General features: G+C 37.7%; 2 protein-coding genes across 20 annotated transcripts in view; one reads left to right on the forward strand and one right to left on the reverse strand.

Moving 5' to 3' along the window:
• Positions 1 to 11,885, reverse strand: part of LOC115219721 (phosphatidylinositol 4-phosphate 5-kinase type-1 alpha) — a 285,819-nt gene extending 273,934 nt beyond the window's left edge. For 4 of the 17 annotated variants that reach the window (XR_005002153.1, XR_005002152.1, XR_005002151.1 and 1 more), the window contains exon 1: positions 10,463 to 11,882. Coding sequence is in view for 7 of the 17 variants with exons in the window: in XM_036509545.1 (XP_036365438.1) it covers positions 10,463 to 10,856 (394 nt within the window). In the remaining 10 variants the exon portion in view is untranslated. Of the gene's footprint in view, positions 1 to 10,462 lie in introns of all 17 variants that reach the window. The other 13 variants (XR_005002147.1, XM_036509544.1, XR_003882358.2 and 10 more) reach the window with 9 other exon arrangements.
• Positions 11,886 to 41,771: 29,886 nt separating this feature from the next.
• LOC115219995 (kinesin-like protein KIF23) lies at positions 41,772 to 121,565 on the forward strand. 3 transcript variants are annotated; one of them, XM_029790297.2, is made up of 24 exons: positions 41,772 to 41,916; positions 57,099 to 57,162; positions 60,945 to 61,037; positions 64,551 to 64,577; positions 66,793 to 66,898; positions 70,205 to 70,341; positions 72,736 to 72,851; positions 74,671 to 74,838; positions 75,162 to 75,274; positions 77,723 to 77,844; positions 78,034 to 78,051; positions 80,701 to 80,803; positions 81,712 to 81,791; positions 84,148 to 84,267; positions 86,047 to 86,185; positions 90,250 to 90,326; positions 92,131 to 92,233; positions 94,428 to 94,624; positions 97,754 to 97,861; positions 98,846 to 99,133; positions 106,903 to 107,011; positions 116,146 to 116,285; positions 117,906 to 118,087; positions 119,866 to 121,565. In XM_029790297.2, exons 1-24 carry the CDS (start codon positions 41,906 to 41,908, stop codon positions 119,888 to 119,890), a joined length of 2,646 nt encoding a protein of 881 aa, XP_029646157.1. In that variant the 5' UTR covers positions 41,772 to 41,905; the 3' UTR covers positions 119,891 to 121,565. The 3 variants fall into 3 exon arrangements, with proteins under 3 accessions (XP_029646157.1, XP_036365442.1, XP_029646158.1); XM_036509549.1 differs by having other exon boundaries at positions 116,146 to 116,216; XM_029790298.2 differs by lacking the exon at positions 78,034 to 78,051.
• Positions 121,566 to 134,775: the final 13,210 nt, after the last annotated feature.

Consider the following 134,775-nt stretch of genomic DNA (forward strand, 5'->3'; position numbering starts at 1 on the left):
AAAAAAAAAAAAAAAAAAAAAAAAGGAGCTGTTTAGAATCATTTCAAGGTCATTTTCATAGTTAACTAGTCCACAATATCAAGTGCACTAAAAGTTTCTGGTTCCCCATCAATCTACTACTTTTGTGTAGTACTGAATTTCTTATTCCTTTCAAGCATATTGAATAAAGCCACTTCTCAGACACCATCAGGATGCAATATCCCCCAATATTTCCAGGAGATATGGCAATTTGCTGTACTTGATACAAGCTAAGTAAAACTGCTGTCTTCTACACATACAGGCTTGTCCTTTCAGGTGCTGGTACCACTTAAAAAGCACCCATGCCAGTGGCATGTGAAAAGTACCTAGCATACTCTGCTAAATGGTTGGCATTAGGAAAGGCAGTGAGCTGGCAGAATTGTTAGCACGCCAGGCGAAATGCTTAGAGGTATTTCGTCTGCCGTTACATTCTGAGTTCAAATTCCGCCGAGGTTGACATTGCCTTTCATCCTTTCAGGGTCGATAAATTAAGTACCACTTATGCACTAGGTTTGATGTAATCGACTTAATCCATTTGTCTGTCCTTGTTTGTCCCCTCTGTGTTTAGCCCCTTGTGGGCAATAAAGAAATAAGAAACCATGCCTCAACAGACAGCTGAAATCTGGTTAGCTCCCTGCTAGCCAGCTCCATGTCAAACCATCCAACCCATGCCAGCATGGAAAGCAGATGTTAAACAATGATGATTTCAAGTTTTTAGCCTTTGTCGTGACAATGTTTTAGGTCCTTTTCTGCAATTCAACACTAGATTTCTCAATGAGGACCATGTTGCAGATGATAGGCAATAGAATGCTCGCTAAATTCACTGTATCATTGCTATCCTGTCACTCACTCCCTTTATATACCTTAAACAAAAGGAGGTCATGTATAGACATGGCCTGCTCAAACTCAAACGCCATATCCTAATTCTCCTGTAATCACTTCAGGACTCTTTTTCATTTCCATTACTTACCCCATCTAATGTAATTTCCCACTCCCATTATTGCAATCTCTTTACACCTGCAACAGAAGTTAATGGTGATGATGATTTGTACCAGTCACTGCTGACAACAGCATCATGCACACCCTAATTAACTAAGGGATTAATATCATTTTGCATGACAAGAAAATTTTTCAATTCTATATTGCCTTTATTCATGGTTAGACAAGTCACTTTCTCTACAGCATAATGAACAATGTCTCTTCCAGATGGAGTCTGTCTTAGAAGAAAGAGTCAAGTAATAAGAAGTAGAGATGTCGAAGCTAGCCAAATAAGCAACCAATCCTGCAAGAGTAGGATAAATGGTGATATTTTCAAAATGATTGCTTTCCCTCTAATGAAGAAAATACACAGTAATTAACATAAATAAAATAGTAAAGAGTGAAAGACAATAATGAAGAGATGAAGAAAGTGATGGGAATAGTGAGAAAAAAATCATGGAAGAAGACAAGACTTAGCTGTGAGCTTTTCTCAAAAGGCCCTAAGGCAACTGGAATAGTTTCACAGTTAGTGTTTATATACAGGTGCAGGCATGGCTGTGTGGTAAGAAGTTTGCTTCACAACCACATGGCTTTGGATTCAGTCCCACTGTGTGACACACTGGGCAAGTTTTGTCTATGATAGCCCTGAACCAGTCACAGCTTTGTGAGTGGATTTAGCAAATAGAAACTTAAAGAAGCCCAACAGATTTTTGTTGTTTGTGTGTGTGTGTGTGTGTATTACAGGTAAGTTCATTGCCATCAATTCTCTGAGGAAAGTCCACCATGAGCTAAGATTACCGAGAAAATATATCCACAGTATCCCACCATTAACAGCTAAAAACTAATTTATAAAAAAAAACAGTGAATTGATGACAGCGAACTTACTACACACGGTGTGTGTGTGTGTGTGCGTGTGTTACTGTCTGCTTGCTTTGACATCATGTGATAGTTGTGTCTTCATTTCCAATCTTCCATGAAAACATGTCGGGTCATAGAGAACAATCACCTTACTTGGAAGCAGGTGAATGTTAGTGACAGGTAAGGGATCTTGCTATAAAAATCTGCCTCAAGAAATTCCATCCAACCCTTGCAAGCATGCACCAGTGGATGATTGGTGGTGGTGTGCATGTCTATCATCATCATCATCATCATAATGTCTGTCTTCCGTGCCGGTATGGGTTGGAAGTCTGACAAGAGCAGGTAAGTCACAGGACTGTGCCAAGCTCTACTGTCTGCCTTGGCATGGTTTTTACGGCTGGATGCCCTTCCTAAAACCAAGCACTTTACAGAGTGAACTGGGTGCTTTTTTACATGGGCTGTTGCACCAGTGAGGTAACCAAATAACTTGCAAGATGAAAATCCCCCAATTGAGCCGAGGAGAAGTATTGATGGAGGTGGCCTTAAGCTGGGTAATGAGAGGTATGACAGAGAGTCAGAAACAGGTGTCTTGTAGAAGAGATAGAAGGTTACCTCAGTCAGAGAGATAGAGTGAGAGAGAAGGTGGCAATGTGTTAGGGCATACTCTCAAGGTACAAGGATGTGAATATAAATGGAATGGTAGAGGATTCTCCATGGCGATTGAGTAGGGAGTTCACAAAAGTGCAAAAGGGGGAGAAGGAAAGGAAAATGGAGATAACAGTGAGAGATGAAACAGAGGTATATAAAGGGAGTGAGTGACAGGATAGCAATGATACAGTAAGGGAAGGACAGAAGGGAGAGAGATGACAGAGCAGTGTTAGGCTGCAGAAGTGGAGAGGGAGAGATAAGCATAATGCATGAAGATATTATAGCTTGCTTCACTGGGGTAGAGTGTATGAATTAATGTTAAATGTGGGTGGAATACACAGTACTTCCAGAGCTCAGTTTCGCTGAGGTGGGCAGGTCTTCTCTATAGCCTCATACTGCACACTGCCAGACATCTTGGCTCATTGTCATCTCTTCCTTGAAGCCCAGCATCTTGAGATCAGCCCTCACTACTTCATATATTATATATATATTAGATAGATGGATGGATTGATATAGATGAGGTTAGCCAGTATCAATAGCTGATGAAAAGTAGATGCAAGGTAATAAAGTAGTAGATAAAGCGTAAGCAAATAGAGTATGATGGGTGTAAAACTAAAATGAAGTAGTCCAGGAGGGAGATATCATAAGAAAGAAGTTTCAGTTGGGGAAGAGTCTTGTTCTTGTGGAATATATGTAGTCTCAGTAGAGTAGTGGCTAATATCACCAAAGTAGCAAGGGTGAGTAATAAAACGTTAGCCATGAAACAGACAGTATGGTATCCATTATAATCTCTACAATTGTTACACAAGTAGGATTAACAGATAAGCAAAACAAGCAAATCTACAAAGAAATAAAAAGTGAAATTAGAAGTAACTAGTAGTGGTTAACATATGCAAAACATGTTATAAAATTTGTTTGTGAAGTGGATAAGTTTGTCTGCTAACAAGGAAACCGGTATTGATGCTTTGAACAAAGTTCTTCTTCAGAGAGAGATACTAGAACTGCTTAAAATAGTACTGAGAAACTTGAATAACTTATCTTATTAGGCACCTATTTATTTCATATTACATTTGGTGTATTGCTGGTTCAGGATTTTCAACAGGCCAATCACAGTATTTCTATCAACAAGTGGCAAGGGAGCATCTGTACAACTTGGTTAAGAACAAATATCACAGATGTCAGTGCATTTGAATAAATTTCATCTAAGAGACCCACTTCTCTTTCATTTACTGTACCATGTCACCAGTGTAATAAGGAATGATAGTTTGGAACCTACCTTTATTTCAAACTCACCATCACCACACGTCATGAAGCCTGTGTATGAGAGATTGCAATGGATCTGACTGCACACCACACACTCTACCATCTTTTCTTTCTTGGACTACTTGTTACTGACATTCATCAATTACACATCTACCCACTGAGGTTATTATTCTCTCCCACTTTACCCTCTTACTCCAATCACTGTTCCTACCATCAGGCTCTTGCTCTCTCAACCTTCACATACATGTTCTTTGTTAGGTGTCACTCTCTCTTCTATCCACCTTTACAGTCATATTGCCTTTAATGAATTAACACAGATTAATGAGGGATATTCAATCTTATGGCATACAAGGCAACCTTATTAGTGATGGAACCATGATCAAATGCATCCAAAACACTGTAAAACAGTTGGTGATAGCAAGAGAATCTGGCTGGAGAAACCAAGCCAAAAACTTAACATAGTGAAATATGGGTTCTCTGACCTAACCCCAGCTACCTAAGGGGACAGTAACTAGTGAGAAGGATTGACTTGGAATGCAACAACCTGTCCAGCCTATGCCAGGGCATGAGTCTAAAATGTTATGAAACAGTGACAATGATTTCAAAGTACTCTGGTTTTACATTCTTCGCCAATATATTTCTTCAAAAGACATACACATTGTGTATGTATGTATATAATAAATATGTATATAATATATATATATAATATATATATATCACTGTGACCAACAAGGCTATCAGATGTTGCTACACATCGCTGGTCACAATGCACTTCACATTGTTTTAGCCTTCATATGACGCCGCCCTGCTGGCTAAGCAAGCAGGCCAAGAAAAGAAAGAGAGAAAGTTGTGGCAAACAAGTACAGCAGGGATCGCCGGGAGCCTCAGGGAGCTTTTACACCCGGTCTGGGAATCGAAACTGCGATCCTACAACCGCGAGTCCGCTGCTCGAACCACTGGGCCATTGCATCTCCACACACACACACACACATATATTTATATATACACACACACATGCATGCAGATGCACACAGCAAACTTTCATATAGTTTCCATCAGCCAAATTTCACTCACATGTCATTGGTCAACTCAAGGATATCACAGAAGACACTTGCTTAAGGTGCTGTGCCATTGTATCAAACCTGGAACCATGTGGTTGTGAAACAAACTTGTTGACTATTTCACCATGCCTGCAGCTACTTGAACAACCTCAAAGAGCAATGATAATAGATATTATGGTAATGAAAAATGTTAATCACAATGTAGGAAGCATCAGTGTGTGTGTGTATACATGCACAGGTGATGGGCTCTCCATCTAATAAGAGAGCCAACATACCTGACTTATATGAAGGTTCTTTCCAGCCTGATGAACAGTTGAAAAGAATACATATCTGCAGCAACATGTATTTGCTTTTTAATATGGTACTTTACTGAGCTGTGGGATTAGATTCCAGGATCTTTTCAGAAAGTTGCTCTCTATTAAGGAGATACACTTCTCATCCACTTAATGCAATACAAAACGAATTTAGTTCTGGTTTTATGGATACTTAATTTATGAGACTTGAACTTTTAATAAATGTAAATATTTTCTAATGACCAATGAGATTGAAATAAGAGCAAACCAACTTATACTTCTTTAAATAAACAGGACTGAGATGAGTAGTTATTAAGATGAAATTTTTTCTGGGAACTTTTAACTCCATCATTAGAGTGTATATTTTTAAAAAATGGTGACCCTGTCAATGTTGGTGACATGGCTGTAAAAAGCACCCAGAACACTGTGAAGTGATTGGTATTAGGAAGGGCATCTAACCATAGAAGCCATACCAAAATAGGCAATGTAGTTTGGTGTGGCCCCTGTCCTTATCAGCTCCTGTTAAACCATCCAAACCATGCCAGCATGGAAAAATGGACGTTAAATGATGATTTATCTGTACACTATGCTTTGATCAGTTCAGTATTCCTTCATTACTAAGTATCATATTCCGGAATGGAAATGTGGTCCCAGACAGGATTCAAACTAAAGACCTTTCTGAACCAAAAGTAACAAATCACTAGTGCGTGTATATACATGTACCAATAGCTAAGTGGATAAGGGCATTTTCACTACCTTTTGTTAAAGAATTTTATACTCTTGTTTCATGTTAATATTAGGGTTGTGTGTTATCTGAGAATAATAGATTTATTAAACATAAGAATACATATAAGTGAAGCTCAGATTATAATTTAATAAGTATTGATTAAAATCAACCTAATAGTCTTGTAGATCTTTCCTGAGAAGTAACCCAATATTTTTTTTTAATACCATGAAATGAAACCCATGTCCATAAAACAAAACAGGATCATAATATTAAAGTTCATTATCATCATCAGTTTTAAAATCCATTTTTGCATATTAGCATGGGTCACATGAAATTTGAGGTGGAATTTCTGCAGCCAGATGCCATTCTTGTTGCCAACCCACACCCATTCCAATTGACCAGACAGGTTTTTATGGAAGATTGGAAATGATGGGCACTGACATGATGGTGATATTTGCTTATAATTACCATGTGATGTCAGGACAAGAAGACAATAACAGACTCACTCATACATATGACAGGCTTCTTTCGGTTTCCATCTACCAAATCCACTCACAAGGCTTTGGTTGGCTTGGGGTTATAGTAAACACTTGCCCAAGGTGTCATGCAGCAAGAGTGAACCCAAAACCATGTGGTTGTGAAGTAAACTTCTTACCACACAGCCACACTTGCACAAATGAAGTGAATGATTTTTTTGGTATTTAACACAAATTTCAGAAAACCAGAAAGCCATTAAACCAACAGGCTATCTACTAGACAGGTAGTGTACTCATAGCTGCAATTACTTTGTTCTGACCAGGAAAAGAGGCATGGAAATTTATTTAATTTTCAGTTAACTCTTGGTGATAAATTTGCTCTCCAACATAGATTAGTTAGTAATGAATTTACATTGAAAATCAAGATAAAGACAAGAACTCAACAAGCAAAAGGTGGAGTGCAGAATCTGAAAAATGTCTGTGTAGCGCCAATGAAATTCAATGAATATACAGAGTCAAAAACACTAGATATTCCTAAGAGATTCAGTGTCAATCACTAACTAATTGTGATACAAGCTCAAGCCCCTAATCAGACAACAAAAATGTAATAGGTAAGACTGAAAGAAGTAACAGGTTTGGTAGAAAGTGGAAGGAAAATAACAGGAGACAAAGAAAATAAGCTTATTGTAAGGTTTACAGAGCAGAGAGAGAGAGATGCAAAACTTAGGAAATTTGCCAATGTTCTGCATTGAGAGAATGAAAAACAAAGTGCTTTGAGTTACACAACAGTATCTAGACAAATCAAAACAACAGTAGAGAGGAGTCATTTCAAAATGACATGTGCACATTTGCCCTCAATGACAAATACATGAAAGATTTGAAAATGTCACTGTGACATTGGTAAGAAATATGAAAGTAACAAAGAGCATCTGCATATAATAGACTCAACAGAGGAGCCAAGTATTAAGACCAATGTGGAAAATGGTTAACAGGAAAATTAAAGACAGATAAAACTGCAGTTGGTTATTGCTCAATATTGAGGTGTTAAATGAATAAGAAAGCAGAAAATAGGATTCTCCTGGTTTATACGTTTCTCAAGGACATTAGCAAAGAGATGCAGTGAAACGGCTTCAATTTGGTATTGAAATAACAATGTGGACATAACCATCCTGCAGCTTGCCTTTATTGTACAGAACTCTAAATGGTAAAAACTGATTGAAAACATCAAATTGGGAGTCAGCATAATTGGCAGAGAAGAATAAGTGTTTACTAAGGAAAAATAATAATAATAGTAAAAGGAAACACCTGCACATAATGAACAACTTATTCAAAGAATATCCCCAAAATTTGCTAATGCAAAGCTGTCTGGCAAACTCCGAAGTCAGAGAAGTAGATTTGAATTAATCACCTCCTAGATATTGACCAAAACACATTTTCATAATTTCTCCATGGAAATTCACTCTTACATATCTTATCACCAACCAAATCTTTAAGATTTTGACTAGATCATTCCTATGATGTTTTCTAACAAAGGTTAGTTTTTACCCACTCTGATACCGACTCGACTTCCCCCAACAAAAAAAAATAAATGAATATCTTTGCACGAAGCTCAAATATAAAAAAAAAATTAAATCTAAATGCTGAACCAAACAAATGGGTATTTTTCAATGTTGCATATATATATATATATATATATATATATATATATATATATATTTATATACACACAAAATTATGACCTGATACAATATTTAAACATTCATGTTTCCACGAAAATATAAGAATTGGAAGTACTAGAGGAATTAAATGGATTTACAATCTCATATTTTATTACGTAAGATTTTGGCACAAAGACTGAGAACCTTATAGTAATTTATAAAATTCCATAGCACTGACAAAGTTGGTTGAACCAAGGATCGACCGTGTGGATGGAATAGAACTGAAACAAGATATGCTTTCAGAAGTTGGAAGAAAACGAAGAATACCGAATCAAGAATTTCTTTGAAAAAGTCTATTTCAAAAAAACCTTTAAAAAAAATTCCTCGTCGTTACTTTTTATGAAGTAGGGAAATGGGGGGAGGCAACCGACTTTTGATAAACAAATTAAAATTAACTTGGAATAATTATTTTAATCATGCAAACATGGCTGTTCATAGAGTAAAAATCAGCAGCTCTCAATCAAATATTTTTTTTACTGCTCATTAACTAAGCAAGTTATCTTAAAAACTTAACCCAATGTCTTATGTCAAGACAAAGGTTATTTTGTAGCAGTCACTAGCTACCACAAGAATGACCTTTGGTTTACAAATGTGTCAATTATACATGAGCTAAAATAGCATACAAGTAGTTGACCAGCAACAATAGACAATGTGACTAAAGAATGGAAAATGATCACAGGCGACAACTACTGATGCTAAATCAACAAATTAACATATTCGTCTTAAGGGGTTCGTTAGATAGATAAGTTATTCAAAATATGTTCAAAATAAAACTTGATTTCCTTTCAGGGGGGAATCATATATTAATATTTATACATTAACCTAGTCAGACAGCGAATCAAACATGCTGCAATTAATTATTACACAATCGACAACACAGCTAAAATAATTTTTATGTTTGACGATTTTGTTTCAAACTAAGTTTAGCAAAGAAAGCCAGTTAACTTTAATGCCAACCAGATAGAGCAATAACACGAAATAAATGGGTGGTATATATATTCTGACCATAGCGATTATTTCAAATACACAATGAAAAGTATGAAAGAAACAATGTTTCTTCTGTATTTTCTATATTTATTATTACGTTATTTTGTAAGCGTAGAAGAAGGGGGGAAAAAATCTTGAAAAATATTCATGTCCTAATTAAAAGAAGTGAATAAGAAATATCAGGTGATCGAAATCGGTCGAAAATAAAAAGACCACATTGCTGAGGAGGAGGGCGTGAAGCTCTTCTCTTTATCATCTGACCATTTAGTTCAGCAACTAGTGAAAGACAATCGCCGAAGACACAATGTTTTTGTAGAATTTTTAGACTACAGCAATTTTGACGATGTTCAATGTACGTGTAATGGCAACGAAATACCCATTTTGCTAAGTAGGATAAAACCCAGCCACATATGATTTTTTTTTTATTTACTTATTTATTTGCTTCCCACCATCGCGAGGAAAGGTTGTCATAGCCTCAATGTGAGCTTCAAGGAAATGACAATAGTCGGCGAATGGAAGTCTAGGATTTTCCTTCAATGGAACAAATGCTTGATCAACTCAGTAATATTCTGAAATAGCCAACGTACACACATATATTTAACCGTTACGAGTTTACTTTCTCAGCATCGATCAATTAAATGTTGTGTATTTCTTTATTAAGAAGGAACAAGCCTGTGACCATACAGAAGGATTCGTCAAGGGGACCACAACATACATTTGAAACATTTTACTTGGCAACACATGTGTCACGACCATACGGGTTCAACAAAAACAAATTAAACACAGATGGGGTAAAATCTTGAGGGACATTGTGGTTTAACAAAAATTCCAGACACTGATTCACTAATTACTATTATACATAGCAAGAATCCTACTCACCCCATTTCACACATAATTATTGCTAAATCTGGCCAAATAGAAGTTGGAGTAATTTATTTTCTTTTACAGCACTCGGAAGTGTATACATTTACCCCAACAAATGTATAATTTAGCTTTTGAAATAACCTAGTGATGTGGATTACGTTTATTTTTGAAACCCAAGTCTTTAGAAAACAGAAGTTTACAACGAAACAGTAAATGTTGCTGAAGATTTAGATAAGATCGGCGTATTTATTGGCATTTCATCAAGTAGTTTCATAAGTGTAAAATGTTTATTTTATACAATAGACAAACAAATAGCCTACACGAAGGTCTCACAAGAGATTTTCTTTACAGGGTGCGGAACTTAGTCACTGGAAATGAATCACAGAATAGCTGGATTAAATATTTTTGCATGTGAAAAACATGTGGAGTCTACTTGACAAATTATGCCTTTTGCTTTATTATCCCAACAACAATAATAATAATAATTATTATAATTATAATAATAGACAAGCATGTTTGTTCTCCTTTAATTACATATAAAGGATCTAAGGACTGAAAGCCTTGTACTTACCGGCGCCTGCACCGACAGGACTGGTAGTGGTTTGAGAACTGCTGGATATGGAAGTTGTTGAAGGTGGTGGTACACTACCTGTAGGTGTTTTGGTATCACTAGTTTGTAATAATCCTGTCTGTTGAGATGCTGTTTGTTGCTGTGTTGTATTTTGCTGTGGCTGGCTACTACCACCATTTCCTTCTGTTGGCACTTCAGGTATATTGGGACTACTAGGATTCGAGGCGCTCATCCCAGTAGTATTGGGGGCACTAGAGGTAGAGACAACTGATACAGAAGTGTTTTCGAGAGTGTTGGGTGTCACCATCGTAGGGGAAGTGTCTTTAGTGGTAGAGGAAGCCTTAGTGGTGTTGGAGCTAGCAGTCGCAAGCACATCCTTCACTTCCGTCGCCATGTTGAAGGAAGTTGGTCGGCGGTGACCAGCTACAGCACATATACAGATCCAAAACCAGTTTCACTTTTATAAATAGTTGAATTATGAAATCTACTCCGAAGAATCATAAACGATAAGACACGAATCTCCCTCCTCCACTTCCGGTGGAAACTTAATTATACCTGTCTCCGTGTTCTTCGCTCGTTCAATGAAACGCTAGTTTTTTTTTTTCTTTTTTTAATATATATATACACTTATATATACATATATATATATATCGATATATATTAGCAAGTTTATAATTCAATTTCAATTAGGAAATACAATACTTAATTACCACCTGCTATAAACATAGAGTCTGATTATTAAGTAGCCACTATTTGCCCCACAAACAAAACAGAGGGTGTTCTAAACATATATATATACATAAAACACTAATAAGGTAGTTATGATGCAACTAATGTTGATAGTGCTTTTTGACTAGTCATATTCTAATGATAATTACAAGAAAATGAGAAAAGGAACATCCGATTTGGTTGATAAATCGACACACCAACTGAGGCAATTAATAATCCGTTAGGTGAGATGTTATCTATTCTAACGAGAAACTGCACGATAGAAACACGGTTTAGAATAGGAACATCTCATTAGGTAATGTGGTACCACTTCAGTTATTCTGTATGATTGTAATGATAGCATCAATGGCGTGCAATATCCGACAGGGAGTGTCAATTGAAGTGTTATAGAGAGGCAGTATTGAATAATAGGCACTTTCCGTTGTGCTTTCGTGGTACATTCATGACAGCAACACCCTTGTTCCTTCATCCATTTGCTGTCTCCATTGTAGTGGGAATCTACAGGCCACAATGCCGGGTGCTACTAGTTGTTGTGATAGAGATACAGTAATGCTAGTAGCAGCAGTACTAGGTAAAGCCAATGATGTAGCAGTATTACTTAGTTCAGCCAGCAGCAATATCAGCTGCCGCCACATTGCCTGATTTTATTGAAGTAGCGCATGCGTATCACGGGAAATTCCTAGCGATGATAATCCGTAATACTAACATCGTGCGTGTGGGTGTAACAAGGGAAACAACTCTATTCTTCTTAAACCCATTCTCCTATTTATTCCACGTTCGCAAGAACTGAATATATTAAAATATTGATGATTATGCAACGATTTGTTTATGGGTATTTTACGTTATAATACAGTTAGCCCAAAAGATTTAAGCGTACCACTCTGAAATCTTGTATTCTTACGAAAAATATGCTATCAAAAAGTAATCTATAATGTTATCTATTCAATCGAATGTTCACATTTGACATATGAACATTAGTATGCACGATAAGATTTTGTGTTACATTTTCAACGAAACAAATCCTATCTGTAATCAATGACAAATTCGGAGATGGAAATTTACTTATCTCTTAAACCAATTAATCAACATTTCAGTATGTCGTTTTAAAAAATAAAGTTTACTATTTCTCTGGCTATGGGCTTGTCACATCCTCTAACTTGATCCATGCCAGAAAAATAGTTTAAATTCTTATACATTACATATTAAAACGTTTTCTTCCTAATTACAAGAGTTTTAAAAAGTTTATTTTTGTTTCGTTTTTGCTTTGTTTTTATATGACTGTTGTTTCCGTCTTGTTTTTGTATGACAATTGTTTTGTTATGTTTACGTTATTTTATATGTTCGTGCTCTACAAGCACATCCTACTTATACGACAAGATGCGCCTGTGTATCTGATAGCTAATTTACCTAATTTACTCAGTCTGATTAAAGCTACTCTATAATAGCTGTGATGTCTTCATAAAACACAGAAGTTTGTTCTATATAGCTTCGAAACCCGTTGCATCTAACAAATAAAAGATAGCTTCTAATGGATAAACAGCAAGTCTTTTGGTCACATTCGCAGGACGCTCAGTGCCCATCCTACATAGCTTGGTGAACTGAAGTACAATAAAATGTATTGTCACCAGAAATACAATACAATTAAACAGAGAAACCAAAATCTAACAGTTGAACTGTTACACTGTTATCTTTTATTTTTTATTTGTTTTAGTCATTAGACTGCGGCCATGCCGGGGCACCAACTTACATAATTTTTTGTCGAATGGATCAACCCCAGTACTTATTTTTTGCTTGTTAAGCCTAGCACTTATTTTATCGGTCAGTTTTGCCAAACTGCTATATTACAGAGATGTAAACACCAGCTGTCGAGCGAATGCGGGGAACAAACAATGACACAAAGACACACATATATTTATATAGATATATATAACAAAACAGAAGCTGGAAATTTTTTTTGGCATTATTTCTTCAGAATTGCACATGTTTTATTTGCAAAGAATTATAGAGTTTTACATGTTGGATAAAAATGTAAGGAATTTCCTATCAGGAATTCTTCAGACAGAAAATTAAATATTGTTAATATTTCCAGAATTTAAGGCGGCAAGCTGGCAAAATCGTTTGCACACCGGACAAAATGCTTAGCAGTTTTCATCCATCTTTATATTCTGAGTTCAAATTCCACTAAGGTCCTTTCAGAGTGGATAAAATAAGTATCAGTTGATTATTGGGGGGGGGGGGGCGATGTAATCGACTTACCCAAGCCCCCAATTTCCCTGGCCTTGTGCCAAAATCTGAAACCACTATTTCCAGAATTTTCAACTTTAATGTATACCTTGCATCTATACAACAATGACACCAACTGCATACTGGATTGTAATAATGAAATAATCAGATGTACTTCAAGAGGAAAAAGCTGGGATTTTACCCTACTTCCCAACCTACATAATAAGGTGCAGGAGTAGCTGTGTAGTAAGTAACTTGCTTGCCAACCACATGGTTCCAGATTCAGTCCCACTAGTGCTGGTGCTATGGAAAAAAGTGCTCAGTACACTCTGTAAAGTGGTTAGAGTCAAGGAAGGCATCCTGCCATAGAAGCCATGCAAAAGGAGATATTAAAGCACTATGGCCCTATCAGATCCTGTCGAAATGTTCAACTCATGCCAGCTCAGAAGATGAACTTTGGAAGATGATCATGGTCTTACATCAAATAGCCAATTGTTTATTCTTAAGTTTGATTTTTTAGTTCAGTTCCTGGATCATACTGCGTGTAGTGTTCTGGAGCAAGACACTTTATTTCACATTGCTCCAGTTCACTCAGCTGTAGAAATGAGTTGCAAAGTCACTGGTGCCAAGCTGTTTCAGCCTGTTGCCTTTCCCTTAGATAAAATTGGAGGCATAGATAGAGGAGGCCGGTATGCCTGGGCAACTGTTGGTCTTCCATAAACAACCTTTCCCAAACTTGTTCCCTCGGAAGGTAACTTTCTAGATCTTCTTCTTCTTACAGCATTCACCCTGGGTGGGTTGAGCTGGCTTCATTCATCCTCAATGCTGCATCTCTCACAAACGCTGACCAGGCCTGGCGATTTGAGGCTAACGACCGCGTGATCTCCAACCACTCATTCCAGCGGCGAACGCTGTAGATATAGGGGCCTAGGTTGGGTTCCAGATCAGCCTTGACCGTCAACAGCCAGGTTTTTCGTTGCCCACCACATTGCTTTCGCCAACCCTGAAGGGGAGCTGGGGTTCAAATATTTCTCAACTTTCTAGATATAATCCCATGGTCATTCATGACCAAAGTGGGTCTTTACCCTTTACCCTTTTACCCTTATTCTTAAAGCTCTTTCATTTTGCATTCTTTTAATCTGATTGGCTTTGCATTTCATTGTCTAGAACAGTGGTTCTCAACTGGGGTCAATATGACCACTTGGGTCCACATAGGCAAAATAGTAAATTGGGTCCACAGTATTATTTTAAGAATCCATGAAAAAGTTTTGCTCTCGATGTATTTATAACAAGAAACGGCTACTTTTTTCCCTGTAACATTTTACATAGCTCAACCTACACAAGTGAATGTGTGATGAACAAAATAGTAATTTTGAAAGAAATATCTATAAAACTACTTTTTTTTTTTCCTTAGCCAGTCTCATGGGCCAGGTTTCCCAGTTTCTATGGCGTATGTGTTCCCCAGCTGGATGGGACGCCAGTCCATCGCAGCGTTACTCATTTTTGCCAGCTGAGTGGACTGGAGCAACGTGAAATGAAGTGTTTTGCTCAAGAACACAACGCGTCGCCCGGTCCAGGAATCGAAACCACAATCTTACGATCATGGTGCTGACACCCTAACCACTAAGCTATGTGCCTCCACTATCTATAAAACTATAATATATAAATATCTATAAAACTACTTTTTAAACATCGAATTGTTAGTGGGTGGGGGTCACCAGAATAAAATAGTAATCAAAGGAGTCCATAGACAAAAAGATCATTGAACACTGCAGATCTAGAAGGTCGATAGAATATATACCAGCAATATACTCAGTTTACGTCAATGTATTATAAATCTTTTTTGTAAAAATAAATTGACTTTGTCTCTTTTGAAAACAAAAAAAAAATTATATATGAGTGGCTGTGTGGTAAGTAGCTTGTTTACGAACCACATAGTTCTGGGTTCAGTCCCACTGTGTGGCACCTTGGGCAAGTGTCTTCTACTATAGCCTCGGGTCGACCAAAGCCCTGTGAGTGGATTTGGTAGAAGGAAACTGAAAGAAGCCCATCGTATATATGTGTATATATATATGTGTGTGTGTGTCTGTGTTTGTCCCCCCAACATCACTTGACAACTGATGCTTGTGTGTTTACGTCACCGTAACTTAGCAGTTCGGCAAAAGAGACTGATAGAATAAGTACTAGGCTTACAAAGAATAAGTCCTGGGGTCGATTTGCTCAACTAAAGGCGGTGCTCCAGCATGGCCACAGTCAAATGACTGAAACAAGTAAAACAGTAACAGAGTATATGTTAATTCATAAAATGTTATCCAGTGATGGAAACAGGTTTTAGGAGCAAAGGTCATGCTAAGGTCTGTGAGGCTGATGTTATGAATAAATGGGTGTTGTACACTATAATTTCCACTCCACTGTGAGCTCAATAGTAGAACATCATCTCCTACATGTTGCCCTTATTTCTATAACTGGTGCTATTGAGAAATGGTAAGTTGCAACCAAGTTCAGTTCTTGACCTAATTTCTGTATCTAGCTGTCATTTTCTCACTTTGTTTGCATTGTAAATACCCTTGAGAAAAACACAAACACAAACATCATGCAATTCTTTCTTATCTCCTATATGAATTTGGTGTTTTATTTCTATATAAGAAATCAATATATCCGTTTCAGTAATTACATTCATTAAACTCTGGGTGTGCAGAGCAACTGCTTCAAAACATTCATTAATCATTTCGACCTCAGGATTTATTTTATTTATCTCTGTTTGTCGAACCATTATTTTATTGGATATAAAGAAACATAAGCTAAGCAGAAACCATTTTTAGACTAGTAAAAACAAACAGGAACACACACACACTCACGCGCGCGCACACACACACACACACACACACATGTATACACATATAGGTATACATATATGTGTGTGGGGTGGTGTGTATATCATCATCATCATTGTTTAACGTCCGTTCTCCATGCTAGCATGGGTTGGACGGTTCAACCGGAGATCTGGGAAGCCAGAAGGCTGCACCAGGCTCCGGTCTTATCTGGCAAAGTTTCTACAGCTGGATGCCCTTCCTAACGCCAACCACTCCGTGAGTGTATATATATATATATAGTGGCTTTAAGGGTGTCACAAAAGGCCTGGTTGGAAGCCCAACCTTCCAAGTTCTTTTACAGGGCCTAAAAAAATTGAAGAAACACTGCAATAAATGTGTGAATCTGAGAGGGGAATATGTTAAATGAAATCATAATTAACTGACCCTCCTGTATTTTCTTTTACCCAAAGCCAGGAACTTTTCAGCAACCCCCTCTTATATATGTATATATATATATGTATATCCGCTCCCTTATCTGGTGGTCAATGTCGAAACTCGGGATAGATGAATGGTTGGTGAGAGCTGTACCAGCCATGTACAGGGATGCTGTCTGTAAGGTGAGAGTTGGCAATGAGTATAGCAATGAATTCAGGGTACAAATAGAGGTTCACCAAAGATCAGTCCTTAGCCCTGTCTTGTTCATCATAGCCCTCCAGGCAATAACAGAAGAACTTAAGTTGGGCTGCTCCTGGGAGCCCCTCTATGCTGATGACCTTGTTCTTATAGCTGATTCACTATGAGAACTAGAGAAGCAATTCCAGGGGTGCAAGTAAGGTCTAGAATCAAGGGGCCTTAGAATTAATTTAGCAAAAACCAAAGTCCTAGTAAGTAGGAAAGCAGACAAGTCACAAACCCTTCAGATAGATGGCCCTGCTTGATATGTAGAAAAGGCATTGGTAGAAACGCCACAAGATGTACCTGGTGCAAGCAATGGACACGTAAGAGGTGCAGCAATATCAGAGGAAGGTTAACAGGGAAAATAGTCTTTGTGTGTGGCAGATGTACAGGTACAATAAACACTAGAAATGTAAAGAAAATAGATTCCATCAAATGCCAGGGTAAACACCTAGTAGTTGATAGCTTCCATTATTTAGATGACCAACTTAGCAGTGGTGGTGGATGCTCTGAGAGCATAGCTGCTAGAATAAGAACAGGCTAGGCAAAGTTTAGAGAGCTTCTACCTCTTTTATAACAAAGGGTCTATTCCTCAGAATGAAAGGCAGACTGTATACTGCCTGTGAGTATACAGGCATGCTTCACGTCAGTGAAACATGGGCTGTGACTGCAGAGAACGGGCAAAAGCTTGAAGCAAATGAAGCTAATATGCTTCACTGAATGTGCAATGTCAGTGTGCATGTGTGACAGAGTGTAAGCATCTCGAGGGAAAAACTGGGCATAAAAAGCATCAGATGTGGTGTGCAAGAGAGATAAATGTGCTGACATGGTCATATGATGTGTATGGCACCAAATCAGACCTGGTGGAGCTCTCCAGCTTACTAGTTTTAGTCAAACCATCTAACCAATGCCAACATGGAAAGTGGACATTAAATGATGATGATGATGATGGGTATAGGTATTCTTGTAGAATAGTACTGAAAATGTCTAATTTGTAGAAAACTGCTATTCCTGTTTAAAATATCAGAGATTATGGAAATGAAATTCACCAAGATGTGTAAATCTGTGAAAATTTTCCTTTAGCAGAATTCATCATCATCATCATCATCGTTTAACATCCGTTTTCCATGCTAGCATGGGTTGGACGGTTCAACTGGGGTCTGGGAAGCCAGAAGGCTGCGCCAGGCCCAGTCTGATCTGACAGTGTTTCTACAGCTGGATGCCCTTCCTAACGCCAACCACCCCGAGAGTGTAGTGGGTGCTTTTTATGTGCCCCCTGCACAGGTGCCAGACGAGGCTGGCAAACGGCCACGATCGGATGGTGCTGTTTACGTGCCACCGGCACGAAAGCCAGACGAGGCTGGCAATGGCCACAATCGGATGGTGCTTTTTACATACCACCGGCACGGAGGCCAGTCGGGGCGGCACTGGCAATGGCCATGTTCAGATGGTTCTCTTACGTGCCAAATGTTTAAGGACTGGAAATCTGAAAAGAAATTCTAAAAATAAAGGTTCAGAAAGACAGGAATGGGGTGGGGCAGTACAAAAAGTGAACACATTGAAGTTTAAGGATATGGAAGACTCTTGCTCAAGGTATCACACAGGATTAAACCTGGAAACATATCTTTTATCTGTTCCTTGTTTTCAGTCATTGGATTGCAGCCATGCTGGGGCACCACTTCAAATGGTTCTGTTGAACAAATTAACTCCAATTCTTAAAAAGTCACTTATTCTATCAGTCTCTTTTGCTGAACTAGTAAGTTACAGGAATGTAAACAAACCAACACAAATTGTGGAGTAGTGGTGGTGGGGTGGGGGGACAAACACAAACATAAGACACACACATATAGATATATGCATTGGATTGACTGTGTGGTTTACTTCCCAACTACATAGTTCCAGGTTCAGTCCTACTATATGGTACCTTGGGCAAGTGTCTTCTACTATAGCCCTAGGCCAACCAAATCCTTGTGAGTGAATTTGGTAGAGAGAAACTGATAGAAGCCCGTTATATATACATATGTATGTGTGTGTGTGTGTGTATATATATATATAATACAAAATGGGACAAGAACGCAAAACATCCAGACAGTTAGGTGATACAAAAATGGGACAACAAAACATCCAGATAGACTAGACGATACAAAGAAAACAAGGATGGTTCATTTGAAGTTTTCTTTCCTCAGTCAAGTACCAGATAACTTCACAATTTCAGCTGATTATACTTGAGATTGCTCCAATCTGGCCAACCCCAATATATATATAAACTGCTCTCCTTACATACAGATGACCATATAGATTTCCAACATAAAGGATAAACCATTTTTTTTTAGCAAATCTTCAACAGTAAAAGAGACTAAAATAATTACTTTGTTTCCTTTTGCTGTTTTTGTGACAGAATAAATTTAGGGGAAAAAATGTGTACCTAAAGCCTACTATAACATAGAGTGGCAGAGGAAAATAATGGGGGTCAAGAAAGATGAATGGTGATATAGCTACATTTATATTTATCTTTATCACATTCGAAAAAATTAATACAGCATGTTGTCTACAATGCCTTAGAATTAAATCCATTGGGAATTGACAGTTAAGTTCTTGTTGGTGGTGGTAAATTAATTAATGTCAGAAACTCCTCTCCCCCCAGCCACTATATTACTGGGACCATATATCTAGCCCTTATCTACATAAAAGGATATATCTCAGAGTTGCTAGTAAGATAATGACAGGTAGATAAGAGGTGATAACCAGAAAAAGGAAGGATAGGGGTGGCTACACATATTATGATTATCAAATAAAAGGGACATAAATTGGAAAACAAAAGAGGTCAAAATGAGTTTTAAGTGTGGGAATTAAAAGTGAGTGGAACAAGGTGTATCCTAACTTTACAAAATTTATACATTAAAAATTTAGAAAAGGATTTTAGAACCATGTAAGAGAAAGAAGGACAGATAAATCAACCTAAACCCTAAAATTGGAGTACTTTAATATATAAGAGAAAGCTCATAAGGCCTTTTCCAAGCATATTGCTAAGGTGGTCATGCTAAAATTATTCAACAGTAAACCTATAATTAAATTAAGATATCATCAGAGTAGGAGTACACAGTTTATAATGAATTATATATATAGGTGCAGTAGTGGTTGTGTGGTATGTAGCTTGCTTACTAACCACATAGTTCGGGGTCCAGTCCCAGTGTGTGTCACCTTGGGAAACTGTCTTCTACAACAGTCTCAGGCCAACCAAAGCCTTGTGAATAGATTTGGTAGACAAAAACTGAAAGAAGTATGTTGTATATATATGTGTGTGTGTGTGTGTGTGTTTGTCCTCCCATCATTGCTTGACAACCGATGCTGGTGTGTTCACATCCCCATAACTTAGCAGTTAGGCAAAAGAGACTGATAGAATAAGTACTAGGCTTACAAAGAATAAGTCCTGGGATCGATTTGTTTGACTAAAAGTGGTACGCTAGCATGGCCACAGTCAAATGACTGAAACAAATAAAAGAATATATAAAAGAAATTTTATAGAATATATTAAATATTTTGTGGAATTATAAATATAAATATAAATACCATATTGTATTACATTATACCATGAGTTTTATGAAGAGAAGTCTTAAACCACTCGAGAAACAACAGAAATTACACCAGTATATATGAGGGTATATAGATATATAAAAAATACAATAATATAATGTAAGATAAAATTTTTAAAAAAAGAATAAATAAAATAAAGATAAATAAAAGACCAAAAATTTTTGTATACAATTCCAATAAAGTATTCATAAAATGAAAACATTAAAATAAAGATAAAGAATTTTACATTGCGAATGCCATGAAATGTATAACGGATATAAAAAGAGATAAAAAATAAGAATAAGTCAAGGTATGTGTAACAAAAGCTAATTAAAAGATAAATAGAATATGATAATAAGATAAAGATACCATTGGTAATGGTTTTATTAAATGCTTGTGAAATATATTATTATAGACACAGATATGTGTAGAATAATAACAGTTCACTTAAGGGAGGTATAAGATCTGGTAATCCAATGCTAATATACATATTATCTTTTGGAAATATGCTGTGCTTGAGAAGATCTGGCAAGCTAAGTGAGACCATAACCTTGTGGCCTACGCCAGGGGTGTAACCAGCCCACTTATGCATACCTTTCCTTAGACCTGTTGAGGCTAGTGAAATCAAAATCAAATTCGATGACTGGCATCCGTGCTTGTGGAACTTTAACAGCACCATCCGAGTGTGATCTTTGCCAGAGCAGCTGACTGGCTTCTGTGCCAGTGACATGTAAAAAACACCATTTGAGCATGATCGTTACCAGCGTCGCCTTACTGGCACTTGTGCTGGTTCCATGTGAAAAAACATTTGAGCGAGGTCGTTGCCAGTGCCGCTGGACTGGTTCCTGTGCAGGTGGCATGTAAAAAACACCATTTTAGTGTGACCCTTTCCAGTACCGCCTGACTGGCCCACATGCCAGTGGCATGTAAAAGCACTCACTACACTCTCAGAGTTGTTGGCGTTAGGAAGGGCATCCAGCTGTAGAAATTCTGCCAGATCAGATTGGAGCCTGGTGCAGCCATCTGGTTCACCAGTCCTCAGTCAAATCGGTCAACCCATGCTAGCATGGAAAGCGGACATTAAACGATGATGATGATGATGAATGGTGATATATATATATATATATATATATATATATATATATATATATATATATATAGATATATATATATATATATATATATATATATATTATATATATATATATATAATAATAATAATAATAATAATTTGAGGGAGTATTATTCCTAACTTACAGGGAAAAATTCAATTTAGAAATACTAAATCAAATTTCACAAAATATAATATATATATAAATTAGAAAAAAAACACCTTTTATCAATTCAAAATGAAAAATTAAATTACACCATCTGTAATTTAATTTTCCATTTTGAATTGATAAAAGGTGTTTTTTTCTAATTTATATATATATATATATATGTACACACACATACCTAAATATATGTGTGTGTGTACGTCTTTGTGTTTGACTGCCACAACCACTTGACAACTGGTATTGGTTCATTTATAACTGTGTAGCTAAGTGGTTCAGTAAAAAGAGATCCATAGACTAAGTACCATAAGTGCTAGGCTAAGAAGAGAGAGAGAGAGAGTCAGTTGATTTGTTCAACTTAGCTCTTCAAGGTGGTACTCCAGCATGGTCACAGACTAACATGTGAAATAAGTAAATGATAAATATATATATATGTAACAATTTGGACTTCGGTTATATGACTGTTAGTATGTCAATTAAAGTACATTCACTGTTTGGGCTGCCTGATGTCATCAGCAGTTATGATCTAATTTTCATTGGATCTACATCAGCAAATCCACAGTGTTTGTTGAGTTTATAATTGATGAAGTAATTGGAAGATGGATTTAGTATGAATCATTATTCAGCACAACGATTGTTTTGACTCCTCCTGCAGCTGTCCCTTAGGGGTATGATATTGTGCATCCAGTTGTGTTGCATCAATCAGTGCAGGCCGGGTCACTTCAGGTACTTGGTGTAAAAAAAAGATATCCCACTAGATGTACTGAGTTTCCCTTGACATGTTGTTTTCACTTGTTGTACGATGGTACACTGACGGAGGGTAGATTAATTTTGGGGTGCAACTCTCTCAGTGTACGCATATACAACAAGTAGGAACACCACGCACCTGATGTGGCACAACAAGATGCACAATGTCCAACCCCTAAGGGACAGATGCAGCATGGGTTGAAACAATTGTTGTGCCGAATAAATATTCATATTAAATCCATCTTCCGTTTCCTTCATCAATTATATCACTGTGACCGACCAGGTTATCAGATGCTGCTACACATCACTGGTCACAATGTGCTTTGCATTGTTTTAGCCTTCAAATGATACCACCCTGCTGGCTAAGCGAGAAGGCCAACAGAAGAAAGAGTGAGAGAAAGTTATGGCAAAAGAGTACAGCAGGGATCACCACCACCCCCTGCCAGAACCTCATGGAACTTTAGGTATTTTCACCCAATAAACACTCACAACGCCCGGTCTTGGAATCAAAACAGTGATCCTATGGCTGTGAGTCTGCTGCCCTAACCACTGGGCCATTGCGCCACCACTCATCAATTATATACATACACACACAACTGGCTTCCACACAGTTTCTGTCCATCAAATTTACTCACAAAGCATTGGTCAGTTCAGGGCTGTATTAGAAAACACTTGTGCAAAGGTGCCAAGCAGTAGGACTGAACCTGAAATTACATAGTTGCAAAGCAAACTTCTTAACTTCACGGCCATGTCTTCATCTATTTTTACAACTCTCAATAGCAAAATTATATATTCTCAGTTTCTTGAGATAGTCTTTTAATGGGCTAAGATACAGACACAGGAGTGAATTATTCTGTAATGGGTGGGGACTTTTATCTATTATTTTCTATCTAAATTTAATTACAGCAAGCAGCAAGATATGCCGTTCCTAAGACTCAAAGAAGCCTATGTTTGAAAATCTACTATATGAGCAAAATAACTTAAACCCACACATACCTAATCCTTTCTACTGTAGGCACAAGGCCTGAAATTTTTGGGGGGTGGGGAGGGGCCAGTTGATTAGATCCACCCAGTATGCAACTGGTACTAAATTTATCGATCCCAAAACAATGAAAGGCAAAGTCGACCTCATTGGAATTTGAACTCAGAATGTAAAGACAGATGAAATACCACTAAGCATTTCACCCAGCATGCTAACAATTCTGACAACTCACTGCCTTACCCACACATACATAATATTACAGCAATTTGACACAATAGACGCAATAATTATTTTTCTAAAAGTTTATGTCATTTATTAAGGGAATACAAATGACTAAGTTAGTGGATGCCGTTGGAAAACTGGTCAAGTGGTCAGCAGTATTGCTTATATAGCTAAGACACTTAACTTTCAAGCAGTCACACCCATTTTGCTGTAAATGAAGTACAGCATAGTAAGCATGCCTCACTGTTGCAGGTAGCAGCAGCATTGTAAAATTGACTGGCAAAGTGTTTTATGAGCTTGCAGGGCTGAGTACAACTTTTCCTTAGGTTATTATAGCACAGAAAGATTTTAGTTCTCCTAAGCTGTCTTGCTTTATATATGTAACATGAAGACAACGTCTTCAACATTGCTCCTACTATGCAATGTATTATGAGGCAAAAGAAACATATTCATTGATTCAAAAATGGCTCCGTGGTAAAAAGTTTGCTTCCCAACCATATGGTTCTAGGTTCTATCCAACTGTGTGGCACCATGAACAAGTATCTCCTCCTTTGGCCCAGTCTCACCAAAGCCTTGTGAGTGGATTTGGTGGATGGAAACCTAAAGAAGCCTGTCATATACATAAATGTGTATATATAAATATATATATATATATATATCATATATATATATATATATATATATATATATATATATATATATAATATATATATATATATATATATATATATATATATATATACATATATATGTATATATATATATGTGTATATATATATATATATATATATAATATATTATATATATATATATATATGCCGTTCGCCAGCCTCATCTGGCACCTGTGTCGGTGGCACATAAAATCACCCACTACACTCTCGGAGTGGTTGGCGTTAGGAAGGGCATCCAGCTGTAGAAACACTGCCAGATCTGACTGGCCTGGTGCAGCCTTCGGGCTCCCCAGACCCCAGTTGAACCGTCCAACCCATGCTAGCATGGAAAGCGGACGTTAAATGATGATGATGATGATGATGATATATATATATATATTGTTATATTTCGGAATGGTCATATTGCCAGTTTAGCCAATAAAAAAACACGCACTATATATTTTGGTGTTATTTTGCTTCAGTGATATTTATTGGCTAAACTGGCAATATGACCATTCCGAAATATAACAATATCTGTTTCAACACACACGACTTCACATAAAAAATCTTGCACAACAAATATTTAAACGTATATATATATATATATATATATATATATATATATATATATATATATATATATATATATATATATATATATATATATATATATATATATATATACATATATATATATATATATATATATATATATATATATATACATATATATACATATATATAAAATCAAAGTGAAATTTGATGACGGGCACAAGCACCATATGAGCGTGATCGTTGCCAGCCTCACATTTCTGGCACTTGTGCCCCATGCTAGTAGGGTGCTAACAGCACCATCTGACGGTGATCGTTGCCAGAGCGGCTAACTGGCTTCCATGCCAGTGGCATGTAGGAGGCACCATTCGAGCGGGATCATTACCAGCATCACCTTACTGGCATCTGTGCCGTTGGCATGTGTAAAAAATTCGAGCGAGGTTGTTGCCAGTACCGCCTGACTGGCCCATGTGTAAAAATTCGAGCAAGGTCATTGCCAGTACCGCCTGACTGGCCCCCATGCCGGTGGCACGTAAAAGCACCCACTACACTCTCGGAGTGGTTGGCGTTAGGAAGGGCATCCAGCTGTAGAAACTCTGCCAGATCAAGACTGGAGCCTGGTGCAGCCATCTGGTTCACCCACCCACAGTCAAACCGTCCAACCCATGCTAGCATGGAAAGCAGACATTAAACGACAATGATGATGATGATGATGATATATATATATGTATGTATATCTACTACATATGTGGAAAATTCTGTCTGTGGGTGGGTTTGTGGAGTTGTTAGCTAACTCCGTCTACATCGTGTCATCGATTTTGATAAAATTCGATACATGAGTACAACTCACGTCTGGAAATCTCATGGCATACTCAGATTGTTGAAAAAAATCCATAATAGGGCCACTGTTTATGGTGAAATGTTATCCAAGCGGGCTCCAGTTTTGTCCTACTATTGATTAGTAATTCTGGTTATCATTCATGTGCTTATATACTAATGTTTATGGCTGGTTAGTTTGACCATTCCTAGTACTTTCCACTTCTGAAAATCCAATTGTCCCTATAGAGACTTCATTCTTTTTGATATTGGAGAAATAATTAATAGTTTAAAGAAAACAGAGAATACGCAAAGAATTTTCACTTTTTAACCATCGTGCAGTTATATTAAGTTCTTCGTTTTTTGCCTACATGATGTTTCAGTCATTTGTTAGTGTCCATACTTGCACTTTAAAGTGTATTATGATGTAGTAGATTAACAATGACTTCTTCTGGGCATTTTAACTGCTATTTTTCATTTCTCCTGAATGGCTGAAATGTCACATAAGCAAAAACAGAACTTAATATGACTGCACAATGATTAAAAAGCAAATATTCTATGTGTACTCTTTGTTTTCTTTAGACTATTAATTTTAATTAATTTATATATATATAACTTATATATAACTTATAAACAAGGGCAAAAGAAAAATTATTTCTATGCCATATTGGCATAGAAATAATTTTTCTTTTGTCCTTGTTTATAAGTTGTTTATAATTTTAACCTTTAAAGATATTTTAATATGCTGCCACTTTTGATGAAATTTTTTCTGGAAAAAATTTATCCTATATTAGTAGTATATATATATATATATATATATATGTGTGTGTGTGTGTGTGTGTATATATATATGTGTGTGTATGTATGTATGTATGTATGTATATATATATGAACAGAAACAAAGGAACAAAGGAACAAATGGAACATTCATACACAGGACAGGATGTTGCTAATTCCTCATCAGTTATTATCCAAAAGATCCTTACAATTTTTTGCATTTGAAAATAATATTGGTCACTTTTGGTGGTGCCAGCTGTGAGAAGCTGCTAGGAATAGCAAACAAACAGGGGATAGTCATGAAAACAAACACGACAATATATACTTTTCTCATTGGATTGTATGTTCGTTTCTCTTTTTGCCATCTGTGATTTTATTTTTAATCTTCTGTATATATGGAGATATTTCTTCCGTCTGGCTGCTTATCTCTCTACAAAATGGAAAATTACATTGCTGAACAGTCATTTTAACGAGCTGTATTTATCACCCGATGAGATACATCTGCACCACCGGACGCTCCTGAACCAGTTGTTGAGTGTCCCACCCAAGAGGAATCAATGCTAGATGCATCGAAACAATTGTGATTAATAATGAATTCTCATATATTCCATCTTCTGTCAAATTTTTAAAACCTAGTACTTATTCTATCAATCTCTTTTGCCAAACCACTAAGTTGTGGGGACATAAATACACCAACACCGAGTGTCAAGTGGTAAGGTAGGGAACAAACACAGATACAAAGACAAACACACCCATAGACACACACACATATATATACACACACACATACAACAGACTTCTTTCAGTTTCTGTCTACCAAATCCACTCACATGGCCTTGGTTGGCCTGAGATTATAGTAGAAGACACTAGCCCAAGGTAACATGCGGTGGGACTGAACCTGGAACCATGTGGTTGGGAAATAAGCTTCTTACCACACAGCCACTCCCATGCCTATATATATAGACACATGTGTGTGTGTGTGTGTGATCTTTGTGTTTGTTCCGTAACTTAGCACTTTGTCAAAAGAAAAATTAAAGATTGACCATAGATTTAAAGTTTCAATTCACTATTCCTACACACACAAACATACACTCACCATCTCATAAATCATTAAACTAAATTATTTCTCTGTCTCTTTAATAATCATATCTACACTGTTGTCTCGCAAACTTCATGCCACCTTCATTCGAACCTACCTCATCTAATATATTTTCCCCTTCTTGCCATACTACTGCTGTGACTCATATTTTAGAGTCATTTTCACTGAAAAAAACAAACAAACAATAAATACAATAATCTTTTCTACTCTAGGCACAAGGACCAGTTGATTAGATCAACTCCAGTATGCAACTGGTACTTAATTTATTGACCTCGAAAGAATGAAAGGCAAAGTTGACCTCGGCGGAATTTGAACTCACAACGTAACGACAGACGAAATACGCTACGCATTTCGCCCGGCATGCTAACGTTTCTGCCAGTTCGGTGCCTTACAATAAGTACAATAATAGAGGATAACAGACACCTGTCAGTTCTGTTCAACTTTTTTGATGTGCTGCCTTATATAGTGTTCATGCATAGTGACTTGATTTCAACTTCCTGCAGATTAGAGTGGTTGTTTATTGGAGATTAAGGTGGTTTTAGAGTCAGATCATGGCTGCTATTTTCAGCATGGTGATATCTTGTAGATATCCTAATTTATAATTTTATATATATATATGTATTATGCCTACTCATATTAAGAGATAGATTTTTCTTCAAATTGAATAAATATTAGATTTATAATTTCTCCTTTAATCCAATGTAGCAAAATATTCAAAACCGATCAGCTAATTATAAAGTTGATGTATATAAGTATAAAAGAATCTCTGCATTCTCTATGAGTGGTCACTGTAACCATTTGACATTAACCTAGTTTTCCTAATGCTAAATTCTGTTTGCCAAATCATAGTAAAAGGCATCTGTAGTATGACAACCCTTTCTCTCAACCTCAATTTCTTTATATAGAACTTTGACATCTATTTCACCCCTATTTCTATAAATAGAAGATCTTTCTTGTCTTGTTTCAATTGTTCATTCTTCCCAAAACCTTCTAGCAGTTCAAAACAACTGAACATTCTTCTGAATATTCTTCAATGAGTTGATAAACCCCACTACCTTAAATGACCTTAAAATTTAAATCCACATCTTTGTCTATATATCTACCTTCTCTATAATGTTATCAATTGATATGAAAATTATGTATTAATGGAAAACTTCTATTAATGGCTGATGAGTGCTCAGCATTTTAAAACTGTTGTAATACTTACAACATTTAATAAAATGATGTAGCGTGAAACGATCGTACCCAATTACAGAAGTTATTCTTGTTGCTTATTTTGATTATAACCACCCCATGGATTTATATGGACAACACCATACAAAATTCTGGTGCATCTAACTTAAGTACCATATTCATTTGAATCTAAATTTTGCTGAACTTATATATATATATACATATATATATCGCCTGACTTGCCCTCGTACCAGTGGCATGTAAAAGTACCCACTACACTCTCAGAGTGATTGGCGTTAGGAAGGGCATCTGGCTGTAGAAACGTTTCTAGATCAGATTGGAGACTGGTGCAACCTTCTGGCTCACCAGCCCTCAATCAAACCATCCAACCCATGCCAGCATGGGAAGCGGACATTAAACGATGAAGATGATGATGATGATGATGATGATAATGATATAGATATATAGATAGATAGATAGATAGATAGATAGATAGATAGATAGATAGATAGATAGATAGGTAGACAGACAGATAGATAGACAGACAGACAGATAGATAGATAGATAGATAGATAGATAGATAGATAGATAGATAGATAGATAGATAGATAGGTAGACAGACAGATAGATAGACAGACAGACAGATAGATAGATAGATAGATAGATAGATAGATAGATAGATAGATAGATAGATAGATACATACATACATACATACATACATACATACATACATACATATACATATGCATATGCATATATACATACATGTACGCACATACACACATACATAATAGTTATTGATAGTTTCTCAAGTCAATTTTGCTCAATGATTCCTTTTCTTTACTAATGGATAGAAACTGTTTATGTTATTTTCTGTTTGTAGTTGGAAGAGAGTGTGAAGTTTAAATAACTGACACTGGTACAACAATGGCTCGTTATTACAACCATGCCAACATGAGAGTGATATTATCCCAGCTCTTGAGGTTTCCAAGGAAGCTGTGTGACAGTCACGCAGGAGTTGACCCAACTGATGATGAAGCATATCTAAACTCTTGTGATAATCCGCTGCTCATAAACATGCTGGAACTTGTCTTCCTCAGACTCTCCCATTATTTATCTAATACTGCTGTGCTAGTTATAAGATATCCACTATCAATTTTTTAATTTGTGATCCAGTATCGTATCACTCACTCCCACCACAATATGAAAAAAAAAAAAAAAAGGATTGTGAATTGAATTAAATTCACGCATAAGACCCAGTGATCAAGACCTGTGTCTAGTTTCTTGATGTTTTAGTATCAGCAGCCAAATCTGCCTCAAATCACACTCCTATTTTAGATATGGACCCCTTTGATTCCTCCATTTCTCAGAAGGACCCACCTAACCATTTAATGTTAAAAAAATCCGGATCTTTTCGGTTTGACCAGCAGTTTTTAAAAATAATTTCCACGTAACTAAACACTTTTAAACTTTGTATACTGGTAGAATGTGTTTATAAAACATCTTTTTCTCTTGGCTTTATTGAGAAAATTCTATAGTTTGTAAGATGTTTGTTGTTTTTTTTCTTCAATTTCTGCAATTTCAACTAATGAATGACGTCTATTGAGGTGAAAACATTCTGTGGCGTATGAATATGTCCCTTGTTTAAGAAACAGATTGGGTTTATTTACAATTCTGAAGAAAAAAAGACACCCTTCCCCCCACCCCTAACCCTAACCCTAACTCTAACCCTAACCCTAAAACAGATTGAAATGCAATTGATTGATACTAGGGTCATAATTATGGGTGACAATTTCATATGACACCGCTAGAAAAAACTGCCGTTCAAACTGAAAAGATCCAAAAATCCTATTATATTTTGATAATTAAATATTATTAGGAATTGTATAAAAATAATTATTGAAATGTTTTGTGTATTGTAAAAGTATAACCAATTTATTGGAAATAAATTTTAACAAAATCTTATATGGAATTCAGTTGAGAACCACTGGTGTTAATAAATGAAAGAGAAAGACAACATTAGATAATTTACTCTGCGATGCACTGAGTACTACTTGTAATATTTCTTTTTTGTTTTCTGTTCATTCTTGTAACTTGTTTATATATTCAGTACTACTTAGACTAGTTCCAGTATTTTTGTCGTTTCATATCTTGTTACAAGTGTCTGTCTGTAACTTTAGTAAAGATAATATAAGCACATAGCTATGATAAACACCCTATCTTTTAAGCAGCACAATTCTCAGTGCTTATCTATTTTGTCCTTTAAATTCATAATACTGAATCTTAGTTTCATTTTAAACAATTTCTTGCTAACTAATTTAACAGTAATATTGGTTTCAAATTTGGCACAAAGCCAGTAATTTCATGGAGGGGTTAAACCAATTGCTCCCCACCCCCGGCCCCAGTAACCAACTGGTACTTATTTTACCAACCCTAAAAGGATGAAAGGCAAAGTTGGCCTTGACAAAATTTGAACTCAGAGCATAAAGATGGATGAAATGTGCTAATGATCCTACCAGCTTGCCACCTTTAATTTAATAATACTGATTTCTAATGCAAATACAACTACCTGGAAACCCGTTTCTTATTGAAGTGTGGTGGCTTGTGTGCATCAATGACTCTGAGAGTCATGCCAGTGGAGCACAAGCTCCTGATAGAGCCTCTCAGGATAGTGGCCAGACTAATATGGACCACCAGGCATAAAAAGGGATTTTCATTGGGTCAGTACTCCTTACCTGGGATAAAAAGCAAAGTTACAGAAGCATCAATGATAATTCAAAACCAACAAGATGTGGGAGAAGAAGGCCTTCTCTCAGGGAAATATATGAAACTAACATCCTATATTATACATCAGGCCCTGATTTAGAACTCTTGAGGAAGGAAGAAAAGAGGACACCCTAAAAACAGCTGGAAGCAAGATACTGAAGCAGAGTTTAAAATAAAGCAGGGGTTCTATTGGAGAGAAGAAGAAAAGACAACCCAGAGTCATGAAATGAGGGAGAAAAGTCATTGATGGCCAATGCTCAATTGTGAGTGAAGAGCTTAAGAAAAGGACATAGACAGAGGGCCTCAAATCATTGGATTTAAATACTTTCAGAGTCAATAAAATAACCCTTGGTTATTTTGTTGACTCTGGAGAGATACAAGGCAAATTTAGACTATATGAGATTTGAGGCATCTAATGATTTTGCCAATCCGCTAATCTAATTTAAACTAGCAGTTCAATGACTACAAATTTAGGGTGGGTAATGGAGAATTGATTTTATGGTCACAAGTTTTAAACATACAAGGAATATAAATATTGTGAATACCTCGAATGTGGGGGCTTTGAGGATTAGTACTTGTTTGTGGCATCATGCAATAAGTGACAGTAAGATCAATCATTCATTGGAAAAGATATCATTCTCTTATAGATAACATGTGTAAATATTCCTGGCAGCAAGGTTAATCAAAGCGATGCAGAATAAGTTGTTTCTCTCCCTGAACACAGTAAAATACCTGTAGCAAATTGTGTGTGTCTGGAAACAGCTTTTCATTAAATCATGTATTAACATGAATACATATGTGCATGCGTGTGCATACACACATACACACATGCATACACACACACACATAGAAACTTGCACATGCACATGCATGTGAGCATGTGCACATACACATGCACACATTTTGAAGATATCATCCATGCTGTCTGTTTCTTACATGTTTCTATAGAATGAAAGCAAAATGAAAATAATATTTCATTCTCATTAAATATTCAGGTCTAGTTTGTAAGATGATTAATTTTCTTGTTTTTCACAGCTTTAAAATTGAAAATTCCAAGTAGGTGACAAGGAAGATAGCTACAGTGAGTGCATCCACACAAATACATTACATATATATATATATATATATATATATATATATTAAAATCATAGGGTAGCAAGAATATTCATAGAAAAATTCTTAGTTACCAGTGGTCTAGCGAGAAAGAAAAAATTAGTCGATAGACTATATATTATTCAGAGAAGAATACAGTGTACATTCAAACACAAAAGAGATACCTGAGATACCAGTCAGATATCCTATTCTTCGGGTATCTCTTTTGTGGATGAAGAGCTCCGCTCGAAACGTTAAACCCTCCTTCTTTCCTGAGTGTCCAATAATACTATACTTGTTCCACATCCTTGCGTTGTTGTGTTTTTTTGTGCTTTCTTGTTTGGATTAACTTTATATATATATATAATTATCATCATCATCATCATCAATATTAACTTTCATTTTCCTATGCTTACACAGTTTGAAGGAGTACTCTCCAACAGAGCTTCTGTATTCTTTTGTCATTTCTTTTGCGAGGATCAGCACCCTGATATAAATTTTCCTCAATTTTCCTCCCATATTACATAATTTCTTCCACAACACCCTTCTACATAGATTGCCAGGCAAATCATTCCTCAGCTGTCATCGTCTGTATGCATTGTATGTCTTTATCACCACAGTCTTCTCATTTGCACTCTAGATCTGATTCCTCTCAAAGACAGATTTTCTCTCAGCATATTTGTGTTCCATTGTTCATGTCCACTAAAACTACACAGCCAGTGAAGCATTCTTGTCTCATTTCTTTTCAATCTTCACAAATTCTTTGTTTTCAGTGCCCATGTTTTGTTACCAAGCAACATTGCACTTCTTACATAATCGCCATATACTCCTGATTCAAAAAGAGATTCTTTGTTGCCTGCATAGCAAGTAACTCCCTGAACTTTTTCCACTCTGTATACTGTCAGAGTGATTCCCACCTTAATTACTGATTAGGTCATCTAGGTAATAGAAGCTCACCTGGAATTTGCATCACCGGTCTGAAACCCCTATCTTGCCCAGGATATTAATTGTCTGGAAACTGTTCAGTGATGTGCAACCAAGAGAATAGCCTCCATCAGGCATTTGCCATATTCTGAATGCCTTACTTCCCTGGGCATGGATACTCCGACGTCTGGCAGCTGACTTGGCAGACACCCATAAAATTATTAACCATCTTACTAACAATAACTCTAAGCACCTTTCCAAACTCCACCTGTCTAACACCCATGGACATGTTTACAAACTCAGAAAGCAGCACAGCTCCCCACGCTAAGAGTTGCTGAAGCATGGAACAAACTGCCGGCATCAGTTGTTAGTTGTCGGAGCACTGCATCCTTCAAAACTTCCTTGCTTCCTGGGATTCGCCAACACTACACCTGATTTTCTCCCCTCCATAAACACGCAATCATGTATCTGACTCATACACTGTTCACTTTCCAGATATTACTGCATATGCTTTATACGCACTTTTGACAAGTTGTGGTGCACCTGAGCACTGTATACAATAATTTCATTATTATTATTATATATTATTATTATAACTATGGGTCTATACAAAAACAAACACCAAATTTGTTACAATTTTTAAAATTTTATTCTTTTCATATGCAAAAATAAATACTGTCCTAACTACTACAAACAACAAAATGTCAAGAGAGTTTGAATGTTATTGAGTTTAGAGTAACTGAAATAGCAGTCAAAGTGTGGTTATCTACTTGCAAAGCTACTGGTTTCTAATGTTTTCATCTTCTGGCTGATCATTGCCGTTGTGTTGCAAGCTGCTGTTTGCTGTCTCTGTTGGCCATCTCCTCTGGTGTCTGTCAATGCCTTCACTGCAGTTTTTCAATACTCTCACCAAGCTCTCAGTCAAGTAGTCGAGCTGTGCTGAATTTACACTGATAATTAGGCTCAGGTGGAAGTGCACCAAAAGATGAAATCATTGCTGAAGCTTAATCCATGTGAAGTCATGATTGGTTAGATTTTATTGATCACATAGGCAATATTCTAATGAAGTGTGACATCAGGTGTAGTGATCTGACTGCTGAACATTCCCACTACAGAACCTTCTGAGCATATAGAAGAATATATTTGATTAGTGCTCTTACCTCTAACTAATATATGTGTCTGCCACATAGTCCTTTTGTCTGTCAGCCTATCTGTGATCCCAGTGCAATAGAGTACAGTTGGATTTCTTGTCCATTCATAATTTACATTGGATACACTATGTAGAGATCTTGCCTACATCTTTTAAACATTGCATTGTTAAGAGTTCTCTATGGATGTTATGATTTCATTTGCCAATTTGCTAATTGTTGTTTTCATCGGTTGGCTTAAGTATTATATCCTGGTTGTCATTAATGATGAAACTATAAAATGTTTTAATAAAACAACAACATAAAACCAGTCAATGAAAGAATAACTATACACAAATTAAGAAACCTTCTCTGATATATATATATAATATATATATATATATATATATAATATATATATATATATATATATATATATATATATATATATATATGGAAAGCCAGCTGGAAATACTCCAAAAGGGAACAGTTTGCTTGATGATTGTAGTATTGTGGAATTTGAGTAATGAGCAAAAAGTTTTTGTTTAAATAAACAACATATCTATGCTATGTATTGAAATGTGTGTGTGTGTGTGTGTGTGTGTATCTGTCTGTTTGTTTCTCTGTCTGTATAATATATATGCAGGTGTGGCTTCCCAACCACATAGTTCTGGGTTCAGTTCCACTGCGTGGCACCTTGGGTAAGTGTCTTCTTATAGCTTCAGGCTGACCAAAACCTTGTGAGTGGATTTGGTAGACAGAAACTGAAAGAAGCCCATCATTGTATATATATATATATATATATATAATATTATATATATATATATATATATATATATATATATATATATATAATATATATATATATATATATATATATATATATATATATATATATATATATATATATATATATATATATACTGTAAATATATTTGATGTTGATGAAAGCAATGCCAGATTATGGAGAAGAAATAAAGATGAAATTAAACAGATACCAAAGATAAAGAAGGCAAGAAGGCAATAATAAAGGACATTACCATATACATACATTTTTACAAACTAAGGACATTATATAGACCTCCTTGACTCAAGTTAGAGAAGGGGTGCATATTATACACAAGGTTTAGGTTTTTCAGAGATACAGCCCCCTATAAAGCCCCTGCGTATTATATTCAAGGGTGGACTATACTCGAGGATTTATGGTATAAATGTATGTTTGTATATATTTGTGTGACTTTGTGTCTGTGTTTGTGTCCCCCAGCATCACTTGACAACTGATATTGGTAAGTCCCTGTAACTTAGTGGTTCGACAAAAGAGACTGATAGAATAAGTACCAGGCTTACAAAGAATAAGTCCTGAGGTCGATTTGTTTGACTAAAGGCAGTGCTCCAGCATGGCTGCAGTCAAACAACTGAAACAAATAAGAGAATAAAAGAATAAACTCATAGACACACACAGTTTTCACCACATGCATGCATGCTACCATGCACACACACACACGCTACTACTACTACTACTACTACTACTACTAAACACACACACACACAGACACAGAGTTACTGCCACACACACACGCACACTACTACACACTCATATATATCAACCATCTTCACACTCTCCAGTCCCAGAAAGCACTTTCTCTTCCTTCTTCTACTTCGGCTTACTTCAGAAATGTAACCAGATGTGGACTGTTGGCAATTTTTCCTCCTTCTTCCTTCTTTCCGTTTGGACTTCCCTGTTTTTCCTGTTTACAATGAAGAGCTATGCTCAAAATATAAACCAACAACTTTCTTCTTTCTCTGAGCATCATATTAATACATTGCTTGTGCTACATCCTCATGTTTGTTTTTTTATTTTATTTTTTTCTCTGTGTTTTGAATTGATTATATATGTGTGTAGTGTAATGAACAGCTACAGAATACCTAAGCTAAGACATGAATGTGAATCTATATTTTTTCCACATTCTCAAACAAGTTCTCAGCCATGGTCTTAGCCTTTCAGCACTGAGAGATTAATGAGAATAAACTGACCTCTTTGATCAGTGGTTCTCAAATGGGATCCATATGACCCCTGAGGGTTTATATGCGATTTTTGGCGGTCCACAAAACAAAATAGTGAATTGGGGATCCTCAATAGTATTTCAAGGGCCCCTATATGTATGGCAAGAAGTAACTAGGTTTCTTTCTCTAACATTTTACATAGTTCAACTAACATAAGTTAATGTGTGAAAAATAGGATAGGAATTTTGAAAGAAGCTTCTTTAAAACTAGTTTTTAAACATTGAATGGCTATGGGGATCCACCAGAATAAAATAGTAATCAAAGGGGTCCACAGATAAAAAAAAAAAATAGTTGAGAACCCCTGTCTTAGACCTTTCAAGGCATTCATAGATCAAAGCTGATTAGAAAAGTGGATTGGTTGACCTAATTAAATTAGCAAAATTATAAATACTTAAGCAAACATTAGTCAATCTCTTTTGGTAATTCATGGCTTCCTCATTTCAGGTATGTCCTGTCATGAGTGCAAGAACACAAATGTTATGCTGTCTATTTGTGTGTGTATATGTATGTATATATGTATGTATGTATGTATGTATGTATGTATGTATGTATGCATGCATGCATACAGGGTGTCCCAGAATAAAAGCAACTGACATTTTTCAATTTTGCCAAAGCAAAATATTGTTATATTTTAGGTCTGAGCGTTGCAATGCAATAGTGAAGGAAACGTGATGGGCACATTTATTCAATATGCTCATCTGTTTCGAATTATAGCCTTAAGTCTAGGTGCGAATGCTTCACACATGGCTCGCAGCAGTTCTTGTGAAATCAAAGCCCATTCCTGGCACAGTTTTGCCTTCAGAGCATCAAGTAAAGCATGAGGAGTGATTGAGATTGTTGCTTCCAAAATGGACCAAACAGAAAAATCCATTGTGGCTTCTTGGGGGCCATACATCCTTGCCTATAAACGATGGTGTAGGTGCAGGTGCAGTTTCCTCCCCTGATGGTGGCTTGTAACATTAAGGTTCAGAGACTCATCTCTTCCTCTTTTCTCACCAAGTCGTCGGACAGTAAAGATGTGGTTGGTCCTGAGACCCTCCTTCAGCACTTGACACATTGATGTTTGGCTTATTTTTGCTGTTTCTGACAGAATGACAAGGATTTCACTGTATCTTTTCGCTGGTATTTTTGATAAGCTGAGAGATCTGCACACTTCTTTTTCAGCCATTTTCAGTTAGCTGAGGAACCAGTCTCTTGAAATTTCTTGACAATTTTCGAAACTGTTTGGTTAATTTCAAGCTTCTTTGCTATAGCTGTATTACTTTTGCCTCCTTTGTAGAGGGTTATGGTTATATTTTGGTCTATAGCCATTATCTAATTTATAAATCTGAATTTATTTAGTCTGAAACAAAAAGAAGACACACTAAGCTTTTATAATGAAGTATAATTTTCATATCTTATCACATTTAAAGCCCAAAACTTTGGTTGTCTTAATTTTGGACCCCCCCTCTCTCTATATATATATAATCATCTAAGAATCCATATATCTAAAAAAATATGCACTTGTATATTTTGTCAATCAAATGTGTATATTAGCCTTTAAACATACTCCATACTCAGCCTTTTGAATTCTGGTTAAAAGTGATGGACTCAGGTCTGGTCTCCTATGACTATTCTGTCCCAAGAAAGCTTTAACTTCATGATTGTAGCAATTGAGTAAGCTTTGCTAGATCTCCGACGAATTGCACTTCTGGGCTTCGGTAAGCTCTCTTGGCACCCGTCTCACACAGATTTTATGGAAGCAAAGCTTGTCATGGATGATTTTGTATGCAGAACCATAACTAATTTGCAGAGAACATACCACCTCGATGATATTCACTCATCGGTTCACCAGAACCATCTCTCAAGCTTGTTGAATCTTCATGGCAGTGGAAGTTGAAGAGTGTCCTGCTCCTTCTTCATACTTCACACTTATCTGGCCATTTTAAAACTTCTCAATCCACTCAAACACACTTCCAGATAGTAGCATGCTGTCCCCATATTGTACTGAAAGTATGTGGTTAATTTCAGCCCCTGATACATCTTCAGAGCAGAGAAATTGGTTCACCGATTTCTGTTCTTCCTTGGTGCACACCACCAGCAAAGCAGTAATGTTTACTCTGTAACACAAGGAAGAAAACTTGAGTGACCAAGGTCAAACCTTGATTACATAAGCACAAGAGTAGCCACTTTTTGCATGCAAGCACTGAAGGCAGTGTGGCTAACTTAAGGAAAGTATTGACAAAAGTGTAGATAATTTTTATCTTCTCCTTGTATATATATATATATATATATATATATATATGCTATATATATATATATATATATATATTATATATATATGTATGATAAGGCGGCGAGCTGGCAGAAACGTTAGCACACTGGACAAAATGCTTAGAGGTATTTCGCCCGTCGCTACGTACTGAGTTCAAATTCCGCCGAGGTCGACTTTGCCTTTCATCCTTTGGGGGTCGATAAATTAAGTACCAGTTACGCACTGGGGTTGATGTATTCGACTTAATCCGTTTGTCTGTCCTTGTTTGACCTCTCTGTGTCTAGCCCCTTGTGGGTAGTAAAGAAATATATATATATATGTATGCATGTGTGTGTGTGTGAGTGTATACGATATACACACACACACACACATATTATTTAGGCATACCTACACAAGTGTCCCCCACCCACGTTGACTTCGTTTCCTTAGAACTTTCAGGAAATGGATATTTTCTAATGAAATTTTCTACCAATATGTTCCAGGTGGTGTAGATTCCGATTACATCGGAATTTGCTGTGAAAAAATTTTCGGGAGTGGGGAGAGGAGTTTCACAGGTGAAGAAAATTGACATGAGTTGGCTTTATTTCCTCATACCTTTCAGAAAAATTGGTATTCTTTAATGAAATTTTCTGCAAATACTTTTCAGATGGTTTAGATAATGATTATATCGGAACTTGATATGAAAAATCAAAAATAGCGAGCACGCACACATACATACGGATACCCATCAGAATATTTTTCGAAATTTCCCATTTTATTTTGTTGATTTACATGTGATGTGTGTCAGTATGTAAGTGTGCATACTCACCAACTATTTTTTCCCACATTAATTTCCGATACAATCATAATCTACACACCCTGGAAAATACTTATAGAAAATTTCATTTAAAAAAATCCCCATCTTTCTCAAAGTTATGAGGAAACAAAGTTGGGGAAAACACTCATGTAGGTATGCCTATCGTATACACATATATATGGTGTACGTCGCCCCTAGTACTTGTCCAATACTTTATTTTAAGAACTCCCATCCTAAAAAGAGAATAAGCTAAAGTGACCATAGAAAGATTAGAGCTCATAACGTAATAGGCCGTAACTAAATACCGTAAAGCAATTCGTTTGACGTTCTAATAATTCTATCAATACTTACACAGAGAGTTGGTGAATACATACCCTTTCGTTAACCTATTTCTTTACTACCCACAAGGGGCTAAACACAGAGAGGACAAACAAGGACAGACAAACGGATTAAGTCGATTACATCGACCCAGTGCATAACTGGTACTTAATTTATCTACTCCGAAAGGATGAAAGGCAAAGTCGACCTCGGCGGAATTTGAACTCAGAACCTAACGTTTCTGCCAGATCGCCGCCTTAAAGGACAGAGGAAATACCTATTTCTTTACTATCCACAAAGGGCTAAACACAAAGAGGACAAACAAGGACAGACAAAGGGATTGAGTCGATTACATCGACCCCAGTTCGTAACTGGTACTTAATTTATCGACCCCGAAAGGATGAAAGGCAAAGTCGACCTCGGCGGAATTTGAACTCAGAACGTAACGGCTGACGAAATACGGCTACGCATTCGCCCGGCGCGCTAACGTTTCTGCCAGCTCGCCGCCTAATACCCTTTCGTTAACCGTTTGTCTTTTCCAGCTGCTGGTGATTAGTCCCATTGTTTGTTTGAACGGCTTATATTGAAAACATATTTTATTGATTCTCCTAAACCCCGCTGCTCGTGAAGGATGATATCAACCTCGGCGAGGATCTCATTCGACGTACACACATATGGCCTTGTATTTTGGAATAGTAACTTCCACTATGAAGTGTAAAAAATTTCGTTGAACTTCTATGACTCACACAATTTCAGGCATACGTCATCATTCTGACAGTTAAGTTTTGACAAGTCTATTACAAGACGATATAAAGTGAATATGATGATAAATGTTTTTAAACGGTTACCGTGATTTTTCCACGATGCAATTGTTTGAAGTTTTAATCAACTATCTTAGATTAAGTCACTTGTCACCCCCCAACCCCCAAACTTTGGGATCTCTCTCTCTCTCCCCTCTCTCTGTCTATACTTGATTGAATGATTAAGGAGATTGAAATCGAAAGAAAACTCAACAAGTTATCTAATAACGAAAGAATAAACATTTATAATAAATCTATTCTATTAGAGAAATATTAAATTTCTAAATATCTCAGAGAGATTATGTTTTAGTTAATTTCCGTAAAGGGGAAAAAGACAAATCGTCTAATCCATCTCGGATAGTATGCTAATTTACTAGGCAAAAACCATCTCTCTAGAAGTGATAACTATTAAGAGACAGAACGGAACCATCTGCACTGTAATATAATTTCACAGCAGAGTAAATCGATAGTGGGAGGGCATCTCACTCTGTATTTATTTAGACCCGTTTAGCAGTCGATTATTTTCAATATATATTTCTTTACTACTCTCAAGGGACTAAACATAGAGGGGACAAACAAGGGCAGACAAAGGGATTAAGTTGATTACATCGACCCCAGTGCGTAACTGGTACTTAATTTATCAACCCTGAAAGGATGAAAGGCAAAGTCGGCCTCGGCGGAATTTGACCTCAGAACGTAAAGACAGACGAAATACTGCTAAGCAGTGCAAAGGAGAGAAGAAAGATAGTGCAAAACTGGTACTTTATTTATCGACCCCGAGAGGATGAAAGGCAAAGTCGATATAACAAGTGGACGTCAACCGGCGTATTTTTATTGTGCTTTAGTCACGTGATAAGCTTCTTACCGTTGATTGGTTATCATTTTAATTGTTGATTTAAATGGCGAACGAATAGTTGGCGGTCAATTTAACTTTGATAAGATTCGCTATCTTGATATTTCAGCGTTGCTTGAGAGTCGCTTGATTTTCTTGTCAAAATGAAAGGACAGTAAGTAATTATTTTGTTTTAATTTACTTGAAAAGGAAGAGTTTTACAAAAAGATTACTTGATATGTGCAACCCCTGCCACCGTTCTGTCGCTTCTGTTTATAAGATCTTTCAGACGTAGGCTTGGGTAATTTATTTTAGAACTGGGTTAGAATTTTCTTTGTTATAAAATTAAATTAGTTTTTCGGTTTTAATTTTGAATTGCAGATTACGCTCGGCGAACTCTGTCATCGTTTTAAGTCAATAATCATCTTTTCAACAACTGTCATCTAACTGTTGCTCTTGTTTTATTTAAAAGGTCTTACGGGTTCTATTTGAATATATTTGACGTTGTTTTATTGTATTATGAAGTTAATTTACCATTTCTGTTGTCTTCTCTCATTCAAAATTCCCGTTTTGTGAAGTTATTCGATAATTTTTCTACACTTTTTAGGAAGTTTTTGTAGTTTTAATATTGGATATCGCATATTTCATGTGACATAATTTTAATAATTTGAACCTTCAAACAGCTCGTGTGGCTAACGGAAATTTTTTTGTTATTAGAAATGTGAAAGTCAGTTATTTTAAAGTGTGCTTGATTTATGTGTATATTTAAGTGTGTAAATATATATATATAGCATAATTAAATCTCAGAATGAGATTGAAACATTATCGAGCGATATATATATATATAATATATATATATATATATATATATTCATTCATTCATATTCCTTCTCGTGGGTGACAATTTCAAAAAAGTTATGTCCGGCCACTTAGAACTCAAGTTTAATCCACAATCGTTAGTCCGACAAAAAATATCTTTCGTTTGGCTCCTCGGGATCATCATCGAGGTCCCCGATTTTACTAACAGCCAAGATCATTTACTGTTTTCGCGTTAGTTATTTAAATCTACCCTAATTCCATTACTGTTTACTGCCTTGCTTATAATAGCGAAAACAATTGACATTAGCCGCCTACTTATCCATTGTTCCTTAAATGTATGATAATTATCTTAAAATAAAAGTAACCTAACCGGCATTGTTTTTTTTTTTTTTTTCTTTTTAAAAATTATGACTCGACTGACTCATTCTTTCCTTTGTTTTTGTTTTAAATCTACTAACGTTGTCACTCCTAAAATCAGGATATATCCGATCTCGTCTTACGTCCTGTGTGTGTCTTGTACAATAATAATAACTACATCACGTATTTAGAAAACATTTTTGTTTCACTCCTATAAAACTTAAAAAAAAAAATTTACTTAACAAGGTATTGTCAAAAATGAATGGACTTTTTCGTATTGGAATTTCCATTAATGTTCACAACATAACAAATACTGAAACCTACCTGTTTTTGTTATGTATTCTTTACATATATATATATATATATATATATATATATATATATACACACCATATATTTATATATTGTGTGTGCGTACAATTTTAAGTCAAGTACCGTCTTTAACAGCACTGATTGATGAAAAATATAGTTTTTATGTAATATATATATATATTGTGTGGGTACTACTAGCGAACAGTGGTCCCGCTAGCTAGTCGTAAGTAGTCGATCCTACAACGACTTTTTAACCCTAACCTTAGTTTGTTTATAAAAATGATTCATTTACTTAGTTTAAAAAATTATTTTTTTGCATTTTATTTACTTTGTTCGAAAAATATTATTTAATTTTCTTTATGTATTCAGCCTTGAATCATTCGCGCAAGACGTTGTATGATCGACTACTTACGACTAGCTTGCGCGAGTGCGCGCACCGGGACCACTGTTCGCTAGTAGTACCTATTGTGTGTGTTGCAGTTAAGTCTATGTCTTATCTTAGTGACCAATGGTTTCACATCCATAAAGCGCATAGCCCCATGGCCGGCTCGTAAGACTCTTTAAGCCGAAGTTAAATATATATATTTATTGTTCCCTTAAGTGATGGTATATATTTGGCCGAAAGAATTCCTACTTTTTTAAAGTCTAGCACTTATTCTATCGGACTTTTGTCGAACCGCTGAGTTATTAGCACGTAAACACACCAACACCGGTTGTCAAGCGGTGTGGGGTGGGACAAACTCACACATACACACGCACGATGGCCTTCTTTCAGTTTCTGCCTTTCAATTCCACCCACAAGTCTTTGGTCAGCCCAACACCGTAGTAGAAGGCACTTGCCCAGAGTGCCTCGGAGTGGGACTGAACCCGCACCATGTGGTTATGAGGCAAACTGCTTACAAAGAAGACAGGAACGCCTACAGCTTCACTTATTTGCCATTTACTTGTTATGTAACGGATCCTTATCAAAGTAGTATTTTGTTCATATATCTTTCTGAATTGTTTACCTCATAACTTTAGCATAGCACACCAGTCTTATCATTCATTTTCTTCCATTCACAATGCTTCATATTAAGTTAGGCTTAACTCTCATTTCATGTAGTCTTCATTCCATTCAGAAAAAAGGAATTAACTACATGGACTGAAGCTCTTGCTTTAATACTAGTTTTGTTCCCAGTACTAATTACCTATCCTAGGTAACTTCCCTTAGATCAGTTATTTACTATGCTTTGTGTAAAAACTGCTTAAAAAATTTTTTTTATATATATAACCAGAATTAATGCTTACTGATAAGAATTTATATTTATAATCTACCCATATTATCTGCACATTCAATATATGAAGTTACCTATCTCGTATCTGTATCTATTAATTCCCCTGCCAACTGTCCCTTTGCACAAGTTTTTTTTTTTTATTGCTTTGGGATTATCTTACTGATAAGATATGTGTGGAGCAATTTTGTAAGTTAAGATCATTATTACTACATGTGAAACACCAATATCATCATCATCATTATTTTTTTGATGCCCTACTTTTCCACTTGTGCATGAGTCAGACAAAGTGGTGAGTTTTCTCTGGTCAGATGCCCTTCCTGTTGCTAACCCTCACTTATTTTACAAGCTAAGTTTAATTTCCCCTTGGCCAGGCATGTTCTCACCGAATATTGGAAATGAATGACACTGCTTCTATGACAGTGCCACTTATTTACCTCTCATGCTATGTCAAGACAAGCGCACGCACACACACATGCACACAATGTGCTCCTTTCACTTTTCATTTACCAAATCCACTCACAAAGCTTTGTTTAACCTGGGGCTATAGTAAAAGACACTAGTCCAATGGTACCACACACTGCAGCTGAACCCCAAACCATTGGGTTGGGAAGCACACTTTTTAGCCACACCAAGAAAATCGCCATGTGGTTAGTTGACCTGCTAGAAATAGCTAATTCTCCCTTGTCAAACACTATTGTCCTAAAAAAGGAAAGTGCTACATTAGATAAGGTTCTAGATACACAATATTTAGGAATCCAAAAAGCAGAATGGCCTTGACTGGACTGCTCTTGATTATATATTTGCTCACTCAGAGCTCAGCTCAGGTTAGGAGGATTTTTTTTTGAGTTGTATAGTAATTTTCTCAGCTCTTCCTTATCATAAATTGTGATTGTGATGAGAAGTCTGTTATAAACTGCAAGTTTTTGAGTTGAAGTAGGAAAGTGTGAAAATAGGATTTATTGGGGAGGGTGTGTGAGAAATTTAAAAACTTTAAAAGAGCATCGCAAAAATTTCAAAAAATAAAAAAGCTATGAAGGATTATATGGGGTGCTTAAACCAGAGTTCCATTAAGATAAGGTACAGGATTTGCATGTAAGCATGGCAACTAATATAGAAATACATATATACATATGTAAACATGTGTTTCCATGCATAAATATATATATATATATATGAGGGGTTGCTGAAAAGTTTCTGGCTTTAAGGGTATTGTGAAATGCCTGGTTGGAGGGCTTAGAAAAACTAAAGGACCACTGCAGTAAATGTGTGTATCTGAGAGAGGAATATGTTGAATAAAATCATAACTGATCTTCCTGTATTTTCTTTTACCCAAAGCCAGGAACTTTTCTGCACTTCCTTGTATATACATGAATACATATACCCAGGCACTAAGGTTTGTGTATAAAAAAAAATTAAAATAAAAAGAGAGAGAGAGGTGTATGTGAAGAGATAATTTAGGACAGGAGAAAATGAAGTGTAGCAGAAGAGATGAGAGGATCAAGAGTGAGAGATAATATGCTCTTTATGCTCTTTTAAAGTTTTTAAATTTCTCACACACCGTCCCCAATAAATCCTATTTTCACTTTCCTACTTCAACTCAAAAACTTGCAGTTTATAACAAAGTTCTCATCACAATCACGATTTATGATAAGGAAGATCTGAGAAAATTACTATACAACACAAAAAACCCCCTCCTAACCTGTAATAATAACGGGGCAAGGGAAGTGTAAGGCACGGATATATACTAGTTAACAACCTATATATGATTGTGTGCAGATGTAGAAATATAAAGTAGCAGCTGAAAGAAGAATATGATAAGTGGAGAAGGCTTGGGCTAGAATTTAAAGGTAAAACAAACATTTACTGAGAGATTAGAAATGCCAAAGATGATGACACACTTGTGTCTGTAAGTGTAAGATGATCTCACAAACTGAAAATTAATCTGTAAAGTGGCCTGACAAATTGAAATGTCAGGCCACAGTTTTGGAGACACCCTGAATGTTGTTACAGATATCAAGATGATGTTGGGAGTAGTCACTCAAACTATGCCCACTTTGACTGCATACAGTGTTTTGCAAAGCTTCCAATTGTTGTTATTTAGCTCTAAGCTAAAGCAATTAATTGCTTTAGCTTTGATCAGTGGCATCCTAGCCTTGACCAGCCTCTCATATTTTTTGGCATAGTTTATCAATATATCTTTTTTTTTTTGGGGGGATTTGAGAGATATTTGGTTGCTATTTCTATCATGTCAAATGAGCACATGGAGGCCTCTCTCTCTCTTGTTTAGAAGCAAAGCAGTAAATGAAGCAAGATGTATAGTTAAAGTAGATAATGTGGTAATGAGATTTGAGACAGAAGTATTTGAAGGTTCCATGCTGAATGTGGTTGGAGATGAGAGAGTTCTGAACCAAAATGTCATATTGATTTTCAGTTCTTTGGAAGGAAAGGTGAGACAGTTCAGGAGAGATCAAGATAATTTTAGGGTTAGAGAATAAAAATGGATTTTGTGAAAGAAAGTGCCAGTGTTATAGAACAGAGTTCACAGGTGTGTGGTAGGAGCATAGCACAAAATACCAAAGTGAGGAAGGTGCTGACATTGAAGCCCCTGAATGGCATGGCATGTGTGTAGAACTCTAGGCTCAGTTTAGCTTTTTTATTCAACCTATAAGGCGCATGGCTCAGTGATTCGAGTGTTGGGCTCACAATCACAAAGTAGTGAGTTCAATTCCTGGACCAGGTTGTGTGTTATGTTTTTGAGCTCACATTGCTCCTGTTCATTCAGCTGTAGAAATGAGTTGCGACGTCATTGGTGCCAAGCTGTATTGGCCTTTGCCTTTTCCTTGGATAACATTGGTGTCATGGAGAGGGGAGGCCGGTATGCATGGGCGACTGCTGGTCTTCCTTAAACAACCTTGCTCGAACTTGTGCTTTTGAAGGGTAACTTTGTAGGTGCAATCCCATGGTCAGTCATGACTGAAGGGGTTCACTCACTCAAGTCCATTCTACTATATGGTTGAATGCTTGACTGAATCGTATACCAGAATGCTGTATGTAGTACTTCAAACAGAACGAGTACATTAACAACAAGCATCTGTGTAGTGGGTTACCAAAGTTGAAAGAGAAAACAGCAGCCATAAGACTAAAAGTGGCTGGTTACTACCACCGATATTGAGAACTCTCAGCCAATTAGCTGGTGTTATGGGAGCCAAAACATAAACGTTGAAGGACTGAGATAGCTGGAGACACCATTGGAGGACTGAAAAAAAAATAAATTAAAGGTTTCTGTAGAACCTGATTTACCAGAGATTTGCTCTCGTTTCTCACGCATTAGTTGACTCTTGTCATTGAGAACTTAAAAACAATGTTATTGCACTTGACATGAACAGTCTTCTAAAATGTTTGGCATGGAAACTTCTTTTCCAACAAGCACAATTACTACATTTATGGAAACAATATTTTATCATCTTCTTGAGGCAAGTTGCTGTAATTAGACTTCAATTTCTGGTCCCCCACGGTCATCTCATGTAGATATAACCTTGCTGAAGCTGCAACATAGAGATCAGGATTCCTCTAGAAATAGTTTTTCATTAGTTGTTGCTATTACAAAGCTTAAAAGTACTGCTTATATTGTAAAACTTATCTGCCGTAGAGTATTTGTATTTGGAAGGGCATCTAGCTGTAGAAACTATGCTAAAACAGACATTGGAGCTTGACACAGTTCTCTGATCTGTTGGATCCTGTCAAACCATCCAACTCATGGCAGCATGGAATATGGAAGCTAAATGATGTTGATGAACGAGCATCCATCTCTAGATGCTATTGGTGTTAAAATCTTAGACTGCATCTAAAAGAAGGGTATTTAACTGATTAGTAAAGATTCATTTACCAATGGTATTGTAACAATTAGTTCACATTGATTCTGTTTCATCCTTCTGCCTCTTCTAAGATCTTGCACAATAAACACTTTTCCCAGTTCTTGTTCTTTAGCAGTGTAATTCTCTGGAATTTTCTCCCTGTTTTCATTTTCATGCAAACATCAGTACCATTATTTATTCACTGTAGTCTGGGAGTGCCTGCAAAAGCTAGGAGTACTGCCCCATTGACTTATATCAGTGTAACTGATCGTTGTTTTTATGCCTGCTTTTTCCATACTGTGACCAGATTTTTTTTTCATACTGTGACCATTTTCACTTGTGTCTAACTAAAGTTCTTATTCCCCTAGTCTTTCACAGAATGGACCACTCCTCAACAACTGGATACAGTTTTCACCTACTAATTTCATTTGCAATGTATTGGTCTGCCCGTGCATGGTGTCATGCAGTGGGAATGAACCTGAAACTACACAGTTACAAAGTAAACTTGTTAATTATGCAGCACCTGTATGTAGCGCATATCTGTGTGTGTTATATTAAAAAAAAAAAAAAAAAAAGCAGCAAAGAAAACTTGTTTCACACTTGCTCACAGCAAAACTAGTTAGGTGTCAAGTTTGAAAAGAGAGCGTGTCTTGATATAAATAATAATGTTTTTTTCCCTAAAACTTGTGATTTTAATTTGGGATTGAAATGACAGACATGGTTGCTGTGAACATTCTAGTTAATTTCAAAACCTATTTTTGACCGAAATTCAGTAAACCATGATGGATTTTGATTATGTTATAATAAATATTTCTTTGCTTTATGACTGATAAGAAAAGTGACAGATTATTGATTTTTTTTTTATGCAGGCATATTATTAAATCTGACTTGCTCAGTATCTCTAAAAGCTGGAGTTTCTTGTGAATTTTTAATATACATTGTCTGCCACATCCTCTGATATCTGACCTTTGACAGCATGATTGAAATTTATATTTATTTGCATGAGTTATATATATATATAAATATAAGGGGGAATTTTTTTTAACCACTATGTGGAAACCCTTTTGCTAGAAGAAGATCCGCTATGGTCCCGACCACTAAGAATTGTTCTCCGGAAAATTTAGCACACCAGAAATGTAAGCTTACGTTTCTGGTGTGCTAAATTTTCTGGAGAACAATTCTTAGTGGTTGGGACCATAACAGATCTTCTAGCATAAGGGTTTCCACATAGTGGTTAAAAAAATTCCCTCTTATATTTTTGTATGAAATACTATTTACTGAATCTCAATTTTTTTATATGCTCAACCACTGGTGTTAAAATTGATGTTATCAAATTAATATCCAATTTTTCACCCTCATTTTGATTATATATGTGTGTGTGTGTGTATATATATATATATATTTTTTTTTTGGTGAAGGCGCATAACTCAGTGGTTAGAGTGTCGAGCTTACGATCGTGAGATTGTAAGTTTGAATCCCAGACCGGGCTGCGTGTTGTGTTCTTGAGCAAGACACTTTATTTCACGTTGCTCCAGTTCACTCAGCTGTAGAAATGCGTTGCGACGTCACAGGTACCAAGCTGTATTGGCCTTTGCCTTTCCCTTGGATACCACTGGTGGCATGGAGAGGGGTGGCTGGTATGCATGGGCGACTGCTGGCCTTCCATATACAACCTTGCCCGGACTTGTGCCTGGGAGGGTAATTTTCTAGGTGCAATCCCATGGTCAGTTATGCAATATATATTTTTTATTTGTAAGTTGTTTTATATATATATTATTGTTATTATTATTATTATTATATAGAAATATGAGAGTTTACAAAATGCATTTAGTTGGTAGATTCAATGCAAATAGTTGAGCATTTCCTATGGTGCTCAGTTTGGGTCCTGAAGTTTTCAAAGTCAATATTTTTTTTTTGAATTTTATGGAGTTTATAGAATAGTTGACAAGGCTTGAAATTTTGGTGGAGAGGCTAGTTGATTACATCGACCCCCAGTACTTGGCTGGTACTTATTTTATTGACCCTGAAAAGATGAAAGGCAGAGTTAACTTCATTGGAATTTGAACTCAGAATGTAAAGACAGATGAAATGCCAGTAAGCATTTTGCTCAACATGTTAATGATTCTGCCAGCTTGCTGCCTTGGAATAATACTAAGTTGATATTCCAAACTTAATTCCATTAACTATAATCCTGGTCATCATACTCACTGCAGCAGTGTAGTATTTTTTACCTTCTTATTTGTTTCAGTCATTGGACTGCAGCTATGCTGGGACACTGCTTTGAAGAGTTTTAAACAAATCAGCCCCAGTGTTTGTGTGTGTGTGTTTTAAGTCTGGTATTCTATTGATCTCTTTGTTGAACCTCTAAGTTACAGGAACATAAACAAACAGCATTAGTTGTTGAGTTGGTGACTGACACACACACATGATGGACTTCCACACAGTTTCTTATTTCTTTACTGCCCACTAGGGGCTACACTCAGAGGGGACAAACAAGGACAAATGGATTAAGTTGATTATATCGACCCCAGTGCGTAACTGATACTTATTAAATCGACCCTAAAAGGATGAAAGGCAAAGTCGACCTTGGCGGAATTTGAACTCAGAATGTAGTGGCAGACGAAATACCACTAAGCATTTCGCCCGGCTTGCTAACGTTTCTACCAGCTCGCCACCTTTAACACAGTTTCTGTCTACCAAATTTATTCAAGGCATTAGTCAGTACAGAGCTATAGTGGTTTCTTTGCTCAACCTTAGTGGTTATAGGGACATACAGCAAAACATTAGTTGTTTAGTAGTGGTGAGGAGTGACTAACACAGGCACACGCAAATACACACGACAGACTTCTACACAGTTTCTGTCTACCAAATTCACTCAAGGTATTCATCAGCCCAGAGCTATGTGAAAAGTACTGTGCAGTGAATTTTTTTCCCCTGCTCTACATAACCTAGGATTTCCATTTTCCCATTAGCCTGGAAGGCAACCATGTTGCGCTTTCCGTCCATGTTACAATGTCTTTCTTCCCACCTTCTCATGCATTATACTTGCTGCCCTCGTCCCTCTCAGACAACCCAACCAAATCATCCCCCTCTCTTGTACTGGCATCTGTATCACCTTATTACTCTTGCCATTTCACCTCCTTCTGTCTTCTGCATCCCACTATCCAGCCCTGCTCATTGTTCTGTTCATCCAACCATCAATCCTACCCATTTTGGCAGTCAGCCCCAGCCCATGCCCCACCTCACAGTCTTGCAAACTGTACTGACCCACCCATTACTATCTCTTGCAACTCCAACTGTTCATTTTCCCTTTTTCCTACTAGATGTGAGTAGTCATGCAGATCCCTCTCCAAGTCCCTCGTCATAGTAATCCTCTCATTTCTTAACTGTCCTACCTTCCCTACCTGGATTCATAGTCCTGTGAGCTGCATAGCAATCTCAGTAGTGCAGGTGGCACAAAAAAAGCACCAGGTCCATACTGTAAAGTTGTTGGTGATAGGAAGGACATCCAGCTATTAATACTAAACTGAAAGTCAATAGAGCTGGGCACAGTCTTCTGGCCTACTAGCTCCTGTCAGATTGTCCAACCAATGTTTGCACAGAACATGGACCTTAACTGGTTACTATGCATCCAAACAGGGAGACCCAGGAAGATATGGGATGAAGTACTGATGGCTGATCTCGATACTAGGCTTTATGAAGGAGACAACAAAAGACCAAGATATCTAGCATCTTACTGTACTCAAGAAGACTCACCCATCACAGCAGAATTGATATCCTAAACTACCTTTATTAACCCTTTTGTTACTGTATTTATTTTGAGATGCTCCGTGTTTCTTTCAATTACTTTAAATATAACAAAGAATTTAGTAAACTAACTTAATTATCATTCAGCTAGTGTTAGGAACATAAATTGTGACTAAGGTTTGGTGGAAGATTTTAATTCAAAACTTATGAAAACAAGACATTTGTACTCAGAGCAAGAGCCGGTTTCAGCCGGGTTGGTAACGAAAGGGTTAATACTCTCCTCTCAGCTGTAGGGTTTTTTGTCTTGCCAGTTCCTCTGTGATTCTGTTAGTGCTGGTGCCATGTAAAAAGCACCCAGTATACTCTGTAAAGTAATTGGCATTAAGAAGGGCATCCAGTTGTAGAAACCAAGCCGGAATAAGTCTGAAACCTGGTGCAGCTTCTTTAGTGTTCTAGCTCTAGCCAAACCATCCAACCCATGCCAGCATAGAAAATGGATGTTAAATGATGATGAAAATGTATATTATATCTGTCTTTTTATAATCATTTTAATATGCTAGCATTTTCCATGCTAGCATGTGTCAGCTGGAATTTATTGAGGTTGATTTTCTCTTGCTGCATGTCCTTTCTGTTGCCAACCCTCACTTGTTTGCAATCAAGGTAAATAGTTTCCCGTGACGAGAAATGTTTTCACAGAATATTGGAAATGAAAGACACTGCTTATATGACAGTAACACTCAATTACAGCTATCAACCCATGTCATGACAAGGAGACGAACACATGCACGCACACACACACACACAGTGGCTCTTCTAGATCTACTATCAAGGCTTTGGTTGTTCTGGTGCTACAGTAAAAGACAATTGCCTGAGGTGCCTTGCAATGGGACTGAACCAGAATCCATGTGACTTGGAAACAGTCACATGGAATAAATCCTATTTTCTTAACCACATAGCCATACCTATGACTTGAGCCCTGTACCGGCGTTGTGTAAAAGCACCCATGCTAGTGCCATGTTAAAAGCACCCAACGCACACTGTAAAGTGGCTGGCATTAATTAGAAAAGACATCTAACCATAGAAACCAAGCCAAATCACAGTGGAACCTGGTGCAGCTCTCCTGCTTCCCAGCTCTGAAACCGTCCAGCCCATGCCAACATGGTAAATGGCTGTTAAAGGATGATGATGATGCTATAATGATAAACTATCAGTATCGTACGTGTTTCTACTACCTCTCATTCTGTGCTTAAATGGCTTGTATCATCCTTTTATCTTTTACTTGTTTCAGTCATTGGACTGCAGTCATGCTGGGGCACTGCCTTGAAGGGTTTAGTCAAATAAATTGATCCCAGCACTTATTTTTTAAAGTCTGGTACTTGTTCTATTGGTCTATTTTGCTGAACTGCTAATGGCCAGGGATGTAAACAAACCAACATTGGTTGTGAGCAGTGGTGGGAGACAAACACAGATGCATGTGTGATATATATATATATACATACATACATACATGCACTTGTTTCACTCATTAGACTGCGACCATGCTGGGGCACTGCCTAGAGTTTTTATTTGAATGTATTGACCCTAGTATTTATTTTTTAAAACCTGGCGCTTATTCTATCAGTCTCTTTTGCCAAACTGCTTTAAGTTACAGGGATGTAAACATACCTCCATCAGTTGTCAAGTGGGACAAGCACAGACATACACATAGACATATATGCATATTCTTACCACACAGCTTCTTAAACATAAGCCATGTCTACCCCTTGCCATGCCTGTGCTGTTTAATTAAGAGAAAGGAAAAAAAAATTGTGATGTTTATGCAGATAATTTTGGTTGTAATTTAAATTTCTTTTGAAATGGCGACTTCAACTTGGTGCTGTAATAGTTTTGGACATTAAACAAGATCAGTGATTGGTGAATGGAACTCGTGGAAGAGGGGGAGCCAGGAAGACTTGGAATGAAGTACTGAAGGCCAATCCCGAGACACTAAGCTTCACGAAGGAGATAATGAAGGAATGAGCACAGCTGAACATACTACTTTGATATCAACTTGTCTGGTTTCATGGCTTAAAACTTATTGTATTGAAGTGTTAATGTTTTATTATAAGCCTGTTCTTATTTTATGTAAGAACTCTTTACTATCCAAACATTTTAATGATGTGAAAGTTAATTCTACTAAATCTCTTCAAATTCCTTGTAAAACATGGATAGAATATTTCATCAGAAATATGGCCATGAAAAGCTTCATTGTTTAACATACAGGATGTTCATAAACCTAAGCTGACACACTTCAGTTTTGAAGTTAGATTCATGCAACTTAATGGTCACACCTCAAACATTAAGGACTATTCAGTTGGTTAAACTATGCTAGTTAATATGGAATTTCAGTTGAAGTGGTAAGCATTTTAGAAGTTTCAAAATGAGGTGGATTTTAGAGCAAAAGGTTGCTTATGATATTTGGTGCAAGTGTGGCTGTGTGATAAGATATTTGCTTCCCACCCACCTGACTCTGGGTTCAGTCGCACTGTGTGACACCTCAGGCAAGTGTCTTCTGCTATAGCCCTGAGCCAAGCAAAGCTTTGTGAGTGAATAGATAGACGGAAACTGGAAGAAACCCATTTTGTGTGTGTGTGTATACATGTTCCCTTGCGGTTGTTGTCCCCCCACCACTGCTTGACAACTGGTGTTGGTTTGTTTACGTCTCTGTGACTTAGCAGTTTGGCAAAAGAAACTGATAGAATAAGTACCGGGGCTGATTGTTTGGACTAAAAAGTGAAAAGAAGGGAAAATCCTTCAAGGCAGTACTCCAGCATGGCCACATTCCAATGACTGAAAGAAGTAAAAGAAACACACACAATAGTGTAATTCAAATAGTTGTTTTGCAGATAGCAAATCATTAAAGAGACAGTTGAAGATATGACAATTCCTTTGGGATAATGGAGTTAATGAGAGACCTCATTAATACATGCAAATATTGTGAAGCTGGGAAGGTGTGTATATTTAAGTGATTAGTTCCAAGTGTTACTGGTCAAAAGGGAGTTGGGCTACATTACACTTTGTTATTGAGTGATTGGTTGAAATTCTGTTTCAGAACTGTATTATGTTCTGGTGTAATAGATATTTCTTTGTCTTACTTTGGTGTCTCACTCTCTCTCATTCTCTCCCACCTCACCTACTCAACTGCAAGTTGTAATTTTTATTTTGTTATAATGACTCACCATGAGAAGTGAATGTTACAAAAGAACAGTAGCTATTACCTCTTGGAAACAAAGGGCTTCTCTCGTCAAATAAAGTTAGATTGTATGAAGTGCAGTAGTGCATGATAGTGAGACATGGGCTCTAAATGTGAAGGATATGCTGAGAGGGGGAAAAAAACTGAACTTTAGAGATATCAGCTGTTTGGGTAGGGGAAAAGATTGCACTATAATGGACATATGATGTGTATAAACAATAATGGTTGAGTGAAAAATAGATCAAAGAAGACAGGATGTGGTACAGTCTGATCCCTGCTTCCAGGATGCTGGTTCTCACAACTAAGGTGAAGAATGGTTGCTAGTAGAAATGTTATGTTGAAAGGAACCTAATTAACTTAATCCTGTATATAAAACTTAATTATTATAACTTAATGTCCACTTTTTCATGCTTGCATGAGTTAGATGGGATTTGTTGAGGCAAATTTTTCTATAGCCAGGTGCCCTTCCTGTCACCAACCTGTATCTGTTTCCAAGCAAAGTAATATTTCCCCATAGCCAAACATATTTATCACAGAAGGCTGGAAATGAACAACAGTACTTGTAAGATGGTGATGCTTATTTATGACTATCACATGATATCAAGATAAGGGTGTGTACACACACACACACATGCACATACACATGCACACACATATAACAGGCTTCTTTCAGTTCCCATTTACCAAATTCACTCAAGGCTTTGGTCAGTCCGAGTCTATAGTAGAAGTGTAGAAGACACTTGTCCAAGGTGCTGTGCAGTAGAACTGAACCTGTGATCATATGATTGGGAAGCAAGTTTCTTAAACTGCCATGCCTGCACTTGAGGCTAATGATGACGCTTACTCTTTGTACAAATATTTGCTTCAAAACCACGTACCCTTTTCATCCATATTATCTTAAAAAAGAATGATAGTTAAATTGTGTGGAAAGCAAACAGTCCAGTATCATCCCTTTAGCATTTAAACTGGCCATATCTGGCCCAAATATCTTGCCTGTTTTATGTTTAAGCCAGCCAGATTTAGCCTTTAACACAATACAATCATCATTGCCATCATTGCTTAAAGTCCGCTCTCTATGCTGGCAAGGGTTGGATGGTTTGACATGGAGCTGGCGAGCAGGGGGCTGTTTGCACTCCAGCAGTCTGTTGTGGCACGGTTTCTATGGCTGGATGCTCTTCCTAATGCCAACCACTTAAACAGAATGTGCTGGGTACTTTTTATGTGGCACTGACCTGGACATGTTAATGCAGCACTGGCATGAGTGCTTTCTAAGTGGCACTGGCATCTGAAGGACACACTGTCATTCTAAAAATAAACTACCACATCATCAAAATCTTGAAGTTACATGATGAAGCATAATTAATTCAAAACATCATCATCATATATGTCTGCTTTCCATGCTGGCATGGGTGAATAAATAAGCATTACATTTAACACAATAATCTGAATGGTAAAGGGTAAAAGTTGGCAGTTATATTGAGGTGATACAAATAATTTGAATTCTTCATATGACTGCCTTACTAGTTAACCCTTTCGATACCAAACCGGCTCTGGCTCTGAGTACAAATGTCTTGTTTTCATAAATTTTGAATTAAAATCTTCCACCAAACCTTAGTCACAATTTATATTCCTAACACTAGCTGAATGATAACTAAGTTATTTTACTAAATTCTTTGTTATATTTAAAATAATTGAAAGAAACACAGAGCATCTCAAAATAAGTACAGTGACGAAAGGGTTAATGTATTTTTTTCTTTTTCAGGAGGGGGAAAACCCCAAGGAAGAAATTTGCATTTACTGGAACATCTGTTATAGAACCTGTGGAGGTAAAGTTTTTATGAATTTCTTTCATTTTATTTTCTTATTCTGCATAGTATTATGTTGTGGTGATAACAGAATTTGTTGTTTTGCTTGGATTCACACACTGTTCGTTTAATCCTTTAGCATTTAAACCAACCATATCTAGCCCAAACATTAAGCCTATTTTATGTATAGATTAACCATATTCAGCCTCTCACACCTACCTTATGGTGTCGTACTAAAAATAAACAATCACATCATTGAAATTTCAAAGCTACAAGATGATTAATTCAAAACAATGTGAATAAATAAGCATTGCATTAGACAATAATCTGAATGCTAAAGGGTTAAATTTTGCTGATCTGTCAGTGCCAGGGAACCTTTTTTGCTTTATATAACTCTCATTGTAAAGTTGGAATACCCACCACTCACAATAATTTTTAAATTGATGGATTAAATTATGATTCTTGGAGTTTAATGAATAATTAAACCTCCATTTAAAGTTTTATTGTTTAAATTCTAATTGGAGGAGATAAAAGAAAAGTTGGGTTTTGGAGAAATGACTTTGGTAATGCTATATAACTTTGGTCATTGGGTGAGCTCAGCAGAAGTTGTGGGGCTTAAAGTAATCTGGGTGGTGGGGTTCTTATTTTTCTTTAAAAAAAAAGAGTAATATATCTGAAGAAAAACTCAATAATTTCAGTTGAGATAAATAAACTGATCAAAGGGCAGGGTGGGGTGACATGCTGCACTTTTTTCCCCCCCTTCTTTTTAAGTTTTGCTCTGGACGAAGATCCTCTGCTCATGGATTTTACAGGCCCTTCACTACTGTTGAGACTGATACTGTCAGTGTTCTACTTGAACTTTTGCAATGTGACAGTTTGCATGGAAAATATGTGCAGGAAGTGATTTCCAGAAAGATTGCATTTTTAGGAAGGAAGAATTGAATCTAGTGGTTATTGCAGAGTGTAAGTTGGAGGTGGACACTGTGTAACAAGAGGAGGAGGAGGAACGAGTGAGTTGAGAGTGACTGAGTGGACATAGCATGAGATCAGCTATCTCTGATGAGTAGGGGCTACACTAGTGGGAGTAGAGAAAGCAGAGTGAAAGGAGACAGTACATCTGTAGGTCAGAGGTTGGTGTGCATTTAATACCAATCAGTTGAGTGGCCTTAATTTGGATGTGGTTTTTGGATATTTGTAAGTAGTAGTAGCACTGTTCCAGATATGGGAGGAGTAGTACTCCAGTGTGGGTCTCTTCTGAGTTGAGTCTAAGGTAGATACTGATCTCTCAGTTGCTGTATATATCCCATTATCAATAAGTACTATGGGAATAGGTAGAATTTAGATATGGATAATATGCGGTTATATCTATATTTAGTAAGATACCTACCTGTTTTATGTCCAAACTGGCCAGATCTGGCTTTCATATCTACCCAACAATGTCATTCTAAAAATATACAATAATGTCATTGAAATTTCAAAGCTCCAAGATAATACATGGTTATTTCAAAACAATGAATAAATACTTATAGCATTTGACAAAGTAATTTCTGAATGCTAAAGCTTTAATGAAGGGTAGTAATGTTTATAGCCTCTGCAAATTTAAGAGAGTCCGTGTTAATAATCTCTGCTTGTTTAAGGAAGACAGGCAATATTCTTAGGCCTGATGTTTAGATTCAATGTTTGCAAGTCTGTATTTGTCAGAGTAAATGTAAGAAGTGAGGAGGTGGCAGAGGATTGGGGCCTTGGGTAAGAAGGCTTGGTGAGATGGTAAATTAAGTAGATTTTGTTCATCATTTTTAACATCTACTTTTTCATGCTTGTAAAAAGCACCATTTGAGTGTGGTTAATGCTAGTGATGGTGGCACGTAAAAAGCATCATTTGAGTGTGGTCGATGCTAGTGCCACTTGACTGGCTCCCATGCTGGTAGCACATAAAAAGCACCATTCGAGCATGGTCGATGCCAGTGCCACCTGACTAGCCCCCATGCGTAAAAAGCACCCACTACACTCTCGGAGTGGTTGGCATTAGAAAGGGCATTCAGCTGTAGAGGCCTTGCTGGATCAGATTGGAGCCTGGTGCAGCCTCCTGGCTCACCAGTTCTCAGTCAAATTGTTCAACCCATGCCAGTATGGAAAGTGGACATTAAACGATGATGATGATAATATATATGTATACACACACAAACACACAGACTTTTAGTTTCCATCTAGCAAATCCTCTTGCAAGGCTTTGGTCAACTTAGATCTATAATAGAAGACACTAGCCCATGGTGTCACTCAGTGGGACTGAACTTGAGATCATGTGGTTGGGAAGCAGACTTATCACACAGTCATGCATTGAACACAAGTGGCTATCATCCACTTTCATATTTAATTTCCTGTCAGTTCTACCATGGAAAAAATAAGACAGCATTTCTTTTCAGATAACTGACAATTAATGGCTTACAAGTGGGTCCCACTTGTAAATCATTTAATGTCAGTTATCCTGTTTTATTTATCCTTGTATTTGTTTTATATTCCTGTTTCTGTTTTATTCTTTTAAAACATTGTTTCATTTTGTTAAATATTTTGATTGTTATTTTTTTCATACTTAACATTGTTGGAAGGGTAATACTTGAATTTGTATTATTATGTTAAGGATTTCATTTAATTCTTGGATTTTGTTTCATATTTAAGTTGTTGAAAGCTTAACACTTGAACTTATTTCATTCATCATTATCATCGTTGTTGTTGCTTTAATGTGTTACTCTTCCATACTTACATGGGTCGGATGGAGTATATTGCGATTTGGTACGGCTGGATGTCCTTCCTGGCACCATTCCTTACATGTTTCCAAGCAAGGTAATATTTCTCCATGGTCAGGCATATTTTTGCAGAATATTGGAAATGAATGACCCTCATTTACAATCATGCAATGCCATGACAAGGAGACACAAACATACACACACACATGATGGACATTTTTTTTCAGTTTCCATCTACAAAATCTACTCACAAGGCATAAGTCCTGGCACAGGTCTATCAATGAAGATACTTGCTGAAGGTGCTGTGCAGTGAGTGTGAACTTGAAACCATGTGGCTTGGAAGCAAACTTTTTGATCACATGGCCATGTCTGCTGTTAAATATTTTGTTTACAGTTTTGTTTTTGTAATTGACTTGTTTCAACATACATCGTTCCTTTTCTCCTCTTTTTCACCTTCTACTCTCACTTCAAAGCAAATGTCACCTTTTCACTTTCTTTCAATTTCTGCTCTCTTCAAAGTATAAAGAAATAAAAAATCTTTACAGAAATTAATGAAAAATCATATGATCAAGTTGACAACTTTGCTGCTTCAAACAAAAGAATGCCATAAGATAACTTCCTTTGGCATACACGCATGCACGCTTGCTCTCTCTCTCTCTAGGTAAAACTTCTGTATGAATTATGGCCTTTCTTGCTGTGTGTACACACGAAATTACAGCTCAGATCCAATTGAAATGATCTTTTTCTGTTCGGTAATTTGTTTGTGATGAGAGTATTTAAAAACCTGATCTTCAATATAAACTTAAAAGGAAGTTTTCCCAGAAATCCTATCATTTACCTATTGTTTCTAGCATATCCAAGGTGACATTTGCACCCCATCTCTTTTTTCCTAAATTTCTTCCAATTCCTATGTTTTTGATACAGGAGATTAGGACCACTCTGTGATATATGTGATTTTATGAGGGGTTAAAAAAGAGATAAATAACCTAATTGAAATTTATATAAATATCTCAATGTAAACATGTTGATAAATTTTGTAAATGTTAAATATTTCCACAGGTCTACTGTCGTATCAAACCAGCAGATGACTCCAATAATGTATGTCTGAAAAGTGTAGGTGATAATCAAGTACAATTGATGATACCTGCTGATGTAAGTGAAACCACAGAATTTCTTTCTTTTTCTTCACAGAAATTAGTAAATAGTATAAATTTTAGTACAGGTGTCTTTGTATCTATTTCAAAAAATTTTTGTAAGTGAAAAACGTATGAAGATACTTTTGTATCATCATCATAGTCATTGCCATCATCATCATCGTGATCATTGCCGTCATCATCATTGTGATCATTGCTGCCATCATCATCATTGTGATCATTGCTGCCATCATCATCATCGTGATCATTGCTACCATCATCATCATGATCATTGCCGTCGTCATCATCGTAATCATTGCCATCATCATCTCATTGTGATCATTGCCGTCATCATCATCGTGATTATTGCCATCATCATCATCATTGCCGTCATCGTGATCATTGCTGTGATCATTACCATCATGATCATCGCTGTCAGCGTGATCATTGCCGTCCTCATTGCCATTATCATTGTCATTGCCACCAGCACTACCTCCACTTTTCCATGCTTGTATGGGCCAGATGGAATTTGTTGAGGATTTTCTATGGCCAGATGCCCTTTCTGTTGCTAACACTAACCTTTCTGCGAGTAAGGTAATGTTTCCCTGTGACCAGGTAGGTTTTCCTTGGAGATTAGAAATGAAGGCCATCACTTGCATGATCGTGACTCTTACAGCTATCGCACAAAGTCAAGGCATGGGGATCGTACCCCCCCTCCCACAACTGGTTTCTTTCACTTTCTCCTTACCAAATACACTCATGAAACTTTGGTTGGCCTGGGGCCATAACAGAAAGCACTTGCCAGATCTATTCTACTGCTTTCACAGTTTTTGAAATTTTAAAATTGAAAGTTTTCAAATTTGGTATATTGATGTACTTTTTTCTATGCTGAATCTGATTTTATTTACCGGTTTCAGAAAAATTTTACAGAGCTTTAAAGTTTAATAATTTTTATCCAATCATAAAACAGGATTCGGAAGCTTTGGGCATGCCTACAAAGTCAGAAATCAGCACAACTCCCACGACTTTCAGAAACATTTTTTCATACTTCAGATTTGTGAAACATGGAACAAATTACCTGCACCAGTTGTTAATTGCCGAGACATTGCATCCTTTAAAACCTCCATTCTTTCTGAAATTCGCCAACACTACACCTGATATCCCCCACTCCATGCACATGCATACATGTGTATCATGAGTCATACACTGTTCACTTTTCTGACTTTTGTACATGCACCTTTGACGAGTTGTAGTGCACCTGAGAACTATGCACAATAATTTCATTATTATTATTATATTTTGTGTGTGATAGTTGTGTATGGCCACAAACTTTTAATGAAAGCAAAGCAATTATGATGATGGAAGTTATAAGAAGTTTAAGTTTTAATGAATAAAATCATGTGAGATGTTGGAACAGGCACACTCTTTTACTCTTTTATTTGTTTCAGTCATTTGACTGTGGTCATGCTGGAGCACTGTCTTTAGTCAAGCAAATCAACCCCAGGACTTATTCTTTGTAAGCCTAGTATTTATTCTATTAGTCTCTTGCCGAACCGCTAAGTTATGAGGACGTTAACACACCGGCATCGGTTGTCAAGTGATGTTGGGGGCACATACACAGACACACACACATATGTATTCATATATACGACAGGCAGTTTTAGGTTTCCGTCTACCAAATCCACTCAAAAGGCTTTGGTTGGCTCGAGGTTGTAGTAGAAGACACTTGCCAAGGTGCTACGCAGTGGGACTGAACCCGGAACCATGCAGTTCGTAAGCAAGCTACTTACCACACAGCCACTCCTATGCCTAGGCATGTAAACAATATAAACAGGAAGAATCCTCAATGAGTTTTTTGTAAAAATTACAATAAAAAGTAGGTTAAATTACAAAAAAAACAAACTATAGATCAGTTCATGTAAACAATGGATGCATTTTTTGGAGAGAAAATTTGAAATGCAAGTTTGAGACACTTGATGTTTCTCCTCAAACAAATTACAATTTTTGTATCTCCAGCACCATACATGCCTGCAGAGATATCAATTATCCAAGTCATCTCAATTAACTGTACCAATTGTTATTATTCTTTCAAGAGACTAAAATAAATAGATCTCATGAGTACACCTTCTTAAAGTTTTATATTTCTCTGTCTTAGGTCAATTCATTTAATTCTTCTCTTGTTTCCATCAGGGGGATTGTATTTTTGCCTGTTAGACGATTCTTAATTCTTTGATATTTCAATTCAACATATTCCATAAGGTGTGCATTTGAATCTGATATCCTATTGGTGATTTTACCATAAATTAACAAAGAGCAACTAATGTAAAGTTTCAACCAAACTGATGTATGAGGGGGTGCTGAAAAGTGTCTGGCTTTAAAAGTATTGTGAAAGGCCTGGCTGGAGGCTCAACCTTCTAAGTTCTTTTACATGGCTTAGGAAAACTGAAGGATCATTACAATAGGTGTGCGAATCTGAAAGGGGAATATGTTGGATAAGATCATGATTAACTGATTCTCTTCTATTTTCTTTTACTCAAAGCCAGGAATTTTTCAGCATCCCCTCATAGTTTAATCTATGTTTCTATCTTTTACTTGTTTTTATCATTAGACTGTGGCCATGGTGGGTCACCACCTTAAAGAAATTTTAGTCAAATGAATCAACCCCAATACTTATGTTTTTATTAAGGCTGGTACTTATTCTATCAGTTCTTTTGTTGAACTGCTAAGTTATGGCAATTAAACACAGCATTACTGGTTGTCAAGTGATTGTGGAGGACAGACACAAAGACACATACAGATGTGGATGTATATATATATATATATATATATATATATAATATACGCACACACACACGATGGGCTTCTTTCAGTTTCTTTCTACTCAAAGCTTTGGTCAGCCCAAGGCTAAAGTAGCAGACACTTGCCCAAGGAGCCATGCAGTGAGACTGAACCTGGAACCATATGGTTGAGAAGCAAACTTGTTACCACATAGTGATGCCTATGCCATATCTATTTGGGTGTCTCTGTGGCATCTTATTTTCTTTAAGTTTGGTATTAATTTTGTGTGTGTGTTAAGCAATAAAAACATTTAAAACCTTTTTGATAAAGCTTTGCTAAATTCATTTTCCAAAGCTGAGTGGACAGAGTGATTTACAAAACCTGGCACATGTTCTGCATCGTTGCTTAGTCATTTTTCTCATTCCACATAGGAAATCTGAAAGACAGTGCAGTGCTGATAAACAATCTAACTAACTGAGTTATGTACAGCATCGTGTCTTTTCAATACCTGTAGTGAAACCATGCGATCAGTAGTGCAGTACATTCACAGAAATTGTTCTTAATGAGTTTTCTAGATGTATTTATGTTTATAATGTTTGATATATAGTTGAAATGACTGATGTCTGAGAATATGTATAATAATTGTTTTGACTGTTTTTGCATTAATCATTACTAAAGAATTATTATTTTGTTTATAATTTATGGAAATTTTGATTATTAAAAAACGCTTTGTACTTTCTTTTCTGTTTTTTAGGGATACCGAAATGCACAACCAAGAGAAGTAAATATTCCTTTGTTATTTTCGTGATTTAGTTTACAAGAAGTGAGATGTTTATTATGAATTATCTGGTAAATAAAACTAACAAATAACACTGTCATAGATACAAGACATTAACGATACAGATGAACATAACTGCAATGATCTCACCTGCCTGGGAGAGACTGCAAAGACTAAGCGTGGATCTCTATTTTCTTTGGATTAAAGAATAAGAAAAATATAAAATGCACCCGTGCACTTGTATATGCATGTGCATATATCGATTTACACATACAAAAATGAAGCAACGGCAACTGGATTCTTTAGTGCAACCATAAGGATGATATTTGTATACAGAAAAAAAAAAACAATTATGAATTTTAAATAGTTTTCCCTTAATCGTGCTTAATCGTTTAGTTAAGAATTGTCCTCCTTACATTCCTTCCTAAAATTCCTGGCCTGGGTGTATTATTACAGCAATGCCTCGATATAAGAGTTAATTTATTCCCAGAGACTGCTCATAAAGCGAAAACTCGTAAAACTAATACTTTCCTACAGTCGCAATGCTATATAAATCGTGATTCGTTCCCAGAAAAATATTTTACCTGTAAAATTTGTAATACTTGTAAATAAATGGCAATAAAACAGTAGAATGTAAAGAATATTTTATGCAAAGTAGAAAGAATGTCAAGATCATTAGACTTGCACACGCCATCATTTATTGATGCAATTGTTGATTCATAAGCACTCGTAAACAGACTTGTAGATTTCTTTTTAAAAAGCAAGCCTAGCGTTGATTGCTTAGAAGCATTTTTTCACTCTATAAATTTCTTGGTAACATGTAGAGAAGTATTTGTTATGGTTATAGAAATTTTCGCACTTTGTTAAAATTTTGGATCTTACACTTGAAAAATAAAATTCATATACCCAGGGTCTCATAAAGCAATTCCTTGCAAAGTGAGGTATTACTATACTAAAATTATCACAAGTCTGGTGCCTATATTTGGATTTTTGGTTGAAGATCTTTCACTTTTTGTAATTGTAATGGCTTTTTAGAGATGGGGGAAATCAATGTCTTTGCTTTTAAAATCTGAAGCTTAATGCGTTCTTTTTACCATTAACTTGTTTTAGTCATTGGACTGTGGTCATACTGGAGCATTACCTCAAAGGGTTTTAGAAGAGTGGATCAGCACCAGTAATTATATTTTCAGAGCTTGGTACTTATTTTGGCAGTGTCTTATGGTGAACTGCTAGGCTGTGGGATGTAAACAAAGCAACATCGGCTGTCAAGCAGTGGTAGGGGACAAACACAAAGACACATGCATGCACATATACGCAATGTATGGTGTATTGTCTTTAACATGCGAAGCAAAAAATTGACATTTTTACATGAAGCTTTGACATTTGTTTACATTTTGATCAGCGGATTAGTAATAAACAATGTCTGTACACTAGGCTTACATAACATACACAAAATCTACTTGTGTTGTTCATTACGGCCATTGTCATGATCATTCACAGTACAAATTACAGTGATGCCCTCATCTAAACAACATTACCCCTCTAAAATTCATCATCATCATCATCGTTTAATGTCCGCTTTCCATGCTAGCATGGGTTGGACGATTTGACTGAGGACTGGCAAACCAGATGGCTGCACCAGGCTCCAATCTTGGATCTGGCAGAGTTTCTACAGCTGGATGCTCTTCCTAACGCCAACCACTCGTGAGAGTGTAGTGGGTGCTTTTATGTGCTACCGGCACGAGGGCCAGTCAGGCGGTACTGGCAATGGCCACGCCCAAATGGTGTTTTCTTTTTTAACGTGCCACCTGCAGTCTATCAGTGGACCATATTGAAACTATATTAACTGTATTTGACTTGTGAAATGAATGATCACCCATCTTCCTAAGTTTTCTCAATAAATTCTGGGAAAGTAGCTAAACTTTCATTCCATGAGTTGAATATAGATGTGCTTAGGCACTTTTCTGTTAAGTATCTCTATAGAGCTAGTCAGCATGAAATGCAGACATTTATCATGCTCGCGAACCACTTTGAACTGGTTTGCACCTATTCCAGGCCACTTTGGAGTGGCCTGTGCATTGAAAATGTTAAACATGTTTAAAGAAATAGGAAGAACCTGTAATTCTAGAAGCTTCTTTGACATCCTTATGATGATCTTTAACAATTTTTATTTTAATATTTTAAATGTTTTTTTTTTTGTTTTTTTTCTCTCCCCCAGTTTTTATACACATTCCAGCAAGTATTTGATGAAACTTCAACACAGAAGGACATATTTGATGTGGTTTCTTTGCCTCTTGTTGAAGATCTTATTGCTGGACGTAATAGTAAGTTGTTAGGTTTAAACATTTGAATTTTGTCTTTTAAAATCATTGTAATCATGATTATGGGTGAGGAGAAAACAAGCATTAAATTATTGATGTTGATAATGCTGACTGAAAAATTTTTGTAAAGAATTTGTTGTTAGGATTGTTGTCATTATTGTATAAGGTAGAGAATTAGCTGAGTGATTAAAACTAACAAAATGCCTTGTAGTTTTTAGTCTATGTTCTATCCTCAAATGTTGCTGAGATCCACTTTACCCTCCATTCATCTGGGGTTGATGAAATATCTAACATACAAGTACTGGGGTAAATATAATCAATTGTTCTCCACACAAATTCCTGACCATATGCTTCTAAAGAGACACACTCAGATAAAGTTCCTTACATTATTTCACTTATCTGTTTATGGTACTGTCTATCAGAGGAGGCACAAGCATGCACGCATGATGGAATCTCTGCCTACTAAATTCACTCAAGGCTTTGGTTGGCCCTGGGCTACAGTAGAAGACACTTGCTCGAGGTGCTGTACAGTGGGACTGAACCTGAAACCATGTGGTTGAGAAGTGAACTACTTACCCGCACAGCCATGCCTATTACAAAACCTACCAAGTCTGACTTTAGTTGTCATGCTCTCAAGTCAATCTATCTTTTCCTCAAAATTTGTGGTCTTGAACCTATTGTTAAAAGGTATGTTTAACCCTTTAGCATTCATATTAATTTGGCAAAAATAATCTTTATTTATTCACATTAAAAAAATTTTAACTGATATTATTTTGTAGCTTCAAGCCAGGAAAGATGTAATTGCTTATTTTTAGAATGACATTGCAGGGTAGGTGTGAGATGTTGGTTCTGGCCAGTTTGAGCATAAAATGTGTAGAATATTTGGGCCGGATACAGCCGGTTTAAACACTAAAGGGTTAATATCTACATCAGGGTCTATCTTACCCTATTTACCCATACCACTCTATTCCGTTATGCTGCCTATGAAACAACATATGACAATGAATTATATTTATTCATGTTCTGTGTCCTCTGTACAATATCTGCTATCCTTATCCTCCCCCTCCCCATTACACTCTTCCTTTATTTCCCTTCATTTATCTTTTATTATTGACATCCATCCCACTTATCTCTGTTACTCATTTCTTTTACTCCTTTCTCTCTTCCTTTAATCTTGCTAAAGATTAGATATAACTTCTTTGGAGCTGATGAACAAATGAATGACAGCAACATAGGGTAGAGAAGACTTCTCAGTCTTTCTCTGTCACTGCTGATTCCATGATAAAATGCATTCGGGATACTCTGTAGAGTGATTGATGATAGAAAGGGTAACCAAATGCAGAAACCTTGTGAGATGCTATTGGGATGGCAGTAACTTTGTATAAAACTAACTTGGATGGTGATGACCAATTCAACTCATGCCAGCATGGAAAAGCAGCCATGAAATGATGATGATGATAGCTAGAGTATTACAAAAGGAATTATTGTATATAACTAGCTGGCCCCATACCATCAAAAATGACGGCTAATTGTAGTACTTTATATATAAATATGGATTTTAAATCAAATTAACACACTTGTCAATGTTATCTGGTGATTGTCTTTTGAGATGTGACATCAATCACTGTTACTGGAAGAACACTAGCTCGCACATACTTCTCTTGTACATGCACACACATACATATACTCACACAGAATTGAAATGCTGTTTGATTTTTCTTTTCAGCGTTGAATGTTCACCATCCCTCTTCCATTGCACACACACACACACACACAAATATTTACATACCTCCCTTTTACATACACATATACGCACACAAAGTTGAAATGCTCCCACTACCAGTTTGCCATCACTCCTTCGTTCCTTATTCATCTATCACTCCTTCCTTTCTCATTCATATGTTGTGACGGAGAAAAACACATATGTATTATTATAGTAGATGGTTTTTGTTTTGCAGTGTACAAGACAATAGAAATAGTACTAGTGCTGGTATTGTGACAACATGCACCCAGTTCACTTTATCTACTCATTTGCCAACAACTTTACAATGTGGCATTATGAAGATCTTAGCCTTGTCTTGTTGAGGACATGACAACCTTTTTAGTGCTGGTTTCACATAAAATGCACCTAATGTTCACGGTTCAGTAGTTGAGCATAGAAAGAACAGCAAGCTGTAGAAAACATGTTGAACTTAATGTTTGAATGAAATGTGGTTGCTTAGTTTAAGAGGACAACTCCAGATATGAGTTAATTTGGTCTGTGATGGAAGCCAAGTGTAAAAGAATGATGATGACTGAAATTCTATATCAATCTGTTTTTAATATATCAATTAACATTAAGGTGGTAATCTGGCGGAATTGTTAGCATGCCAGGCAAAATGCTTAGTGGTATTTCGACTGTATTTCAAAGGCGGCAAGCTGGCAGAAACGTTAGCACGCCGGGCGAAATGCGTAGCCGTATTTCGTCTGCCGTTACGTTCTGAGTTCCAATTCCGCCTAGGTCGACTTTGCCTTTCATCCTTTCGGGGTCGATTAAGTAAGTACCAGTTATGCACTGGGGTCAGTATAATCGACTTAATCCGTTTGTTTGTCCTCTCTGTGTTTAGCCCCTTGTGGGTAGTAATGAAATAAATATTTTGGCTGTCTGTGTATCCCGAGTTCAAAATCTGTTGAGGGCAACTTTGCTTTTCATCCCTTTGGGGTCATTAAAATAAGTACCTGTTGAGCACTACGGTCAATTTAATTAACTTACCCCCACCTTCAAAATTGCTGACCTTGTACCAAAATTTGAAACCAATATGTTAAATGACATTATCTATTCTGATATTATAAGGCTATGATTTGTGCATTATTTACATTAATTACATTCAACAGATATTTGTCCTCATCTTGCTTGTTGTTAACACAATGTTTCTGCTGATATACCCTCCAGCCTTCATCAGGTGTCTTGGGGAAATTTCAAACCTGGGTTCTCATCCCTAAGGTATTTTTCGATGCTATTATTATTAAAAGAAAATCACCTTAGGAATGAGAACACAGGTTCGAAATTTCCCCAAGACACCTGAAGAATGCTGGAGGGTATATCGGCTGAAACGTTGTGTTAACAACAAACAAAATGAGGACAAATATCTGTTGAATGTAAATAATGCTCATAATTTCTCATCTCTTAAATATAGAACTGTAAGGCTATGATTCATTTTGATTTCTTATTTTCATATCTAGCTTTTCAGCCTCTGTAGATAATAAAATAATAAAAATAAATACATTGCATGAAAATCTAAGAGATTTGATTTTTAATCTATTTGTCAGCTCTCCTCTTCACCTATGGTGTAACTGGCTCTGGTAAGACGTACACAATGACTGGTACCCCAGTTGACCAGGGTATATTACCGAGGTGTCTTGATGTCGTTTTTAACACAATTGAACATCATCAGGCAAAAAAATATGTAAGAAAATTTTGTATTTCTTTCCTTTTTTTTAAAAAATTGTTTTTGTTTTCAGTTTATTTTATTTTAGTTTATTTTGCATCTCTGAGGTATTGAAGCTTAACCCTTTAGCATATGGATAACTCTGTCAAATGTAACGCTTATTTTTTCGTATTGTAAAATACAATGCTTAGTTATTCATGTTGCTTTGAATTCGTCACGCAATATTTCATAGCTTCAAGATTTTGATGATATGATTTAGTTTTAGAATGACATTGCACAGTAAGTAGGAGAGGTGTGATCTGGACAGTTTGAGCATAAAACAGGCAGAGTATTTTGGCTGGATATGGCTGGTTTAAATGCTAAAGGGTTAAGATTTTACATAGGTAAATTAATGAATAAAAACAAAAACCTTTTTCACATTCTACTTTTTTAACTAGTAACAGAATTTGTAAATATTCTAATACTCTTAATTTATAATGTTTTAGATTTAACAGATTTGTAAATTCATTTAGGTTTATTTCAGTCTGATTTGTCATATAACTTAGCATATTTGATGGCATATAAGATGCATTTTTTTTCCCAAACAATGCCTAAGAAATGTAACCCTGGATCATTTATGTAGAGTTGGGCCTATATCATGTGATTTAATGAACCTCACGGAGGTGAGGTGGCTGAGTTCCTTTCCAGCATTGGGCCTCATGGAAGCAATTACCAAGACCATTGGCACTATGACCCAACAAGCCGAGCAAAATTGCAGTTGTGGCAGATGCCAGTGGCATGTAAAAGTACTCATTACACTTGGAGTGGTTGATGTTAGGAAGGGCATCCAGCCGTAGAAAACCATGCCAAATCAGACTGGAGTTTGGTGCAGCCTTCCAGCAGGCCAGCCCAGTCATACCGTCCAACCCATGCTAGCATGGACAACAGACGTTAAATGATGATGATGAAGATTGTTTTAAATCAATCATATACTATCTTGCAATTTCAAGATTTTGATAATGGCATTACAGGATGGGTGTGAGAGGCCAGATCTGCCCAGTTTTAATGCTAAAGGATAAAGCCCTGAGCGCCAACAAGTGTTTGATTAGTTCAGAATATTAAAGCACAATAAAATGTATTTTCAATGTACCTGCAACTATATTTAGCATTCATATTTGTCTGTAAGATACAATGCTTAGTTATTCACGTTGCTTTGAATTCTTCATGCAATATTTCGTAGCTTCAAGATTTCAATGATGTGATTGTTTAGTTTTACTATGACATTATAGAGTGAGGTACAAGAGGATAGATCTGGTCAGTTTGAGCATAAAACAGGCAGAGTATTTTGGCCGGATATGGCTGGTTTAAATGCTAAAGAGTTAAAAGATATTACGTTGGTTACCGTAAATCCTCGAGTATAATACGCAGGGGACTTTTAGAGAGCCGTACCTCTGAAAAACCTAAACCTTGTGTATAATACGCACCCCTTATCTAACTTGAGTCAAGGAGGTCTATATAATGTCCTTGGTTTGTAAAAATGTATACGGTAACGTCCTTTATTATTATTGTATATATAACATAATGCAAATGTGTAGCTTTTTGGTGCATTTTGTTTGCAGAAAATAAAGAAATAACAGTAATAATGTTTAATAAATGTTGCTTACGGCAAGTTATGGATGATTCTTTTATGACTTCATTGGTTTGAGGCTTAGCTTAAGGTATTTTTGCGCCCGACATCACAAAATGTGTCTGAATAAACATTGCCAGACAGCAAATAGGGTCTCAGACATTGCTTAGAAGATAATTTTCATTTTTAAGCTTGTGTATAATATGCACTAGGGATTTTGACCTTTAAATTTTGGGGGGAAAAATGTGGATATACTCGAGGATTTGCGGTAATTAATGAATAAAAAAAAATTTTTTTTTCACATTCTCCTTCCTTTTTAACTAGTAATGGAAAAATTTGTAAATATTCTAATGCTCTCATTTTATTATGTTTTAGATTTAACAGATTTGTAAATTTATTCATGTTTATTTCAGTCTGTTTTGTCATATAACTTAGCATTTTTGATGGCATTTTTTTTTCCCCAAACAATGTCTCAAAAATGTAACCCTGAGTCTTTTATGCAGAGTTGGACCTATATCACATGATTTAATGCACTAAAAACTGTTTTTCTTGTATATATGCTACTGAAATTGAGTTGTACTTTTTATTGTGCCATCAAATATGGCACATTTTTAATAGGATTTCCTAATATAAACCATCCCATTTATCTTAGTATCTTTTTTTTTTCTTTGAAAATTTGATTCAGTTCAGTTACTTTTGGAAAGCTAGCATTTCTTTAGGTTGCTTGGTTTTAAGAAATCTCTTATAATTTCCTCTGTGTGTATGTGTATATATGTATATATATTTACATTTTCTTTAACCAACAGGTTTTTGAGCCAAATAATCAAAATGGTTTTAGAGTTCAAAGTGAAGCTGATGCTATGGCAAAACTCCAAGCTGACATCATGCCATGTCCTTCTGTTGTTCCAAAGACACCAAAAAAGTAAAAATAAATTGTTATTCTATTGGTTATTTTATATTAAATGTCTTTAAAATTTACTTTTTATGGTATACTAGATTATCTGCTGCTACACCATCTGTAAAAATATTTGTTAATCATCCACGTTTCTTCATAAATTGTTCCAGTAATGTTTAGATTGACTTTCTCTGTGAATATTAATAATAGTTTGAATACTGTTAATATTTATTTAGAATACTTTTTTTTTCATATTCTACAGAATATATTCTATTGAGCAATGTCTTGTAAGATAACTTCATGATATGCAACATTCCTTGTCAAAGTCCTTTTCCCATTGTCTTCTCTCTTCTTGGCTGTGCAGCTGAATTCTGTTTGGAATGCTTATATGCACTGGTTTTCAGGGTCTCTATCTTTGGTACAGTCAGTTAACAGTGGACTGTTATATAATGAAAGTTTTGTTGTTAGTTACTATGGTGACTCTACCTTTCACACACACTCACACTCTTTCTTTTTCTCTCTCTATTTCTTTCTCTCTCTCTCTCTCTCAATAATAACAACAACCTGTTTTGTTTTTTTTTAAAACAAATTTTGATTCTATCTTTCACACTCTTTCTCAGCAGCACCTATCATTATAGTGAAAATTTAAGTCTGTTGCATTTTCTATATGTTGAAAGACATACAGAAACACACATACACAAACAAGCAAAAAAAAGTAGCTATATTATATATATGCATATAAGTGTGATGGAGAAGTGTCATGACCTTGTGTGGTATGGCCAGTAGGCTTTTATATAGTGAAAGCTTGTGTTGTGTTGACAGACTTGCACTTAAAATTCCTGTTTTTAATCAGAACTTGTTAGGTAGCGTTGTGATCATAGTAACTATCTCTCATTATTTCTCTCAATAGCAACATTTTTTTCTCCTCCCCTTCTTCCCTTTTTTTACATATGCTATGACAGGGGTTATCTCCCCATTTGATTCCTCTCCCTTTTCCTCTCTATATATATGTTATGGCAGACAGTGAGGTGGCGATCAGCTTGACTTTTATAATGTAGATTAAACAGGGAATTTAAAAACTGAGCATCTGTGACAGTATGGTCTATATCAGGGTTGGTGACAGGGCACATAACCATAAAATACATCCTCAGACTTCTTTCAACCCATGCAAGCATTGAAAAACAGACATTAAATAAATGAACAGAATGTTATTACTTTTATTTCATATCTTAGACTGTGGTCATGCTGGGTTATCACCTTGAAGGGTTGTATAAATCAACCATAGTACTTATTAAATGATTCTTATTCTGTCAGTCTCTTTTGCCAACTGCTAAGTGACAGGAAGGCAAACAAATTGACATTGGCCTCAAGTGGTGAGGAAGACGCACACATGCTTGTACACCTGCACGCACGCACACACGACTGGGCTCCATGCAGTTTCTGTCTATAAGTTTCACTCACAAGGCATTGGTCAGCCCAGGACTATGTAATAGAAGACACTTACCCAAGGTACTGCGCGCTGGGACTGAACCTGAAATCACATGGTTGCAAAGTGTGTTTCTTAACTGCAAAGCCATGCATGCACCTAAGTAGTATTCTTTTACTTGTTTCATTAGGCTGCAGCCATGCTGGAGCTCTATCTTGAAGAATTTTAGTCAAATGAATCAACCCCAGTGCTTACTTTTATGCCTGATGCCTATTCAACTTGTTTCTTTTGTCAAATCACTGTTACAGGGGATGTCAACATGCCACCGTTTTTTTTTTTGTTTTGTTACAAATGTACCAGTATATCCTTGTTGTTGTATTCATATGACCTTGTTTGCTTTTTTAAATTTTCCTATTGTAGAGACAAGTGTGAGTTCCTGAAAAATCCTCGTCTACGAGATAAAAGCAAAGTGGAAGGTGTCAGCAATCAGTTCTTGTATTCTGTCTTTGTGTCGTACGTTGAGGTTTATAATAATGCGGTGTATGATTTGTTGGAAGAGTTGACCTCTGACCCTATCATTGGATACAAGTAAGTGGTCTGTTTCAGTATTCTATAAAAGTGTTAAACACTTATAGTATGTATATAAGTAACTCCAATTTCTGTGAAGCTATTGGATTTGTTGTGTATCTAAACATGAACCCTTGGTCTTGACTCTCTGCCATGCAGTACTTAGTTGAATTGTGGTAGTTTGGCCATGAAGCTAGTGGCTATTTCACTTGACTGAAACAGTGAATACTTTATTGTATTGGTATTTCTTTACTGCTGTTGAGTATTATACTAGGGGTAAGTAATGTACCTTACCTAAACAGTAAAACCTGAAACAAGAAGTGTTGTCTTTATTTTCATTTCAGGGCCCAGCAAACTAAAACAATTCGAGAAGATAGTAGTAAAATGATGTACATTCATGAGTGCAAAGAAGTTGAAGTGAAAAATCCTGATGAGGCTTTTCATGTCATCTACCAAGGTCAGTATATGAAGATTTTGCAAAAGAGGGGGGGGGGGGAGAGAGAAAATGAATAGTAATCATAAGAAATAGCCTACATTAAAAAATGTTTATATTATTTCAAGTGGTGGTAGCTGTAACCCTTTTGCATTCGAATTATTCTATCAAATGTAATGCTTATTTATTCAGATTATTTTTGAGTTTAATCTTGCATTATCTTGTAGTTTTGAGATTTCAGTGAAGTGATTGTTTATTTTTAGAATGACATTGTAGGGTTGGTGTGAGAGGTCAGATCTGGCCAGTTTGGACATAAAGCAGGTTGAATATTGGAGCCAGATACGGCTTGTTTAAATGCTAAAAGGTTAAAGAGTCTTCCTCTTTATCATTATTCCTGCAAGGATCTGCTGCTTCGGTGATTTATCTTCAATTTAATGAAATTGTGTCAAAGAAGTATGACTTACTCTTCAAAGAATGTATATTTCATGACACCAATATTGTAAAATGATTCTACTATAACTATATAGTGACGTGTTAGTTGTGAAGAAGGTTAGCTTTTGTTTGGTTTGTATGTGTGATATTTTTGGTGTTTGTTTACTTTGTACTGTTTTGATGGCTAGATTCAGTAGTGTTTAATAAGTAGTGATAAAAGAGGGGAAAAAAAACGTTTTTAAATGCTTGTAAGGAAGAGACTATCATAAAAGACTATCATAAAATACTTGTTTAAGCAAATATTTATTTCTTTGGTTAGGCACAAAATCGTTTTTTTTAAGGGAGATTTATGTATATTTATTAATTTCATTCATTACTTTAGTGCCTACTTTTCCTTGCTTACGTGTATTGGATGGAGTTTATTGAAACAGATTTTGTACGGACAGTCTCCCTTCATGTCACTAACCTGTTTCCAAGCAAGTTAATATTTCTCTACAACCAGACATGTTCTTACAGGGTATCGGAAAGAAATGATACTGCTTAAATTACTGTCAATCATTTACAACATTTAAATGACTGACAATCATTTTCAAGACAAGGAGACCCAAAAATGCACATATGCTCATATACATATATATGTACACACCAAATATACAAAGATATATGTGGTTGGGAAGCTTGCTTTCCAGCAACATGGTTTCAGGTTTAGTTCCACTGTGTGGCACCTTGGGCAAGTGTCGTCTGCTTTAGCCTTGGACCGACCAAAGCCTTGTGATTGAATTTGGTAGGTGGAAGTTACTGTCTTGTGTGCAAGTGCTTGTGCTTCCTAACAACACACACTTGAAGAGATGCTGAAAAATTCCTGACTTTGGGTAATAAAAAAAATATAAGAGGATCAGTTATGATTTTATAAACATGTTCCATTCTCAGGTTCATACACTTATTGCAATGGTCCTTCATTTTTTCTAAGCCCTCTAAAAGAACTTGGAAGGTTGGGCCTCCAGCCAGGCCTTTCATGATACCCTTAAAGTCAGGAGCTTTTCAGCACCTCATCGTGTGTACACACACACACACACACACACACACACACACACACACACACAATGAGGTGCTGTAAAGTTCCTGGCTTTAAGGGTATCGTGAAAAGTACACATATAACAGGCTTCTTTCATTTACCAAATTTATTCACAAGGTGTTGGCAGATTCAGAGCCATCATAGAATACTCCAGCCCAAGGTTCCATACAGTGAGACTGAACCCAAGACTACATGATTAGGAAGCATGCTCCTTAACCACACAGCCTTGCCTGCACCTAACTATGGTATTAATGTGGTGGTGAAGGTTTTTTTTTTTGTGTATGTATACTTGTTTATTGAGAGAATAGTGGAACGTTAGTGAGGGATAGTAGAAATTGAAGTTAAGAACATGTTTTTCAGTATAATCAAGTGTTGTATATTATAGAGATATTTCTGTACAATTTGATTTCAAATTCTGACTATTTCTTATAGTTACAATTTTTGTTTGTTTTTGTAGGAATAGTTGATCTATGTATGAAGAAATACTGTAATCTTGTAGTTCATATTTATATAAAATATAATATCTGGATATGTTTCTTGTGAGTCTTTGTGTTATAATTGTCTTATTATTTAGTTGTGAAGATGGTTAGCTTTTGTTTGGTTTGTATATGTGATATTTTTGGGGTTTGTTTACTTTGTGCTGTTTTGATGGCTAGATTCAGTAGTGTTTAATAAGTAGTGATAAAAGAGACAAAAAAAAATGTTTTTAAATGCTTGATTTGAAAATACAATGCCCTACTAACACTAAATCAAAATTGACAGAGAGTTTGCTCAGACTGCTTTAAATAAATCTTCTAGTTGTAGTGAAAGTTGTATATGTGATGATTTTTTTTGTGTCTGTTTACTTTGTACTGTTTTGATGGTGTTTAATAAGAAGTGTTGAAAGAAAAAATGTTTTTAAATGCTTGATTTAGAATAAAATACCTCATAACATTTTAATGTCTTAACTTTTTTACCGACACTAGGTCAGAACCGACGGAGGGTTGCTCGAACTGCTTTAAATGAATCTTCTAGTCGTAGCCACAGTGTTTTCAATATTCGTATTGTACAAGGCCCAGTGGATCAGAGTGGAGAAGAAGTAATGCATGTAAGTTTTAATTCTCTAAAATATTCTGTTGAGTGACCAGTTTTAGAGTAAAGTTTATTTGCAATGTTCTCAAATAACTGACATGTTTACTCTCCAATCCACTGCACAACTTTAATTTGTAGTAGCTCAATCAAACATTGTCATCTCTAAATTATGCCTCACAAATTTAAGTTTACTCTTTTTGTCTAGGTTGGCATTGACGGAGTGGTAAGCAAATTTATTAATACATAAAACATTCTTTGTTCTCTGGCTGCTTGGGTCTCTTCTTTGCATGGCTCATTACACCAGTCTTTTTTTCCCCTTATAACCTTTCAAATTTTGTCATGCGGAAGTTGAATATTTTGCAGAATGTTTCTCCTTTTTCTTTATTGTCCTGAAAATCTTGTGATGTTAAAGTATATTGTTAAGATATGTAGAACTATTTTCAAACTTTTTTTTTACCCTTCTATCTTTATCTTAATGCTAAAGTACTAGTTAAAATAAATTGTATCAAACTCCCACATCTTATAAGGAAAATATAAGCATGAAACCTTTATAAGTGAGATGAAATATAAATTTGTGATAGTCACATGAATGCAAAGTTTTGGTAATGTAATGGCATGACTGATTTCTACACTATATTTTATCCAAGAAATAAATAACAGTAATACCGTATTTACTCATGTATAATGCAAGAAATTTAATTAAAACCAAAAAAATCAAGATTAAAATTGAATATAAATTTACACCAGTGTAATGAAAAACAAAAACATTCATAATGACAAACTTGTGGAGACAAAGACACTGAAAACATTAGCTCTGAGACATCTAACCACTAACGTATATTTATCATTGCTTGTTACTATGAATCACTATATGTATAGCAAATACATTCAATGGTAATTGTTAATTCTCTTAGTACACTGGTGCCATATGGTTATACTCACTAGTGTTGAAAAGTGACTAATTTAATTTAAAAGATTTTAAAAAAGCTGAAACCATGCCACTTTTGAAATTTGTGGTTTATGTGTTTTAAAATCACAGTGATGTTATGTTGGGTTCTGAAATAACCTTGTCAGAGGTCACAGGTATATACGAAAATAAAATATATAACCAATTTTTCTAGCTACAAAAAGTGGAAGTCACATTATGTTTGAGATTGTATTGTACTCAAGTAAATACGGTATTTGACTTGCCTTCCCTTTTAATCCTTCAACTTCCATTTTCCTGTCACCCTTTATATTTTTGTGGCTGATCTAACTAGAAAACACCTTCCCTGCCACCTGCTGTTGTAGCATTTCGTCAGCTAAAAAGAATAGTTAAAAATGAACAAGAAGAAATATAAATAAAATGTATTAATACTTGACTTGCAAATGTTAGAAAAAAAGAAAAGACAAGGCAAAAAACCCAACCTGTTAGTTGCTTTGGTGGATTTATTGGCTATTTTTGATTTATTAATAAAGCTTTTTGTAGTGTTGTACTTTAGTTTGATTTTAGTTATTGTTTGCATCAAAATGCTTGTTGCTTTCTTTCAATATATCAGTTAAGCCTGCTCTAAAAGACAGTAGCTTTTGTTTTAATTTCTTAAATATATATTTGAGGTGAAGCTACAGTAGTTAAAAAAACCCCCCAAAAACCTTGTTTATTGTAAAAACTATAAAATTCTCTGTATCTGTTTTTCTTTTTAAGGTTATCTTTACAGTTAGCTACATTAATTTTCTTGCTTGTATCTTTGGAGAAAAATCACCTGTTTAGAATTTTTTAAAATTTAACACTTAGGTAGTGAACCAGCAAGAGGTGTCTTGGCTTTTGTGTGTGAATATATGTATGTATGCATGTGAATATATATATATATATATATATATATACAGTATTTTATTCAAACTGAAAAGTGATCACAAACTGTTACTCAGTTTCTTGTAATTGATCCTCAAACAGTTGTGAGCACACTTGTGACTGTGATTCATTGTTTATGTGAAACTCTGAGGAACAGTCTGTGAAATCTTTTCAATAAAATAAAAAAACTAATTAACATTTAATATTCAAGTACTATTTTTTCCCCACCTTGTTACACCTATGTGCTCATTTGTACGTGTGTATATATATATATATATATCTATTATATAAAATCCGTTCTGTCTGTCTGTGTGGATGTCTTCTAGGATCTCGGGCATCCTCCATCTGATTGCGCTCAAATTTGATATGTAGATACCGACGGTATCAGGGCGTGTATGTCTTGAAAAAATTACAAAAATCGATTCCAGGTGAGAATGCAATCGATAAAGCCATGGGAATGTGCATTTGTATGCGCAAGTACATCAGCTGTTGCGATGTACTTACTGGTACTTTAAACTCTTCGGTTGCATATTTATGTGAATAAAATTGTTTTTCTTTGAAATAGAAAAAAAAGTCTATCTTTATTTTTTCTTTTGCTGGTGTCTCAAATTTAGGTTAAATCAGTGTTTCTCAAAGGGAAGGCCTATGAGACAGTCGGACAGGTTGTTTTGAGAAAACTTGCTTTAAATGTTTGACAACTCAGCACCGTCCATTGGTCGGGGGTGGGGGGGCGTTTTGCTCGTATATATATATATATATATATGTTGCAGCATTGCTTTAAGGATAAAGTCTTAGAGCTTTACAGCCAGTTGACTAACTGACACTGTCAACATAGCCATATGTGATTCTAAAGACTAATACGTACCTCAGTAGTTTACTATAAAAGAAAAAGAAGGCCTTGTTGAACTGATCTTTCAGAATTGAGTGCTCAGATACATGAGCTTTCAGTAGTGAGCATTTTGATAAAAGTAATCTGACCCATGATCATATGTATTTTACACTGCTTTAATAACCAAAGTGACCTTTTTTTTTCTGTAATAGGAAGCAAATTCAATTTGTGTAGGACAACTATCTTTAGTTGATTTGGCTGGTAGTGAACGTACTGTACGCACCAAAAATATGGGTGAACAACTCAGAGAAGCATGTAAGTTGTCTTATTTCTCATTTATTTAACTTCTAGTGTTCAGATTATACTGGCAAGTGTGATTGTTGTTTATTCAAATTGCTTTGAATTAATCATGCATTATCTTGTAGCTTCAAGATTTCAATGAGGTGATATATTTTTAGAATATCTTGTAAGTTAAGTATTTTTGCTAATTTCATCTTAAACATTTATGGAAGTGGAGCTGATTCTTATACAAAGTAGTTCTGTCTTTGATAGTTTTTGTAGCAAATGTTATAATAAATACATTACAAACTACAAGTCATGGGGTATCTGCTGCAGGTTTACCATTCTGGCGAGGTTAAAAATATTTATCACCAGGTTGAGCATCCAGACAGATCAACAACAACCTCTTCTAGGCAGGCTGTTGATGAATTTTAAGTCCTAACTTATATCAAGGAAATAGGAATATATTACCATGCAAGTCTAATAAATCCTCAACATAAATTTCAGAATTAAAACTGTATTTGTTCTTGGAAAGTTTGCATACCTACGGGATGTGATATCATCGTCATTCTTTAACATCAGTTTTCCATGCTGGCATGGGTTGGAGGGTTTAACCAGAGATGGCTGCTGGAGAGCTGCACCAAGTTCCAGTCTGATTTGATTTGGTTTTTATGGCTGGATTCCCTTCCTTACGCCAACCACTTTACAGGGGTGTGCTGTGTGCTTTTAATGTGGCACTGGCATGTAATATAATTTTATCTGAACATAGTTCTTTTGATTGTGGGTCTGCCTGCCTTTGTGCATAGTTATACTGGTTAGAGTTTAACTCAGGCTCACTTATCTGTGCTCACATATTTTACTGTGCGTCCGTGTCCGTACATGATGTATAATTGTTGAAATAACCAGTGTTAAATAATTTTGATGAAGTTTTCTTTGATTTTCAGCTAATATCAACAACACACTCATGACACTAAGAAACTGCATTGATATTCTCCGTGAAAATCAGAAATTTGGATCAAGTAGGGTGTGTAGAATTATTTCTCTCTATTTTTCTTTTTTTTTTACTAGTTTTAGTCATTGGGTTATGACCATGCTGGGGCACCACCTTCAAGGGCTGTAGTTGAACATGACACTTATTTTGTTTAGTCTGTTGGTATCTATTTTATTCCTGCTTTGCCATTCTCTCCTGCAAACCCATTCAGTGCTTGCTGGAAATCACCTTCTGGTGAGCCAAGTAGCACCATGTCGTCTGCAAATATCAGCTGACTGATCCTCCACCCACCAATTGTGGTACCCTTTCCATTACAGCTGTGCATGTTTGTCCATTTCATAAAAATTATGAAAAGGAGACGTGACAATACACCTGAAATCCGACACCCAATTTTGTTAAAGGTTTTGACTTAGCACCTTTTACTTAAACACAAACATTTGTAGGGATTTTACAGCAACCAGAAGTTGCTCATTAATCTCAAACTCCTGCACCCCTTCCATACTATATCCTGAGGCATGTGGTCATGCGCCTTTCCGAGATTGACAGGGTGTGTAGCTTGGAGGGAGGTCTGTCATGCTTAGGTTTCCAGTGGGAAACTTTAATGACAATTGTTTCTGTAGGACCCTATGAAGGAGGTAACTGAGAACTTTACTCCCATAGTTTTCTATGGAAATGGATGATATTTATTTTATTAACAGCCCAGTTAAAGTTGATATGAAGGGACATAACTCGACTCATTGCTTCATACTTCTATAAAGCCACACACACACGCTGAAGCAAGTTGTCCACATAGGTTAGACATTTTCTTACCCTATTGACTGCTTACCTTTCAACTGACTGCCATAAGACCAGTTGACATCCAGATTCTTCTGGGTGCCTGATGCAATGACCAGCAATTGTCATTCTTCTCTGCTGAATCTTCTCAGTCACTTTGTGTAGATCTTGATAAAGCTATTGGGTTATCCCATAAATAATGCAGTTTTTTTATACTTCTTTTATTTTTCAAACTTAAGATAAACAAAGTTTTTTTTTCATCTAAAATATACTCTCCTTCATTTTCTACAATGCTCTTCCATCTATCTGGTAGACTTGCAAGGCCCCTCTTCCAAAACTCACTTGTCTGTGACAAAAAATACTCCTTCAGTACTGTTCTGACCTCGTCTACAGAATTCATATTTTTCTGTCCAAATGATTTTGAAGACTAAAGAATAAATGATTATCAGATGGGGCAATGTCCGGCGAATATGGTGAGTGGGGCATCGTTTCCCATTCAAACTGTTCCAGCCTTTGGAATGTCATCCTCATTGTATGTAGCCGAGCATTATCCTGATAGAACACCTTTCATCTTGAAACCAAAGATGGTCGTTTTTCTTCTTGTGGTGACTTAAGCCGCCACATAAGCTGCTTGCAGTAGATCTCCTTTGCTATTGTTTGGTTTGGGTTTAAAAGTTCAAAATGGACTAAACCTTTCACATCCCACCAAATAAATAACACCTTATGTGAGTGAAGACCTTCTTTAGCCTGGGGTACCAATGTTTTTCCTTTCCCTACTTCAGTGCTTGACATTTTTATAGAGAACCCATTTTTTGTTGCCAGTCACTATTTGGTCCAAAAAAGGTTTATTCATGAGATGTAACAGCAAAGAAGAGCACATATTCACTCTCTGCATGCAATTAGACTTGGAGAGTTTGTAAGGAACCTACTGGCCCAATTTGCTTTTTCCGATGGCATGCAGTTGTCAATAAACGGTTGAATGACCAAATCCAAGCTTCTCTGCTAGTTTCTTAACAGTTACGATGGGATTTTGTTCCATCAGGGTTTGCAGGACATCCTCATAGATCTCTGCTGATCTTCCAGGATGCGGCCTGTCTTCTAGGCTATAATTTCTGGAACCTCATTGACACTGGCTTACGCTTATTGTCAAATCCCCATATACTACATTAACATTCCTCGCACTTTCCATCGCATTGTTGCCTTTATTGATATTCTTTTGATATTCTTGTGTAAGCAGCTGTATTTGTTTTTTCATAGCCTATAAAGGCTACATGGGCAGCTAAAACAATTAGCAAAAGCATGGTATGTTACTAAACCATACTTACTTATGAACGATGGCTGGCTGTACTGGAAATATTATTTCTGTTCTTAAATAACTTGTTCATTTCATTGACATGTGATCCATTTCATTAGCCTGTCACTCTTTCTATTTCTGTTATTTCTTATTCTCTTGCTGTCTTCTTTATTCCTCCTTTCTCTTCTCTTTGTTTCACTGCTCCAGCTTTCTCTTCAGTTTCTTTCTCTGCTCTGTCTGCTTCTGTCATTCTAAATTCTGTTAAAATTCATTGTTCACAGCATTTAATCTGCTTTCTTTTCTTTCTTTAATTTTAAACAGATTGTACCTTATCGTGATTCCAAACTAACTCATCTCTTCAAGAGCTACTTAGAAGGTGATGGCAAGATCAGAATGGTTGTTTGTGTTAATCCTGCTGCCAATGAAGTTGGAGAAACTTTGGTTTGTTTCTTAGAGCTATTTTAAAATATCCTGATGAATATTTCATTATTTTATGTAATGCCAAGTGGCACTGTAGATTAATGATTAAGATTCCAGAAGCAAAGTTGCCATACTGTGATGTTCTGACCAACATGTGTCTGGCTAGTTAGAGACAAACGTTAGACACTGACAAAAAAAGAGTCTGTCAAATAATTCAATAACTCCTTCAAGAAAACAAAGGAGTTGATGAAAAGCAAGAGCCTGAAATGTATATTTCCTACTCCTCGAGGCAATAGGATTATTTATTATTCCATTAGTTTTCTTGATTGATTTTTTTTCTTGCCAGTACAAACTCTGAGTAGTTTACTTAGATTTCAGTTTTTGTCTTGCTTGATATAATACATCGTAGTTATATCATACTATAATGTTTCATGATGACCAGGACATCATATTATGTTATAGTATATTATAACATGTGGAAGCGCGTGGCTTAGTGGTTAGGGTGTCAGCATCATGATCGTAAGATTGTGGTTTCGATTCTTGGACCGGGCGACACGTGTTTTTGAGCAAAACACTTCATTTCACGTTGCTCCAGTCCACTCAGCTGGCAAAAATGAGTAATGCTGCGATGGACTGGCGTCCCGTCCAGCTGGGGAACACGTATGCCATTGAAACCAGGCCCATGAGCCTGGCTAGGCTTTAAAAGGGCGCATTTATTTATATTATAACATAATGAAAGGACTTATTTGGATACTTTATGTCTGGCCCTTTAAACATTAAATCAACATGTTTCTTGACATCTGTGTCGATAAAATCCCTTTGTCCAATGATGTTTTTGAAAGCAGCTTATTGTTTAGAAAAAAGCAAAAAAAGTTTACTTTGCTGGCTAATTTTGTTTCTTACTTACTTTCACATGTATTTCATAAGATATGCAAATTCATCTTCATTGTTTAACCCTTTAGTATTTAAACTGGCCATATCTGGCCAAAGTATTCTGTTTTATGTTCAAACTGGTCAGATCATACCTCTCACATCTACTCTACAACGTCATTTTAAACCTAAACAATTATATAATCAAAATCTTGAAGCTACAAGGTAATGCATGATTAATTCAAAATAATATGACTATATAAGCAATGCATTTGACGGAATAATTTGGATGCTAAAGGGTTAACATCCATTTTTTTTTAAAGCTGGCATGGGTTGGGACAGTTCGACATGAGCCAACAAGCCAGAAGACTATCTCAAGCTCCAATGTCTGCTTTGGCATGGTTACTATGGCTGGATGCCCCTTGTAGCATCGACCACTTCACTCAATGTATTGGGTGCTTTTTACACTCCAGCATTGCTAGTGCGGTCACCATGGGACTTGCAAGACAAGACCCACATCAAATGAGGGAGTGTAGCATTGAGGAAGGTGGTTATGTGCCAGGTGATGAGATATTAATTTATGATGGTGGGACAGGAGCAGGTGTTTTGCTGTAGATGAGATGCACATCTGTCCTAGTTGGAAAAAGAAAGAAAGATGGTGGTGGTGAAGAGCTGTCAGGGTGTATTTTCAAGTTAGAAGAATGAAGAGGGTGAATGGGTAGGTAAGTTAGGGAGAGTGGCAGAGGGATAATGATGGGGGATAAATGTGAATGGTGAACATGGGTGATGTGGTCAGTAGTGAATATCATCTGCGAGTGGGGAGGAAATAGGAGTGGGTCAGATGATGTGAAGTATGGTGGAGGGATGGGATGCTTGAAGCTAGTTTATCACATATTTTAATTGTTTTCCTCTCTCTTTGTTCCCTTGCAGCATGTTATGAAATTTGCTGAAATCACACAAGAAGTAACTATTCAAAGAATAGAAGGTCGTTTTCAAGAAGTACCAGAAACTCCCAATGGTAGACTCTATCCAAATCTTGAGGAGGAGTTTCGAAGTGATACTGGTTCAGGTAAATATGAATTGGTGCTTCATTCATCATCATTTTTTAACATCTGTTTTCCATGCTGGTATGGGTTAGATGGTTTGACCAGAGCTGGGAAGGAGGAGAGCTGCATCAGGTTCCAATCTGATTTGACTTTGTTTCTACAGTTGAATGTCCTTCCTAATGCCAACCGCTCTCCAGTCTGTGCTGGGTGTTTATATTCTGTTATTAATTTCAGTCATTGGACTGCAGCCATATATTGCCACTGTCTTGAAGTGATTAGTCGATCAAATTAACTCCTTATTTTAAATCTGGTACTTTTTATGTTTTTTTCCCCTTTTTGGCTGAACTACTAAGTAATGGAGATGTTAACAAACCAACATGGAATAGTTTTAACATAAAGTTAGAGAGAGAGAAAGACAAATGCCAATGTAACGATACAGATGGTATGATGGGCATCTACATGGTTTCCAAGCGCTGTTACAGGATATTGCTGAACTGAGGCAATAGAAGCAATAGAAAACATTTGTTTAAGGTGCTTGTATAGTGGAACTAAATCATATAGTTTTGAAATGGACTGCCATTATGAAAGACTACTGAATGTGGAGAATGAATGAGAGGAGGAGTGTCTGCCAAAGGTTTACCCAATAGAGGGACTAGCTACCCGAATCAACAGTACCCTGGTAGATGAAGCAATTGAGGATATGAAGACAGGGAAAGCACCTGGCCCATAAGGAATCACTGCTGAGATGCTTAAAATATCAGGCAGTGTGGGTTACGGTCTTGTCACTTGCATCGTAAATCAGATAGTTCATGAAGGAGTCATACCCAATGATTGCTGTAGCAGCACCATAGTCAACTGCTACAAGGGTAAAGGTGATGCTTTAGATAGAAATAACTACAGGAGTATCAATCAGGTGATGAAAGTTACAGAGAGGGTCATAGCCCAACTAATTAGGGAGAGAGTTAGCCTAGATTTGGTTTTGTGCCAGGCAGAAGCACTACTGATGCTATATTTCTGGTAAGGCAGCTGCAGGAGAAATATCTAACCAGAGATAACCCTCTGTTGACTGATAACCTTTTGTTGACTTGGAGAAAGCCTTTGACAGGGTCCCCCGGTCCCTTATCTGGTGGTCAATGCAGAAACTGGAGATAGACGAGTAGTTGGTAAGAGCTGTACAAGCCCTGTACAGGGATGCTGTTAGTAAGGTGAGGGTTGGCAATGAGTATAGTGTAGAATTCTGAGTAGAAGTAGGGGTTCAAAGATCAATCCTCAGCCCCCTCTTGTTCATTATAGTCCTTCAGGCAATAATAGAGGAATTCAAGACAGGTTGCCCCTGGGAGTTCCTCTATGCTGATGACCTTGCTCTAATAGCCAAGTCACTGCCAGAACTAGAGACAAAGTTTAGGGTGTGAATGCAAGGTCTAGAATTGAAGAGCCTTAGGGTTAATCTAGGAAAAACCAAAGTCATAGTAAGTAGTAAGGCTGTCAAATCACAAATCCCTTTAGGTAGAGAAAAGGCGTGTGTAGAAACTCCATATGATGTACCTGGTGTAATCTATGGACACATAAAAGATGCAGCAATATCAAAGGAAGGTTAACTGGGAAGATAGTTTTTATGGTAGATGCACAGGGGCAATAAACACTGAAGATGTACAGAAAACAGATTCCATCATATGCCAGGTGGGAGAAACTAGAAGTAGTTGATAGCTTCTACTACCGAGGCAACCAAGTCTGTAGTGGGGATGGTTGTTCTGAGAGTATAGCAGCTAGAATAAGAATAGCCTGGACAAAGTTCAGGGAGCTCCTATCTCTGCTGGCAACTAAGGGCCTCTTGCTCAAGATGAAAAGTAGACTGTATGATGCATGTGTGCGAACTGCCATGCTACACGTCAATGAAACATGGGCCATGACTGCTGAGGACATGTGCAGGCTTGAAAGAAATGAAGCTAGTATGCTCTGCTGGATGTGTAATGTCAGAGTAAAATCTTTGTTTGCTTACCAGTAGAGGTAACAACCTTTCTGAACATCTCCCACCCACTTCTTAGTCTAATGAGTATTCTTTCATCACAGTCATCATAATAAATACTACTTTGTGTCTGAGACATCCACAGATTTCATTCACTGGTGTTCTTAATGGCAACCACTCATCATTTGTAGTACTTTTAAAATCTTGGTTAGCTGCACCACAGAACCTGTTTGTTCTATCTGTTTACACTAAATACTCAGTAATAAATTCCTTACCTATAAGTAAGCTAGTTAGTCTATGAAGCTAAATCTCAAGTGACATTTAATTACTATTACATATCTGGTTATATGTTTGTTAAAAGTTATTAACCCTTTAGCATTCAAACAGGCCATATCAAGCCCAAAATATTCTGCTTGTTCTATGCTCAAACTGGCCAGATTTGGCCTCTCACACCTACCATGCAATGTCATTCTAAAAATATATAATTACTTCATTGAAATCTCAAAGCTACAAGATAATGCATGATTAATTAAAAATATGGTGACTAAATAAGCATTATATTTGACAGTAAACTGAATGCTAAACAGTTAAATGTTATTTAACAACTTGTCAGATGCTGTCAAATCATCCAACCCATGCCAGTATGGGAAGCAGGTGTTAAATGATAATATTGATGACTATGAAGACTTGAAAGAAATTGTAATGGAGGTAAAAAAAATAATCAGTCATGAATCTTGCTTCATCATTATTATTCAAGGAGGATGTTAAATTTTGATGATGATGCAGCAAGATTCATGGCTGACTTTTTTCTCCCTCTCTATTACAACTTCTCTAAAGTCACAGGCTGGTTTGAATCATTGCCGTCCTCATTGTCAACATCGTCGTCACCATCGCCACCAATAACAGCATCATCATCATCATCATTTAATGTCCGCTTTCCATGTTAGCATGGGTTGGACGGTTCAACTGGGGTCTGGGAAGCCAGAAGGCTGCACCAGGCCCAGTCTGATCTGGCAGTGTTTCTACAGCTGGATGCCTTTCCTAACGCCAACCACTCCGTGAGCGTAGTGGGTGCTATTTATGTGCCAGACGAGGCTGGCAAACGGCCACGATCGGATGGTGCTTTTTATGTGCCGCCGGCACGGGGACCAGATGAAGCTGGCAACGGCCACGGTCAGATGGTGCTTTTTACGTGCCACCGGCATAGATGCCAGTCGGGCTTATTATTTAATGTCCATTTTCTGAGCTTTCATATAATCATATAATCAATAGCTATAGTAATAGCAAAATTTTTTTATTATTTAATGCAGTTTATATCTGGTTGTAAACTTATATACATCAATTTGCCAAAAGTGCAGTCCTGTGGTTTGTCAGATCCTGTCAAATAGTCCAACCAATGAAAGCTCAGAAAATGGACATTAAATAATAAGCCCGACTGGCATCTATGCCGGTGGCACGTAAAAAGCACCATCTGACCGTGGCCGTTGGTTGGACTATTTGACAGGATCTGACAAACCACAGGACTGCACTTTTGGCAAATTGATGTATATAAGTTTACAACCAGATATAAACTGCATTAAATAATAAAAAAATTTTGCTATTACTATAGCTATTGATTATATGATTATATTCTATTTTTGCTGTTACTATGGCTGTTGAGCATACCTGTTTTCTTAGCAACAATAAATGATGTAAGATTTATTTGTATTTAGTAGGTCTGATATAAGCTTACTGGAATTTTTCCTCATGGGAGAAATTTGATGGGAACTGTTGTATCTTTTCTCCCTCTCTATTACAACTTCTCTAAAGTCACAGGCTGGTTTGAATCATTGCCGTCCTCATTGTCAACATCGTCGTCACCATCGCCACCAATAACAGCATCATCATCATCATCATTTAATGTCCGCTTTCCATGTTAGCATGGGTTGGACGGTTCAACTGGGGTCTGGGAAGCCAGAAGGCTGCACCAGGCCCAGTCTGATCTGGCAGTGTTTCTACAGCTGGATGCCTTTCCTAACGCCAACCACTCCGTGAGCGTAGTGGGTGCTATTTATGTAGAACATTCAAGAGAAAAATAAAAACCTAAATGTCTTTTTTTTTTTGTTTTCTTTTAAATTTCAGATTGTACGAGTAGTAGCCGTTCTACAACAGTTCCTGTGCCACTGTATGACCTGGGACCACAATTTCCAAACATGGAGGTAATTGTTTATTTTCAAAATGTTTCTTAAACATTTACTTTTGTGTGCCTCAGGCTGTGGCACCAACATAGAATCTCAGAGAGAATATATTGGTGTGGTTTTTATGGTTTCTCATTCAGATGTATATTCTTTTACTTGTTTTAGTCATATGATAGCAGCCATGCTGGAGCACCGCCTTGAAGGGTTTTAGTCGGCTGAATCAACCTCAAGACTTATTCTTTAAGCCTACTTATTCTATTGGTCTCTTTTGCTGAACTGCTAGTTACGGGGGACATAAACACACCAACACTAGTTGTCAAGCAGTCCTGGACCCCCCCACACACATACATGATGGGCTTCTTTCTATCTATTAAATCTACTCACAAGGCTTTGTCTGGCCCAAGGTGCCACACAGTGGGACTGAACCAGGAACCATGTGTTTAGGAAGCCAGCTTCTTACCACACAGTCACGTAAATAATAGTGACATTCATGTCTTTTCTTCAAAGTATTAGTGTCACATGTGAAGGAAAATTAGTTTCAGCATAATTGTAGGGAAGCTAAACAACTATGTTGTTCGTGTTTGATCCCGTTTTGTGGAACCTTGGGCAGTTACCTTCTGATGTGTCACTTGCAGCAAGTGTCTTCTATAGCCTTGGGCTGACCAAAGCCTTCTGAGTGGATTTGGTAAATGGAGACTGGAAAAAGCCCATTGTCTGTGTGTGTGTGTGTCATTTTTGTCCCCTACCACTACCTGGTAACTGGTGTTAGCTTGTTGATGTGTCTGTAGATGAGACCAATAAAATAAGCACAAGGTGTTAAAAAATAAGGGAGGAATTCTGCTTTAAGTATCCCATATAACCCCTCATAGCTTTTTTTACTTTTGGGAATTTTCGGAAAATTTTTGCAAATTTGTTTTCTACACACTATGAAGACCCCCCCCCAAAAAAAAAAAAACTGACTCGAGCTGTTATTTTTAGCATAGCACATGACCACCTGGTACCCTCTTCATTTGTTTGTCACTGTGACATATTGATGTTTTCTTTATTTTTCTCCCCCTTAATACATTTGATCTGTTGCTGGTATTTAAGCAAAAAATTTGGACTGTCTATGTTTTAAACTGATTTTAAAAAAGAAAAAATTGTAGAATGCAAATCTGCAAAACTTTTCTGAAAATTCCAAAAAATGGAAAAACTTATGAGGGGGTTATATGGGGTGCTTAAAGCAGAATTTTACCAAAATATGTGTTGGGGTTAATTAATTCAACTAAAACCCTTCAAGGTGGTGCCCCAGCATGATTGCAATCCAGTGACTGAAACAAGTAAAAGATAAATCATTTAAAAATTGCTTGTGAGAACATGGAACGAATGGATGTAGAATACAGACTGACCTCACACCAGCAGGAAGAGTGAAATGTGCCACAATTCCAGAGGTGTACGAATGAGTGAAAAAATCTTGGGAAAATGTAAGAACAGAAATTTTGGTGAAGGCTTTTAAAAAATGTGAAATTTGTAATACACAGGATGGTGCTGAAGACATTGGAACCTTTGAAGACAATGACACCAACGTTAGTGATGATGAGTTTTAGGGCTTTGATAATGACACTGTTGAATTTTCAGTTTTGCAGATGGTTCGAGTTTTGGCTTCAGAACACTTACAGTTTTCCAAACTTATTACTATACTTTTTTGCATGATCAAACATTTTGGTACCTTAGTCTCTTTACAGAATGCTTTCTGCTATTGCTAAGCTGGTTTTATTTTATCTTTACTCTCCCACCCACCTCTCACTCTGTCTCTCATACTTGTTTCTGTTTTTGGTTAATTCAGCTAGTCCATCCATCTGATGATTCAACTTTGAAAGAATTACACAGATTTTTGGGGATTCGACTTGAAAAAAGACAAAGATGTGTTGAAGTTGCTCGACAAAAATGTATGTATTTTCTGTTTGATCAAACTGCTATGGATGTCTTCTATTGTATATGCTTGTTTTTACACAATATTGTAATGATAAAATTGTTGCATGGTGCTACTAGTGCTGTAGTTTCTTCAACATTAGTGTCTTGGCTAAAAAAAAATGGATAAAAGCAATTGAGTAAAAAAAAAAAAAAAAATCCGAGTGGAGTGTATTAACATCATGTAATTCCATTTTTATTTCTCCAACAGCTTTATTATATAACTATGTTGATTTATACTTTAAATTCCATTAGATAACTAATTTATTTACAACGTGTATTTATTACATGTTAAATTAATGGTAGGAAAACTAAAATGCTTGATGCGTCTTCTCAAGTACAGCAAATTGCCACAACTCCCAGTCCTTATTTCCTCAGCGAGCTCCAGCATGAAGCAGAATTAAAATTCAGTAGAACGTTTCTGCCAGCTCGCCATTTTAAGGCAGCGAGCTGGCAGAAATGTTAGCACGCCGATGAAATGCTTAGCAACATCTTGTCTGCTGTTACGTTCTGAGTTCAAATTCCGCCGAGGTTGACTTTGCCTTTCATCCTTTCGGGGTCGATGTAATCGACTTAATCCCTTTGTCTGTCCTTGTTTGTCCCCTCTATGTTTAGCCCCTTCTGGGCAATAAAGAAATAAATTATAATCTTGTTTAAATATGTCAAAATAATTTCTGTAGGAAATTGAGTAAAAAGGAAAATTATATTTAGTGGTTGATGGTGAGTAGTGCTAAGGTTGCTCTGGCAGTGTAGACTTCCAAATTATACTTAATTTGTCCAGTGCACTCCATGCTTTTGCTATGTGGATTGATACTTCTTTCTTTGGTGGATGAGATACCATTTCTGAGATAAGCAAAATCTTTGATTTTCTTCTGAGGTGTACTGCTAAACAAGTTGATCTGGCTGTTCTGGTTAAAGCATGGAATCAACATGCAATGAAAAACGTTTTATGGAAATATCCCCAACACATCATTAATCATTCAAGAGCTGAAGACAAGATATGCTTATCATTGTTATCAAAGCAAAGATGAATTAGTGAGTGAGCTGCTTTTGTGGATCCCATGCCATGAGAATTCTTGTGTCGGATGACACATTGATATACATTGATCAACTTTCTTGTGGTGTTGAGTTACTAGTAAAAGACCTCAAAAATATCATGGAAGATGGGAACATTTGTAGAGAATAGTTTTGGTCAAGGCAACCCAACTGAAATAATATAGTTCTAAGATTATAGAAGCCATAGGCTAGGACATTCACTTTTGAACCTCAGAAGTCTGAAAAATAAATTCTTTTCAAGAGGTTGTTTTTTGTATCATCTAGGAACTCAAAATAATGATGTTAATAATGATTTTTTTTTCTTTGTTTTTCAAATTCCTGTAAATTTGCCAGGATATTAAATTTAATGGTATAATAATTCTGATTTTTTTTTCTTCAGTTTTGATCTTGATTTGCATTGTCATATTGGGTGATATTTAGTATGACAAGGCAAGCTTAAAAATGAAATGTTTTTATAATGAAAATTGCTTATTACAATCATCTTATGTCTGTTTTCCATGCTGGCATGGATTGGACTGTTTGACAGGAGCTGGCTAGCTGAAAAGCTACCTGAGCTCCATGTCTGTTTTGGCATGGTTTCTGTGACTGGATGCCTTTCCTGACACCAACCACTTTACAGCGTGTACAGGGTGCTTTTATGCAGCAACAGCATGGCCACTTTTACATGACACCAGCAGGTACTTTTTATGTGGCCCCATCACTCACAAACCCGCAAAATTAGAATTGCTCTGCTGAAGAGGGTGTAGGAGACATACCTGTAGCAAAGACAACAACGATTTTACTTAGCTCGACTTGTCTTCTCTAGCACAGCAAATTGCTAGAAGTCTCAGTCCCTTGTCATACCCTCTGTGAGGCCCAACATTTTAAGATTTTGTCTCATCACTTTGACCCACATCTTCCTGTGTCTACCCCTTCCACATGTTTCTCCACAATTAGAGATCAGTACTTCTTGATGCAGCTGTCCTTATCCATACACATTACATGATCATACCAGTGCAATCTTCTCTTGCATATTACATCTGATGCCTTGTATACCCAGTTTTTCTCTCAAATCACTCACACTCTGATGTATATATATACTGACATTACCATCCATTTTTTTTTTTTTTCTAATAGGTGATGATTTCCGTTCACTTTTGCTAAAAGTGGAGAAAGAGAATTCCTACCTCCCAGTTCTTGAAAAAGAAGTTTTTAATCTTCGCAGAGAAAACACAAATTTGAAACAAGACAATCTAAATATAAACAAAGAACTGAAAGAGCTTCAGCAAGAATTAAGAGCCATAAATTCAAAATTAAGAAGCTCTGAACGACAAGTAAGTGAAGATTTATTGTCTTTTACAAAACAGGGAGAGGCCAAGCAGTGTAGGATAATGAACATTACCAATCTCAGGTTCATATATTTAAAATCTATTGAATTTCAAAATACTATATGTGCTTCTTGCATGACATCTGTTCAGGCCTACTTTCTGCACTTAATCACAATTTAAGTCTTGAGTAATGCTAGGGAAGGAGCTAATGCTATTGGTTCATTTGATTGTCATTAGAACAATTAAATTCAGTTTTTATCATTCTTCAATTTCTTGCGAACCAAATGTATATCTCTACATATATAAACGGCAAAATGTCTGTGTGCGTGTCCTTTATACAAATCCACAATTTTTCAGTTAGAGGGCTCGCACTTTCTATGATCATTCAAAACCATCCAAGGGTGGTCGTCCACATCTTTACATTTCCCCAGTCACCCCGCAAAGCCATTAAAAAATCAATAGAAGTGAATTTTTTGTGAATTTTCTATCCAAAACCCAATCAAAATGCCCGAAACTTGATACGCCAATTGAATGCCAGCTAGATGTATGTGATTGGTCGGAGATTTGGACAGTACTCGTGTGTATGTGCGCACACACACAGCTGTATATTCATGCACTAGCTAGTGCTAGTGTATTATATTCTTTTACCTGTTTCAGTCATTGGACTGTAGTCATGCTGGGGCACCACCTTGAAGGGTTTAGTCGAACAAATTGATACCAGTACTTATTATTTAAAGCCTGATACTTATTCTATCAGTCTCCTTTAACAGACTGCTAAGTTACAGGGACTTAAACCAACATCAGTTATCAACCAATGGACACACACACATGACAGGCTGCTTTCAGTTTCCATCTGCAAAATCCATTTATAAACCTTTAGTTGGCTTAAAGCTATAATAGAAAACATTTGTCCAAGATGCCACACGATGGGACTGAACCTGAAACTGTGTGATTGAGAAGCAGACATCTTAGCACAGAGCTGTGCTTATGCCAGTTAACTTTTTTGAGGAATAACCTGTCCATGGCATAACAAATATCATTACAGAGATTTCTTTAGCATTAACCCTAGATTCCAGCACTCTTTACCATTTGAAATGTTCACTTCACTCCACTATTTTATTGCTACATCATTGTATTCTCTGTAGTCACTGTCTCCAGATATTATTTCAACTGAGAAAGTACACTGCACTCACTCAATTTTCTCCTAATGTTGTTCTGTACATTTAAAATTTTTTTCCTGCCACTATGCTCCTCTGACATTGTATTTTTAAATGGATTTTCCAACACCTTGCTGACATTAGTTTTTGCTGTGTGTCTCTGTAGTTTTTTCTTTTAATTTTCACTTCAGCTACTTATAGCACTTGTTTCATCCAGTTCTGATTTGTTTAATTAGGATTGAGGTTGAGAGTTCGATTCCCGGACCGGGCTGTGTGTTGTGTTCTTGAGCAAGACACTTTAATTCACGTTGCTCCAGTTCACTCAGCTGTAGAAATGAGTTGTGACGTCACGGGTGCCAAGCTGTATCGGTCTTTGCCTTTCACTTGGATAACATCAGTGGCATGGAGAGGGGCAGGTTAGTATGCATGGGCAACTGCTGGTCTTCCATAAACAACCTTGCCTGGACTTGTGCCTTGGTGTGTAACTTTGTAGGTGCAATCCCATGGTCATTCATGACCGAAAGGGGTCTCAATATTACTATTTCTCTTATGCAACATATTCAACCAACAAAATATTAAGTTCCAGTGTTTCATCTCACTTATTTTTTTAAGTCTGGTACTTATTCTATTGATGTCTTCTGTCAAACCACTAAGTTACAGGGTTGTAAAGAAACCAACATCATTAGTCTAGCAGTTTTGGGAAAAAGCACTCATGCGCACACACGCGTATACATATGTGTATGTGTGTGTGTGTGCACATATATGAGGAACTTCCACACAGTTTCTACCTGCCGAGCTCACTTACAAGGTAATGGTCAACCTATTGTTATAAGACATTTGCCCAAGATGCCATGCAGTGAGACTGAACCTGAAACCATTGTAGTTGCAAAGTGAGCTTCTTAACCACACAGCTATACCTAAAAATTTTTTTATCAACGACTGCTAAGGAAAATAATTTTCATTTTATAGAAATATCATCATTTCTAAATCTCTCAAAGAGGGACATTCAGTAACAGTTCCTTAAAGTAAAGGCTATTTGCCAACATAATGTGGCTGTCCTGAAAGGGATGATGTTACTGTTATTTTAGCCCCAAGAAACATTGCCTCACACTGCATCATCAATGACTCATTTCATGATTCATTCTAACAATGGCTTTGCTCGTATATGAGAAAGCTGCTACTAGGCGCAGGAGTGACTATAGGCGCAGGAGTGGCTGTGTGGTAAGTAGCTTGCTAACTAACCACATGGTTCCGGGTTCAGTCCCTCTGCGTGGCATCTTGGGCAAGTGTCTTCTGCTATAGCCCCGGGCCGACCAATGCCTTGTGAGTGGATTTGGTAGATGGAAACTGAAAGAAGCCTGTCGTATATATGTGTATATATATATGTATGTGTGTGTATATGTTTGTGTGTCTGTGTTTGTCCCCCTAGCATTGCTTGACAACCGATGCTGGTGTGTTTACGTCCCCGTCACTTAGCGGTTCGGCAAAAGAGACCGATAGAATAAGTACTGGGCTTACAAAAGAATAAGTCCTGGGGTCGAGTTGCTCGACTAAAGGCGGTGCTCCAGCATGGCCGCAGTCAAATGACTGAAACAAGTAAAAGAGAGTAAAAGCGAGTGTGTGTGTGTGTATATATATATATATATATATATATATATATATATATATATATTTATTTATTGTCGGTGTGTGTATGTGATAGGCTTCAGTCAGTTTCCATCTACCAAATCCATTTAGTAAGGCTTTGATTGACCTGGTGCCATAATAAAAGACATTTGACCAAGGTGTCATGCAGAGGGATTGAATGTGGAGCCATTAGGTGGGAGGCAAACTTCTTACCAAACAGCCACGCTTGAATTATTTCTTATTTAACAGAATTGGTGAAATACACATATAATATGGTGCTACTTTTATTTTATTTTGCTTAAAAAGTCTTGTGCAAGCATTTTCAACATTTAATAACTTCATACCGTTTCAGCTACAAGAAAAGAATTCATTGATAAGAGAAGCCAGAGATGAAAAATGTCAGCTAAAGAGTGATTATGAAACCAGAATACAGCAAAATGAACAAAAGTTTCGACAGCAGGTACTGTTACTCCGTAACTATATTGTGACTGAATTCCTCACTAGTAGATTGTTCTGCTATATCAGTGTCGATCAATTGAAATCTCATGTTGTCTTTCATTTTATGAGATTTTAAATATATATGCAATAATAAATCTCTGAATGAGATGTAAACATAAAGTATACTAGCCATCTCAATATGGCTAACCACTAAGGGTGAGTGTTACTGTAGCTTTTAGCCCCAGGAGATCATCGTCTCCTGCTGGCTTTAGGCACACTTTCTGTGCCCTTAGGGTATTTGCATAAGGGCACAGAAAGTGTGCCGAAAGCCAGCTGGAGACGATGATCTCCTGGGGCTAAAAGCTACAGTAACACCCACCCTTAGTGGTTAGCCATATTGAGATGGCTAGTATACTTTACGTTAAATATATATGCTTTTGTAGAAAAGGTCTCTAACAGTTTGGAATTAAATTTAGATTAAATTTGAATTTTTTAATTTTCTCAGTATCATCATTACGCCATTTAGCATGGTTTCTCAGGCTGAATGTCAGTCTTAATGCCAACCACTACATAATATACTTGAGCGTTTTCTCATGGGACCAACACAAGAGAGATTACTTTGTTCCCTGTGAAACCCAAGTTTTTCCCTACATTGTTTTCAATGGTTCAAGGCAACATGACCAAGAGGGTGAAAGAGAGAAAGGGTGATAGATGTGGGAGCAATGGAAGGGAAACGGTGATGTAATGGCTGCATCCTGGTTGTTAGTAAGGAGATTGAATTGTGATGGGAGGAAAGTAGTGTGTTCAGAGGGAATAACAGAGGTGAGGTAGAGAGCTAGATATTAATTATGAAAGGGCTGTGTTGGGAGAGAGTGATAGGTAATAAATAGGAAATATCGAATATAGACAGATCTAATGCCATCTCCTGAATGTTTTTTTTTTTTTTTTTTTGTATATTTGTCAGTTCTTGCTTCTTAGTTTACCTGCTTTGTTATTTTATTTGTAGGAATATGACCGGCAGAAATTAGAGTACAAGTGTCGGACATACCTTCAAGAAAAAGATCGTAAGCTAAACATTTTGAAAAACCTTGTGAACGAACACTCTTCTGAATCAAGCACTAGTACCACACCATCTGTTACTCCAAAACCCGCCAGAAAATTACGGACATTCACCACCCCAGCTCCCTATACTGCTCCCAGACCAGACCCAGCTCCAAGGAAACCTGTAACAAGACTAGCTGCTGCACGGTCACTCCATAATTTAGACCAAGTTAGTTCTTCATCTTCCAAAAAGGTAAGCATTATCAGCATCTTCCAAAGGGCATTCTCATTTTCTATTCTCCACTTATTATTTCACCTTTGTTTCTTTTACCCAATCATCTCTCTTCTTTCACTTTTGTCTCACCTTCTTTAGATGGCTTTTTTTTTTTTTTTTTTTACAATTTTTTTCATATTCCATTCTATTTCATTGATATCATATTCCTATCTTGTTCTTTTATTTTAGATTTAAAAATGTGTTTATTATAAAAATGTACATTTCTGAAAAAGAAACTCTAAAGTTTTAGCTCTAAATTATGAAGAGAATCACTGATTTTTGAAAAGGCTTTTGTGCAACTTGTCATTTTCTGATTTTAATCATTATTTTCCCAAACTTCATTTTTTCATTTCTAACCCAACTGAAATTATTATTTATTTTATGTGTGTTCATTCATTCACATTCCGGGCACACATCTCTGTAGTTCTCTCCTGCTATGTACATTAAAATCCTATGATTTTATCTTGTGCATTCAGTCTTTATTTTATGTGAGTTAATATTTTCAACCAAGCAGGCATGACTGTGTAGTTAAGAAGCTTGCTTCCCAACCATGTGGTCTCAAGTTCAGTCCCTCTGCACAGCACCTTGGGCAAATGTTTTCTACTATAACTCCTGACTGAGTGAGTGGAATTGGTAGATGGAAACTGAAAGAAGCCTGTCTTTTCTGCCTGTATAGACACACACACACACACACACGTGTTTGTGTATGCATGTGTGCATGTATGCCCTTGTTTTGATATTGTGAATATCATTATCATATAAACGATGTTATTTGTTTCCAGTCTTCTATGGAAAACGTCTGGCTATGGGGTAAATATTGACCTTGCTTGGAAACCAGTGAGGGTTGGTGATAGGAAAAGCGTCTGGTTGTAGAAAGTCTGCTGCAACAAATTCCATTTGACCCATGCAAACATGAAAAAAGAAAAGTGGGCGTTAAATCATGATGATGATCTATTTCTGGTTTAATTACAGTGTATATTTTTTTGTGTAGTAAACTTTAAAATGTGTTTACTAAATATTCACACCTGTAAGTCAATGTAATAGCTCAATTTACCAAAACTATTTTGTGTAGTGTTTTGACTAATTAATTAATATATGAACTTACCTGTGCACAAATCCCTCCCTTCCCCTTGCAACTTTTCTCTCTCTCTTTTTCTAACTGGGGTAGCTATGTATCTCCTCTACTGCAGGACACCTGTACCAAAACTATTTTGCGTAGTATTTTGACTGATTAATGTATGAACTTACCTGTGTAAAAATTCCCTCCTGCAACTTTTCTCCCTTTTTTTTCTAGCTGGGGTAGCTATGTATCTTCTCTACTTCAAGACGCCTGTATCTATCTTATCATACTCATCTCCTGGTTCAAAGACCCCTTACTCAATAACACTCCCTCTCTCAGTCGATGGGTCCTATCGTACAAATTACTTGGTGATATCATTGCTGCCATGTAAAAAGCACCCAGTACATCCTGTAAAATAACTGGCATTAGGAAGGGCATCCAACCATAGAAATTATAACAAAGCAGACAGTAGATTGGCACAGTCCTCTGGATCACCAGCTTCTGTCAATCCGTCAACCCATTCCTGCATAGAAGGTGGATGTTAAATCATGGTAATGATGTTACTTAAGGTTGCACTGTTATGAAAATTAGATCAGAATGAGTCAATTTTATTGATACAAATTTAGGAATTTGTACATATACTATATTTTCGGTTGGGTCAGAGATATCAACAACCAATCTCTGATGTAACAGTAAAAAAAATGCTGAAACTGATCTGATTTATCATTTGTTTGCTGGTGACAGAAAAATGTCGTTTAATTACTGTATCTTAATTACTGTATCTTCATATCTCAGTGAGATAGTTAACATAGGCACAAGAGTGGCTGTGTGGTAAGTAGCTTGCTAACCAACCACATGGTTCCGGGTTCAGTCCCACTGCATGGCATCTTGGGCAAGTGTCTTCTGCTATAGCCCCGGGCCGACCAAAGCCTTGTGAGTGGATTTGGTAGACGGAAACTAAAAGAAGCCTGTCGTGTATATATATATATATATATATATATATATATATATATGTATGTATGTGTTTGTGTGTCTTGGTGTGTTTACGTCCCCGTTACTTAGCAGTTCGGCAGAAGAGATCGATAGAATGAGTACTGGGCTTACAAAGAATAAGTCCCGGGGTCGATTTGTTCGACTAAAGGCGGTGCTCCAGCATGGCCGCAGTCAAATGACTGAAACAAGTAAAAGAGAAAAGATATGTTCATTAAACTCGTATATGCGAGTGTACCAGATATCTGTGTCAGAGTTGTCTCCCATTCTTGTTGGGAAAATGTATTTCTCTCCCTGTAAATTTGTTCTGACTTTAGTGTATTAATGTTTCAAATATTGACAGTTAACTATGTGCTAAACTGGCTGGTATTCTACTATGAACAGCTTCAGAAATGTAATTCCATCATTCATCCTAACTACACTGTTTTCTTATCTGCTAAAAGTATATATGATAGTATTATTGTGTGTGTGTGTGCTGTGTATAAAATTTTATATATAATCATTCGATGTCTATTTTCCATGCTGGCATGGGTTGGATGGCTTGACAGGAACTGGAGAGCTGCTCAGGCTCCATGTCTGGTTTCTATGGCCTCCTAATGCCAACCACTTTACACAGTGTAATGGGTGCTTTTACGCAGCACTGGCATCGGTGTGTTTACGTGGTATTGATGTGGCTGCTTTTTACATGGCACCAGCATCCACGAGCCTCCAAGGTTAGGAATGTTCCCTCCCCCTATCTATCTTTCTCTCTCTTTCTCTCTTTCCCTCTCTCTTTCATTCTCTCTCTTCTCTCTCTCTCTCCCTCCCCTACACACGTGCATCTTGGGGTCAGCCCTGATTCTGTGAATAAAATGGAGTGGGGATAGGCAGAAACTCATTAGAAGCCTGGTGATTCAAAGGCCTTGTCATTTAGTGCCACACTGGTTCTGCCTGTGAATTATTTAAATACATAAGTCTGTGGAATACTCAAGCACATGCTAATTACGTATAGACGAGCTGAGAAACCCAGCGTTGTTCAGGATTAAAATAGCATACATATACGCAGCGCTAAGCGTGTGGCAAGCTTTCTACGGCCGGATGCCCTTCCTGACGAGTTTGTATATATTACAGTTATGTTGAAACAGCTGATATGGGAAAGTGCAGCATTGACAACAAAAGATTTGTGGAGTAAATGATGGGCTAATTCGACTAAGCAACATACTATGCGTCCATATGGAGTATTTCAAGCCCTAACCTGTCATGGAAAATTGGGGGTGGGAGTTATAGGATTTTTGAACCCACTGAAATGCTGTCAGTGGATATACTCTCTTTTGCAGCAGTCTGCACTGTGTCTAACACGACCCATCATCTGAAATTTTGACACCTCCTTCAGCTTTGTTGTCCTACATCCCTCATAAAGTAAATTTGGAGGAACTGTGCTTGTTCATTTGTGGGTAACAGGGAACCAATGAGGTGATAGACTTGCCCTTGAACTTTGATGTTGACGTAAATTCATGTTTAAGTATCTTCTTAGATGCACTAAACGATGTCATTTGATATGCAGAGTTGTATTGTCTGATATTGTTCAGAAAATCCTTTGACTGGATCTAAGTGCCTTCTAGAGGTTGAGAAAGAGCTGGTAGTGCTGGCAATCTTACCTAACCGCCTGAGCAGCACATGCCATTTGTTTCATTTGAAAATTTAAAAACTCTACAAAACTATTTGTGTTAAGCACACCAGTTTCGACAGAGTTATCATTTTTATAATAATGGGATGGATATCTGAAAGCAGCCCCAGGAGTTGCGAAGAACTAATTTGTATGTAGTATGTTTCTGAGAGCTGTTCTATTAGACCTCTGTCTAATCATTAAAACACTGATTTAATGATCCAGCATTAAGTGCTGCAGCATGTGTTTGCTGATCTTGGGAAAGTCTCATCTCCTTTCTCTCTTGAGTTTTCGTCTAACGTGCTGCAGCATCCCTTTGCTGATCTTGAGAAAATCTCGTCTTTGTTTCTCTCTTCAGATTCTCGCCTTTGGTTTTCTACCATCCTCCTTGCTTTGTACTTGTTTCTGGAGAGATTATGTCTTTTCTTTGGTGGCATATTTTCTCAATATTGTAAACAAAAAATTATGAACATAGAAAAAAAATTACACATTAATCCCTATTTTTGTAAGCAGTTGTATGTATGTATGTAGTATGTTTTTATTTTTGTATGCAGTATAAATTAACCAAGAGAAGCACATGTATGAGCTTCTAATTTAACAGTAAATGCCACAAATATAAGTAAATTCCTTAATATATATATATATATATATAAAGTACATGTATTAAATGTTAATTTAAGGGTAAATATGTAACTGTAAATACCTTGCAACTGCTGCAATAATGATTAACTGGTAATTGAACGGTAAATGTGTATTTTTATATATCTTGGTATAGATATAGTTATTGGTATAAGAGATAGTTATTGGTATAGAGATAGTTTTAGACATAGGTAGTTATAGACATAGATTTCTTTATTGGCTACGCAGGGCTGAACACAGAAGGGACAAAATACAAAGTAGAGCTTTTCTTTTTGGGAAGAAGAAAAGAAAAAAAAAAGGGTTGAATTCCGATCAAAAGGGATTGTGAAACAAAAAAAAGAAAAGAAGGTAGGGGACGATCAATAGGGATCATGTATCACAGAAATGTCAATGTAAAAAAATGTTACATGTTATTGTTTTTGTTGAATAAAATTTGTTGAAAAAAAAGCTGCAATAATTATGTACCAACCCAATACATATATGTGTGTGTGTGTGTGTGTGTGTGTAGCTTGCTGCAGTTGCCATGTCAGTACTGGAAGTTGACAATGAAAAACTATTTTAAAGAAGGGAATCATATATATACAGCTATATTATTTATTTTTAGTAAAAAAATAAAATGGAGACCCTATTATGTATCCAAGGTCGAATTATTCATGCATCCCAAGTATGGAACCAAACTGCACAGCCGTTTTCGCGTGAAAAGCGAACACACACACATGGGTCTATTTTATATATTAGATATAGATGTATGGTTATTGTGGCTGCTGAGGCAACTTTCAGGAAGACACTTACTTGAAATATTCCATCGTCTGGCCTAGTGGTTAGGGTATTTGGCTCATGATCGTAAGGTTGTGAGTCTGATCCCCAGCAGCACGTTGTGTCCTTGAGCAAGACACTTCATTTCACATTGCTCCAGTCCACTCAGCTGGCAAAATTGTGTAGTACCTGTATTTCAAAGGGCCAGTCAGCCTTGCATATTGTGTCATGCTGAATATCCCTGAGGACTACTCTTTTACTTGTTTCAGTCATTTGACTGTGGCCATGCTGGAGCACCGCCTTTAGTCGAGCAAATCGACCCCAGGACTTATTCTTTGTAAACCTAGTACTTACTCTATCGGTCTTTTGCCGAACCGCTAAGTAACAGGGACGTAAACACACCAGCATCGGTTGTCAAGTGAAGTTGGGAGGACAAACACAGACACACAAACATATGCACATACACACACACACACACACACACACACACATATATCTCTTATTATAAAAGGCAGATTTTATCTGCCTCCCTTTGTAACTTATAGAAATCTACAATATAGGATTTCTTCAATTACAATTTACCTAGCATTTTTAAGAGTAGAATGCATCGGGTCATGCCAGGTCTAGTTTTTAAAATTTAAACTCCAATTAAGCAAAATTTACAGAAAACTCACATTCTGGTGTGTATGTCAAATGCTTTTCTTAATGTGGTTTACACCACACGTACACGCACACACAGTGTGCAACGAATAAAATGAAAGTAAATAGCGACAGTGATTTGAGGAAGACTAAACTGAAAGTATTTAAACCACTACTCAAAAAATAAAAAAACACAGCAAACAGAAACAAATAAATACATAACGATTTACTCCTCACACAATTTCTTCAATTAGAGTTTACCTAAGATTTTTCAAAGTACTCCATTCGGTCATGCAATAATATATTTCTTTCAATTTCACCCCCAATTAAGACAAAATCGAGAAAACTCAATATTTTAACATTTCACTCCGAAAGCATTGATGTATATGGGTGCGTGCGGTGAGTGTGTGTGTGTGTGTTTGATGGGTTGTGCGACACAGAAAGTGTGGTGTGTAAGTGAAGTGCTTTGTTAGTGTGTGTAAAGAGACAGACAGTGAAAAGACAGAAATAACTGAACTTTTTTTATTCACTTTTTGTAGTGAGTGACTGAGAGAGAAAAGAGAGAGAGAGGTTATGTATGTATATATGTATGTATGGCTTCAGTGACACACACACACACAAAAACACATACCTACGTACACCTAAAGCACGCACGCACACACACACACACACACAAGCAGAGCGCGAACTTCATAATTTTGGTAGTATTAATTTGCGAGCGTACTTCTAAGCGCGCGTAATTGAAAGTTTTCACTATGATATCACCACGTGCGAAAAAATTCGAAGGGTTTTGAACAATTGAGATACAGATGTCACGCCTGTATTGAAACCATTGCTAAGCTGCCGTAATTGCTTAATTAAGACTTTGTTTAAATTGAAAGGGGCAAATATGTGACGAGGTTGAAAAAAAATACCCCAGAAAAAAAAATGTACTGCTGGTATTTATATAATTCACTACTATTTTGCTACAATGTCATGAAAAAGAAAAAATTTAGGTATGTAAATCGAATTCGCCACCCTCTTTTCCCCGTTCGCGTTTGTGTAAAAAAATTATTATTTAAGTTTTAAAAATTATTTACTTTGTTCAAAAAAATATTAATATTAATTAATTTTCAAGAATTATTTAATTTTATTCTGTAAAATAGTAATTAATTCATTTATCTGTAAATCCGCGAGGTTGTTACTCAGGCACCTAGAATGGTAACCTTCAACTAACACTATCTCCTCCGAGACCCTGCGGCGCAAGTTGACCAAAATTGAGAGTATGGTAGAAGAAGGGTTGCTCTTCCTTCCGTAGAACATAAAATTCAAATCGGACCATGTTAACACCAAAAATTATTTACATCAAAAAGATGCTTTTTTCTATGAAAATCCCTATTTTTTACGATTTTTTCACTGCTGTGTTGCCACTTTTCGGTTATTTTCGACCAGAAAAATGTTCACAAAATTTTTACTTTTCAAAATTACAATTCCAGCGGGTCGAAACAAACCTGAGCAACGCCAGGCGATACTGCTAGTATGTATATATATACATATTTACGATGGGCTTCTTTCAGTTCCCGTCTACCAAATCTGCTCACAAGGCTTTGGTCGGCCCGAGGCTATAACATAAGACACTTGCCCAAGGTGCCATGCAGTGGGACTGAACCCGGAACCATGTGGTTGGTAAGCAAGCTACTTACCACACAGCCACTCCTACGCCTAAGGGTATGCGTATGTGTTTTTTCGTGCAGGCTGTTCTGTCGATCAGATCAACTGGAACCCTTGTCATTGTAACTGAGGGAGTGCCAGTGTTTTTCTTTTGTTTTTTTTATATCGAGTGTGGAAACATGAGTGGATGACAAAGAGAGAAAAATGAATACAGATGTTAAAATGAGACTGCTACAAGAAAATGATCAGTCTGTGCCTTCATGTTAAACTTTCACGTTGAAAACAGTTTCTATATAAATTGTTCAGTGTTGAAATTTTCTGTTGCATTCTATGATATTGGAATTAATCTTTAGTCTTTAATTTTGACAGGATCCTGCACCACCACCACCGCCACCAAACCCGCGCCATAGACGTTCAAAGTCTTCTTCGGCTGCCGAAACGTGGCTGGAACACAAGAGCCAAGACCATGAAGAACTTGGTAATTGAATTATTAATCAACTTGCAGATCTACCCAGCATTGCCTGGGATTAAAATGGTATAGTTTGTGTGTGTGTGTGTGTATCTATCTATCTATCTATCTACATATATTTCCGGTCTTTCAATATGTGACCTCGTGAGTACCACTAGCGATTTTCTTTTCCTCTGTCCTCCCTTCTCGGGATCTTTCCTTCTCCTATGTTTCTGACGAAGAGCTCCTCTCGAAACGTTAAACCCTCCTTCTTCCCTTCTTCCCTGAGCATCCAATAATACTCTATTTGTTCTACGTCCTTGCGGTGTTGTGTTTTTTTGTTTTTTTTTGTTTGGATTAACTTTATATATCGCATGCTCACATGGATACTGAGTGCCTTGGATACCAATTCCTGGATTTTTACACCTACGGATTACTGTTACCATTCTTCCGGAGTACGCCACTGAAATCGTGATTGGAAATCAAAAAAACCTGTCCGTGACTCTACAATAACTTTTTTCCTCGAACTTTTTTTCTCGTACTTTTTCCTTCTTTACCTTTCTTCTTCTACCTCCATTTTTCCACTTGTGTCGCCACCACTTACACCTACACAAACATCCACCACTTCTCAACATGCCTGACTTGCACTCGTTCGTCCAACACCTTCAATCCCTTCTTAGCCGCTTTCTCGCTTTTTTCCCCGCCCAATGCTTACAACCCGCAAAAAAACTTTCTCACTTACTTTTTAAAAAAACTCGCCACTCTAGCCATCTCTCCTTCCTCAGCCGTTGCCTCCGCCATCACGTCACGCTCCGTGGCTTCCTCTTGAAGTTCCACGCCACCCCCTATTTCTTCCCCCTCATCGAACCCACCCTCGCCCGCACTTCCTGCCTCCTCATCCGTGCTACCATCCGTTCCACCTGCTCTCTCTTTCACTCCCTTGACTACCAACTTCCCCAGGCTTACCTCCTTCTCTCCTCCCTCTGCCCTCCACTCTTCACCCAACCTATTCTCCGCTTCATTCTTAATCTCAACCGCCAACTTCACAATTTCCTCACACACAAAAAACAAAAAACTCCACTACCTCCTCAACCCTTCACCTCCTTCCCCTCCCCCATCCCCTACATCCTCCCCTCCAGCTCCCCCAACTCCCTCTATTCCTGCACCCTCCCCCTTACCCCTCCACGGACCTACACACACCCCACCCTGACCTTCCTACGCCTACCCCATCTTCACCCAACCACCCCAACCCTCCTCCCCACACCTCTGCACCCCTTCTTCTTGATCCCACTCATCCCACCCCCCCGCTTCCTCGCACTGTTGTCACTATACCCCCCAATTTCCCCCTCTCCGCTGCTGAGAGCTCTCTCTCTGTAAGGGACTCTGCTTCACGCCTCTCATGCACCACTGACGAATTTGAGACTCGGACCGACATCAACCAGTTCCTGCGCCGCCTCAAACTTTGCGCATTCTTCCATGCGTCCCCGCAGCGTCATGACAATCAGGATTGGTTTTTGGAGCTGGGGTGGCGACCAGTTGGATGGGCGGCGCCAATTCAGTAGCCTAGATTTGTTCGTGAACGATTGCAACGCGTTGGTCAACCAGTTTAACTTTAAAAAAAAGATCTCTCCGAGACAACCTCACTCGGGCTGAATTGATTGCCCTTCGCCACCTCCGTCCCCGCAATGACATTGTCATCAAACCGGCGGACAAAGGTGGAGCAGTGGTGGTGTGGCGCGCAGATCTATACAAGGAGGAAGTGCTCAGCCAGCTTCAAAATCCCCTCTTCTATTGCCTCCTCCCCTCCGGTCCTACCTCTTCCTACCAACAGCGAGTGTCCTCCACCATCCACAACCTCATCTCCTCTTCTGCTCTCCCCCCCACCGCCACCAACCTCATCGTCCGCACAACCCACACCTCCACCATCTATTTCCTTCCCATCATAAACCCAATAACCCTGGCCGCCCCATCGTTTCCGCCTGTAATTGCCCCACTGAACACCTTTCCCTATACCTCGACCGCATCCTGTCCCCTTTAGTCGCAGCGCTCCCATCCCACATACATGACACCAACCACGCCCTCTGTCTCTTCAATTCCTTTTCCTTCCCTTCCAGTCCCTCATACCTCCTCTTCACCTTAGACATAAAATCCCTGTATACGGTAATTCCCCACAACGACGGTCTCTTAGCCCTCCAACACTTCCTCGACTGTCGTCCCAACCCCAGAACTATACGGTCGCTACATAGACGACTGCATAGGCGCCACCTCCCTTTCCCGTGAACAACTCTGCCACTTCATCTCTTTCCTCTCTAACTTCCACCCCTCTCTACAATTCACTTCCACCATCCCCAATACCTCTGTTAACTTCCTTGATATCTCTCTCAGCATCGACCACCCCTCCCACTCTCTCACCACCTCCACCTTCTTCAAACCCACGGATTCCCACCTCTATCTCAACTTCTCCTCCTCCCATCCCTTCCACACCAATCGGGCCATCCCCTACTCCCAGTTCCTCCGCCTCTGACGCTTGTGCAGCTGCGACCAGGATTTCGAGACCCAGTGTCAATACCTGGCCTGCCTGTTCAGGCATCGAGGATACCCACCTACCCTGGTCTTGAACACCCTCGCCCGCACCACCACCCTTTCTCCTTCCTCTCACCCACCCCCAACTGCACCCCCTTTCTCCTCCTTTTCCACCCCTCTACTCTACCCCTTCGTCGGAAGATACTACGTGCCTTCCGTCGTCTCCAGCTCGATCCCACGACCCGCCCCATTTTCCCCAACCCACCCTGTCCTTCAAACGAGCCCGGAATCTACGTGACCTCCTGGTCTGTAGCACCCTCTCTTCTTCCCCTTCAGCCCCACACGGATCCTTCCCGTGCTCCAGATCCCGCTGCAACACCTGTCCCTTCATCACCAACACCACTGCTGTCACCGGTTCCAACCAGCGTACTGTACGTATCAGGCATTCTTTTACGTGTACTTCGTCTGGTCTCATATACTGCATTAAATGCAACCTCTGCGGAATGCTGTATGTAGGACAGACGGGACGCTGGTTGTCAGACCGATTCGCCGAACATCTAAGGGATGTTCGTCTACGGTCCAATTCTCCCGTCGCACGTCACTTCCGCTCGGCCAGCCATTCCCCCGATGACATCTCTGTGTTTGGTCTCGCCCCACACAACAGTCCTCCACAATCCAGGCTTCAGTTGCAGCAACGTTTCATTTTCACTTTACAGACCAATACCCCACACGAACTCAACACAGCCCCCTCCTACTGCGCTCCACCTCTCCCCACTAGCAACTTTTTTTTTTGTTTTAAAATATTTTGTCCTTATACAGAAACACACACACATACTCACGTATCCATGAACACACCTACTTCCAACACACCACACACATACAACCTACATGCACATGTACGCACACATACTTCCACACCTATACCCCCCCCACGCGCATGCACACATGCCCGTGCACAGGCACAAACAAACAATACTCATACAGATACGCACACTCTTATAAACACCTAGCAGAGATACACACACGTAGGTGCACGCAAGCATGCGCATGTACATTACGCCCACACAACTCCAGTAAAACCCACACACACACGCATACATTCACACACATAAATATGTACACACACATACATACATACATACATACATACGCACACATACATACACACATACACATACATACGTACATACACACACACATAGATACATACATACACACACACACACACACACACATACATACATGCATACGGAGTTGGCTGTATTGCAGGCGTGCGTCAGTGTGTGTATGTGTGCCTGTGAATTCACATACACCCACACCAATTTTTTTCCATCAATCTTTCAATTATAAAGTGTGTGCTTGCATACATATATACACACACATATAAACACATAAACACACATATAAACCTCTACATTTGTACACACACGCACATATATACATACATTCACTCGCACGCACATACACACACACGCACACACATTTACATATATATATATACAATACACGCACACACATACACACGTACAAAGACACACAAATTCACATACACACCGACACATACATACACACAATATATACCTACACACGCACGCACACATACACATACGTACACACATAAGCACAGATACACACACACATACGCACACATACACTTAGTTAAGCACAGTTACTCGCCACACACCCAAACTCTATGCATACACACACATATACACTACAAACAAAACACACACGATACATATACATACACGCACACACACATACCTCTTTGTTTTTGACCTGTGACAAAAAACACCACTCCTTATTCTCACATACTGGCCAGCTACTAGCCAGTTGTTCGCCATAGACACACACGCACACACACACGTGTCATCATTGCACACACACACACACGCGCACACGCAGACCTCCGTGCACGCACACATCCACACACATTCCCCCTCTCACTTTCCTTGTCTTTGCCATACTGTCTTTGAAAACTCTCCTGTCTTTAAAAAACATTATTCTTCCACCTTTCTACTTCCGGTCTTTCAGTATGTGACCTCGTGAGTACCATTGGCGTTTTTTTTTTTTTCTCCTCTGTCCTCCCTTCTCGGGATCTTTCCTTCTCCTATGTTTCCGACGAAGAGCTCCGCTCGAAACGTTAAACCCTCCTTCTTCCCTTCTTTCCTGAGCGTCCAATAATACTTTATTTGTTCCACGTCCTCGCGTTGTTGTGTTTTTTTTTTTTTTTGTGTTTTCTTGTTTGGATTAACTATATACACTACCGTCAGAAATTAATTAGCACCCTTGATTTGCTCTTCACTCAAGGTATGTGCTGTCACCTAGTGGCCATATCTCGAACTATTGCTTTGTTGCGAGTTCACTGTTGCGCAGAACGATGACGTAACTTTGTTTGCAGAGCAGTTTGAGAGTCTACAGCCTTATGATGTTGACATAGCAGTGCAACAACAACTTGGAGTGCGGATGCAGACAAATCTTCCTTTGTTTAATAGATATAGGTAGCGCCTCGCAAGGACCGAAATCACACCATACTAAGTTTTCTCATCGCGTAAGACGTTTTGAACAGCTCATAGGTTAATTGATTTAACTTATTTAATGTAGAAATTTGAGAAGTGCTAATTAATTTCTGACGCAAGTGTATATATATATATGTATATATATATATCTCATCATCATCATCATCATTTAGCGTCCGCTTTCCATGCTAGCATGGGTTGGACGGTTCAACTGGGGTCTGTGAAGCCAGAAGGCTGCATCAGGCCCAGTCTGATCTGGCAGTGTTTCTACGGCTGGATGCCCTTCCTAACGCCAACCACTCCGTGAGTGTAGTGGGTGCTTTTTACGTGCCACCCGCACAGGTGCCAGACGGAGCCGGCAAACGGCCACGGACGGATGATGCTTTTTACATGCCACCGGCACAGGGGCCAGGCGAGGCTGGCAACGGCCACGTACGGATGGTGGTGCAGACGAGTTGGTGGTGCATATATATATACACACACACACACATATATATTACAGTTGAAACAGGTGATATGGGAAAGTGCAGCATTGACAAAACATTTGTGGAGTAAATGATGGTCTAATTCGACTAAACAGTATCTAATGCGTCCGTTTGGAGGATTCCATGCCCTAACCTATCATGGAAAATTGGGAGTGGAGGAGTATGTAATTTTTGAACCCACTGAAAAGCTGTCATGTGGATATACTTGCCTTTGAGGCAGTCAGTGTGGTGTCTAATATGACCCATTGTATGGTTGACTGTCAAATGAATGGAGGTGTAATGGAGATATTGTACGTAAATGGGTATATTCTGGAAATGGGCTGCAATGGGGGACGGCAACGGGGAAGAGAACTGTTGAAATGTTGCAAAAGGTGAAGGGTTGACATTGGATTGCTGGTATGACTGTAGAATAAGAAACATAGAGTGAGGCTATACCATCACATGAGAATATGTAGTAATGAAATACTTGAAGAAATACCGCATGGTATGTATTTTAGTATGTCTGTATTTTTTTATGCAGTGTAAATTAATAAAATATAAGCAAATGAACGAATTAGAAGCACATGTATGGAACTGCTAATTTAATGGTAAATGCCTCAATAATACAGAGATCAAGAATTATATATAGGATATATAATTATATAAGAATTATATATAGGGTAAATATGTAATTGTAAATACCTTGCAACTGCTGTGATAATTATTAACTGGTAATGGAACAGTAAATATGTATTATAAATACCTTGGACCTTGCCACCTCGTTTTTTTTTTTTCAAGTGTCACGTCTAGAACTCATACATTCAGGCATGTCAGTTGACACATGTATATTTATGTGTGTGTTTAATAATGTACGTAACACAGAAACACACACACTCACAGACAGGTATACACTCATATACGAAATGTGACGTCGTCTTAGTTGTGGTATAGAATGTGACTGACATACGTGCATGTACTAAGATAGCAACACAGAGACATACATTTACATATGTCAGTCGTTACATATGTTTATGGGTGTGTGTGTGTGTTAATAACGTACCTAACACGGAAAGACACAAGCTGAGACACACACATACATACACTCACAGACAGATACAGCCATATACAAAATGTGACGTTGTGTTATAAAATGTCCTGTTGAGAATAGAAAGATTATCTCTATGAAATGTTATATTGTTTTAATTGAAATGAAAGTTTGACCGTCCAACCCATGCTAGCATGGAGAACAGACGTTAAACGATGATGATGATGATGATAGGCCAGCCCTCACATACATATAGTAAGATAGATGCACAAACATACATTCATATATGTCAGTCTTCACATTTGTATGTGTATGTGTAGATGTGTGTGTGTTTAATAAAGTACCTAACGCGGAAAGACACACACACTCATACACTTAATACACTTACACAAATACTCTCACAAACAGATACAGTCATATACAAAATGTGATGCTGTTGTCGTTGAGATATAAAATGTCCTGTTGACAATAGAAAGATTATCTCTATGAAATGTTATATTGTTTAAATGGAAATGAAAATAAAATTTCGTATTGACACTGACCAGCCCTCACATACATATAGTGTATTTAATAATAAACCTAACAGGGAAAGACACACTGATACATATACACTCTCATACAATCACACACATACACTCACAGATAGATGCAGTCATACACAAAATGTGATGTCGTCGTAGTATAAAAAATGTCCTGTTGACAATAGAAAGATTGCAGTGTGGAAGATGTTTGTAAGCCATTCAAGAACACACAAAAATTATTAGTTTCACTTCAACATTTAAATTCCATTTGTGTCAAAATATTTTCTTTGCTTTGAAACTGCAACCCCAGAACTTATTCTTTGTAAGCCTAGTACTTATTCTATCAGTCTTATTTGCCGAACTGCTAAGTTACGGGGACGTAAACACATCAGCATTGGTTGTCAAGCGATGTTAGGGGGACAAACAAAGACACACAAATACACACACATATGTACATATACATATATACGATGGGCTTCTTTCAGTTTCCGTCTACCAAATCCACTCGCAAGGCTTTAGTCAGCCCGAGGCTATAGTAGAAGACACTTGCCCAAGGTTCCACACAGTGGGACTGAACCTGGAACCATGTGATTGGTAAGCAAGCTACTTACCACACAGTTACTCCTACGCCTATAATTGTGTAGAATTTTTCAGGTTGTCTCTGTGTTTTCAAGTTCTTCTCTAAAGAATAAGAGATTAAATGCAAGACACATTCTGTAACTTTGGATATTCAATTAATAAAGATTCCTCTGTCAAAAATAGATTTAAATTTTGAATCGGTTTTTAGAGTTAGTAGCATGGCTGTGTGGTTAAGAAGCTTGCTTCCCAACTATGTGATCTTAGGATCATGCCACCTTGGACAAGTGTCTTCCATTATAGCCTTGGACCAAACAAAACTTAGTGAGTGGATTTGGTAGATGGAAACTGGAAGAAGCCTGTTGTATGTGTGTGTGTATATATATATATGTATATATCTGTATCTTTGTGTTTGTTCTCCTCCACTGCTTTATGACGTATGTTAGTTTATATCCCTGTAACTTAGTAAGTTCAGCAAAAGGCATCGAAAGAATACCAGACTCAAAAAAACAAAAACAAAAAAAAAACAAACTACTGCGGTTGATTTGTTTAACTGAATCCTTCAAGTTGGTGTTGCAGGATGGCTGCAGTCCAAGGACTTTTAAACAAATAAATGATAAAAGAAATTGTTTCACAATTTTCTGTCCACACTCTTTTAGCTCTTAAACATTTAAACCGACCATATCTGGCCAAAATATACCACTTGTTTTTTGTAAAAACAGGCCAGATCCAGCCTCTTACACCAACCCTACAATGTTAGTCTAAAAATAAGCAATCACTTCTCTGGAATTTTGAAGCTGTGAAATAATGCATAATTAATTCAAAACGATGTGAATAAATAAGCATTTGACAGTAATCTGAATGCCAAGGGATTAAGTCTCATTTGCTTCCTCTTAATTCCATTTTTTTCCCCTGAGGAATATGAACTTCCACATTAGTTGTCTTTACAGGCACCGGCACAGCTGTGTGGTATGGAACTTGCTTCCTGACCACATGGTTCCAGGTTCAGTCCCACTGCATGGCACCTTGTGCAAGTGCGTTCTACTATATCCTTGGTAGACAGAAACTGAAAGAAACCAGTCGTGTGTGTTTGTGCGTGTGTGTGTGTGTGTGTGTGTGTGTGTGTATATGTACATACACACACATTTGTGTTTGTGTCTCTGTCCTAACCCCCATCGTTTGACAACTGATGTTGGTGTGTTTATGTCCCTGTAACTTATCAGTTCAGCAAAAGAGACCTATCGAATAAGCACTAGGCTTACAAAGAATAAGTCCTGGGGTCGATTTCTTTGACGAAAGGTGGTGCTCCAGTATGGTCGCAGTCATATGACTGCGACAAGTAAAAGAATAAGTTTATCTCTGTTGTTAGTTTGTTGAATGAAGACAAGTGTTTTTAAAGTGGGGAGTATTACTATTTTTGAGAAACTGTTGTAGTATGTCTTTTGTTGACATAATGAAGTCCTTAGGTGAAAAAAAAAAAAGTCAAAATAATTGTTCTTTGTTGTACTCATTGTAGGTACCCTCTTTCAACCAAAGCTGAAGAAAAAACGATCGGTGACTAAATTGACTGAGAAGGACACTAAAGAGGTATCCAAGTATTGCCTTAACCATCAAGAGTTGGGATCAGATGGAGAAATGCGTACTAAATTATATAAGGTGACATTTCTTTGCCTCATTCTTTTTGCACCTCAAAACGATAATTCTTTACACTTGGTATTTCTCTCTGATTGAACCTGACTTTTAGTGATGGCATAGGTAAAATACTTTACGGCTTGGGTTATTTGTTGAAAGAACTTTGTGCATGCGTGTGTGCATGTGTGCATGCATATATTTTGTTCTCTTCATCCTCATTATCATCATCTTACATTTGCTTTTTCCACTGGTATGGGGTTGGTTAGGTTGTCAGTTCTCATTTGGAGTTATTACCCTTAAGACGTGTTAGAGGACCACTTTTTTGCTTATGCATTTTATGTTTTGGTTGGTTGTCAACCACTTCACAGTGTGTAACTGGGTGTGTTCTAGTATAGCACCAGGTTGTCATTTCCTTGTCATAAGAGTCCTCTCTCCTTTCAACCCTATGTTGTTTTCACTCATACACTTTCCACTTTATAGTGTGTACTTGGGGTGCATTTTATTAAAGAATTGGTAAAATTTCATATTTATTTGATTTTGATCAAGATACATTTTACTCTTCTTGCCCCTACTCCATATACTGCAAGTGCTAACTCTTTTGCTTGTTGCTGCTACAGTGGACAGTGTTACCATGTAATAATTCTTCCCAATTTTGGCATGAGGCCAGCAGTTTTAGTTGTGAAAATAAATCAATGGCATTGACCCCAAAAGGATGAAGGGCAAAGTTGGTTCCAGTAGGATTTGAACACAGAACATAGAGCTGGAAGAAATGCCACCAAACGTTTTTATCTATAGAATTTTTAATTGTATATCTTTATATATAAAATTGAAGTTGTGTGTGTCAGACTCTGTCTCCTCCGATTTAGATTCCTAACTACTCCCACATTTTGCGGTGCAGTTTAACCAAAAGTGGGTATCTTATAGTCGTCATTCATATCGAGCCCTGCTGGGTATTAGCGCATGGCTACGATGAATCTACGATTTAAAAAAAAATTTACCATAATTTTTCTGCATTTTTAATGATTTTGGCTCAGGTTATATAAGGGAAGTAACTCTCTAAAAATGCTTATATAGTTATTTCCCTTACAAACCTGAGCAACGCCGGGCGATACTGCTAGTTATTTAATACAGTTTAACTTGAGATGAACAGTTTGTTGATAGGATCTGAATTTAAAGAAAGGGGTGGGGAGCAAAGATCTGTTCTGAGCCATTGACTCATAAGGCTAGTTTCTGAGGTATATACATTCTGCCCTTGGATTGGACACCAGTGCAGGATTACTCATTTATGCCAAGAACAGAACACAATGCATTGCCTGGTCCAGGAATCGAAACCACAACCTTATGATTATGAGTGCAACAACCTAACCATTAAGCCAGCCACTTCCACAGGATCAGGATAACTCACCCATAAAAAATATAATTTTTCTAAATTCAGAGATTTGTTCATACTAAATTTATTTGTTAAAATTTCCTAAATGAAATTTTACTAAATCTGTGTGTGAAAATTGACTAATGAAACTTTTACTGAAACAAAGTTGGGAAGGGAGATCTTTGGGAATTCATCTTTCATTTTTACAAATAAATCAATGGTTTCCTTCAATGCAATCACACTCTCTTTTTTTTTTTTTTTTTTTTTCACTTTAGGGCAATGTTCTTCCCACAGCTACTGGAGGTTGCACAATGGTTTTTAATGAAGTAGAAATGGTAAGACGTGGAAATCCTGGCAATGGCAAGAAGAGGCATAGTCCGCCTAACCAACATACTCGTCCTGGCAGTGACTGGACTGATACTGACGTACGATGTGGCTATGCTATTGATGGACATAAGTAAGTTTTGCGTTTATTTACTTCATTGGTTACATGGTCTTTTTTTTAACTAAAACATGTTGCCTATGTCTGTTCTATTTCTAAATTAGTGAATTTAAACGGGTTTCGTTAAAAAAGTCATAACTCTGTTGTTAATTTTTGCCGTTGTGTAGCTCCAAGTCAGTCCTGATTGCACATAACCATTGCCAATATGTCTATGTATATTCAGGATTATATTGTCCAGTGTGTTTGTGGTTTTCTTTTTGCCTTTTTTTAAAGAAGGTAGGATATATGATATGAGGAAAATTTGGTTGCTATTTCTAACAGGTCAATAGCCCACATAGAAAATTCTCTGTTAATCTGTATATTAGGATGTTTAGAACTCATAAAAGATTGTAACAAATTTATAGTAATTGTTTTTTCCTCTACTCGCTCAAAAGCCTTACTCTAATTACTAGTAAACGCATTGGAATCTAAAATTAAAATCATCACAAAGTGTCCAGTTATCATAAATAAGAAACTAAGACATTGTAAGTACAGATAGAGCTGGGTGGTTAACTAATTTGCTTCACAATTTTGTATCTGGGTTTTGATTATACCAGTAGTTCAAACCATCTGTGGACTATCAGTCTGGTTTGACATTGAACAATGTGTCCATTAGGGCTGTATCCTTTCTCTGTACCCCTTTAATGTTTATTCCAAGACAATAAAGAGACACAGTGTATGGTTTCATTGAAAGCATCAAATCAAAATTAATGGTAAGGTCATAAAAAATGTGAGGTATGCAGACAATGTAGTCCTCATAGCTGGCAGAATGCAACAGGATTTAGTAAATAGACTAAGCGGTGCAAGTACTCAAGTTGAGCTTCATCTACCCCAACCCCACAAAAGAAACAAAAAAAAAAGTTACAAAAACAATTAAAAGTACAGCAAACAATGAACAAGATTGCATAACAATATTAACAATAATATTGAAAACATAAAAGATATCTCTCTCTCTTCCTCCCTCTCTCTCTGTGCCCTTGCAGTCTAGTGGCCCCCTTTTTCTGTGTCTTCTTCTTTTGTGATTTTTATATCCTGGTGTTTGATGTAGAATTTAATGAAAGTATTCACATGACGTAATACTATTACTGTTACACAAGGTTAAACGGTCATATTATTTGTATTGTGTGTATATATAGGTCTGTGTGTGTGTGTATATATTGTATATATGTGTGTATATATTTGTGTATATATGTGTATGTGTATATGTATGCGTATGTGTGTGTATATATGTGTGTGCATGTATGTCTGTATATGTGTATATATGTGTGTGTGTACACGTGCGTGTGTATATACGTCTGTATATATCTCTATGTATATATATTGTGTTTATGTGTCTAAGTGTACCCTTGTCTTGACATGCAATGTTAATGAAAAACACATATGGCCTTGGGGAAATATTACCTTGCTTTGAAACAGGTGAGAGTTGGCAACAGGAAAGGCATCCAACCGTAGAATGTCTACTTCAACAAATTCTGTCTGACTCATTGAACAGGGAAGTGTTGAAGTGATGACAATCAGTATATGAAACTGATTCAGGTGGATAGGGTTTTTCCTGCTAGCTGATAATTTTTTTAAAATCTAAAGGAATTATGTAAGTAAGAAATGCCATGTGATGTCTGATATTTACATTCGCCTCTTGCTTCTGAACAACTTAATAATAAAAAATATATAATGTGGCTTTGTTATTTGTGTAAAGAAATATGTAAAAAAGAAAAAAAAAATAGTCACCTTTATTTTTCTATTTGTCTTTGTAGGAGACCTAAACCATCACAAATATAGAATATCGACCCCGTGGAATTTGGAGTCTGGTGCTGTGTATATACATTGGAGAATTAAAGAACTGAAATTAGTGATGGTAGCCAAGCTGCTAATAGTTATGAGTATAGTTATGAGTGCAACCGATTGTGTGTATGTGTATGTGTGTGTGTGTACTTGATTGTGTGTGTATCGTAATATAACAGCTTAAAAAAACGTACTACAAAATTGATAGAAAATATATAAATCAAATTAAATTAATGCTTCTGAATTATCTTAAAAAATTGGTGTAAATATTATGTCTGTTGAAGATAAATTCTACAAGTAAATATATATATAACACACTGTATATAGCATATATATATATATATATATAGCATACTGTATTTTTTTTTTATGACCAGTCACATTATGCTATGTGCTTCACTAGCTGTCTGTAGAAATCAGAGAAATATATAAGAAACCAATTGTGTATGTATTAAAGTTTATATTAACTAAATGTAGACATTTAGTCTTTAGTCAATGTCATGTTTGGCCTGTAATGAAAGTTTTTAATGCCAGTTAATAGTTTTATATTATTCAGAAATGTGGAAAGATGTACAGTAGAACACCAGATTAAATTTTTCCTTTTTTGCTTTAATTTGGTAGGTTTTTAGTTATTGTTGCATTATTCTTCCTTCTATGTTTAATGAACCTGTAATATTCTGGTGTTGATTTACATCACTACACATTTCTATAACAAGCAAAATTTATCACTTGTTTAAAGAAATGGAATCAGTATGCTGTATCTTTAAATCGATTATATAAAAAAAAAGGCTTTTTATTATCCAACTTGCATAAATTAAACTTATATTAAATATTAATAAGATATACACATAAGGTTTTTTATTATCTAGCTTGCATAATTAAACTTATGTTAAATATTAAGATATACATATAAATGTGAATTAAATATTTTGAACATCATCATCTTTATTAAGTTACCCAGATCACTGTAACTCTTCCATGCCAAACATCCCATTTGAGTGATGAAGCATGAATGTCTGTGCCTGGGTTTTAGTCACAGTGGTTCATTGTTAGCTGAAATGCCTCATCTGTGCACGCCACAAGTACAGATGGTAGCAGTATTTCACTTACTGAAATGGTTCGATCTTGACAGTTTGTTGTCTGTTAATCTGCTTAGCATCTAGTGATATTTACCATTGAATCTATAAGTTCATCTGCTGAAATAACTCACATTCACCAAGCTGCATCCCATGATTTCAATGCACTCTGGACCAGGTGGTTACATGCTATTTAACTCATAGCTGGTGCTACTACTTTGGGTCAGAGTAGACCTGGGAAGAATAGGGGCTAAAAGGTGGTTCCACACCCCTCAAAACCCAGGAACTTTTAAACCAGGCTCCCACTGTTGGATGCAGTCTATAGTAGCTAATTTCATCTTTCTTTGTCAATTTATTAAAAGCAGGGAAAATTAAAAACTGAAAGACCCCTAGTACATTTTATATGCATGCGTATAGGAATAAATTGCTTTTCTACTTTTGTTGAAATTTCATTTTGGTATTGTGTTGGTGTCATTGGAAAATCTATATATAATGTTCAGTGAATTATAAGGCAGCGAGCTGGCAGAATCATTAGCATGCTAGGTGAGATTCTTAGTGGCATTTCATCCGTCTTTACATTCTGAGTTCAAATTCTGTCAAGGTTGACTTTGCCTTTCATCCTTTTGGGGTCAATAAAATAAGCACCTGTTGAGCACTGGGGTTGATTTAATCAGCTTACCCCTTTCTCAAAAGTGCTGGCCTTGTACCAAAATTTGAAACTATTATTGAGAGGGAATACGTATATATATATTAGGAGCGAGCCATGTTTCTTGGATTTTTAATGGAAGAAAGTTGTTTGTCAGTTTAGTTTATTGTCCGATATATTTTTACCTATTCTCTGATACAGTGATATAATTAATACACAACTTTTTAATCTTCATGCACCTGTGCATGTACACTCTTACATTTGTGTGTGTTTGTGTGTGTGTACTGGCACATTTTCATGTTGCTCAGGAATATTTAACCTTTTACTGCTCTATTTTGTAACAGACCATATCAAAACCAATTATTTCTCTTCTTGAGTTTCGAGACAGTGAATTCTTGATATTGTAATCATCATCATCATCATCATCATTTTAGCATACCAGGTGAAATACTTAGTGGTATTTTGCCTGTTGTTATGTTCCGAGTTTTAATTCTGCCAAGGTCATCTCTGTCTTTCATCCTTTTGGGGTTGATAAATTAAGTACCAGTAGAACACTGGGGTCGATGTAATTGACTACTCCCCTCCCTGTGAATTTCAGGCCTTGTTCCTTTAGCAGAAAGGAATATTATTATTGTTAAGGTGGGTAGCTAGCAGAATTGCTAGTACACTGGATAAAATGCTTAGGACTATTTCTTCTGACTTTACATTCTGAGTTCAAATTCTGCTGAGGTTGACTTTGCTTTTCATCCTTTCAGAGTTGATAGAATAAGTATCGGTTGAGCACTGGGGTCGATGAAGTCAACTATCCTCTCCCACCAAATTTTAGTCCTTGTGCTTGTACTAGAAGTAATTGTTATTGTTGAGAGTGGCTAGCTGGAGGAATTGTTAGTGTTGGGAAAAATGTTTTGTGGTATTTCTTCTGGCTTGGGTTCAAATTCTGCTGAGGTCATCTTTACCTTTCCTCCTTTTGGGGTTAATAGAATAAGGTACCAGCCAAGTGCTGGAGACTCTGTAATTGATTGACCTCTTTCCTCTAAAACTGATAGCCTTGTACCAAAATTTGAAACAATTACGACACTGTGTAGCACAAGTTTTGTCCTTGGGTAGCATCTGTTATTTCTTATTTGCTTACCCCTAGAAAGTATGAAAAATAGCTAATATTTTCTTCAAACTTTGCATTTGTTACATTTATTCAAGCCCTAAAGAACCCTTTCAACACATGGCTATGATACTCCCCCACTACTCTTGCTCATGATCAGAGATGCACATATTGTCAATCACTAAGGGACATGTTCCAGTGTTTATGGTCAAGCAACTGACAAGCAAATCTGTGGTATTGAGCAGAATATTTGCTATAACGATATTCTGCTTCAGTAACTCAGCGTTGTATATATTTGAAATGTAATGGAAAATAAGTCAGTTTCAAGACAGATGTTCAGATCACAAAAGCAAAGTTTGAAGGGAATAGTAATTTCCTTTGATTTCTAAGTAGAAGCAAATAGGAAATAACACTAATTGACCAAAGACACAAAAATAAATAAATAATTTTGTTAATGTTATATTAAAAACATTATTTGACAATGGTAGAGCAATGGATTGCTGTATTTAGTTAAAGGTTCTGTAGATTCTTGCAGTATTTAGTTGTAGTTCTTTAGATTCAGAGTTCAAATTCTGCTGAAGTTATCTATTTGAACTCATTCTCTTTTCCTTCTCAATGCTACTTTGTATTTTGTTTCACTTGTCTGTTTTTTATTTATCCTTTTAGAAAGTTGATAAAAATAAAAGTACCAGTCAAATGCCGGGACTAATAAAATCAACTAATTCTATTCCCTCAAATTTCAAGCCTTGTACCTATGTCAGAAAGCACCAAGAATAGCATAGTGGAAATATTAAAAGAATTGAACAGTTTTTCGACCATTTAGTTGCAACTCTTTATGTTCTGAGTTCTTTGTCAGTTCCAGTCTTTTTCCAAGTTTGATAAAATTAAATCCATGTCTTACTGGTTATAGTTATTACAAGGAAGATAATTATTTCTACATAATATTTGGTGGGACTAAGGCAGTGATCTGCCAGAATTGTTAAGATGTCGGGCGAAATGCTTGGTGGTATTTCATCCGTCCTTACGTCCTGAGTTCAGATTCCACCAAGGTTGACTTTGCCTTTCATCCTTTCAGGGTCGATAAATTAAATAGCAATTGAGCAGTGGGGTCAATGTATCTGACTTATCCCCTTTCCCAAAATTACTGGCCTTGTGCCAAAGTTTGAAATTAATATTTGGTGGGTTTAGAAAAAATCTAAATGATAATGATATATTAATGAATATTCAGTTACATCCATACCCTTTCCTCTCAGTTTTGGTGTGTGCCCTGTTCAAAGATATTGTCCTTGTTTTTGTTTTGCTTTATAATAATTTGACCCTTTCCTGCATGAATATTGCTGATAATGACACAAATGAGGAGGCTGACACCCCATTTCTCTGAGAGATGAGTTGTGCATCTAGCCTATCTGCTCAAGTGTAAAACATCAGTTTTTCAGAATGACCCTTGGCAGTTGACGTACTAAAAACATGGGATGGGATAGAGAGAGAGAGAGAGACTGTTATTTAATATGTACATATTTTATATATTCTCTAACTTCCACACAATAATAAGATGTTAGACATATCTTGTTTAATCAGGGAAAACCTCCGTCCACTACCACTACCATCACCACCACTACCACCACCACCACCACCACCACCACATAGTCTTTTTACTATGTTTTCCAAATAATGTTATCTCCCTGAAGCCAAAGTTCCAATTGTTTACCGACCTATCCTTGTCTCTTTTCCCTTTTTTTTTAATCACCAACAGTTAAGAATGTCACCGGATGGTTCTCTCTCTCACTCTCCCTTCCTCTCTCTCTCTCTCTCTCTCTCTCTCCTCCTCCACCTCTCTCTATGTATGGATATGAATGTGAAGAATTTGTTTCCTTATTGTTTCCTCCTGAGTAATTTGCTATTCTTCTCTCCTTTCTTACTTGCACTCATTTGTCTCATTCTCTTTTCCTTCTCAATACTACTCTGTATTTTGTTTTGTTTGTCTGTTTTTACATCAAGCTTTCTCTCTGTTCTGTCACTCTCTTTCTTTTATATATTTCTGTGTATTTGTTTTTTTTTTTTTTACTCCCTCTCTTTATTTTATGTATCACCATTATGTTTTTATATCATGCCCCAGTGTCATGTGATAACACCCTATTATTATAACCCACAATGTATAAAATTAATATTCATTGGTTGCAATAATAATAAAATCACACTATTTGCTTATAAATCTAGTTTTTTCTATTTTTTTATGTCTTCATCTTTTCTTATATGTTTTTCTTTAACCCTTTAACATTGAAATTACTCTGTCAAATGTAATGCTTATATATATATATATATATATATATATATACATACATAGCGTAGGAGTGGCTGTGTGGTAAGTAGCTTGCTAACCAACCACATGGTTCTGGGTTCAGTCCCACTGCGTGGCATCTTGGGCAAGTGTCTTCTGCTATAGCCCCGGGCCGACCAAAGCCTTGTGAGTGGATTTGGTAGATGGAAACTGAAAGAAGCCTGTTGTATATATGTATATATATGTGTGTGTTTGTGTGTCTGTGTTTGTCCCCCTGGCATTGCTTGACAACCGATGCTGCTGTGTTTACGTCCCCGTCACTTAGCGGTTCAGCAAAAGAGACCGATAGAATAAGTACTGGGCTTACAAAAGAACAAGTCCCGGGGTCGAGTTGCTCGATTAAAGGTAGTGCTCCAGCATGGCCGCAGTCAAATGACTGAAACAAGTAAAAGAGTACATGGTGGATTCTCTCATTGAAGACGATGAATGAGGGTTCAGTAAATAACCTTCAACAATTCCTAAGCCTTGTAACACGCATGTGTACCTTCAATCCAGCAGATGTCTTACACACTTTCTCGCAAATGGTACACCTGCATGTATTCGTTGGTTCAAAATGTCTTCTTGAGTGGACAGCTAACCCAGCTTTGCTTCGTGCTTTAAACCCACAGTGACACACACAATCATTGTTTGGTGGATTTTGCTGATGATGTATTGCTTTCAAATTTGCACGAAGGGCGTCCCTATGACGAAGACGGTTACTTTCAAATTCTCTAGTCTTTAGAAAACACATTTTCCTCCATTTGCTGCAATCCCCTATATTGGTAAAAACGGTAAGATAACAAAAGAAAGAGACCTCAATATTATGTAAATAGAGGAAATTTATCTATTATATATATGTGTGTGTGTGTATGCATGTGTGTGTGTATGCATATGTATGTGTATACGTGTGTATGCATATGTCTGTGTGTTGCATATGTATGTGTATGCACATGTATGTGTATACGTGTGTGTATGCATATGTATGTGTATACGTGTGTATGCATATGTATGTGTATACATGTGTATGCATATATATGTGTATGCATATATATGTGTGTATTTGTGTATGCATATGTATGTGTGTATTTGTGTATATATATGTATTTGTGTATGCATATGTATGTGTGTATATACATATATATATATATGTGTATATATATTTATATATGTGTGTGTATATATGTGTATGAATTTCAGCCGACGTCGACTTTGGCTTTCATCCTTTCGGGGTCTATGAAATAAGTACCACTTACACACCGAGGTTGATGTAATCGAGTGGACCCCTTCCCCCACCCCCACCAAAGTTTCAGGCCTGTGCCTATAGTAGAAAAGACTATTGGGAGTAACTACATCAAGGGATGGAAGGTACAATTTCCTGTAACTCAGCAGACCAAATTGAAAAGGCGTTGCGTCGGAGGATGGCGAGTGAGATGTGCCGGAATAGCTACTCTGACTGACGGGCTTACGCTTGCAGATAGCCATCTTTGCCCCAATTGGTAGGAGGGGGGACATGGTTCGCGGGGAGCCAAGAATGCTAGAGGTCACCCCTAGATAGCCATCTTTGCCCCAATTGGTAGGAGGAGGGACATGGTTCGGGGGAGCCAAGAATGCTAGAGGTCACCCCTAGATAGCCATCTTTGCCCCAATTGGTAGGAGGAGGGACATGGTTCGGGGGAGCCAAGAATGCTAGAGGTCACCCCTAGATAGCCATCTTTGCCCCAATTGGTAGGAGGAGGACATGGTTCGGGGGAGCCAAGAAGCTAGAGGTCACCCCTAGATAGCCATCTTGCCCCAATTGGTAGGAGGAGGGACATGGTTCGGGGGAGCCAAGAATGCTAGAGGTCACCCTAGATAGCCATCTTTGCCCCAATTGGTAGGAGGAGGGACATGGTTCGGGGGAGCCAAGAATGCTAGAGGTCACCCCTAGATAGCCATCTTTGCCCCAATTGGTAGGAGGAGGGACAGGTTCGGGGGAGCCAAGAATGCTAGAGGTCACCCCTAGATAGCCCTCTTTGACCCCAATTGGTAGGAGGAGGGACATGGTTCGGGGGAGTGCAAGAATGCTAGAGGTCACCCCTAGATAGCCATTTTCCCCCAGTTGGTAGGAGGAGGGACATGGTTCGGGGGAGCCAAGAATGCTAAGGGTCACCCCTAGATAGCCATCCATCTTTTGCCCCAATTGGTAGGAGGAGGGACATGGTTCGGGGGAGGTCAAGAATGCTAGAGGTCACCCCTAGATAGCCATCTTGGCCCCCATTGGTAGGAGGAGGGACATGGTTCGGGGGAAGTTCAAGAATGCTAGAGGTCACCCTAGATAGCCATTTTTGCCCCAATTGGTAGGAGGAGGGACATGGTTCGGGGGAGTCAAAATGCTAGAGGTCACCCCTAGATAGCCATCTTTGCCCCAATTGGTAGGAGGAGGGACATGGTTCGGGGGAGCCAAGAATGCTAGAGGTCACCCCTAGATAGCCATCTTTGCCCCAATTGGTAGGAGGAGGGACATGGTTCGGGGGAGTCAAGAATGCTAGAGGTCACCCCTAGATAGCCATCTTTGCCCCAATTGGTAGGAGGAGGGACATGGTTCGGGGGAGCCAAGAATGCTAGAGGTCACCCCTAGATAGCCATCTTTGCCCCAATTGGTAGGAGGAGGGACATGGTTCGGGGGAGCCAAGAATGCTAGAGGTCACCCCTAGATAGCCATCTTTGCCCCAATTGGTAGGAGGAGGGACATGGTTCGGGGGAGCCAAGAATGCTAGAGGTCACCCCTAGATAGCCATCTTTGCCCCAATTGGTAGGAGGAGGGACATGGTTCGGGGGGGAGCCAAGAATGCTAGAGGTCACCCCTAGATAGCCATCTTTGCCCCAATTGGTAGGAGGAGGGACATGGTTCGGGGGGAGCAAGAATGCTAGAGGTCACCCCTAGATAGCCATCTTTGCCCTAATTGGTAGGAGGAGGGACATGGTTCGGGGGGGAGCCAAGAATGCTAGAGGTCACCCCATGTCACAGGCTTGGCCCTAAACCTGCCAGCTACCGGTAATTTGTCAGTTTGCTTTTTTCAGCCTGATGAGCGGCAGAGGTCTGGGTTGGTGACCCAGCACACCAAGTTGCCGTGGAATGGGAAAGTTGGCTTACCGTCATGACTTTGTGTTCCTTTTTGATGGAATGTAACTTTATGGTTGGTTGAAGTTTTGGTGCCCACCAAACTCCCCCTAAAAACAAAACAAAAACCCAACGGTAGTGTATTTACTTATTACGTTTGCAAATTCAAATATGCTTCCATTTGTGTGTATATGTGTGTGGTTATCTTTATGTCTTCTATTCCCCTGTTGAGGCGGTGAGCTGGCAGAATCTTTAGTATATTGGACAAAATGCTTATTTCTTCCGGCTGTTTGTTTTGAGCTTAACTCTTTAGTGCTCACATTATTCTGTCAAAAGTAATTCTCATAACTACCTTCACAACCATGACCCAAGTAGATTCTGCCCCCACCAAGCCGCAGAAAGGAAGACCACCCAAAATCACGCCGGCAGTGAGAAAAGCACAACAGAGCGCAGGAGTGGCTGGACCATATCCACTCGGGACCCTGAGAACAACAATCAGGTGAAAAAAAAAAATGTTTGTGCATGCTATGGGAGCTAGCGTAAGAACCACATAGTGAAGTTTGACAGGAAACTTTACATGCAGATTCAAGGTGCAGCCATTAGTGTTGGTGTGACTGGAGATGAAGTCAATCTCTTCATGACCTGGTGAAATAGAAAACTTAATTCCTAGCTGTATTGCTTTACTGTAGGTATGTAGATGACATTAATATTGTAGTTAGGACAAACCCTAATAAATGTCTAGAAACCGAGAGGTGCATAATGGAGAGCATCCAGCATGTAGCTAACTCCATCCACCAAAGTTTCAAGGTAACTATAGATTACCCCACTAGGCACCCTAATAATAGACTCCCTGTCTTTGATACTAAAGGTTAGAGACTGTAAATAACAGAGTGCAACTCCTCTACTCCTGTTACAGGGAGCTAAACCAGCATATATCGTGTCACACGGGAGGTGAGGCGACAGACGTTTGTGGCGAGACGTTATGTGCGTGGAGACAGTCGACCGAGGCAGCGACGATTGTCGACTTGAAATCGACATACTTGCAGCTCCATGTGAGCGACAAACTGTGGCGATATCAGCTGTGCGGTACAAAGGCCGGACGTACTGTTTAACCAGGCTGGGTTTCGGGCTGAATTCCGCTCCGAAGATCATGGCGGCAGTGCTTAAGTCCGTCCTAGGGAAAGACGGCAAGATTAGAAAGGCCACCAGCTCCTACATTGACGACATTTTGGTGGACGAAACTGTAGTGCCAGTCAACGAGGTAGTTAGACATCTGGAGAAGTTCGGACTGATTGCGAAGCCACCGAAGTCGATGGAAGGGGGAGCCGAGCTGGGGCTGAAGCTGCGAAGAGATAGATCGGTTGAACTGGTGTTCCGGAGAGGGAATGAAATCCCAGAGCTGAGTTCCAGCGTCAGCAGGAGAGAGCTGCTCTCAGTGTGTGGGATGTTGGTCGGTCACTACCCGATCGCTGGATGGCTGCGCACGGCGTGTAGTTACACCAAGAGACGAGCAGAGGGGGAGAGTTGGGGCGACAAGGTGGGAGAAGGGACGGTGGTGATGATGCAGGAAATCCTAGAGAGGACGAGAGCGGAAGACCCGGTCAGGGGGGACTGGTACGTGCCCAAGACGGAATGCGGGACCGTCTGGTGTGATGCTAGCAGTATAGCGATAGGGGTTGTGTTGGCAATCGAAGGTGCTGCGGTGGAGGACGCGGCCTGGCTTCGGAAAGCAGATGTTTTCAACCACATCAATGTCACCGAATTAGACGCGGTGCTGAAAGGGGTAAACTTGGCCCAGAAATGGGGGCTGCGCACAATTGAAATCCGGACGGATTCGGCCACTGTGCTTGGCTGGGTAGGATCGGTGATCACCGGTGAAAGGAGAGTGCGGACGAAAGGTGCAGCGGAGATGTTAGTGAAGCGCCGTCTAGGAGTTCTAGGTGAATTGATCGCCGAGTTCGGACTGAAGCTGAATGTGGTTTTCGTGCCTTCGGAGAAAAACAGGGCGGACGCACTGACCAGGGTGAAAAGAGCGTGGTTGGAAGAACCGGAGGAGGCCCGGAAAGGGATAGCTGCGGCGTGTCGGTTGGATGACTCCGAACTGAAGAGACTGCATGCTATGCATCACCTGGGTGTGGACAGGACCCTGTATCTGGCGAAGAAAATTGATGCTGACGTCACTAGGAGAAGCGTCCGGAAGCTGCGACAGATGTCAGTCCATCGACCCTACTCCGTGTGGGCATGAACAGGGAAGCCTTTCGGTGGAGCAGAACTGGAAAAGGCTAGCTGTGGATGTGACACACTACCGTCAGGGAATGTAGCTATCCATGGTCGACTGCGGGCCAGGCCGGCTGGCCATTTGGAGGGAGTTGAGAACGGGCATTGCTGACGAGATCGCGCAGATCCTGAACGGGATATTTTTAGAGAGAGGTCCCGTGGAAGAACTACTGATGGACAACGGGGCGGCGTTTCGTTCGGAAGCATTGAGGGTTATGCTTGATCGGTGGAATGTGCGTCGCTTGTTCAGAGCAGCGTATAGGCCGAGCGGTAACGGGATCGTGGAGAGGCACCATCGGACAGTCAAGGCCATAGCGGAAAGAGGGCACATTTCGCCGCTTGAAGCAGTTTTTTGGTACAACTTGTCTCCCCGATCCGGACAAGCTGAGGAATCTGTGCCGCAGTGAGCTGTGTTCAAATATGAATGGAGGCACCCGAGCAAAGCGCCGGAGGGTCACGAGGAAGAGAAGGGACCCGTTCGCGTGAAAATAGGAAGTCTGGGTTAAGCCACCAAAGGCGCGCTGTACGTCTCAATGGAGCAGAGGAAACAACGTATCCGTGGATGAAATGCCGCGACACGTCTTGGACCTTCGCAGGATTGTCGCTTCGACGGACAACGATTCTGGAGAGGGAGAGAACGAGGTGCCCAGCTTGAGAAGACCTCGACGCGCAAGACGCCCTCCCAGTTGGATGGTGGACTACGACATGGAGTGGAGAGATTGTGATCTTTAAGATCAGGGTGGCGTGTGGGATGACGTTAGCAGTTGGGTGCGTTGACCGGACGTTGGGGCAACCGGAAGACGTGCGCAGGGAGCGGGGATTTCGGCCTTTCCAACGAGGGTCGTCGAGGTGTTAAGACGTGTGAAGACGTTGCTAAGGCTGGATGAAGCAGCTGCTATCTTTAGCGTTCGGGTCGGGGTTGTGACGAAGGATCCGTTACCACTGAAGGGTCTCTATCAGAGCGAAGAGAAGGTAGGTGCCTTTATATATCGACTATCTCGCACACACTACAGATACAAAAACAAAGTAATTCTCATTTATTCACATACATATGGGGTCGGCCCCATATGCGTGCGTTGTGTTGTTTGTGTGTTGTGTGTGTGAGCGTGCTGCGTGTGTGTGCGTGCGTATGTATACATACACACATGCATGCCCGTGCGCACACCTACATACCTACATACTTACACTTACACACACTTACACACATACATACACACACACATACACACACATACATACCTACACACACACACATACACACACATACATACATACACACACATACATACATAAGACATACATACACACAGACATACACCCTTACACACTCACACTCACACACATTCACACACACCCCATATACACGCACACGCACACACACAACACCTCACTCCCACATACATATATACGCACCTACACGCACACAGCATACACACACACACGCATACATACACACATTACATACGTACACACACACCTTACATACATTCATACACACATACACTACATACATTCATACCTTCACTCATACATACATACACACACACACACAACATACACAGAGGACACACCCTTTACTACATACACACATACACCTATACACACACGCCTACACACAACATACACGCATACATACACACACACACATACACACACATATACGCACTTACACATATACTTACACACATACGCACATGCATGCTTGCACGCATACATACACACACATACACGCATACATACATACACACACACACGCATGCACACATACATACATCACACATACATACATACTTACACACACACACACACTTCCACAACATACACACATACATACACACACACATACATACATACATACACCCATACACATACACATATACACACCCACATACTTACATACTCTCATACGGACACGCATACACACAGACATACACCCTTACACTCACACTCACACACATTCACACACACCCACATATACACGCACACGCACACACACACACACCTACACTCCCACATACATATATACGCACCTACACGCACACGCATACACACACACACGCATACATACACACATTACATACGTACACACACACACTTACATACATTCATACACACATACACTTACATACATTCATACCTTCACTCATACATACATACATACACACACACAAACATACACAGACACACACCTTTACATACATACACACATACACCTATACACACACGCCTACACACATACATACACGCATACATACACACACACACATACACACACATATACGCACTTACACATATACTTACACACATACGCACATGCATGCTTGCACGCATACATACACACACATACACGCATACATACATACACACACACACGCATGCACACATACATACACACACATACATACATACACACACACACACACTTCCACACATACACACATACATACACACACACACATACATACATACATACACCCATACACATACACATATACACACACACATACTTACATACTCTCATACGGACACGCATACACACAGACATACACACATACACACTCACACATACATACACACACACATACTTACACACACACTCGCCTGCACGCGCACACACATGCATGACATACACACATACACACACACCAACATATACACGCACACGCACACGCACACACACACACACCTACACTCCCACACACATACATACGCACCTACATACACACACACACGCATACATACATACACACACACGCATACATACATACATTACATACGTACACACACACACTTACATACATTCATACCTTCACTCATACATACATACATACATACATACACACACACACAAACATACACAGACACACACCCATACATACATACACACATACACCTATACACACACGCCTACACACCTACATACACACACATGCATACACACACACATATACGCACATACATATATACTTGCACACATGCACACATATACATACGCACATGCATGCAGGCATGCACACGTACACACACCTACACGCATGTATGCATACACACACACACACGCACGTACACATACATACATACATACACACATACATACATACATACATACACACACACACTTCCACACATACACATACACACACATACATACACACATACATACATACACTCATACACACATGCACACACATACTTACATACACTCATACGGACACATATACACAGACATACACACCTACACACTCACACATACATGCACACACATACTTACACACACACTCACATGCACGCGCACACACATGCACATACACACACTTCCACACATACACACATACATACATACACACTCACACACATACACACACATACATACATACACCTATACACACACACATATACACACACACATACTTACATACATTCATACGGACACACAGACACACAGACATACATCCCATACACACTCACACATACACACACATACACACATACATACATACACACTCACAACATACACACACATACTACATACACCTATACACACACACATATACACACAACATACTTACATACATTCATACGGACACAAAGACACAAGACAGACCACCACTACACACTCACACATACACACACACACACACACATACTTACACACACGCTCGCATGCACGCGCACACACATGCATGCACCACGCCTGTGGGTTCTGGCTAAATCTCGGGTTCGTGTCTGGGGCCGGCGTGTTCTTGGGTTTCTCTTACGCCTGTCCACCGCGGGAGTATTTTCCCATCATTCCGTCAGTTGCAAATTGTTTCCTTGCATGCATATACACACCACACAAAACATATAAACAACACATATAATACCCCTACTTTTTGTACACACACGCACACACATACAAACATTCACTCCCACGCACTCACACACACACACATTTACATATATATATATATATATAAATACACGCACACACACTTACACTCGTACAAACACAACAAATTCACATGCACACGGCACATACACACACCCACCCAACATATACTCCACGCCCCGCACGCACACATACACATACGTACACACATATAAGCACAGACACACAATACATACATACACCTATACACCACACACATATACACACACACATACTTACATACATTCATACGGACACACAGACACACAGACATACACCCATACACACTCACACATACACACACATACACACATACATACATACACACTCACACACATACACACACATACATACATACACCTATACACACACACATATACACACACACATACTTACATACATTCATACGGACACACAGACACACCAGACATACACCCAACACACTCACACATACACACAC

Source organism: Octopus sinensis, linkage group LG15, assembly GCF_006345805.1.
Source record: "Octopus sinensis linkage group LG15, ASM634580v1, whole genome shotgun sequence".
Taxonomy (NCBI): Eukaryota; Metazoa; Mollusca; class Cephalopoda; order Octopoda; family Octopodidae; genus Octopus; species Octopus sinensis.

Bases quoted from the DNA above. Each gene is read 5' to 3' on its own strand.
- LOC115219995 (XM_029790297.2), top strand. The intron at 75,275-77,722 runs GTCAGTATATGA...TACCGACACTAG, and splicing joins TTTTCATGTCATCTACCAAG to GTCAGAACCGACGGAGGGTT. The intron at 86,186-90,249 runs GTAAATATGAAT...TTTAAATTTCAG, and splicing joins TCGAAGTGATACTGGTTCAG to ATTGTACGAGTAGTAGCCGT.